The following is a 144,179-nucleotide window of genomic DNA, read 5'->3' on the forward strand; positions in this document are numbered from 1 at the left end:
AAAATGTGCTAATTCAAAATATGTCTGCTTCAATTGCTATGGCAGTTTAAAAAATCCAGAGCAGTAGTATCTCCTCAACAACAAGGTAAGGCAATAGTACCTCAAATATTACCACTTTCCTAATTTTCAAACATATTTTGTTTTTCTTGTGAATAAGTAAAAGTAGGCTCCGATGTGCTTTACTATCTACACTGATCTTGTACCGAAGTGCTGATAAGACTATGCACTGCACCCAGACACAGGAAAGTGACCTGTCCCACATGGAGAAAATTCTTCATCTCTAGGTGCATCCTGTAGAGACTGACTGAAAGGAAAACTGGTGTTCAGACCAAAACAGCAAGGATATTGTGTGATATCCTGAAATTTTCTCAAAGGAATGTTCTTTTTTTTACTTTCAATAAGCTATACCATACTCCAATTTTTATAAAGATACACATCTTCCAAATCTATACTAACAAGTTATATAATAATTTTATGTTAAAAGAGCATTAAATTTTCTGAATTTAAAAGAAAATGTGGAAAACTATACAGTATTTAAATACAATGTCTTTGTTCAAAAATAATTTTAAATTCTTAATATTTTAAATAATACATTTTACATAATACATAATACATGTAAATATAAAAATGTTTTTATGCAGGTGCTATAATACAATATATCCATTTTGTACTCTTTTCATGTACTCTTTAATCTCTTCTCTTAGTATATGAATTTCTCATTATTTTCAAAAATATAATGTTAATGTTTAGCTATATAGCATTCCACTGTAATAATTACTATACTTAAATAATTACCTTCTTTGACACAGATTTTTTATTTAAATTTTGCCATTTATACATCTAAAAATAAAGCATTGCATACTATTCTCCAATGACTTATGTGGTAAAAAGTTACAAATGTCTAGTTCCTAAATTAAACTATTCTTAAACTCATGGACAGAAATATATTGGGTCATTTATTTCTAGATGGTCAAAACAGTAAATCAGTAGATCTGGAACGTATTATTTCATACTTTTTGACTTTCAAAAGTCTTCTTACTATCCTAATAAACTCTATTTAATCTTCATGCTCCACATTTTTTGTTTTTTACCCACCTCTTTAGCTTAGGACAGTTTCTGGGGACCATCACACATATTCTGGAATAAGGAAGATTTATTGAGCACATGTCATTAGATAAGAATCAAATAAATCATACAAGAACACTACTCTGTTTTCTTCATATTTTCTTAAGCCTTTAAGTCATTAGTTCTCAAATTACTGACATCTTCTGATATTTTATGCAAGAATGACCTTTTCTTCCCTTCTGCACATACTTTATCAGTCCAAATGACAGTTACCATAAATACGCTTGTGTGTATTGGGAAAAGCAAGCATACTCCATATAGAGCTGTAGCATTGTACATGTGTATGAGCCTATGTTTTCTAAACTGAACTGTGGCACATGAAATATGTTTGACTGATTGACAGGTTAAAAGCTACTCTTAAATCTCTAGGAAGAAATGACTTCCTGCTCATGATTTTGTTATTCTTATTCCCAATATATAAAGAGTACTTCACAGGGTCCATCTCTGATCACAAACTGTAATTTAACACTCGGTTTAAAATCCTTGCTTGTGATTTAGTGTGCTTTTCAGTGAAAAAGCATTTTTCTTTTAAGCATTCTGTAATCTTTTAAGCAATCTGTAAACTAACCACTTAAAATCTCCTCATCTACTGGAACTTAGTTACAAATGATTAAGAAACTTTAGAAATTCAGTTAAAGAAGCTCATTGGATAAAAGTTTTCTATTTGCTTTGTGTAATCGCAACTTCACTCGCAAGGATATGAACCACCAGCTGTCATATGCATGTGATTAACTAGATCCTTTCCAGCTATTAAGGAAGTCTCACTATGTTTCTATGTTTTCTGGCAATAATAGAAGTTAGCTTAACACAACATTTTGGCAAGTGAATTACTGGCATAGAAAGGCAAAATATGCAAATTGACAAGAAAAATACCCTGTGTATGAAATTCCAAAAACAGCAAGTGCAAAGCCAAATTCACCCTATCTAGTCTTGTTACAAGCACAAACTTATATAAAGATTTATATTCTTGTCTAAAAGTATCATCCTGAATATTATTACTCATGTCTTCATCTTCTGGAAGAGGAACTATTTAGTTAGGATGCAGTTTGAAAAAATCTGTCTCCAAGTAAGAAGAACGATGGGTCTGCATTCTTTCTTTCTTTCTTTCTTTTTTACTTTACAATATTGTATTGGTTTTGCCATACATTGACATGAATCCACCATGGGTGTACATGTGTTCCCCTTCCAGAAACCCCCTCCCACCTCCTTCCCCATCCCATCCCTCTGGGTCATCCCGGTGCACCAGCCCCAAGCACCCTGTATCATGCATCGAACCTGGACTGGCGATTCGTTTCACATATGATAATTTATATGCTTCAATGCCATTCTGATGAATAAAATATTGTTGCTTGGTTGTTTGTTTTCTGGTGGTATTTGCATATTTTTTTATGTGTCTTAATAATCTCATTCCATTTCAATGAAGTTGTGGATTCTGACAAGTGAGTTCTTACTCAGTGTCCTCTGACTCCCATGGACCTTTATTTCAGCAAAAAATTACTGTATTTGCGGCAGGTGCACACATGGGAGACACTTTGGGCTATTATAATAACAGTAACATGGGGTATGTCTGTGTGTGTGTGTATACTGTTTTACAAATAAATCATGATGGTTTTATAGTTTATTAATATTCCCAAGGGAAAATTTTATTATGTTGATGTTTATTTGTTTGCTTAATTTATAAAATATGTTAAGGCATGATCACCATAAACTGTGGAAAATTCTGAAAGAGACGGGAATACCAGACCACCTGACCTGCCTCTTGAGAAACCTGTATGCAGGTCAGGAAGCAACAGTTAGAACTAGACATGGAACAACAGACTGGTTCCAAATAGGAAAAGGAGTACGTCAAGGCTGTATATTGTCACCCTGTTTATTTAACTTATATGCAGAGTATATCATGAGAAACCCTGGGCTGGAAGAAGCACAAGCTGGAATCAAGATTGCCGGGAGAAATATCAATAACCTCAGATATGCAGATGACACCACCCTTATGGCAGAAAGCGAAGAAGAACTAAAGAGCCTCTTGATGAAAGTGAAAGAGGAGAGTGAAAAAGTTGGCTTAAAGCTCAACGTTCAGAAAACTAAGATCATGGCATCCAGTCCCATCACTTCATGGCAAATAGATGGGGAAACAGTGGCTGACTTTGTTTTTTGGGGTTCCAAAATCACTGCAGATGGTGACTGCAGCCATGAAATTAAAAGACGCTTACTCCTTGGAAGGAAAGTGATGACCAACCTAGAGAGCATATTAAAAAGCAGAGACAATACTTTATCAACAAAGGTCCATATAGTCAAGGTTATGTTTTTTCCAGTGGTCATGTATGGATGTGAAAGTTGGACTATAAAGAAAGCTGAGCGCCAAAGAATTGATGCTTTTGAACTATGGTGTTGGAGAAGACTCTTGAAAGTCCCTTGGACTGCAAGGAGATCCAACCAGTCCATCCTAAGGGAGATCAGTCCTGGGTGTTCATTGGAAGGACGGATGTTGAAGCTGAAACTCCAATATTTTGGGCACCTGATGTGAAGAGCTGACTCACTGGAAAAGACCTTGATGCTGGGAAAGATTGAGGGCAGGAGGAGAAGGGGACAACAGAAGATGAGATGGTTGGATGGCATCACCGACTCAATGGACATGAGTTTGGGAAAACTCCGGGAGTTGGTGATGGAGAGGGAGGCCTGTTGTGCTGCTGTTCATGGGGTCGCAAATAGTCAGACACAACTGAGCAACTGAACTGAACTGAACTGAAGACGTGAAGAATAATGCTATGGTTAGCTACTTCTGATCTCAGTGAGTTTGCCAATCATCCAGATATCAACCTCAGAATCTGACAGATGACCTTTCCTCTCACTAAATGTCATTCAATTATTAAATAGCTTTCATTGACTTTCCCTTTTTATACTACTTATATCTTCTTCATGAGTATTGAGACCTTAATAATCTCATGTAGAAAACTGTGCTTGTCTCTCAAATATTTTTATATGGCCTTTACTTGTCCATATTTTCAATAGGCTTAACACAGATGCTAGACTATGCTTTCCAAAACTAAGTCATGTGTGTACCTTATTTCAAGTAGCTCTTCAATTTCACATTGATTATATTCAACTATGACATGAAAATCTTATGACCTTACTACTGTCTACTCTTGAAGACTTACCTAAATAATAAGTTTATACTTCCCCCTGACTCTTGTGCACTGAGAACAACTTTTAGATGAAAAAACATGCCAAACTTGAATTCCTTGCTTAGAACATAAGACATAATGAGACTTTTAAAAATCACCATTAATTTTCAGCACATGTCTGCAATCTTTCTGAGTCTTCTAAAGAGAAAACTCCATGGTCCCTCTATACCTCTGCTTGTGTGCTCAGTTGTTCAGTTGTGTCCAACTCTTTATGCCTCCAAAGACTGTAACCTGCTAGGCTTCTCTGTCTATGGGATGTCCCATCAAGAATACTAGAGAGGGTTGCCATATCCACTCCAGGGAATCTTCCTGAGCCAAAGATTGAACTCATGTCTCTTGTATCTCCTGCATTGTCAGGCAGATTCTTTACCATAGCTCCACCTGGGAAACCTCATGTACACATATAATTCCATCATGAAAAGTATACAATCAAGTTCCTTTAATTGGTTTCACATGCAATACTCAATTTATACTAATATTAGGTAACTAATATTCTCATTAATCATGCAATTTCATAGCTGCGTTGGAAAACTACTTAGCACTATCTGTTAAACTTGAACTTATATGTGTCTTATTACTATCATTTCCATTCCTAGGCATATTATCTAAGGGAAATGTGTATGTGTTCATAGCAGAATTAGTTGAAATATCCAAGAAATGAAGACAATTCAAATGTCTAACAGAGAATGCATAAATGAAGCGTGTTCTATTCACAAAATAAAATATAATATAAATAGACAAATCACCAAAAATACATTAATGTGAATGAATCCTGTAAAAGGGAAAGAAGCCAGACACGCTATACTGCATACCACATGATTCCATTAAAACACAAACAAGCCAGGCAAAACTACTACATCAAACAGAATTCAGCAGAGCAACCTGTTCTGTGGAGTAAGCTGAGCATAGTGATTGGGCATGGACAGAAACTACCTAGAAACTTTCTCTTTTGTTGGGTAGTGGTTGTATATGTGTGTTCATTAGAAGGCAATGCATCGACTGAACACTTTTGATTTGTATGCTTTCTACTTACATGCTATATTCCACAAAATACTTAAGAACAGAAGAGTATTCTAATTTTATTCTCAAGAGGATTCTAGTTGATATTGTATCTGTGTTTCCAGAGTTAAACAAACACTGTAAAGAAATACTGAGATGTTCAGTTCAGTCGCTCAGTCGTGTCCAGCTCTTTGTGACCCCATGAACCGCAGCACGCCAGGCCTCCCTGTCCATCACCAACTCCTGGAGTCTACCCAAACCCATGTCCATTGAGTCGGTGATGCCATCCAACTATCTCATCCTTTGTCGTCCCCTTCTCCTCCTGCCCTCAATCTTTCCCAGCATCAGGGTCTTTTCAAACGAGTCAGCTCTTTGCATCAGGTGGCCAAAATATTGGAGTTTCAGCTTCAACATGCGTCCTTCCAATGATTATTCAGGACTGATTTCCTTTAGGATGGACTGGTTGGATCTCCTTGCAGTCCAAGGGACTCTCAAGAGTTTCCTCCAACAACACCGTTCAAAAGCATCAATTCTTTGGTGCTCAGCTTTTTTTTACAGTCCAACTCTTACAGTCATACATGACTACTGGAAAAACCATAGCCTTGACTAGATGAACTTTTGTTGACAAAGTAATGTCTCTGCTTTTTAATATGTTGTCTGGGTTGGTCATAACTTTCCTTCCAAGGCATAAGTGTCTTTTAATTTCATGGCTGCAATCACCACCTGCCGTGATTTTGGAGCCCCCAAAAATAAAGTCAGCCACTGTTTCCCCATCTATTTGCCATGAAATAATGGGACCGGATGCCATGACTTAGTTTTCTGAACGCTGAGTTTTAAGCCAACTTTTTCACTCTCCTCTTTCACTTTCAAGAGTCTCTTTAGTTCTTCACTTTCTGTCATAAGGGTGGTGTCATCTGCATATCTGAGGTTATTGATATTTCTCCCGGAAATCTTGATTCCAACTTGTGCTTCCTCCAGCCCAGCATTTCTCATGATATACTCTACATATAAGTTAAATAAGCGGGGTGATAAAATACAGCCTTGAGGGAAGTTGAAAAACATGATGCCCAAATAAAATGAAAAAATAAAAAAGACTGTAAGGAGTAGGTCAATAGTACAAAAAAAAAAAAGAAAAAGAAAATGGAAGTGGTGAAGGAGAAGAAAGATTTTTAAAAATCACCCACATCTAAGATGCTAATAGATTTATAGTAAGCAGGGAGAGGGAAAGGGGAAGGGGAAGAAATTTATGATATTTAGAAAAGTATCTAACTGAAAATGAAAAGAAATTCCTGAATACAGCAAAATTAAAAAAAAAATCTGTTCAAAAACATTATAAAAAATACAACAAAATCCCAAAGGAAGTAAAACTGATTTGTTCTAAAGACATAACGTGTATTTTGAAAATGCGAAAGGAAGGAGAACCTGTGGGAAGCAGGCAGAATTTTGAATTTTATGCTCAATTTGCCACTCCTCTGCAAAGTAATCAGAAAAGTGTTACATACTCAGGGGTTCAGAAAAGCTTAAAATCACAATGCCAAATGTTAGTCACTTGGTTGTGTCTGACTCTTTGTGACCCCATGAACTGTAGCCCACCAGCTCCTCTGTCCATGGAATTCTCCAGGCAAAGATACTGGAATGGGTAAACATTCCCTTCTCCAGGGTATCTTCCTAACCAAGGGATTGAACTAGGCTCTCCTGCACTGCAGGTGGATTCTTTACTGAAAACAAACAAACAAACAAAAAAAACCCCAAAAAAACAACTTACTCTTAGATATTCTTTGAGCAGCCAAACTTTAAACCAATTTGAAGAAATAGTGACTGGAAAAACATTGAAATGGCCAGACAATGGACAATTAAATAATTTAAACTGCCTAAATAGTAATAATTAATATACTTTACAAATCATTGAAGTAAAAAAATATTATTAAAAATCAAATAATAATTTAGCAAATAGTTTGATAAATTTATCAGTAGAATGATAGAACAAAGATTATAAGAAACTGAGGGTAAGAGGCAAGAAAAAAAACCTATATTTCTCATACTATTATCCTGTTGCTACATTATGTATAATAAATACAGCTTTCATAAAGAAAAGCTTAAATGCATTTATAACAGTTTATTCGTTAGTAGGAAAAAATAATTGTATATAACATTAAAACTAATTAAGCTAACTAATATAAATAAAAACTAGCTCAAAATTTTCCAAGGCAGGTTTTAACAGTATGTCAACCATGAACTTCCTAATGTCCAAGCTCGATTTAGAAAAGGCAGAGGAACCAGAAATCAAATTGCCAACATCTGCTGGAACATTGAAAAAGCACGAGAGTTCCAGAAAAAATCTACTTCTGCTTTATTGACAACACCAAAGCCTTTGACTGTGTAGATTACAACAAACTGAAAAATTCTTCAAGAGATGGGAATACCAGACCACCTTATCTGCCTCCTGAGGAATCTGTATGCATGTCAAGAAGCAACAGTTAGAACTGGACATGAAACAACAGACTGGTTCCAATTGGGAAAGGAGCACGGCAAGCCTGTATATTGTCACCTATTTACTTAACTTATATGGAGAGTACATCATGCTAAATGCTGGGCTGGATGAAGCACAAGCTGGAATCAAGATTGCTGGGAGAAATATCAATAACCTCAGATACACAGATGACACCACTTTTATGGCAGAAAGCGAAGAGGAACTAAAGGTCCTCTTGATGAAAGTGAACAAGCAGAGTGAAAAAGTTGGCTTAAAACTCAACATTCAGAAAACTAAGATCATGGCAACCAGTGCCATCACTTCATGGCAAATAGGTTGGGAAACAGTGGAAACAGCAACAGACTTTCTTTTCTTGGGCTCCAAAATCACTGCAGATGGGGACTGCAGCCATGAAATTAAACAAACAAACAAAGAAAAAAACTGTTGCTCCTTGGAAGAGAAGCTATGACCAACCTAGACAGCATATTAAAAATCAGAAACATTATTTTGCCAAGAAAGGTCTGTCTAGCCAAAGCCATGGTTCTTCCAGTAGTCAGGTATAGACGTGAGAGTTGGACTATAAAGAAAACTGAACGCTGAGGAATTGATGCTTTTGAACTGTGGTGTTGGAGAAGACTCTTGAGTGTCCCTTGGACTGCACAGAGATCCAACCAGTTCATCCTAAGGGAGACCAATCCTGAGTGTTCATTGGAAGGACTGATGCTGAAGCTGAAATTCCAACACTTTGGACACCTGATGCAAAGAATTGACTCATTTGAAAAAGACCTTGATTCTGGGAAAGATTGAAAGTGGGAGGAAAAGTGGATGACAGAGGGTGAAACTGTTGGATGGCATCACCGACTCGATGGACGTGAGTTTGAGCAAGCTCTGGGAGTTGGTGATAGACAGGGACTTGGCGTGCCACAGTCCATGGGGTCACAAAGAGTCGGACACAACTGAGCCACTGAACTGATCTTAAAACTAATGGGCCAAAAATTCAAAAACACAATATAGATATTGCACATATTGAAATACATGGAATTAGACAAAGTATATTGAACATAAAAATTAAGAATCACATGTAAAATAGAAAAAAATATTTTCAGGGACAAAAATAGTAATGATAAGAGATTTTAATTAGCACACATTATATTTTCATAACTTATCTCACCACAAATACCTCCACACTACTCAATTATAGAGGTGAAATTATACCCATTTTGCAAGTAAGGAAAGTTAAGCTCCAAGAAATTTGCTATATATAACTGCTGAACTAGAAGTACTGAGACATGGACACAAAGTCTCCATAACCCCAGGCTTCCCTGGTGGCTCACTGGGAAAGAATCCGCCGGTCAATGTAGGAGATGTGGGTTCAATCCCTGGGTCGGGAAGATCCCCTGGAGAAGGAAAGGGTGATCTACTCAAGTATTCTTGCTTGGGAAATTCCATGGACAGAGGAGCCTGGTGGGTCACAGTCCATGGGGTTGCAAGTGAATCAGACAAGACTTGGCGACAAAACAACAAAAAACACGTAATTCCAAATCCTGTATTCACTTTGGTTTTATATTCAAGATATTTACAATTAAAAGACAAATGACAGTAACCGGTTAGCCATAAAATATTGGGCAAATGTTGACAAGATGAATACCGAAAGGTACATATGAAATGTTATAAGGCCAAAACTACTATTATGTAAAGTTGGATTTAAATAGAAAACTTATGCAATGTTAGTTTTACACTAATAATAAATAATATTCATATTTCATATGTAAGTCATTACATATTACATTAAGTATTGGTTTTCTGGATATAATATAATTAATACAGAAAGCTAAAAATGTGGCTAAAGAGAAATTGACAAAAATGTATTACTTGGAACTTGAAACACATTTCCAGTAAAACACTAAAGAAGTATGTACAATAAACCTATAGAAATGTATAGTGATGACAAATGTTAAATGAAATACACAAAGATGTGGGTTTGATGCCTGGATTGGAAAGATCCCTTGATGTAGGAAATGGCACCGTCTTCCAGTACTTTTGCTGGAAATTTTCATGGGCAGAGGAGCCTGGTGGGCTACAGTCCATGGGGCAGCAAAGAGTTGGACATGACTGAGCACAGTGCACAATGGCACAATACATATAATATTCCATGTTTCTTATAATACATCCACATTTTAAAGGATGCTACCTCATCTATTCTTTGCCTATATAATGACTATTCTGTGCAAAGACATAAATATAAAAAATGAAATTATCACGAGATATTCCCCATTTTGCTTATATTTTGGTATGTCTCTCATTAGTGCCAGAAAGATCAAATTTCTTTGCAAGTGTATTTTTCCCTCCTTCATTTCTTTAGTTTATTTCCTAAACTTGAAATCCTGCTGGTAGGTAAGCACAGTATTTAAAATAATATGAAAGTCATCTTTGTATACAGTGCCTTTTCATCACTTTTGGATTTCCCCTCTATTTTCTCTTATAAAACGTCATGAGATGAGCAACAGAGCATAAGTACTGTGCTTATTATTCTGTATCTTCATTTCATATGGACTTCTTTGATGGCTCAGATGGTAAAGAATCCACCTGCAATGCTGGAGACCTGGGTTCTAACCCTTGGTTGGAAAGATCCTCTGGAGAATCCCCACGGACAGAGGAGGCTGGTGGGCTACAGTCCATGGGGTCACAAAGAGTCAGACATAACTGAGTGACTAAGCACACTCCATACCATATAATGCACTTGGAACTTCTTGAAAGTCTGACTTGTGTTCTATCACGATTTCCATACCTTATCAGGAAACCCAATATCTGGAATATATCAGAGTCTCAGTGATATATTTTTTAATGGATCTAAATATAGCTGCATATATGATAAAGTGAATTTATTAAAATCTGATATCAATTTTGAGATTTTCTTCTCAATTTTAACTGAAGTACTGAGAGTTCTCCATTGAGATATTGAAAGCATTAATCTTTTTAATCAACATCATGAAAATCAAAGCAAGTGGAGTTTAAATGAATCCAAGCACATGATCAACACAATTTTTGTGAACAGAATGTTTCCATATTTAATTATTTTTGTTAATGAAGATTGTCAGAAATTGATTGTACTTAGGGTTCTTTCCATAATAACCTTATAATTCAAGTTTTACAAAAAAGAAAACTACCACAATCAAGCAAAAATCACACTTGTTGATATCTAAAGAGGAATGAGCATTAGCTGTTGACTATAGCACTTGACCTCTCTGTTTCTTCTAATTCTGCCATTCTGTGATTTTTAAATTACTTTTTACTAGTATTTGTCTTTATATAATCTGAAGACTTTGAAATCTCTTAAACTGTGGACTTTCTTGACCAAAACACACGGTGCTATTCACTCACTCTGCCATCTGTGTGCATAGCTTGATTTTAATTGAATGAACGGAAGACATTGTGCTAACTGGGTCACATAATTATATACAGTTCAGGTTTTGACCAGTTAAATATGCTCATGAAATAGCTATGAGGCTGAACAGTACAATATGAATCTGTGGAACTTAGAGATCTCAACTACCTTATACAGAAATACAGGATTCAATTAGTCACATTGATGTATAATCTAGTCATTTCAAATATATAATTTGGAGGAATGACGTAAAGACATTTAAGGGGAAAAAAAGATAAATTTCTTAATTTAAAGTAATCAGTAGAATATTCAACTTATACAATTTTAAGCCCCATTATATTTTAATTTCTTCATATATTATAAGGTTCTATCATTTTAGGAATCCTGCCTTGCACAAGGCAACAGTAGAAACTAACACCACACTTTATAGTGAAAATAACATTTTTTGGAGTCTATTCAAATATGTAAAAAAACAAAACAAAACTCTTCTGTCTCCCTTTTATAGAACAATGTTCAAACTTTAGTGTAAAATATTTATTATTGTCGGTAAAACTTTTGGAGAACAAAAGTCCACTCAGTTCAGTTCAGTCGCTCAGTTGTGTCTGACTCTTTGTGACCCCATAGACTACAGCACACCAAGCCTCCCTGTCCATCACCAACTCCCGGAGTTTACTCAAACTCACGCCCATCAAGTCGGTGATGCCATCTAACCATCTCATTCTCTGTCGTCCGCTTCTCCTCCTGCCTTCAATCTTTCCCAGCATCAGGGTCTTTTCAAATGAGTCAGCTCTTCACATCAGATGGCCAAAATATTGGAGTTTCAGCTTCAGTATCAGTCCTTCCAATGAATATTCAGGGCTGATTTTCTTTAGGAGGGTCTGGTTGGATCTCCTTGCAGTCCAAGGGACTCTCAAGAGTCTTCTCCAACATCACAGTTCAAAAGCATCCATTCTTCAGTACTCAGCTTTCTTTATAGTCCAACTTTTAAATCCATACATGACTACTGGAAAAACCATAGCCTTGACTAGACAGACCTTTGTTGGCAAAGTAATGTCTCTGCTTTTTAATATGCTGTCTAGATTGGTCATAACTTTTCTTTCAAGGAGTAAGCTTCTTTTAATGTCATGGCTGCAATCACCATCTGCAGTGATTTTGGAGTCCAAAATAAATAAATGAATAAATAAATAAATAAAGCCTGCCACTTTTTCCGCTGTTTCTCCATCTATTTGCCATGAAGTGATGGGACTGGATGCCATGATCTTAGTTTTCTGAATGTTGAGTTTTAAGCCAACTTTTTCACTCTCTTCTTTCACTTTCATCAAGAGGCTCTTTAATTCTTCTTCACTTTCTGCCATAAGGGTGGTGTCATATGCATATCTGAGGTTATTGATTTAACCACAAGAAAAGACACTACACATGGACATAACCAGACGGTCAACACTGAAATCAGATTGATTATATTCTTTGCAGCCAAAGATGGAGAAACTCTATACAGTCAGCAAAAACAAGACTGGGAGCTGACTGTGGCTCAGATCATGAACTCCTTATTGCCAAACTCAGGTTTAAATTGAAGAAAGTAGGGAAAACCACTAGGCCATTCAGGTATGACCTAAATCAAATCCCAAACAAATAATGCTTTTATTATACAGTGGAAGTGAGAAATAGATTTAAGGGACTAGATCTGATAGACAGAGTGCCTGATGAACTATGGGCAGAGGTTTGTGACATTTTACAGGAGACAGGAATCAAGACCATCCCCACAAAAAAGAAATTCAAAAAAGCAAAATGGCTGTCTGAGGAGGCCTTACAAATAGCTGTGAAAAGAGAAGCAAAAAGTAAAGGAGAAAAGGAAAGATATACCCATTTGAATGCAGAGTTCCAAAGAATAGCAAGGAGAGATAAGAAAGCCTTCCTCAGTGATCAGTGTAAAGAAATAGAGAAGCACAATAGAATGGGAAAAACTAGAGATCTCAAGAAAAGCCCATTACTTACTTTATATAAGGATTTTTGTTTGTTTATTTTGCTATATTGGTTAACATAAAATAGTAACAATTCTGACTACGTGCATGCTCACATATAGGTTGAATAAATCAAGTTAGACCACATGACTAGGTATACTTTTAGCTTCACTCAGCATATTGAGAGCTCTTTAAAAACACTTCATATGCATTTTAGTATTTAACCTTTACAATTTTCTCTGTCTTTCTAAAATACAGGTAACAGGCAAAGGTAAGTAAAACAATCTATGAAATGGCAAAGGTATAATTCAAATTCAGCCAATCTAACACAGTAAGATTACTGTTCGTGCTTTACATTTGTAATCCACTTCACAATTCAAAATTGGCTTTGACTTTCTAGGATTCTAAGAGCAAACGGGTAAAACAAGTGAAGCTGCCATTATTTTAACCTTTAAAACTTTGGCAAAATCAAGGTCACATAGCAAAATGATGAACTCAATAATATGAAAATATCTTAAATCCAATTTTCCCTGTATTATAAGCAACAAACCCCATTTCATTCTACCTCACTGGATAACTTTCCTTCCTTTCTTGGTCCTTTATCTTTCTAGCATTCTTTCTTCTCTACCCCTTTGCCCCTCTGCCACTTATTTTCATTATTTTCTTAGTGTCTAATATGCCATATTTTGCTTTTCTCTCATATAGGAAGAAAAAGGACTTCAAACTGAAAAAGAGAGAACAAATAACATTAAGTAAAAATAGAAGATCAGATGTGAGAGAAAATAGAGTTAAACCTGTGCTTCCATGAAACTCAAGTAACTAGTTCCAGTTGAATTAAGTGACAGAATTCAGAAAGCTGTAATTAGATGTACAAATGATTAAACTCAACTGCTGACTCTACTTCAAAATATTGAGTAAAAGATTTCCCTCATTCTGGGGGAAATGCTGAACATTGTGATCAGCAATCTTTCTCTGATTTGGATAAAATTTTACAGTACTTGATAAAGATGTCTGTATTCCCTAAAGATGAAATCAATATGTTAACTATAGGTAATACATTCACTACTAAAAGGTAAATCACAGAAAATAAATTAAATTTTATACCTAGATAGCTCAAGATGATATAAGAGATCAGAATATGCCAGGGCAGTTGGAAGCTGCTTTTCTTATTATACTATACTCAAAATAGTTGAGGATCTTACATGAATTTTCATTCGTCAAATATTTATTGGTATATTTTTGCCAATAAAATGGACAACTTGGAAGAAATGGACAAATTCTTAGAAAAGTATAGCTTTCCAAAACTGAACCAGGAAGAAATAGAAAATCTTAACAGACCCATCACAAGCATGGATATTGAAACTGTAATCAGAAATCTTCCAACAAACAAAAGCTCAGGACCAGATGGCTTCACAGCTGAATTCTACCAAAAATTTAGAGAGGAGCTAACACCTATCCTACTCAAACTCTTCCAGAAAATTGCAGAGGAAGATAAACTTCCGTACTGATTCTATTAGGACACCATCACCCTAATACCAAAACCAGACAAATATGAAAAACAACAAAAAAAAACAACTACAGGCCAAAATCACTGTTGAACATAGATGCAAAAATCTTCAACAAAATTCTAGCAAACAGAATCCAACAACATATGAAAAAGATCATACATCATGACCAAGTGGTCTTTATCCCAGGGATGCAAGGATTCTTCAATATTCACAAATCAATCAATGCGATACACCACATTAACAAATTAAAAGATAAAAACCATATGATTATCTCAATAGGTGCAGAAAAAGCCTTTGACAAAATTCAACATCTATTTATGATAAAAACCCTCCAGAAAGCAGGCATAGAAGGAACATACCTCAACATAATAAAAGCCATTTATGATAAACCCACAGTAAACAATATCCTGAGTGGTGAAAAATTGAAAGCATTTCCCCTGAAGTCAGGAACAAGACAAGGATGCCCACTCTCACCACTACTATTCAACATAGCTTTGGAAGTTTTGGCCACAGCAATCAGAGCAGAAAAAGAAATAAAAGGAATCCAGATTGGAAAAGAAGAAGTAAAACACTCACTGTTTGCAGATTACATGACCCTCTACATAGAAAACCCTAAAGATTCCACCAGAAAATTACTAGAGCTAATTAATGAACACAGTAAACTTGCAGGATATAAAATTAACACACAGAAATCCCTTGCATTCCTGTACATTAACAATGAGAAAACAGAAAGAGAAATTAAGGAAACAATTCCATTCACCATTGCAACGAAAAGAATAAAATACTTAGGAATAAATCTACCTAAAAAAACAAAAGACCTATATATAGAAAACTATAAAACACTGATGAAATAAATCAAAGATGACACAAATAGATGGAGAAATATACCATGTTTATGGATCAGAAGAATCAATATAGTGAAAATGAGTATATTACCCAAAGCAATCTATAGATTCAATGCAATCCCTATCAAGCTACCAATGGTATTTTTCAGAGAATTAGAACAAATAATTTCACAATTTGTATGGAATTACAAAAAACCTCGAATAGCCAAAGAAATCTTGAGAAAGAAGAATGGAACTGGAGGAATCAACCTGCCTGACTTCAGGCTATACTACATAGCAACAGTCATCAAGACAGTATGGTACTGGCTCAAAGACAGAAACATAGATCAATGGAACAAAATACAAAGCCCAGAGATAAATCCACGCACCTATGGACACCTTATCTTTGACAAAGTAGGCAAGAGTATACAATGGAGAAACAACAATCTTTTTAACAAGTGGTGCTGGGAAAACTGGTCAACCACTTGTAAAAGAATGAAACTAGAACACTTTCTAACACCATACACAAAAATAAACTCAAAATGGATTAAAGATCTAAATGTAAGACCAGATTCCATAAAACTCCTAGAGGAAAACATAGACAAAACACTCTCCGACATAAATCACAGCAGGATCCTCTATGACCCACCTCCCAGAGTAAGGAAATAAAAGCAAAAATAAGCAAATGGGACCTAATTAAACTTAAAAGCTTTTGCATAATGAAGGAAACTATAAGTAAACTGAAAAGACAGCCTTCAGAGTGGGAGAAAACAATAGCAAACGAAACAACTGACAAAGAACTAATCTCAAAAATATACAAATATGCATTTGAATCAGTTCTAATGAGGTGGATGAAACTGGAGCCTATTATACAGAGCGAAGTAAGCCAGAAAGAAAAACACCAATACAGTATATTAACGCATATATATGGAATTTAGAAAGATGGTAACGATGACCCTATATGCAAGACAACAAAAGAGACACAGATGTAAAGAACAGACTTTTGGACTCTGTGGGAGAAGGCGAGGGTGGGATGATTTGAGAGACAGCATTGAAACATGTATATTATCAAATGTGAAATAGATCGCCAGTCCAAGTTCGATGCATGAGGCAGGGTTCTCAGGGCTGGTGCACTGGGGTGATCCTGAGAGATGGGATGGGGAGAGAGGTGGGAGGGTTGGTCAGGATGGGGAACACATGTATAACCATGGCTGATTCATGTGAATGTATGGCATAACCACCACAATATTGTAAAATAAATAGCCTCCAATTAAAATAAAAAAAAATTAAAGATTAAAAAATATTTATTGGTATATTTTATGTGCCAGACCTTCTCCCAGGCACTGTGGATATCAAAGAATATAGAAATAAATGCATTTGCATAATAAAATAGCATTACAAAGTTAGAATACTTTTCAATTCAAGAGAGCTTTTGTATCAGGAAATGTTCAGTTAAGACTTTTTCAAAGGAAAGGTGCCTTTTTAAAAATCAGAAAATTATTCAGATAGTATAAAGAGTGAATTTCTTAAATGCCTAGGTGAAATTAAGTACTAGTAGCTTCAGTATTTATAGAATTTTAAACAAGGCTGTTTTGAACTAAATATTTTCTAGGGGAAATTTAATTTTTCTTTTAAACATTTTTTTTTTTCAGTAAATGTAGCTTTTAGAAATAAAATATAATGGCTTAATAATAAAGAAATCATGTTCTGGAGTCTTCCGGATTTGCTTCAAATTCCAGCCTTGTCACATAGCTTTTCAAGTGATCTTGGTTGATTAGTTAACCTCTTTGAATCTTAGTTTTACTTACAAAATGACCTAATTGCAGGATTTATTATATTTTTGTGAGGATTAAATGAGATATAATAAAATATGGGGACAATGTTGAAACATACCTCTTTAAAAAATCACTATTATGGTGATATCAGAATGAACACTGCACTGAGCATGTCATCCAACCTAATTCAGCTTGCTATGTATAGGTGGATAAAAGCATATTCTTACAAGGTCATGTGAAAATTTTGCCCTAAGTGTATGAAGAAGAGCCTGTCAATTCAGTAACTTGGTCTAGGCAATGATATGGTTCAAAAATTGATGGAGTGAAACATGCAGTAACTGCAGTGTCTCTCCATACATAATAAGATACTAATATTCTGAAAGAAACATTCCTTAATCATATTGACTTCTCTGATACTATTTAATATGCTTTAAATTTCAAACCTCAAGTATGTTGCCCCAGATGCTTAGCATGATGATGAGAACTCAAGTGATAAAGGTCACAGTGCATCTTACCTGGACTAAAGCTTATTTCTGGCAGTGGATAAGCCTGTGTAGATTATGAATGGACATGGGATATCATTTCAGAGAGGTATGAAGAAGAGACCAGTAGAATACACAGATTCATAAAGCACAATGAAGAATTTTGTGGTATCTGTAAACTTACTTTTGATTTTTTTTTTTTTTTTTTAGATTGTGGAATAGGGGCATTTAGTAGAAATGAAAAAAAAAAAAGAGGGAAAAGGAAAATCAGCCATTTCTACAGAGAAATATAAATTAGACAGTAAAGTTTAATTTCAGGAATTTATTGGTTAAATTACTCTTTATAAAACATCTACAAACAAAATAATCTTTTAAGATATAGTTTCTACTGATAAAGAGATTTTAAGTTCATTAAGTATCTTAGAAATTGTGCTGCAGAGTCCTTTTGCAAGTTGGAGCTGCCTACCTACTGTAGATATTATCAAATAGTATTAAGCTCAGTTTGCTCACACAGTAAAAAGCTGTTTTTTATGTTCTTTTAATTAGAGCAGATGTTTCTTTCTTGATAGTTAAAATTATAGATTATGCTTGTACTTGGAAAGCCATAATGAATTTCTGATGACATTTAAGAGTATGGGACCTTGGGAGTAGTTGCTCTCAGCAAGAAAGCCAAAACTGTGTGTTGGTAAATAGATTAACATAATTTTATATGCTCTTCATTGTATTATTACTAACTGGTAATAAAATCTTATTAGAGATTCACTGTGTATGAAAATTTTAAAAGATTTTATGATTCTGTATGACACAGTCACATTTATGGTTTGCTTACCTTTGTACAAGTGTTTGACAAATACTCTTAATTTGTCTTTTCTAAGTATGGGTTAAATAGTATTTTGCCCTCAAAGAAATGACTAGGAATTAGGTAGTGCTGCACAAAAGATATCTTAATTCTCAGAAGTGTAGAGTTTCTTCATTACTTGATTTTCTCCAAAATTAGACACCAGACTACAAATGTACGAAATTATTTTAGATCTGATGGAGAAAGTAGTTAGCATGCAAATCATGTTGTAGAATATAACCTCATCCTCTCCTCAAGAAAGATGGTCTCAAGACCTTTTTGGTCATGCTATTTGTCCTAAAGTTTAGTATCTCTAGATGGTGAGAGTGATATGTAACTTGCTATTCTCACTCAATATTTTTAGAGATTTATTTACACTTTTATTCTTTTTTAATTTGGACCATTTTCAAAGTCTTTATTGAATTTATTACAACATTGCTTCTGCTTTATGCTTTGGTTTTTTGTCTGTGAGGAATGTGGTTCTTAGCTCCTTGACCAGTGATCATAACCCCTGCATTGGAAGGTGAATTGTTAACCACTGGATCACCATGGAAGTTTCTATTTATACTTTTAAATTTTGATATAATTTATTCATTTTACTTTCAACACTATATTTTCCATGCATATAAAGCAATATCTTCATTCATTTTCCTACTATACACATTTACATTGTTTCTAAATTTTTCCTAATAGAGACCATACCTATGTGGGCATGCTTATATAAATTACTAGTATAAAAATATTAAAGTTAATCTGGTTAGAGACAATCAGTATATTTAGAAAAAGAAGAACAGGATCTTAGACTATTCTTTAACATGTTGCAATATCTTTGCATGTGACCTGTAGCTAAATTTCAGCTTATTTACATTTTGACAAAACATGATACTATCAAACTTTCTGACTGTTTAAACTTTCTGACAATAAAATTCACATAATGATACTACATTACTGGTTCAACTAGGTTTTCTATTATTACTAATGATATAGAGGATTTTTTTCTATGTTCAATAAAAATTTACTTTTTTACTTGTGGAAACTGCATGTGTACAATATTAATCCTATAACTCCATTCTTTGTTACTTTGATTGTGACTTGCTGGAATTCTGTAATTCTGTATGCATTCTAAAGCAATTTTGTGCATGGAGCACTTCCCTTCCCTGTGTATAGCAGGTTCTTTAACTTCATTTACATTATCTTTTGATTCTATATCTTTGCCCTCTCATATCAATATTTAGAGTCATTATATCTAGCTTAACTTATATTGGACATTTTATCTAAAGGAATGTAATAGAGAAAAACGTGAAGTGATCATTCATTTCCCATAAATCATAGAGATAACTTGGTATCACTCACAGTGACGTATAAGACTATAAAAATATATTAAAATACAAGGAAAGAGGCTAGACAGTAAACACTTTAGGCTTTCCTTGCCACATACAACTCTACTGCAGGTAAACTAAGGGTTTTTTTAAAAAATAAAATCATGATAGCTACATATATATAAAATATGTAAAAAGCCACTTAAATTTTTTTCATAATATTAATAATACTGTGGAACAATATCTGAATAGGCAGCAAAATAAATTAAATTGCAGTTGAATTACTTTTTTTTTACTGCTTATTTTATTTTTTTATTCGTTTATTTATCTATTTTTTAACTTTACAATATTGTATTGGTTTTGCCATACATTGAAATGAATCCGCCATGGGTGTACATGTGTTTCCCTTTCAGAACCCCCCTTCCATCTCCCTCCCCATCCCATCCCTCTGGGTCATCCCGGTGCACCAGCCCCGACCACCCTGTATCATGCATCGAACCTGGACTGGCAATTCATTTCACATATGATAATTTACATGCTTCAGTGGCATTCTACCATATCATCCCGCCCTCTCCCATAGAGTCCATAATACTGTTCTATATCTGTGTCTCTTTTGCTGTCTTGCATACAGGGTTATCTTTACCGATTTACTAAATTCCATATATATGTGTTAGTATATTGTATTGGTGTTTTTCTTTCTGGCTTACTTCACTCTGTATAATAGGCTCCAATTTCATCCACCTCATTAGAACTGATTCGAATGTATTCTTTTTAATGGCTGAGTAATATTCCATTGTGTATACATACAATACATACAGTTTCCTCGTCCATTCGTCGTCTGGGCATCTAGGCTGCTTTCATGTCCTGGCTATTATAAACAGTGCTGCGATGAACATTGGGGTACACGTGTCTCTTTCAATTCTGGCTTCCTCAGTGAGTATGCCCAGCAGTGGGATTGCTGGGTCATATGGCAGTTCTATTCCCAGTTTTTTAAGGAATCTCCACACTGTTCTCCATAGTGGCTGTACTAGTTTGCATTCCCACCAACAGTGTAAGAGGGTTCCCTTTTCTCCACACCCTCTCCAGCAATTATTGCTTGTAGACTTTTGGATAGCAGCCATTCTGACTGGTGTGAAATGATACCTCATTGTGGTTTTGATTTGCATTTCTCTGATAATGAGTGATGTTGAGCACCTTTTCATGTGTTTGTTAGCCATCTGTATGTCTTCTTTGGAGAAATGTCTGTTTAGTTCTTAGGCCCACTTTTTGATTGGGTCGTTTATTTTTCTGGAATTGAGCTGCAGGAGTTGCTTGTATATTTTTAAGATTAATTCTTTGTCTCCAGGTAAACATATTTTCTGCTGGAATTCTATAACTAACAATTTAACAATACATAATCAATTGCTTAGATACTACCAAAAGTTTGAAGTTCCAAAGATCATCAGCCAGAAATATTCCTAAGTAAATCTTAGTAAAATGTAACCAGCTTGTTTCTAGCTTGTATAGTCTGAGTATAGTTTATTGTTCTTTTCTTTATTCTAATATAAAAAATATAGTTATCATAAGAATGATGTCACATATGAAATCTAAGGCTTGAGAGGGGAAAACAATGCAATGAAATAGGTTTTCAGTAAAGAAGGTAGTTTGCATCAGTCACGTGCAATTAGACTAGCCCTGTAATCAAAGTACAATAAGCCTCAGGAGTCCAGCCCTGATTATCTGTGAGTTAGTGATGTGTGAGATGGAATATTCAAGGTGGTAATGTAAGTGTAACCCTTTGATAAAAGCCAAGAGCACTCACAAGGAGCTTCTAGTGATTTAACGGATAGTAAAATCTCACTATGGGATTCTAGTGCAATGAGGCACAACATATAGTGATTTTACTATACATTGTCAATGATATTTAGAGTGGAGTTGTTTATTCATGGACCAAATTTAAATATCACCCTTTGTGTACATAGTTTTAATCTACTTTTTAAAGTAAAACCTAGAAAAACTACATCAGATGTTATTTTGCTCAGAAACTGAGTCTTGTCATACAGATACTGTTCAAAGTAGCCCAACTGAGGAAAGGTGTGAGTGCTAAAATTAAACATCTTTGCCAAGTCATGCATCCTGGCACAAGGCCACATACAATAAAGAGATGCCTTTTTATAATTATCACAAAAATGCCATGTGAACTAAGGCTTTCCTCATTTAGTTTTTCACATTATCAGCATGATCTCAAAGTCTCTTTGTATCAAGAGTCAATAGTTTAAAGAAGCATAGGGAATAAAAACTGTGTCATTCTGAGTTAATTAGCATAGTCAGGAACAATTTTGTTACCTGAAAGATGTCATTTCTCCCAAACTTCTAGGTCACATTATAAAATAATTGCTTAATAGTTTCATCTCAATATTCCACCAATGCCTCAGCTCAGTATAATCCAAACCAAATTTATTACTGATCCACTTCAAGCTGCAACTCCTCTTATTTCTTTATTTAAATAATCCATTTCAAATCAAATAGGTTAAAATTTCACCTGAATTACTTACTCTTTTCTCTCACAACCCATTTATCACTTTCCCAGAATATAATCTTTTCTTAGTGTCTCCTCACTCTAATTTATCACTTACTTACTGCTACTTACATATATCAGAGATTCTGCTCTAATTTTGTCATTTCTCAGGTCAAGCACCTTTAAAGGCTCTTTATTTCCTGCAGGATTACTTTTAAACTACTTGCCCTGATATTCAAAGTCATCCATAAACTACCCCATCCCACCATTTTCAGTTTTACTTTCCAAGATTTACCCCAGAGAAGCTATTTTTCCATAGATGAGCCATGTGGAAGGAAAATGGCTTACTCAAAATGCTTAATAACAACATATTCTTATGCATTCTCAGTATCTAATTCTCAGATACTTATGCATTCTCAGCATCTTTCATGCATTTATTTTTAAATAGCAGCTTATTGAGATAAAACTCACAGTCAAGTCACCCATTTCAAGCATATAATTTATTAGTTTTTAGTAAACACACAGGGTTGTGAAAACAATACCACAATCAATTTTGTTCACACTAAAAATTAACTCTATTGTAGCCAGTCCTCATTTCCTCTTAATTCTCCAGCCCTAGGCAACTACAATATATCCTCTGGACACTTCACATAAATAGGATAATTCACTATGTGGTATTTTGTGACTAATTTCTTATACCTTATTTTTAAGGTTTATCCATGCTGCAGCTGTGTCAGTACTTCATTTATCTTTATTGGTAAAAAATGACATTATAAGGATTTAGGAAACCAACAGTTTTCCAAAGTGGTTGTACCATTTACAGTGTATAAGAGTTCGAGTTTGTCTATAACATTGCTCACACTCGTAGTTATCTTTTTGATTACAGTCATCCTCGTGAGTATAAAGTATTAATAGTATGTCACTATGGTTTTGATTTTCATTTCCCTGATAGCTAACGATGTTGAGAATCTTTTTATGTACTTATTGGCCATTTACATATCTTTTCTGGAGAACTAACCTTTGAGACCCTTTTCTAATTGTTTAATTGGGTTACTTTATTTTACTGAGTTTCAAGAATTCTTATTCTGGATACAAGGCTATTATAAGAGAAATTATTTTCTCCCATTTTGTGGGTTGTTTACCCTCTGTGATGATATTCAACTCACTATTTTTCTTTTGTTGCTTGGGCTTGGTGTCATATCTAAAAGGCTTTGCCTAACTCAAGATTTTAAAGAGTTAAGCATATATTTTCTTCTAAGAGCTTAATAGGTTAGTTCTTAAATTTAGGCCATTAGGCCTATGATTTCTTTGAATTTATTTCTGTGAATGATGTGAGGGAAAAGTCCCATTTTATTCATTTTCTCATGAATATACATTTGTCCTAGAACCATCTGTTGAAAATATTTATCTTTGCTTAATACATTTTCTACAAACCTTGACAAAATAAATTTATCATGAAAGTGAGGGTTTAATTCGAGATTCTTAATAACATTCTATTTATCTATATGTTTGACCTTAGGTCTGTACCACAGAGTCTTGATTATTGCTTTGTACTAAGTTCTGAAATTATCATATGTGAGTCCTGAAACTTTATTCTTTTCAATATTGTTTTGGCTCTTCTTGGTTGCTTTGCATGTTCAATTTGAGGTTTAGGCTTGATTTCTGCAATGAAATAATATAAGATTTTGATAGGAGGTATGTTGAATCTGTAGATCAATTTCAGGAGTATTTTCATCTTAACAATATTAAGTCTTCTGATCCATGAACATGAACTGGCTTTCAGTTTAGGTCTTTAATATATTTCAAAAATGCTTTATAGTCTTCAGAGTATAGGCATATCTTAAAAATATTGCATTTACATTCATGAGATATTGGTCTGCAGTTATCTTTTTTGTGCTTTGTCTGTTTTTGGTATCAGGTTAATATTGGCCTCAAAGAATGAGTTTGCTCTCTTCTTTTTTATTTTTTGAACTATTTGTAAAGACGTTATATTTTTCAAATGTTTGGTAGAAATCAGCAATAAAGACATCTGGGCCTGAGCTTTTATTGTATGGGTAGTTTTTGGTTTCCCAGCCAGCACAGTGGTAAAGAGTTGGCCTGACAATGCAGGAGACTCAAGAGACACAGGTTCAATCCCTGAGTGGGGAGATCCCTTGGAAAAGGAAATGTCAACCCACCCCAGTATACTTGCCTGCAAAATTCCATGGACAGAGGAGTCTGGCAGGCTACAATCCATGGGGTTGCAAAAAGTCAGACATGACTGAACACGCACCACATACACTTTCTGAATGCTAATTCCATACCTTGTTATACATTTATTCAGATTGCATATTCCTTCAGTTCAGTTAAGTTGCTCAGTAGTGTCTGATCCTTTGCAACCTCATGGACTGCAGTATGCCAGGTTTCCCTGTCCATCACCAACTCCCAGAGGTTACTCAAACTCATGTCCATCGGGTGGTGATGCCATCCAACCATCTCGTCCTCTGTTGTCTCCTTCTCCTCCTGCCTTCAATCATTCCCAGCATCAGGGTCTTTTCCAGTGAGTCAGTTCTTTACATCAGGTGTCCAAAGTATTGGAGTTTCAGCTTCAACACCAGTCCTTCCAATGAACACCCAGGACTGATCTCCTTTAGGATGGACTGGTTGGATCTCCTTGCAGTCCAAGGGACTCTCAAGAGTCTTCTCCAACACCACAGTTCAAAAGCATCAATTTTTTGGCACTCAGCCTTAAGTCAGGTTTAGTAGTTTGTATCTTTCTATGAATTTGTCCATTTCAACTAGATTAACTAATTTCTTAGTATACAATCATTCATAGTATATTCCCTTATGATAATTAAATTTTTTTCCATGAGGACAGTAATATCCCATCTTTCTTTTTGATTCTCATAATTTGAATGTTCATTTTTTTCTTGGCCAATCAAGCTAATGTATTGTCTATCTTACTGAAATTTCAAAGAATGAACTTTTGCTATTTTTATTTTCCCTATCATTTTTTATTGTTTTTGCAATTTATTTCCATTCTGTTTTTTAAAAATTGCTTATTTCTGCTTGCTTCGGGTTTAGTTTGTTACTCAAATTTTCATCATGTATAGAGAGCAGATAGGGTAGAGGATTCAGGAGGCAGGGAATGCACACACATTTGTTAAGGGGTCACAATGGATAATTGATACCTATCATTTTTACTATCTTATAGTGTCCTGCAGTAATTACACAAACTTTAAAAGGGGCTGGGAAATGTAATCTCTACCTGGGAAGTCATGTATCCAGGTAAAACTTCAGATGACATTTTTAAAAAGAAGAATATAGAGATCAGTGGATAATGTTAGGCATGACCAACAAAAAATTAGAAATTATTAGACTGACTTTAAAAATGAAAAGTTGGAAAGAATATTTTCTCTCTGATATGGAATAAAAGTATTATAATATATTGCCCAGGAGGAAATGTCAGTTCAGTTCACCTCAGTCGCTCAGTCGTGTCTGACTCTTTGCGACCCCAGTAACCGCAGCACGCCAGGCCTCCCTGTCCATCACCAACTCCCGGAGTTTACCCAAACCCATGTCCATCGAGTCAGTGATGCCATCCAGCCATCTCATCCTCTGTCGTCCCCTTCTCCTCCTGCCCTCAATCTTTCCCAGCATCAGGGTCTTTTCCAATGAGTCAGCTCTTCGCATCAGATGGCCAGAGTATTGGAGTTTCAGCTTCAACATCAGTCCTTCCAATGAATACCCAGGACTGATCTCCCTTAGGATGGACTGGTTGGATCTCCTTTCAGTCCAAGGGACTCTCAAGAGTCTTCTCCAACACCACAGTTCCAAAGCATCCATTCTTCGGTGCTCAGCTTTCTTTATAGTCCAACTCTCACATCCATACATGACTACTGGAAAAACCATAGCCTTGACTAGATGGACCTTTGTTGACAAAGTACTGTCTCTGGTTTTTAGTATGCTATCTAGGTTGTCATAACTTTCCTTCCAAGGAGTAAGCGTCTTTTAATTTCATGGCTGCAGTCACCATCTGCAGTGATTTTGGAGCCCAAAAATATAAAGTCAGCCACTGTTTCCACTGTTTCCCCATCTATTTCCCATGAAGTAATGGGACTGGATGCCATGATCTTAGTTTTCTGAATGTTGAGCTTTAAGCCAGCTTTTTCACTCTTCTCTTTCACTTTCATCAAGAGGCTTTTTAGTTCTTCTTCACTTTTTGCCATAAGGGTGGTGTCATCTGCGTATCTGATAGGTTATTGATATTTCTCCTGGCAATCTTGATTCCAGCTTGTGCTTCTTCCAGCCCAGTGTTTCTCATGATGTACTCTGCATTTCTTTCATTTCAAACCAGAAATCATCTCTGTAGAAATAACTGCATTCATTCTATTTACAAAAGCAGCAACACACTATATTATCAAGATGAATTCTAAGTACTGCATTTTATTATACTATAGCTCTTTTTAAAAGAACTTGAGTGAAAACATAATAATAATATTGCCTTTACTTATATTTCTATTTAATTTCATTTTAAGATGCTCTTCTTAGTCAATTGAAGCTCTTTGTTTGTGAAATATCTTTTAAGTCCTTTCTTTTCAAATGGTTTTCCCTTGGCATTTTAATTAATTGTAAGGTTTTCATATGTTAGTTACAGTCACTACATATATTCAGCTAAACACAACACAGGATCTTAGGATAAACCAATAGGGTAAGGTGTATTATTGCATTATATAAAACATCTATAAGTCAAAAAGTCCATTTTAGAGAAAGGAAACCCTTGAACACTGTTGGTACAAATGTAATTGATACAGCCATTGTGGAAAACTGTATGGAGGTTTCTCAGAAAAAGTAAAAATAGAACTACCATATGACCTAGCAATTCCACTTCTGGATAAATGTCCTAATAACCCAAAAAACACTAATTAGAAAAGATATATCCACCTCAGTGTTCATACCAGCATTATTTACAATTGCCAAAACAGGAAAACAACCTAAGCATCATCAATGAATGAACAGATAGTTAATCACATTCTCAGTCTACATAAGCAAGCATAAAAATTATAAGTAAAATATTTATATAATGTTCAATTAAAAACCATTTATATATGCAAAAAAGGTCTAGTTTAAAAATGTATAAAGGACTTGTACTGATTTTTAAAGTAATAAATCATACGATGAAACAATGGACGAAGTATATGACCAGGCAATTCAGAAGAGAGGAGTTTAAAATAACCAATGAAAGCATGGAAAGAATGTTAACATCAACAGTAAATGTAAAATCACACACTTAAATAAAAATTATATTTCTAAGCTTCAAATGGGAGAAAATGAAAAGAATAAAATTCTTTCTTCAGTGAGAAGGAGAAAATATAACTCTTACCTTTAAGATGGACTCTTTAATCTTGTCAGCCATGTTAGCCAGCAATATGACAGCACCTAATAAAACTGATAATGTGAAAGAATAATCATTTCCACATCAAGGTATATGCAATTGAATATTTTGTTTTAATTTAAAAAGCAATTATGCAAAAGAATGATTACTGCAGTATTGTTACAAATAATGAAAATTTGAAGTAAACTAAATGCATATCAGTATAGGAAATAACACTATGTAATAATTAAAAATAAATGAATAAATCATACTTCATTGTATATAAAAACCATGGATATATAGTTCTAAATAATTTTAAGAGGAAAATGGCATATTGTTTCAACTCCAACTTAAACACAAAGCAATGATTTTTTTAAGCATATGTATATATATATATGCATGTATATATATATATATATATATATACACACATCTGTGTGTGTGTTGTATATATATATATATATCTAAGAAAATTGGCTGTAAAGATATATGTCAAATATATGACAATGTGAGCTGTGTGATTTTTTCAGGAATAAAAGAGATAGGAAATAATAATGGGGTGCAGTGGTGAGTTTCTAAAATAAAAGGCAGTGGCTGCTGCATATGACATGAGCAATTCATTAAATGAATAGTAAATATCTTCATGTAAATTTACACATGATAATTGTATCATTTTAAAATGTGAAATGTACCATTATTTTAAAATGTAAAAGTTGAAACAAAATAGTATGCAATAAATGGGAAAAAGGATACTAAATTATGGTACAGCTTTATTATGAAATAATATATAGCCATGAAAATTATATTACATGAACATTTAGTGTTTTAGGAACTGTTCACAATATTGTGCTATGTTAGAGTGTGTGATAAAATTTAAAGTCATTATCCTAGATATGATTTTAAAAAGTTATCATCAAATATAATACATTTATAGGCAAAAACAGTGTATAATTCCAAAAAGAATATCAATCACAAAATGTTGGAAAGGACAGAAAATGTTTCTGAGAGTCGTTTTTTCAAACAAGAATTGTTTCTCAAAAGCCTAGAGGTATATGGTCTTGACTGTGATAAGCTCACACTATAGAATGTGGTATAAAAGGCTTGGCATCAGAAGTACAGTGTTAGACTCAATGCCAAAATTACAAATTTATTTCAAACTTTTTATCTTGAGGCAATTTCAGCATGTTGAAAAGGATATTTTTTCCCTAAGAACTGAGATTTAGGAATGCTTACTCGACTGCACTCTACTGCACTGCTGCTGCTGCTGCTGCTAAGTCGCTTCAGTCGTGTCCGACTATGTGCGACCCCCCACAGACGGCATCTTTGCCTCAGCTAAACTTATTGCACTAAGAATGTGAATAAAAGTATTAAAGGTTTCCTAAAATCTTTTCAGACACTCACTGTTACATAACTCAAGCCTGGAAAATGTTATGATCCTTTAAATTTTAAAGTATAGTTAATTGAGGAGAAGCCAGAAGGCTGGGAAATAGAGCATATTAAACATTAAACATTCAGTAAATATATGAATGAATCAATAATGTTTCAATGATTAGTAATAGGGTGCGCTAAAATTTTCTATGTACTTTTGAAATTAGTGTGTATACCCCTTAATTGCAAATGGTGTACATAATATCCTGTAGTGGCCACTGCTGAGTTTTCCAAATTTGCTGACATATTGAGTGCAGCAGTTTCACAGCATCATCTTTTAGGATTTGAAATAGCTCAACTGGAATTCCATCACCTGCACTAGCTTTGTTCGTAGTGATACTTCCTAAGGCCCACTAGACATGACATTCCAGGATGTCTGGCTCTAGGTGAGTGATCACACTATCATGATTATCTGGGTTGTTAAGATCTTTTTTGTATAGTTCTTCTGTGTATTTTTGCCACCTCTCCTTAATATCTTCTGCTTCTGTTAGGTCAATACCATTTCTGTCCTTTATTGATATGTCAGCAAATTTGGAAAACTCAACAGTGGCCACAGGACTGGAAAGGGTCAGTTTTCATTCCAATCCCAAAGAAAGGCAATGCCAAAGAAGGCTCAAACTACCGCACAATTGCACTCATCTCACATGCTAGTAAAGTAATGCTCAAAATTCTCCAAGCCAGGCTTCAGCGATATGTGAACTGTGAGCTTCCAGATGTTCAAGCTGGTTTTAGAAAAGGCAGAGGAACCAGAGATCAAATTGCCAACATCCGCTGGATCATCGAAAAAGCAAGAGTTCCAGAAAAACATCTATTTCTACTTTATTGACTATGCCAAAACCTTTGACTGTGTGGATCACAATAACCTGTGGAAAATTCTGAAAGAGATGGGAATACCAGACCACCTGACCTGCCTCTTGACAAATCTATATGCAGGTCAGGAAGCAACAGTTAGAACTGGACATGGAACAACAGACTGGTTCCAAATAGGAAAAGGAGTACATGAAGGCTGTATATTGTCACCCGGCTTAATTAACTTACATGCGGAGTACATCATGCAAAATGCTGGGCTGGATGAAGCCCAAGCTGAAATCAAGATTGCTGGGAGAAATATCAATAACCTCAGATATGCGGATGATACCATTCTTATGGCAGAAAGTGAAGAAGAACTAAAGAGCCTCTTGATGAGAGTGAAAGAGGAGAGTGAAAACATTGGCTTAGGGCTCAACATTCAGAAAACTAAAATCATGGCATCCGGTCCCGTCACTTCATGGGAAATAGATGGGGAAACAGTGGAAACAGTATCTGACTTTTTTTTTCCTGGGCTCCAAAATCACTGCAGATGGTGATGGCAGCCATTAAAGATGCTTACCCTTTGGAAGGAAAGTTATGACCAACCTAGATAGCATATTAAAAAGTAGAGACATTACTTTGCCAACAAAGGTCCGTCTAGTCAAGGCTATGGTTTTTCCAGTAGTCATGTATGGATGTGAGAGTTGGACTATAAAGAAAGCTGAGCACCGAAAAATGGATGCTTTTGAACTGTGGCGTGGGAGAAGACTCTTGAGAGTTCCTTGGACTCCAAGGAGATTCAACCAGTCCATCCTAACAGAAATTAGTCCTGGGTGTTCATTGGAAGGACTGATGTTGAAGTTGAAACTCCAACATTTTGGCCACCTGATGCGAAGAGCTCACTCATTTGAAAAGACCCTGATATTGGGAAAGATTGAAGGCAGGAGGAGAAGGGCTTGACAGAGGATGAGATGGTTGGATGGCATCACCGACTCAATGGACATGAGTTTGGTTAAACTCCGGGAGCTGGTGATGGACAGGGAGGCCTGGCGTGCTGCAGTTCATGGGGTCGCAGAGTTGGACATGACTGAGTGACTGAACTGAACTGAATAACTTGTAGATTCCAATAATATATAATGCACTATAGTCTTAAATCATGTTTTAAAAGAGTGTAATATATATAACTGTTATAGCCAAGAAAACTTTGAGCAAGGGGAATAGACTAGACCCTTTCTAAACTTTGCATGAGGGAGAAAAAGGCTTTGGACTAAATAATTTTTAACACCTCATTGATGGGGGATGAGGGGGTTTCAGAAACTGATGCCTGTGGCTGGTGATTTGTTACGTAAGGGAATATTGATACATCTCTGGTCAATAATGTTCAGGTAACAAAGGATGTAATAATGCATCTCTGGTCAATAACTTGTTAAATCTTTTTAGTCCTATAACTTGAGTGCAAACTCTCTTGTCAAAGAATACTCAGTAAATGGTGAAACTCTTGACATAAAGATTCAAGATTCTAAACTTTCTACAGTAGATATATTTAGGCATCTTCTCTGCCTTTGAAACATTATCTTTACTTTTATTTAAATTAAATTGATTGAATGACTGAATGATTGCTTGAAACTGTATTTCACACAGTTCAGTTCAGTTCAGTCACTCAGTCATGTTCAATTCTTTGCGACCCCATGGACTGCAGCACACCAGGCTTCCCTGTCCATCACCAACTCCGGGAGCCTACTCAAACTCGTGTCCGTTGAGTCGGTGGCGCCATCCAACCATCTCATCCTCTGCTGTCCCCTTCTCCTCCTGCCTTCAATCTTTCCCAACATCAGGGTCTTTTCCAAAGAGTCAGCTCTTCGCATCAGGTGGCCAGAGTATCGGAGTTTTGGCTTCATCATCAGTCCTTCCAATGAATATTCAGGACTGATTCCTTTAGGATGGACTGGTTTGATCTCTTTGCAGTCCAAGGGACTCTCAAGAGTCCTCTCCAGCACCACAGCTCAAGAGCATCAATTCTTAGGCATCTCCCTATCTATTGCATAGCATTGGATCCTCCCAGCCATTGCTGTTCCCATGTCCAATTTCACATGACTAATTAGACTAGTAATAAATAATTTAAACAAGCCATATGTTCCATCCCATAGGATGATGGAATAGGACACTGGAGACATAGGAGGTAGTCAGATCCCCTTGTTGGTCAGTTTTTTTCCCCTATAAATTCAAGGTCCTCAGTGAACTACTGACATAATCTGCCATGAAAGCAAGAAATAGAAACTGCTTGGCTTTGACATGGAAAAATGCAGTGTAGAAGGCAAGCAACAGGAGAGATTGAATCAATTATAAAGTTCTACCATTTTCTGGTCACTCTCCATTTCTGAGGAAACTATCACTATATTTCAGTTCTAAGATTTCATTAATCAGCCATGCTTATCACAAATTCTGCTTTTGAACAAAAGGTTGTTCAGGTTAGTTTTAATTCTAAATGTAGTCTAATGAATTCAAATTCTGTATTAGAGCAATTGTCAATCATTAGTTTTATGGAAACTATTCCCTAAATGCTCCTTAAATGCCACCCTCAAAAGATATAGTGAAGCAAGGTAACCAATTATGCAGCTAAAACACTATTGGATAGGATTCTAACACAATCTTGTTAAAGCACAGAATATTCCATTTCCTTTATTTCATCTCTCTGCTAAGCCATTTCTCAATCTTCAGTTTTTAATAAGTTCATTATAATTAGACAAGGCTCTGTTTTTTCCAGTAATGTATGGATGTGAGAGTTAGACCATAAAGAAAGCTGAGTGCAGAAGAATAGATGCTTTTGAACTGTGGTGTTGGAGAAGACTCTTGAGAGTCCCTTGGACTGCAAGGAGATTCTACCAGTCCATCCTAAAGGAAATCAGTCCTGAATGTACATTGGAAGGACTGATGTTGAAGTTGAAACTTCAATATTTTGGCCACCTGATGCAAAGAGTTGACTCATTTGAAAAGACCCTGATGTTGGGAAAGATTGAAGGTGGGAGGAGAAGGGCTCGACAGAGGATGAGATGGTTGGATGGTATCACCAACTCAACGGACATGAGTTTGGGTTAACTCTGGGAGTTGGTGATGGACAGGGAGGCTTGGCATGCTGCAGTTCATGGGGTTGCAAAGAGTTGGACATGACTGAGCAACTGAACTGAACTGAAGAACTTTCCCTTTCAGATACATAGTCTTTTTTCTTTCTTGGTTTCTTTATATATTTCTTTGATTCTCAGTGATTAATAACAGTGTCATTGAGTCCTGTAGATATTGACTGGCAACATTAACCAGAGGATTCCTGTGAAATAGTCTGAGCCAGCTTGTGTAATAAATCATGCCTAATGCTTAGGCAACAGTGAAACTTCTCTGCTTACAACAGAGGGGCTCTTTTGCTGAGACAAAATAAAATTGAAAGAAAGTCTACAACATTAGAATGACTGAGATTTTTGGCTTGTTATTCATGGATTTATCACATCCCCTTTTCAATATAAATTTCTCAATTATTATCAGATAGGTAAATTGTTGTTTACTTTTAATCAAGACACTAAAATATATAGAATTATAGGATATTACAGTTGAAAAGAATTTAGATATAATTTAATCCATCATTACTTTTAACAAAAAATAGAAAGAAAATTACTCCCCATAGGTCACCTAGAAAATTAGTCATATAGCTGAGCTTAAATCTAGTTCTGATAGCTCTTTGTACAGCTGTTTCATTTTAAATTATATAACCTTTCAATTGTAAGTAATAATCAATTGCTAAATGAATAATTTATTAACAATATTTTCTTAGTTCACATTTTTAAAGGCCACTGAGGTATAGATTCAGTGATTTTTTTTCCTGAGGTTATTATGAACAATAAATAAAATCACAGTACTTAAGAACACAGAGATGGATAGAGATTAGAATTATGAATGTTAATATCTATTATGTAGAGCAATATGTAGTATAATGGCAAAATCAATAGTATAATAAATATACAATATAACCTGGAAGTGCAGGAAAAAAAAAAAAAGAGAGGAGATAACATTTGACTGAACTGTGGAGTGAATAAGAACTAAAGAGGCTCTTGATAAAAGTGAAAGAGGAGAGTGAAAAAGTTGGCTTATAGCTCAACATTCAGAAAACTAAGATCATGGCATCCGGTCCCATCACTTCATGGCAAATAGATGGGGAAACAGTGGCTGACTTTATTTTTCTGGGATCCAAAATCACTCCAGATGGTGACTGCAGTCATGAAATTAAAAGACGCTTACTCCTTGGAAGGAAAGTTATGACTAACCTAGACTGCATATTAAAAAGCAGAGACATTACTTTGCCAACAAAGGTCCGTTTACTTAAGGCTATGGTTTTTCCAGTGGTCATGTATGGATGTAAGAGTTGGACTATAAAGAAAGCTGAGCGCAGAAGATTGATGCTTTTGAACTGTGGTGTTGGAGAAGACTCTTGAGAGTCCCTTGGACTGCAAGAAGATCCAACCAGTCCATCCTAAAGGAGATCAGTCCTGGGTATTCATTGGAAGGACTCATGTTGAAGCTGATACTCCAATACTTTGGCCACCTGATGCGAAGAGCTAACTCATTGGAAAAAGACCCTGATGCTGGGAAAGATTGAGGGCAGGAGGAGAAGGGGATGACAGAAGATGAGATGGTTGGATGGCATCACTGACTCAGTGGACATGGGTTTGGGTGGACTCCGGGAGTTGGTGATGGACAGGGAAGCCTGGCTTGCTGCGGTTCATGGGGTTGCAAAGAGTCGGACATGACTGAGTCACTGAACTGAATTGAACTGAAGGTATATGTTTGGGTTTGCAAAGTAGAGAAAGAAAAATTTTGTATTAGTTGGTATTAGTATGGTAATAATAATCTCATATATTTAGACAGTATCTATGTATCTATCACCTCTATCATCTATCTACATACCTACCCATCTGTTAACAATAAAATCATATGGGAAAGTTATTTATTCATTAAAAATAAAATGAAAGCATAAAAACCTAGAAAATAACATTTGTTGCATGTGTACAGTTAAATGGAAGAACTATAATTCAAATCTATGATTGCCTAACTCCAAACTCACTCTTCTGGAAACACGGCACATATAAGCACACACACATGCCTACATACAATCACACATTTTAAAAAATCAGAAAAAAGCAAAGAATGTAAAAACTAATTTTGCAAATTGATTCTTTTTGCTGAGTTGATAGGTAAATTATGAAAAATTACTCTTTTCTTAAAAATTTCCCCAAATGTAGTTTTCTCTGATTAATGATTCACATAAAAAGACAAGCAATTTTTAAAGTTGATGGTGAAAGATAATTGTCTAGCTGCTTTACTTGCATATAGATGGTAACGTATGTGAGACAGAATGACAATAGATCCAGGAACAACTGTGAAGGGTAGTGATTTATCTGTATCTATGGGTCTAGCCCTAATATTTCACACAGATATCTGCAAAAGCTTGTGTGAGTTTTAGGTCCCTAAAAAGCATACTGCTCAGATGATGTCAATATTTAGTATAAAAAGTTTATATATTCAACTGATTTTCAAATTTCTCTTATCAAAAGGGTTTTACTTCACATTTTAACAATATCAAAATTGATAAATATACATTGTTTTTCTTTTAATAAAATAGACCTTCTTCCTTACCATTCTCAAATTTCTCTTATCTTGGTATCTATTTTTAATATTTGATGCATAAATTTAATCTAAACATTTAAACAGTCCTGATGCAAAGATATAGATGTTTCACTATGATTGCCTTCCTTATAAAAAATAAATAAATTGCTTCTAATGCTTAAGACTAATTTAATTATGGGGTGGGATTTTTGGGGTGAAAAATTGGAGAAATGAAATGGATGTTATGTTACATGATTTTTACAGATATAATTGTGAACAATTCATCATAATTAAAAAATATACATTAATTTTATGACCTTAAAGTCCTTGGGGTCACAAAGAATCAGATACAACTGAGCAAAAAACACACAAATATTTCTGAGGTAATAGCATTTATATTGATATAAATGGTATATTTATACAAGTGGTATATCTTGGATTACCCTTAAGACCTTAATTCTCACAGCACATATTTTATTTTTGTTTTCTGGGGTGGGGGCATTATGTGTCCTATTAAGACTAGTTAATTCCCTTTAAATTGGTGAGAAAGTTTATATGATTTGCTTGACTTATTTGTGTCCTTTTTCCCCATAAGAGGAAAGTATCTGGTAATAGGGAAAATATCATTTTATTACTTTTCAATATCCTATATTCTTAGATTCAATAAAATGATCTCCTATTTCTCTCTACACTGTATCAGTGTAAGACTTATATTTCTGAATATATTTTAAAAATATACTCAATATTAGTCAATGGAAAACATATTAATTTTTTTATACCAAACTTACTTTCCAACTTTCCAACACTTCAAACAACCCAGAATTTTTCCCAAGGAGTCATTTTACTTTTCATTGATTTTTATCTAATAGACTTATTAGGATGAAAGAAAAACATTAAGAGGAGGGGAAATTCATTGAACGTTATTAAATGATAGATTACGTTCATATATTGTAATAGCTAACCTTTGAACTAAACTAATAAAATTAAAGTATTACTTTCATTAAAAATTAGAAATCTTTGACGCATTTAAATGGTACCATGTTACTGGGCTTAGAAAAGGCAGAGGAAAGAGAGATCAAACTGCCCACCTCCACTGGATCATAGAAAAAACAAGAGGGTTCCAGAGAAACATCTACTTCTGCATTATTGACTATGCCAAAGCTTTTGACTGTGTGGATCACCACAAACTGTGGAAAATTCTTGAAGAGATGGGAATACCAGACCACATCACATGCCTCCTGAGAAATCTGTATGCATGTCAAAAAGCAACAGTTAGAACCAGACATGGAAAAATGGACTGGTTCAAAGTTGAGAAGAGTATATCAAGTCTGTATATTTTCACCATGCTTATTTAACTTATATACAGAGTACATCATGTGAAATGCCAGGCTAGATGAAGTACAAGCTGGAATCAAGAATGCCTAGAGAAATATCAATAACCTCAGATATGCAGATAACACCCTTATGGCAGAAAGTGAAGAGGAACTGAAGAATCCCTTGCTGAAAAGGAAAGAGGAGAGTGAAAAAGCTGGCTTAAAACTCAACATTCAGAAAACTAAGATCATAGCAGCCAGTCCCATCATTTCATGGCAAATATATAGGGAAAAAATGCAAACAACGACAGACTATTTTCTTGGGCTCCAAAATCACTGCGTTGGTGACTGCAGCCACAAAATTAAAAGATGCTTGCTCCTTAGAAGAAAAGCTATGTCAAACCTAGACAGTGTATTAAAAAGCAGAGGCATAAATTTGCCCACAAAGGTCTGTCCAGTCAAAGCTATGGTTTTTCCAGTAGTCATGTATGGATGTGAGAGTTGGACCATAAAGAAGGCTGAATGCCAAAGAATTGATGCTTTTAAACTGTGGTGTGGAGAAGACTCTTGAGAGTCCCTTGGACTGCGAGGAGATCCAAGCAGTCAATACTAAAGGAAATCAATCCTGAATATTCATTGGAAGGACTTATGCTGAAACTTAAGCACCAATACTTTGGCCACCTGATGTGGAGTTGATTTGCTAGAAAAGACCCTGGGAAAAATTGAAGGCAGGAGGAGAAGGGAATAACAGGGGATGAGATGGTTGGATGGCATCACTGACTCAATGGGCATAAGTTTGAGAAAGCTCTGGGAGATGGTGATGGACAGGGAAGCCTGGTGTGCTACAGTCCATGTGGTCATAAAGAGTTGGACACAACTGAGCGACTGAACAACAACAACAACAACAATACTACTTCATTAATTAATCATTCAATTTATAATTTTTATTATACTGAGTATTCAAATTCTACAAGATTGAATGAAACATTAAAATATGTATTTTTTTAAAACTTCAACTTCCTAATATTTCCTGCTGATCATTACCCTTCTTTTCTCTATTGTTCTGTATGTGTATATATATATATATATATATATATATATATATGGAAGTTCATCACCTTTAAGACTATCTACTTGACCAAAATGGACAAGAGATAATACAATACAGCTATATTGCATTCAACTCAGAAATAGCTGTTGCTCCTTGCTCCGTAGGGTAAGCCCATCATTTGGTCATTTATTTTTTCCCCTTGGATGGCTGTATACCTTCCACGTTATGGGTTTCTTATATCTGTTGACAAAAGCTTTTATGAGGCAGCCAGAATCATATAACTTTGATGTACTTCATTCCTTTCTCTGTCACATATATTTAAAAAGAGTCCCTTGATGATGGGCATTTAGGCTATTTATAGCTTGTTAATTGTGCAAATAATAGAGCAATACTCATCACTGCAAAGCTACCAAGTGTTAGTATCTGTGAAGGATACATTCGAAAACTAAAATTATTGTGCCTAAATATATAGTCTTTATATTAATTTATTTAGATATCAACAACCTTTGCACTAAAAAAAAATTGAACTTTAATCCATACACATAACGTGTATAAAGGCAAGCATCTGCCACTCTGAGTCTTGTCCAACTGTAGATTTTATTTCTTTTCTGTAATAACAGCTTGTTGTTAATTTCCAGGGAGAAAAATTTAGGGAAATTTTCAGTGCACATTTCTTATAGCAGTCTATGACAACACACAAGGGTTTGGCAATCTGAATGTGCCATGTGGGGAACATTTTCTCCTTAGCTAAAGATGTATGAATACTTGTCTTATTAATAATTTAAAGTAAAATAAACATTCTTTCAATTTTTCTTCCTTTGTATAAAAGTTTGGGTGAATCTTACTTTTGCTGACAATGGAGGGAGTTTGTTAGCTGGTATACTTTCCTGGGGATGGGGGTGTGGATCATACATTTCATCTCAACTGGATCTGGATGCAAAAGATGTTAGAATTTTGCCTGTGGAAACAGATCACCTGATTCTGAATCCTGGCTCCACCATTTACTGTGTGGCCCTTGGAAGGTTAGTTACCCTCACTGTGTCATGTTTCCTCACCTTTAAAGGAGAATAATGATAGCACCTATAGCATATGGCTTTTGTAAGGATTAAAGGAATATGTAGAGTTCTTAGAACACTGTTTGGAATGAGTATTAATAAGTTTATTCTTGTATAGTGCATCAAATTAATTCCAAATGTTTTGCATTAAATCATATCTATATTAACAAATAGATAAACATTTATTGCCATATTAAACCTAACATTGTGAAATAATGAGTCACATTTTGAAAACATGAGTCACAGGAAACAAGGCAATATATATTTAAAATTAAAAATATAATTTCCTGATTTTGAGGAATTAATGGTCCAATAGAGGACACAAGCCATGTATACATAAATATGCGTCTAACAACAAAACACAGCACATATTAGCATCAGATCTGTGACCCAAAAACTTTCTCGTAATAGTAGAAACAGTGTGTCTCATGAGATGTGAAACTGGATTTGCTACTAGATCCATGAATAAACTTTTGAGAGTGAAACAAGCTGTAGATTTAAATTCTATTATTTGTTAAATTAAAATATGGGATGATAAATTCTCCAAAAGCCCTTCCAACTTTAAAATTCCATTTGTTTTAAATCTATGAACAAGTGCTACAGGTTCAGAATACTGAGGATTAAACTGAAAAACAGTAGTGTGGCTGGTACATTGGAGAAGGGAGTTAAATTGAGCGTTCATAGTCAGATTCAAGTGGGAATTATTTCTAGAAAATTGTGCTGCATAACAACTTACTTTTACTGTGCTTGTTATTATTTTCATGTATTTTTCACTAAGGATGTGGTTCAGTTCAGTTCAGTTCAGTCACTCAGTCGTGTCTGACTCTTTGCGACCCCATGGACGGCGGTAATTCAGGCTTCCCCCTGTATCACTAACACCTGCAGCTTGTCCAAACTCATGTCCATTGAGTTTGTGATGCCATCCAGCCATCTCATCGTCTGTCATCCCCTTCTCCTTCTGCCTTCAATCTTTCCCAGCATCAGGGTCTTTTCCAATGAGTCAGTTCTTCCCATCAGGTGGCCATAGTATTGGAGTTTCAGCTTCAACTTAAGTCCTTCCAATGAATATTCAGGACTGATTCCTTTAGGATTGACTGGTTGGGTCTCCTTGCTGTCCAAGAGACTCTCAAGATCTTCTCCAACACCACAGTTCAAAAGCATCAATTCTTCGGCACTCAGTCTTCACTACAGTCCAACTCTCACATCCATACATGACTACTGGAAAAACTATAGCTTTGATTGGATGAATCTTTGTTGGCAAAGTAATGTCTCTGCTTTTTAATATGCTGTCCAAGTTGGTCATAGCTTTTCTTACAAGGAGCAAGCGTCTTTTAATTTCATGGCTGCAGTCACCATCTGCAGTGATTTTGGAGCCCCTCAAAATAAAATCTCTCACTGTTTCCATTGCTGCTCCATCTATTTGTCATGAAGTGATGGGACCAGGTGCCATGATCTTAGTTTTCTGAATGTTGAGTCTTATGCCAACTTTTTCACTCCCCTCTTTCACTTTCATCAAGAGGCTCTTTAGTTTTTCTTTGCTTTCTGCCATAAGGTTGGTGTCATCTGCATATCTGAGGCTATTAGTATTTCTCCTGGCAATCTTTGTTCCAGCTTGTGCTTCATCCAGCCTGGCATTTCGCATAATGTTTTCTGCATATAAGTTAAATAAGCAGGGTGACAATATACAGGCTCGACATACTCCTTTCCCAATTTTGAACCAGTCTGTTTTTCCATGTCCAGTTCTAACTGTTGCTTCTTGACATGCATACAGATTTCTTAGGAGGCAGGTTAGGTGGTCTGGTATTCCCATCTCTGGGAGAATTTTCCATAGTTTGTTGTGATTAACAGAGTCAAATGCTTTGGTGTAGTCAATAAAGCAGAAGTAGATATTTTTGTGAAACTCTCTTGCTTTTTATATGATCCAGTGGATGTTGGAAATTTGATATCTGATTCCTCTGTCTTTTCTAAATCCAGCTTGAACATCTAGAAGTTCATGGTTCACATATTGTTGAAGCCTGGCTTGGAGACTTTTGAGCATTAGCTGGTGTGTGAGATGAGTGCAATTGTGCAGTAGTTTGAACATTCTTTGGCATTGCCTTTCTTAGGGATTGGAATGAAAACTGACCTTTTCCAGTACTGTGGCCACTGCTAAGTTTTCCAAATTTGCTGGCCTATTGAGTGCAGCACTTTCACAGCGTCATCTTTCAGGATTTGAAGTGGCTCAACTGGAATTCTATTACCTCCACTAGCTTTGATTATAGTGATGCTTCCTAACATCAACTTGTCTTTGCATTCCATAAATCTGGCTCTAGGTGAGTGATCCCACCATTGTGGTTATCTGGGTCATGAAGATCCTTTTTGTACAGTTAAGGATGTGGTAGACTTGACATTAAGTATTTCAATGTCATCTAATAGCTTTCTTGAGCCATACAATCACAATTTTTAATGACTAATTTTAATAACATCACTGACTCAATGGACATGAGTTTGAGTAAACTCCAGGAATTGTTGATGGACAGGGATGCCTGGTGTGCTGTAGTCCATGGGGTCGCAAAGAGTTGGACACGACCAAGCTACTGAACTGAACTGAATTTTAATACAGTATGCCATCAATATAATCTCTTATGAAAAATCAATTGGCTTCTTTTAAAAGAAATTCAATATAGTTTAATCGTCTGTAAATGGGTAAATTGAAATTTTATAAGGACTAACATCCAGAAGGATGAATTTTTGTAGTAAGTAGAACTAGAACAAACTTATTTCTAATAAACAGGAGCCAGGATGTGACCTTGACTATACGTATCAGATGAAACCCCCAAGTCCATAGTAGACAGACAACAACAAGAGAAGGAGAACAAGACACAGACTCCATATCCTTGTAGAGGTTCTGGAGGAGAGCAAATGTTTGGCTTTAGGTGTAGAGTCATGGAAGAGTGGGAGAGTAGTGGTGGGGTCACAGGCACATCATTTGTATCTCCAGCTGGGGTATAAGCACAAGGAGCAGTGCAGTCCATGCTGCAGAGGGATGCCTGTGAAACACTGCAACACTCAGAATTGATGCTTTCAAACTCTTGACAGTCCCTTGGATAGCAAGGAGATCAATCTAGTCAATCCTAAAGGAAATCAACTCTGAATATTCATTGGAAGGACTGATACTGAAACTCCAATACTTTGGCCACCTGATGTGAAGAGCCGATTCATTGGAGAAGACTCTGATGCTGGGAAAGATTGAAGGCAAGAGCAGAAGGGGGCGACAGAGGATGAAGTGGTTGCATGGCATCACTGACTCAATGGACATGAGTTTGAGTAAACTCAGAGATAGTGAAGGAACAGGGAGGCCTGGTATGCTGCAGTTCATGGGGTCACAAAGAGTCAGACTCGACTTAGTGACTAAACAACAATTTGGATTGGCAATTATTCTACATGATCACATAGTACTTACTATCTTCCTTTAAATCTACCTTTCATATTTTATACTAGAATCATCTTACTAAAGGTATATGAATGTTGCAATCTCTTTCTTAAAATAATTTTTTATGGTCATCAATTTTAAAAGTAATTATTTTGTATGATTTGTCTATGGTAAGTCTGTTTTATGTACTTATGGATAGGATAGTCTTACATCAGCTGGATATAAACAGCTGCAGCCTTATAGCCCAACAGAGTGAAGGATTTGAATTAATGTGAAAATGGATATTCATATCAAAACATAGAACTCCAAGTAGTATAATCAATCTCATGATATATTTTATCTGTAAGGAAAGATAATGCTTAGAAATACCCCAATTTTTCATATAGTGATTAAAGGAATGACAGGAAGGTCAGGGAAATGAATGGGAAAACTTAGAGAAATAATTTTAAGTATGTTTGGTGAAGCTATATATGGTTAGATATTTCAGACTAAACCTAGAGTGACAGAGAATTTGTATCCTCACAAAATCATATCATAAGTCTGCTGTGTAAGCAGCTCTAAATAATCAGGCAGACTACATGCTCTACTAAGGAAAGACATTCTCCTTCCCTCTTTTGACTCTATGTTCTAATTTAATTAGATCATAATCAAATTGACCATGGTAGAGGAAGAAGAGATTATACATAAGCTTATCCACAAGGAATTAGTATCACTTAGACTGATCTTTCTACTACCATGGCCTGTAGTTGTGACTAAGAAAAATGGCTCACATAACCCTGGAGAAACAGTTAGCTATTTATTGCAAATTAATTATATTTACATTCTACACTTTATGATCATGAACTGATTTGTCCTTGCCAAAACAGAAAAAAAAATGTTGTTAAGTGTTATAGTAAGTTTCACAATTTAAAAGTTAGTGAACATCAGTACCAAATTATGAGAGAAATTCATGAGGAGTAGATGGATATCTTATAAACTATAGTAAGATATTGCAGTGATAATTTTTGGTCAATGGGCACTCATATTCTCAATCATAGCATAAAGAATTACTCTATATTAAATGAACACATTTTTAGCAGTGTATCTATGTATTGATGCTTAATGTTTTTGAACAGAGAAAAGTAAGGACTAGACCAGACATATATGATTATTTTCACCCTGTTTGGACTATGTTCCACTAAAATCCCCCCAGGAAGTTAGCTCCTTTAGTGTGCAATTATTACTTGTCATTCAGTTTAAGTGTTGTATATATTGGGACTAGGGAAGCAGTGTAGTAGTCTCCTCGTTCTGCCTCCCTTTCAGCTAATTCCCGTGACTATTGCCCAGGGATCACCTATTACTTTGGATTTAATTTACTCTTAAGACTGTAGTTTACTGATTCTATGTATTATTGTTGAAGGTTGCTTTTATCACGGACATCCTTGTTGTAAGCATTTCACAACAAACATTTTGGCTACATAACTGAGTGTCCATAAGGCAATTTTACCATAAAAGATTAAATAGGAAAAAATAAAATTAAAATTTTAATAAAATTATGAAGAAAATATGAGAAATAATAAAATTTAAAAGGCTTTATTGTGAAATGGAAAATATTTGAATAATTTTAAAATGTGTGTAGATTCATGACAATGTGCTGTGCTTAGTTATTCAGTCATGTCCGACTCTTTGCAACCCCATGGACTGTAGCCCATTAGGCTCCTCTGTTCATGGGATTCTCCAGGCAATAACACTGGAGTAGGTTGCCATGCCCTCCTCCAGGGGATCTTCCCAATCCAGGGATCAAACCCAGGTCTCCCATATTGCAGGCAGTTTCTTTACTGTCTGAGCCATCAGAGAAGCCCAAGAATACTGGAGTGGGTTGCCTATCCTTTTTCCACGGGATCTTCCTGACCCAGGAATCAAACCAGGGTCTCCTGCATTGTGGGCAGATCGTTTACCAGCTGAGCTACCAGGGAAGCCAAGATTCATGGCAATACTGCACAAATAACTGATTTTATTTTGTGGGTTGTATCTAAGCATTTGTCTTAGAAGCTTTTCATTCACAGTATATTTCTCTATTTTTTGCTCGTTGACTTTTCTTCTTCAGCATTGCACTTTTTTCTTTTTTACTAAAATTTCTTCCTCTATTAAGAGAGGTATCAAGGTTTTCTGGAGAAGGAAATGGCAACCCACTCCAGTATTTTTGCCTGGAGAATCCCAGGGACAGAGGAGCCTGGTGGGCTGCTGTCTATGGGGTCGCACAGAGTCGGACACGACTGAAGCGACATAGCAGCAGCAGCAGCAGGGTTTTCTAGTCTGTTGATGTTATATTTTCTCATTGCTGAGTGATTATGAATTTGTTTTTTGAAAATACATATTCCAGTTACTTTTGAGTGATTTGGGGTGTGACCACACTCACTTTTAACATCTCCAAGATAAGTTTCATTTTACGAGAGACTAAAACAACTCTCATGGGCAGCCATAAGCCAATGATTAAATGTAGTGTGCAAATTACAGCAATACAAGATTCCATTAAGGGGTTATATTGAATCAGAACTTCCCACTAGGTTATCTGACACATTTTCAGATTTGTATCACAATCTGAAGCCCTGCCCAGTCCTTGTCCATCTCTTTTCTCTTTCACAGGTTTCAAAGTGGGTTTATTTTGCCAAATTCAACCCTCCCCTCCTCTTTTATCTTTCACTGGATTTATTGTTCAAAAAAAAAAAGGTTACTAACTCCTACTCAGCATCTGCTTCCTGAAGTACCAGCTGAAACACTACTGATGTAAAAGAAAAATTTTAAATCTGAAATCACATAAGACTATGAAATATTTTGAAGTATGAAATGAATGCAGATATCTGCTCAGTTTTGAATTGATAACCACATTTCACTTGGTACTCCTTAGTCAGCCTTTTGCTTAAGGCTCCAGATGTTCGGAAGTTCCTCTGGAGAAGGGAATGGCAATCCACTCTCATATTCTTGCCTGGAGAATTCCATGGACAGAGAAGCCTGGCAGGCTACAATCCATGGGGTTGCAGAGTCAGACACAACTGAGTGACTAATACACACACACACACACACACACACACACACACACCCCAGATGTTTAGACTTTCATCTGGCTAATTTTCTTTTGTATTTTCTAATAGATGTAACAGTTATATCCATCTTTGTGTTAATTTTAACAAAGAGCAATTTTTAAAAAAGTTTTAGCATGGATATATCACTTTGTTGTTATGTCTCTAAATTAATCTTATGTTTTTTTCCTCTGAAATATGTGTAGGGTCACATTAATACTTATATACTGATTTCTCAGCATCATTAACAGTTGCTTTATTATTATAGCTATAATTCTTATGTTCATGTTCCAAAGAGGATTTCACTACACAGGTCAAAACTTAGTCTCCAACTGCAGTCTCTATACTTGGATCTGTTATTATCACAAACTGGAAAAAAATGAGAGTTTTAAAGCACAATTCACTGAACCCTGTAAGAAATACTGATTCTGGAAACAAAGCAAAAGCAAATCAAGATATTGTTCACTCGATTGTTATTCATAATTTTAAGATATCTATTTCCCTTCTCTTCACCTTCTATCTCCCCTCTTCCTATTTTCCTTCTCTACTTGAAATATTTAGTCCAATAATTGTTGTTTGGTGTGGACATGGTGGGGAGTCAGGGGAGCCACGGTGACCCAGATTAGAAAGTCAGAGCCTAAGCAAGAGGAAGAAGATACCCATGTGATAGGAAGTGGAAGTGATGCTAACCAGATACAGGATGTCAAGCCAGATGCAGGATGTCAAAATCTGAGGCAGGATGTCAAAATCTGATCCTGAAGAGAGGGCATTCATGTGAGAGGAAGCTCCGGAAGAGGACAAAGAACAAAGAAGCCAGCCTAAAGCTGATTACACTAGCCAATTTAAGTATCAAAATAAATAATGATAATAAAATCTGATACTCAATAGAAGTTGATGAGTCCATCATGATGTAAAAGAATACATGAATAATTTGTAAGTTTGATGAACACTGGAATATTTATATACTTTAAAAGTACTTTTCTATAAAATAATCTTTAATTACAAAGTAAAACCAAAGTACTTTTACAATGGAGAATCTAGTGAGATTCTACTCAAGAGAGCTATGTAATAGAAAAGTCAAAATACTATGCCATTAGATAGGACATTTTGAGAAGAAAACACCATTACATTTCTGATATTCCTGCCTAAGAGGCAAAACTCAAATTGAATAACATTTTACAAAAAATATTGCCTGAATTCTCAAAAGCGTCATAGTTATGAAAATCAAATAGAGATAGACAAATTATTCTAGATCAAAGGAGACTTAGGGGATCTTATTACTAAGTATAACACCAGATTCTGGAGTGTCTATTTTGTTATAAGGACATTATTGGGGCTATTGTAGATAGCTTATGAAGAGACAGTAGGAATACATTATTGTCAATTTTTTGATTTTGTGGTTATAGTGTGATTATATAGGAGAATGTCTTTGTTTGTAGGAACCACAGACACAAATATGAGACTGTAATGGGGCATGATGTTATTGAACCTGTGTCTTCCACATCTTCTGCATTAGCAGGGGGATTCTTTACAGCCTAGGAAGCCTGTGATGCCAGCAACCATGTCCCAAATGAAATTTACTTCCACAAAAATTAAAGGTTATGACACAATAATTGAAATTTTTCTGTAAGTTAAAGCTATAAAAAAAGAAAAGGAAAAGAATACGGTTTAAAGATACCTGAACACATCTCATTATAGTATGGAAAAGTGACAGAGACAGTGACAGAAATAAATGAAGGCAGTTATACTGGGATTTATTTATTTAAATTAAATAAATTTTACTTATTTAAGATTAAATTAAAATGTTCAATTCCTGATTCCTAGGAAATTTAATAGAATAACATTACTCAAAGATAGAATTCTAATAATTATTTCCAAATCCTATAAACTTACTTTTCTCAACTTTTTATAGTATCATTGCAAATTAATAAAATAAAGATATCCTTGACAATATTATACATCTCTTATGAGGTTAAAAAGACAAAAATGCATGAAAACAGTTTTAAAACACTCATGTCAGTAGACACTTTTAATAATCCATTAGGGAAGAGTTTTATGAGAAGTATTTCTCCTAGAAAACTGCACAGTTGTACAGAACTAGAAAGAAAGTTGTACAAATCAGATACAAAGAGGAAGAACTAGTCTGCTCCAACAATGATCTAACTATAAGAATTTTTCTTTTTACATTTAAGATGAACTAGTATAGAAATAAGAAATATAGAAATTACACATAGAGAAGGAGGAAAAGAATTTGCCCAATATACATGACCTTCGATCTTAAACTATACCTTTTAATCAAGAAAATGAATCAAGCTATAATACTGATAAAGGTAGATAAACTATTTCCATGTGTAAGAGAGATGACTATCTGCCATAAGACAAATAATAGAAAAAAGAAACATCAAGAAGAAATGCATAGAAATGGAAAGACAGTTGACTTATATAAGTGGGAAACTATGCTCAGGTTTACTTCATTTATCTGTAAGTTTTTTAAATAAAAGCAACTGAAATGTAGCATCAAGTTAATTTAAACAAAAACAGTACTTTCTGAAAGAATATTATATAGCTCCTAGAAACTATGGAATGAGGCACAGAGCTAAACAGCAGTGAACCATGACAAAAAGGATCTACAGAACTGACTGCATGAAAACACTGCTGCTTCATCTGCTGAATATAAATACTATGTTTGCAGCTTGCTTGACAGTAGGGATGCTGCTACTCCATCAGAAATGATTTGGTGAGGTTGCTGTTTATTTGTGTCTCTATTTTATGATACAGTATTGGGGGAGTGTATATCTGAGTGGTAGTCATTGCACGTTTTTTTCATTCAGGGGAAGTTAGACTGCACACAGTGTGGAAAGGGCCTATTAAAAGGAAATAAGGAGCTGTTTCAAGAATGCTGCCCAGTAGGAAAAGGCACACATACATTAGAAGTTATTTAAATATTTTTGATTCTTTAGTTCTGAGGTTTATAAATACTCATGCATACATAAATGCAACTATATACTTGAGAAAGAATATAAATTGCTATTAATATATGTATATATGCACTGTGTATGTTGTGTTTGTATGTTAAAGGAACAGTCAATTTTTGACACGGAAAATACTCAAGACATATTAAGTCAATAAATAAGATTTCAAAAATCTATACAATGTATATATAAACTGTGTGTGTGAAAATAAAAAATTCCAGAAGTACATGATAATTCAATTAAAGCAATACTGGACAAAGTATCCATCTACCTGCATATCCCTCCATTTGACCACCCTAATTTTCACCACAATATTTCCACACTCTATCTCTAGCAATATAAAGAAAAAATGAATTATACTCCTCATTTTCTACTTAAGAAAAAATAAAAGCAGAATTTTGAACTTGCCCAATAATTTTGATATAATATTTATCTATATATATCAAAATTCTTGATCAAGCAATGAAAATTCTAGGAATTTAAGTTTCAGTAAATAACTATGTGCAAAATTATTTAGATAAAAACATGTTCATCTATATCAGAATTGGTCTTGATAGGAAAAGATCAAAACAGGAAAATAAACACTTCAGATATATTGATATAAGAATGAAATATAACTATTAATACAATGTTACATATGTTCACAGAAGACTTATCTCAAGTGTTCACAGTAATATCATTCATATTAGCCAAAAATTTGAAACTACTCAAATGGATTACAAATTATGGCATATTCATATAGTGAAATATTATTCAAGAGTAAAAACTGAACTAGTAGTATATGCAATATAAATGAAAGTCATAAACATTATATTGAGTTAAAAAGCTGGATACAAAATAATAGACAGTTTATTATTTAATTTTTATGAACTCCTAGAAAAGACAAAAGCAATCTCTAGTGAACAGAAATTGGATTAGTGGTTGCTAGACACAGGAGGACCAGATGGGACAGTTGGCATTAGTGATTACTAAGAGGCAGAAGGCAACTCTCTTCAGGGAGAAAAAATAATTTTTTATCATGATTGGGGTGTTCATTACATGAGTATATATGCCAACATTGGGGAGTATCAGAGGGAATGACAAATATATATTCGTACATACATATATTAAAGGCTTCCCAGGTAGTTCAGTGTTAAAGAATATACCTGCTAATCAGGAGATTCAGGTTCAATCCCTGGGTTGGGAAGATCCCCCGGAGATGGAAATGGCAATCCATTACAGTAAACTTGCCCGGGAAATCCCATGGACAGAGGAGCCTGGTGGGGTACAGTCCATGCGGTCACAAAAGAGTCAGACATGACCTAGCAACTAAACAACAAATAAAATATATGTTAAACATCATTGAGAATTATATTATCTGTAAGTTATACTTAAATAAAAATATTAATGGTTTAGAGATTAATTTTTGACATGGAAAATACTTAAAAATATTGTCAATAAATAAGATTTCAAAAATCTATACAATGTATATATAAAGTGTGTGTGTGTAAATAAAAAATGTCAAAAGTATATAGACTACTCTGTTTGTATTTATTTACATTAAAGTTTTCAAATGTTATTTGTTTACTAGTTTTCTATAACTAATAGTATTAAAATAAAAACATAAGTATTATACAAGAAATTATTTGGGAATATAAATTGGAACACTTGGAATTTTAAACAGTATATTTTGTAAGAAAAAGCAAATATATTCAAGTGTTAGTCATTCAGTTGGTTAGTGTTAGTCAGTTAGTCGTGTCCCACTCTTTTTGACCACATGGACTGTAGCCCACAAGGCTCCTCTGTACATGGACTTCTCCAGGCAAGAATATTGGAGTGGATCGCCATGCCCTTCTCCAGACGATCTTCCTGACCCAGGGATTGAACCCATGTCTCCCACATTGCAGGCAGATTCTTTACCATTTGAGCTACCCAGGAGGAACTTAAATATATTCAGTTGTCTCAAAAACATCAACAGACAATTCAATAGATTGCTTTCTCCACTTTACTAAACTAAAACTCTGGCATTCCTCCTTTTACTTTTAGGGGCAAGGCTCTAAAATAGCAATTCATCATTCCAGTTTCAAACATTTGTCAATAATCACTTTTCTGTGTTTCTTTGGTCTCAGGTTCCAAACAGAATTCAATCACTGCTGTTGCAAAACCAAACCTATTTCCCTAAACTCAAAGAAATGGTTCAATTAACTATTTAATAAAATTTATATCTTGTTAGAATTGACATATGAATCTTAAAAAAGAAAAATCCTTTCAATGCTGCTGCTGCTGCTGCTAAGTCGCTTCAGTCGTGTCCGACTCTGTGCGACCCCATAGACAGCAGCCCACCAGGCTCTCCTGTCCCTGGGATTCTCCAGGCAAGAACACTGGAGTGGGTTGCCATTTCCTTCTCCAATGCATGAAAGTGAAAAGTGAAAATGAAGTCGTTCAGTCGTGTCCGACTCTTTGAGACCCCATGGACTGCAGCCTACCAGGCTCCTCCGTTCATGGGATTTTCCAGGCAAGAGTACTGGAGTGGGTTGCCATTGCCTTCTCCCTTTCAATGCTGCTGCTAAGTCACTTCAGTCGTGTCCGACTCTGTGCGACCCCACAGATGGCAGCCCACCAGGCCCCGCCAGTCCTTGGGATTCTCCAGGCAAGAACACTGGAGTGGGTTGCCATTTCCTTCTCCAATGCACGAAAGGGAAAAGTGAAAGTGAAGTCACTCAGTCATGTCCGACCCTTAGCGAACCCATGGACTGCAGCCTACCAGGCTCCTCTGTCCATAGGATTTTCCAGGCAAGAGTACCGGAGTGGGTTGCCATTTCCTTCTCCGCCCTTTCAATGCTAGTTAGTGGTAAAAGAATTGACAGATGGAAATGTTGATTCTAATTGATTTTTATTTACAATTGCTTCATCTGACCTTTTCACAGATGTGTGGTGAAATTTGTCTCCTATAGAAAATATTTTATTTTAGAAGAGGGCTAAATATTTAGTTTTAATCAGCCATATAATGCACATTTAGTCAAGTCCCTATTTGGGGGAAAATTAGGAGTCCAGCTGATTTGTTTTCAATCTCAAGGCAGTGGCCATCTCTAAATTCTGACAACACAGCTAGAATAAACGCTTCAATAAGGAAGAGGTTTTGCTATCGTGGGTATTAAATATTAAAATGCAGGACACTTTTTGTTGCAAGTAATAGAAACCTATCAGTTAATATTTATGGATGGCTGATGGGTGGGTTGTTGTGCTTGTTCAGTTGCTAAGTTGTGTCTGACTCTTTGTGACCTCATGAACTGAAGCACTCCAGGCTTCCTAGCCCTTTACTATCTCCTGGAGTTCGCTCAAATTCATGTCCATTGAGTCAGTGATACTATCTAACCATCTCATCTTCTGCTGCCTTCTCCTTTTTCCTTCCATGTTTCCATCATCAGGGTCTTTTCCGATGAGTCAGCTCTTTACATCAGGTGGCCAAAGTATTAGAATTTCAGCATCAGTCCTTCCAATGAATATTCAGAGTTGATTTCCTTTAGGACTGACTGATTTGATCACCTTGCAATCCAAGGGACTCTCAAGAGTCTTCTCCAGCACCACAGTTCAAAAGCATGGGTTTTTTTGTGCTCAGCCTTCTTTATAGTCCAACTCTCACATCCATAAGTGATTACTGTCAAAACCATAGCTTTGACTATATGGACCTTTGTTGGCAAAATGATGCCTTTGCTTTTTAATACACTAAATTTGTAATAGCTTTCTTTCACAGCTAAAGTCACCATCCACAGTGATTTTGGTGCCCAAGAGAATAAAATCTGTCACTACTTCCACCTTTTCCCCATCTATTTGCCATGAAGTGATGGGACCAGATGCCATGATATTAGTTTTCTGAATGTTGAGATTTAACCTGGCTCTGTCACTTTTTCTTTCACTCTCATCAAGAGGCTCTTTAGTTCTTCTTTACTTTCTGCCCCTAGAGTGGTATCATTTGCCTATCTGAGTTTATTGATATTTCTTCTAGCAATCTTGAATCCAGCTTGTGAGTCATTCAGCCTAGCATTTCACATGATGCATTCTACATATAAATTAAATAAACAGGGTGAGAATATATAGCATTGATGTACTCTTTTCCCAGTTTTGAATCCATCCATTTTTCTATGTCCAGTTCTAACTGTTGCTTCAATTCAGTTCAGTCGCTCAGTAGTGTCCGACTCTTTGCAACCCCATGTACTGCAGCACACAGGCCTCCCTGTCCATCACTATTTCAAGTCCTAAAAGATGATGCTGTGAAAGTGCTGCACTTAATATACCAGCAAACATGGAAAACTCAGCAGTGACCACAGGACTGGAAAATGTCAGTTTTCATTCCAATCCCAAAGAAAGGCAATGCCAAAGAATGCTTCAACTACCACACAATTGCACTCATTTCACACACTATCAAAGTAACGCTCAAAATTCTCCAAGCCAGGCTTCAACAGTATGTTGATCATGAACTTCCAGATGTTCAAACTGGATTTGGAAAAGGCAGAGGAACCAGAGATCAAATTGCCAACATCTGCTGGATCATTGAAAAAGCAAGAGAATTCCAGAAAAACATCTATTTCTGCTTTATTGACTATGCCAAAGCCTTTGACTGTGTGGATCACAACAAACTGTGGAAAATTCTTAAAGAGATGGGAAGTGTTGTTTTTTGATCTGCAATAAGGTTTCTCAGGAGATAGGTAAGGTGGTCTGGTATTATCATCTCTTTAAGGACTTTCCACAGTTGGTTGTGATCCACAGAGGCAAAGGCTTTAGCATAGTCAATGAGGCAGATATTTTTTCTGGGATTTCGTAGCTTTCTCTATGATCCAGCGAATATTGAACATCTGGATATTCTCAGTTCACATACTGCTGAAGCCTAGCTTGAAGGATTTTGAGCATAACCTTGCTAGCATGAGAAATAAGTGCAATTGTACAGTAGTTTGTATATTCTTTGCCATTGTCTTTTTTCAGATTGGAATGAAAACTGACCTTTTCCAGTCCTGTGGCCACTGCTGAGTTTTCCAATTTTGCTGACATATTGAGTAAAGCAGTTTAACATCATCATCTTTTAGGATTTTAAATAGCTCAGCTCAAATTTCATCATCTGTACCAGACTTGTCTGTTGTAATGCTTCCTAAGAAAGCACTTGACTTCAGACTCCAGGATGTCAGGCTCTAGGTGAGCACCACACCATCATGGGTATCTGGGTCATTAAGATCTTTTTTGTATAGTTCTTCTGTGTATTCTTGCTACCTCTTTTAATCACTTCTGCTTCTGTTAGGTCCTTACCATTTCTATCCTTTATCATGCTATCCTTGCATGAAATATTCCCTTGTTATTTCTGACTTTCTTGAAGAGATCCCTAGTCTTTCCCATTCTATCGTTTTCCTCTGCTTCTCTGCATTGTTCATTTAAGAGTGGACATTGACTAAAATTGGATTCCCTGGTGGCTCAATGGTAAAGAATTTGCCTGTAATGCCTATAATTGAAACTGAGTTTGATTCCTGGGTTGGGAGGATCCCCTGGAGAAGGAAATGGCAACCCACTCCAGTATTCTTGCCTGGAAAATCCCACGGATGGAGGAGCCTGGTGGGCTACAGTCCATATTGACAAAATTAAAAGCAATGAATGTAGGTGTTGTGTACTTAGCTGTAGAAAATTTCCACTGCAACCACTGACATAGTTTTCCAAAATTCTAATCTCTGTATTTGTCTCTCATTCCAACTGAATCTGATATTTTATCATATATTCCATCATAATTTTGGTTCCTAATCATTTATTATTAATACACTTTCTAACTTTTCTATTATCTCTGCATGTAAAGGAAAAACAAAAATTTTGTTCTTTTTTACATCCTGGTGACTAGAATAAAATAAGAACTAAGCTGCTAATTCAATGGATGAATAGATGCCCCAGGTACAGAAAATATATTTCATCTGTGATGACCATACCGATAAATAAATTTCTCTTGTATGCCTGGTCAAAATGGAAAAATAATGGCTGGAACAAAAATATGTGTCTTTAGAGATTATTTTGACCCCCTGATCTTTCTGAAAATTGTTGTCTGATTTGACAACGGATCAAAGAATTTGTAAATTATAATCTTCATTTTATAACACTATTCTTTCCATCATTAGGTTAGCACAGGGCATTTTATACCTAAATTTTCTCAATTTTCATCACCACTCTTATTTGCTGATTCTTTAGGAACTATGCTATGAGTTTCATATTGGTAGTCAAGTATATGTGCAGTGTTATTAAATATATAGAGAGAGTAGTTATGGTATAAATGATTCAATTTCTGTAAAAGTATTACACTACAAATATTATTCCCTTTCTATCACCCAGGATTATGTGTGCATTCTTACAGTCCTTGCGAGACTTTTTCTAGGATATATACCTAGAAGTGGAATTGTTAAACCACAGAGCAAACATACATTTATTTTCAATAAATAATGCCAGATTGCTTTTCAAGACAACTGTGTTTATCCTCCTTAGAGTAGTATCTGAGGTTTCTCTTTCCTCACATCTTTTACAATCCATGATAGTATACTCCGATGTGGTATTTTGTTATTCTAATATATGATGTGCTATCTCTTTCAAAACCTGAGTGAAAATGCACCTTTGTTATTTAAAAAAAAAATTTATTGATTTGTTTGGCTGAATCGGTTCTTAGTTACATCACGTGGGATCTTTGTAGCAGAACATGGATTCTCTAGTTGTTGCACACGGTCTCAGTAGTTGCAATCGTGGGATTGTTGCTCCAAGGCATGTGGGATCTTAGTTCCCCGACCAGGGATGAAACCTGTTTCCCCTGCATTGCAAGGCAGATTTTTAACCACTGACAACCAGGGAAGTCCCAATCTTTGTTATTTTAAGTCACTGAGTTTTGGATTTTTCTTACCAAAACATTACCTGTTGTGACTGATTCAATGATTCTTCAAGTTTTCACTCTGTTAAATGTTTACAGACATATCAGGTAAGTGTCCCTGAGGTTGTTAATTTGGATAGCGAAGGCATATTTGCTTATTACCACATTACCAGCTATCTATGGTGAAAAGTGAAAAGAGTGCTGGAGTGCAACACCAGTCAACTGTGAGCACATTTAATGCCCATTAGGGGCTTCCCTGGCAGTCCAGTGGTTAAGATTCTGTGCTGCCAAAGCAGGGGTCGTGGGTTTGATCCCTGGTAAGATCTCACATGCTGAAAGGCAAAAGATAAAAAAAATAAATAAAATAAAATGACCATTATTCAATATAATCCCTACAATTATTTATAACAGATCACTACTTTGGAGTTGCTCAACTACGAAGCCTGCTAATACACGGCATGCCTCTAATTCTCTATTGAAGTGGTTATATACAAATACAGCCAAAGTGTTTTGCAGAAAATGTTCAGTTCTTGAGTATGTAATGTCTGATTCAGGTAGATGAAAATCTTGATTAGAGCAATAGCAAACAAAGTACTGGTCAAGGCAGTAAAATTAACCACTATCCTTATGTAGTTTCATAAATAGTTGCAATTCAGTGTACCCTACAATTAGAAGTAAATTGGAGCAGTGATAAGCTGTCACAATTTCAATTAATCATGACCTTTAATTAAGCATAGCAATGGAAGAGCTACTCTCTTAAAACAATTAGGGTTTATGCTACTAAGTGGGTTAGAAACAGCATAAAGTAAGCATTTTGCTGAAGAGAAAGCAAGGAAATAAGGCAGATATAAAAATATATTTTATTGAACTTCTGCTTTTTTGCTCTACATTTTATTCTTTACCACAAGCATATAACTCGAAGTAAAATTTCATAGTTTCTTACTCTTTAACTGACAGTGAGGTAGTTATTTACATTTCTCCTTTCTTGGTTTTACAAATTGGATAATAGGAATAATAACTATCTGTGGTATAGCTAGTTGTAAAAGGATAAATTAATTGTATACAGATAAGGTCCAGAGCTCTCTTTTGAATGCAGGACAGAGAAACCTAATCTGAACCAGTTTAGGTAATACAAAGAAAATTAGTATTTGGCACAGGACAGATAAGCTTCAATGATGGCTAAAATCAGGGGACAATGCAATCAAGACTCTAAATTTTTTTCTCATCTGTCTCTATTTCTCTTTGCTAATTTAACTCCCTCGTTAGAGATGTCTTCATGAGGCTGTAATCATGGCCTTTATGTATTTATAGTTTTGCCACAGGGAATTAAAAACTTAGTTTTCTTAAGTTCCAATTCTAAAATTCCTTGACAAGGACTCTAAATATCATGGTATGAATTAAATAATCATTACTAGGTCAAAAGGCTGGGCAAGATATTTGACTCACAACTCTGATTAAACTACATAATTATGATTAAGGGAAAAGCAATACCTGCAAATAAGTGGAGATATACAGTACAATCTAACATGTGTGAGTTTTCTAAATGTAAAAGTTGAATGTGATAACTGATTAAAACTTTCCTATAAATATATGCAAGTCAACAACACTAGCATAAACAACAGCAAGAACAAGGAAATAGCCATTGAGCCCTTGTATGCACTCCCTCCCCATCTCCCAAATAAAAGATAAATAAAAGGTAACAACAACAACAACAACAATATCCATTTAAATTTTCCAGAGTTGTTGAAAGACTCTCAAGATATCTGCCAATTCCATAATTACGGCAGAAAATTTGTGGAATACTTGACATAGACAACACTACCTCTTGTAAAAGTGAAAGGGCAAGTCACTCTTCTGTGACCCCATGGACTATACAGTCCATGGAATTTTCTATGCCAGAATGCTGGAGTCTGTGACCCCATGGACTATACAGTCCATGGAATTTTCTAGGCCAGAATGTTGAAGTGGGTAACCTTTCCTTTCTCCAGGGGATCTTCCCAACCCAGATGGCAGAAAATTTTGCCAATTTTAAAGCATAAAGGGCAGCTAAAAAATACATGGGTTCCATCCATTATATTGGTGGAATAGGTTTTGCTAAACAAACACAACTGCCAATAAAAATTATGAATATTGGATAGGCTAAGTATTTTTTAAATGTTTAAACATGTGGCTGGCAGCCTAATATGTGAACAAATAAATGCTTCCTGATCCTTGAAATGAAGATGGCAAACTAGGAGAGCTCCACATTCTAAATGATTTTCCCCCTCAAAACATCTCCCAGTTTATTGAGGTCCAAGAGGGAATTAATTTCAAGCAGAAAGCAGAGAAGTCTTACTAGGATAAAACAACTGTGCTTGTAGTTCAAGATTGTAAGAGTGATCCTACAATGAGGGGGCATTTTCATAGGAAAACACACACACACACACACACACATTGTGGGGAGACTCAGATCAATATACAGATACAGAACACATGGTTGGTTGAATCCAAAACGCATTATTTGCTACTCTAAAGGATCCCATGGGGCAGTAAATGGGAGGCTAAAAATTAGAGCCTCTGTAGGACTAAAGCAATGTTGAAGTAATTTATTCTGAAAAACTAAAAACAATGAGTGAATTGATTTTAATAGATGATTAAAAACTGAAAAAAGTAAATGGGAGTCATTTACAATTCAAATATACAACATGAAAAGTGAAGTAAAAAAAAAACAAACACTAGATGATCTGGACACAGCAAAATATAGACCATCTGAACTCAAAATCAGATTTAATAGACATTTTTAAAACTGAACTATATCAAGAAAGAGAGTGATAAAAATGAAAGAACATGCCTAAGTATTTCATTTTGCTCATAGGGTTCTCAAGGCAAGAATACTATTGAAGTGACTTGTCATTCCCTTCTCCAGTGGACCACGTTTTGTGAGAACTCAACACCATGACCCATCCATCTTGGGTGGCCCTACAGAGCATGGCTCATAGTTTCACTGAGTTAGACAAGGCTGTGGTCCATGTGACCCTGATGCTGGGCAAGACTGAAGGCAGGAGGAGAAGGGGACAACAGAGGATCTGATGGTTGGATGGCATTACCGACTCAATGGACATGAGTTTGAGTAAACGGGGCTTAGTGATGGAAAGGGAAGCCTGGTGTGCTGCAATCCATGGGGTCACAAAGAGTCGAACATGACTGAGCAACTGCACTGAACTGTCCAAGTATTTGAGAATTGTTGTATTATGTTAACAGGACTAAACCTTATACAACAACAGTTATGGAAAAAAGAAAAAACTGGGCATAAAAAAGTTTAAGGAGATAATGGCTATTGTTTTCCTCTAAATAGTCAAAAGATATCTAGCTATCAAACCAAAATATTCAGCAGATCTTAACAAATACAAATACCACACTTGGATACAATACAGATAAGCTACTGAAAAACATATTTTTTTGAAGTAACAAAAGGAATAAATACAGAGCAACAAAAATTAAAATTACAGCCAACTTCTCATCAGAAACTAAGCAAATTAGAAGACAATAAAGTAACATCTTTAAAATACTGGGAGGGACTGAAGAGTGACAAGACAATGCATTAGGAAGACCCTGAATTCACTTCCTCCCACAGGCAATCAAAATTACAACTATTTCAGAGCAACTATCAGTGAATGATCTGAAGACTAGCATAAAATATCTTCTACAACCAAAGATATAAAGAAAAACACCACACTGAGATGGGTGGGAGAGGTGGAGATGTGCTGTTGTTAAGACCCACATCTCTGGGTCACTATTGCAAAGGTTCTACTCAAGGAGCAAAACATGCTTCTAAATTTATTCTGTGGCACCAAAGACACCACAAAGAAAGAAAATCACAGGTCATCATTACTAATGAACATAGATGCAAAATTCTCAACAAAATATTAGCAACTGATTTCAATCATGCATTAAAAGGATAATATACAATTGTGACATGGGATTTCTCCCAGGGAAGCAAGGGTGGTTAAAATTTTGAAATTATTCATGTGTTCTCTGCATCTTTATTTGACATATTTGATAACATACAGAGATAACATACACACCTTTTTTTATCTCGAAGTACCTCGCCAACATCGAAACCAGGACTTCCCAGCATTCCCTTGGTCCCTTAGCAGTTATACGCTATTGCTTAGGTTCCTATCATTTCTTGCCTGAATCATTGCAATAGCTGTCAAACTTTCTACGTTAGACAAAAGCATTTCTTATATATTCTCAAAATCAACAAACTAATCTTTCTGAGACACAGTTTTATAATCATATTTATAAAATCATCTTTCAGTTCAGTTCAGTCGCTCAGTCGTGTCCGACTCTTTGCAACCCCATGAATTGCAGCACGCCAGGCCTCCCTGTCCATCAAAAACTCCTGGAGTCTACCCAAACCCATGTCCATCGAGTCGGTGATGCCATCGAACCATCTCATCCTCTGTCGTCCCCTTCTCCTCCCGCCCCCAATCCTACCCAGCATTAGGGTCTTTTCCAATGAGTCAACCCTTCGCATGAGGTGGCCAAAGTATTGGAGTTTCAGCTTCAACATCAGACCTTCCAATGAACACCCAGGATCAATCTCTTTTAGGATGGATTGATTGGATCTCCTTGCAGTCCAAGGGACTCTCAAGAGTCTTCTCCAACACCACAGTTCAAAAGCATCAATTCTTCGGTGCTCAGCTTTCTTCACTGTCCAACTCTCACATCCATACAGTATGAAAATCATCTTTAGCTATTTATATATAATGGATAAACAATAAAGTCCTACTGTATAGCACAGAGAAGTATATTCAATATCCTGTGATAAAACATAAGGGAAAGGATTTGGAAAAGAATGTATATATAGATGTATAACTGAATCACTTCACTGAATGGCAGAAATTAAGACAACATTGTAAGTCACTATCAGTTCAGTTCACTTCAGTCACTCAGTCTTGTCTGACTCTTTGTGATCCCATGAACCGCAGCATGCCAGGCCTCCCTGTCCATCACCAAATCCCGGAGTCCACCCAAACCCATGTCCATCGAGTCGATGATGCCATCCAGCCATCTCATACTCTGTCGTCCCCTTCTCCTTCAGCCCTCAATCTTTCCCAGCATCAGGGTCTTTTCCAATCAGTCAGCTCTTCGCATGAGGTGGCCAAAGTATTGCAGTTTCAGCTTCAACATCACTCTTTCCAATGAACACCCAGGACTGATCTCCTTTAGGATGAACTGGGTGGGGCTCCTTACAGTCCAAGACTCTCAAGAGTCTTTTCCAACACCACAGTTCAAAAGCATCAATTCTTCGGCGCTCAGCTTTCTTTATACTCCAACTCTCACAATCATGCGTGACTACTGGAAAAATCATAGCCTTGACTAGATGGACTTTTGTTGGCAAAGTAATGTCTCTGCTTTTTAATATGCTGTCTAGATTCGTCATAACTTTCCTTCCACGGACTAAGTGTCTTTTAATTTCATGGCTGCAGTCACCATCAGCAGTGATTTTGGAGCCCAGAAAAATAAAGTCAGCCACTGTTTCCACTGTTTCCCCATCTATCTGTCATGAAGTAATGGGGCTGGATGCCATGATCTTAGTTTTCTGAATGTTGAGTTTTAAGTCAACTTTTTCACTCGCCTCTTTCAGATTCATCAAGAGGCTCTTTAGTTCTTCTCCACTTTCTGCCATACGGGTGGTGTCATCTGCGTATCTGAAGTTATTGATATTTCTCCCGGCAATTTGATTCCAGCTTGTGCTTCCTCCAGCCCAGCATTTCTATGATGTACTCTGCATATAAGTTAAATAAGCAGGGTGACAATATACAGCTTTGACGTACTCCTTCTCCTATTTGGAACCAGTCTGTTGTTTCATGTCCAGTTCTAATCTTGTTTCCTGATATGCATACAGGTTTCTCAAGAGGCAGGTCAGGTGGTCTGGTATTCCCATTTCTTTCAGAATTTTCCACAGTTTATTGTGATCCACACAGTCAAAGGCTTTGGCATAGTCAATAAAGCAGAAATAGATGTTTTTTTCTGGAACTCTCTTGCTTTTTCGATGATCCATCAGATGTTGGCAATTTGATCTCTGGTTCCTCTGCCTTTTCTAAAACCAGCTTGAACATTTGGAAGTTCACGGTTCACATATTGCTGAAGCCTGGCTTGGAGAATTTTGAGCATTACTTTACTAGCGTGTGAGATGAGTGCAATTGTGCGGTAGTTTGAGCATTCTTTGACATTACCTTTCTTTGGGATTGGAATGAAAACTGACCTTTCCCAGTCCTGTGGCCACTGCTGAGTTTTCCATATTTGCTGGCATATCGAGTGCTGCACTTTCACAGCGTCATCTTTCAGGATTTGAAATAGCTCAACTGGAATTCTATCACTTCCACTAGCTTTGTTCATAGTGATGCTTTCTCAGGCCCACTTGACTTCACATTCCAGGATGTCTGGCTCTAGGTGAGTGTGAGTGATCACACCATCGTGATTATCTGGGTTGTTAAGATCTTTTTTGTATAGTTTTTCTGTATATTCTTGCCACCTCTTCTTAATATCTTCCACTTCTGTTAGGTCCATACCATTTCTGTCCTTTATTGAGCCCATCTTTGCATGAAATGTTCCCTTGGTGTCTCTAATTTTCTTGAAGTGATCTCTAGTCTTTCCTATTCTATTGTTTTCCTCTGTTTCTTTGCACTGATCGCTAAGGCAGGCTTTCTTATCTCTCCTTGCTATTCTTTGGAACTCTGCATTCAAATGGGTATATCTTTCCTTTTCCCCTTTGCTTTCAGCTTCCCAAGTTTTCACAGCTATTTGTAAGGCCTCCTCAGACAGCCATTTTGCTTTTTTGCATTTGTTTTTCTTGGAGATGGTCTTGATTCTTGTCTCCTGTAAAATGTCACGAACCTCCTTCCATAGTTCATCAGGCATTCTGTCTATCAGATCTAGTCCCTTAAATCTATTTCTCAATTCCACTGTATAATCATAAGGGATTTGATTTAGATCATGCCTGAATGGTCTCATGGTTTTCTCAACTTTCTTCAATTTCAGTCTAAATTTGACAATAAGGAGTTCATGATCTGAGCCACAGTCAACTACCGGTCTTGATTTTGCTGACTGTGTAGAGCTTCTCCATCTTTGGCTGCAAAGAATATAATCAATCTGATTTCGGTGTCGACCATCTGGTGATGTCCATGTGTAGAGTCTTTTCTTGTGTTGTTGGAAGAGGGTGTTTGCTATGACCAGTGCGTTCTCTTGGCAGAACTCTATTAGCCTTTGCCCTGCTTCATTCTGTACTCCAAGGCCAAATTTGCCTGTTACTCCAGGTGTTTCTTGACTTCCTACTTTTGCATTCCAGTCTCCTATAATGAAAAGGACATCTTTTTTGGGTGTTAGTTCTAGAAGGTCTTGTAGGTCTTCATATAACTGTTCAACTTCAGCTTCTTCGGCGTTACTGGTCAGGGCATAGACTTGAATTATCGTGATATTGAATGGTTTGCCTTGGAAATGAACAGAGATCATTCTGTCATTTATATTTCAATAAAGTAAATAATCCATACATCAATCAATGTGATATACTACATTAGCAAACTGAAGAATAAAAATTATATAATCATACCAAAAAATGGAAAACAAAGCTTTTGACAAATTTAAACACGTATTTGTGATATAATTTCTCAAAAAGTAGGTATAGAGGGAACTTAGTTCAACATAATAAGGGCCATATATGACAAGGCTGCAGGTAATAACATTTTCAATGTGAAAAGCTGAAAACATTTTCTCTTAGATCAGGAACAAGACAAAGATGCTGACCCTCATGATTTCTCCTCAATACAATATTGGAAGTCTAAGCCACAAAAATAAGAGAATAAAAGGAAATGAAATGAATTCAAGTTGGAAAGGAAGAATTAAAACAGCCACTGATCTTGGGCTACAGGACATTTGGATGCTCAGAGCCTTAGGCCAATGAAACCAGGACTATGGGGAGGAAGGAAGAGAAGGGCTCAGTTTTTGTCTTTCATTAAAGTTGTTGGTCTAATTTAACAAAAACAGGAAGTCACTATTTGCAGATGACATAATTCTATACATAGAAAATCGTATAGACACCACCAAAAACTAACAGAACTCATCAATGAAATTTAATATACAGAAATCTGTTATGCTTCTATACAAAATCAACCAACTATTAGAAAGAGATTAGGAAACAGCCCATTCACAATTTCATCAACAAGAATAAACTACCTAGAAATAAATCCAACTAAGAGAGTAAAAGACCTGTACTCAGTAAAATATAAGACACTGGTAAAATAAGTTGAAAATGACACAAACAAATGGAAAGATATACTTTGGATAATGGATTGGAAGAATTAACATTAATATATTATGTTAAAATGCAATAACACATTCAATAAATCTACACATCCAAGGGAAAACATATTAAAATGCCAAAGCTTTTTCATAGATATAGAATAAATAATTCTAAAATTTGTATGGAAACACAAAATACCCCAATTAACCAAAATGATCTTAAAAAGAAAAACAAAGCTCAAGATATCACACTCCCTGATTTCAAGCTATAGTACAAAGCTATAGTAATAAAAAAAATAAGTTCTGGCTCAAACCAGACACATAGACCAATGGAACAAAATAAATGATACAGAAATAAATCCATAATTATGTGATCAATTAATCTACAGCAAAGAATACAAGAACATGCAATGGGAAATAATAAGCCTCTTCGATATACAGTGTTGGGAAAACTGGATAGCTATATGCAGAAAAACCAAGTTAGATTATTTATTCACACCATATGCAGCAATGAACTCAAATGACTTAAAAGACTTAAATGTAAGACCTGAAGCCATAAAAGTCCTAGAAGAAAATAGACAGTAATTTTTTTTTCTGGATTTGTCTCCTCACACAAGGGAAACGAGAAAAATTTAAAAAATGAACTACATCAAACTAAAAAGCTTTCTGAACTGAAGGAAACTACCTACAAAATGAAGAGGCATTTACTACTATAAATGAGAGACGATCTTTTCAAACATATATCTGATAAGGATTTACTATCAAAATACACAAAGAACTCACATAATTCAACATGAATAACCGAACAACCTGATCAAAAATTAGGCAGAGGGTCTGGAATGGACATTTTTCCAAAGACATACAAATGGCCCAACAGGTATATGAAAAGTTGCTTATCACAGGAATTCAAGTCAATCCATAATGAGATATCACTTCATACCTGTCAGAATGGTTATTATCAAAAAGACAAAAAACAACACATGTTTTTGAGGATGTGGAGAGAAGGGAGCTCTCCTGAACCATTGACAGGAACGTAAATTGGTTCAGTCACTATGGAAAACAATACAGAGATTCCTCGAAGAAAACTGTAACTACTATTTCATCCAGCAACTCCATTTTCAAGTATTTATCCAATGAAAAGAAAAACACTGTTTCCAAAAAAATTATACACCCTTATGTTCATTGCAGCATTATTTACAATAGCCAAGAAATAGAAGCAACCTAAGTGCCCATCCACAGATGAATGGATAAAGTATACAGTGTGTGTGTGTGTGTGTGTGTGTGTGTGTACACACATACATACATACTGGAATATTACTCAGTCAAAACCAAAACTGAATCTTAATACTTGCAGCAATATGGATGGACATAGACAGTAGTATTCTAAGTGAAAGAAATGAGTCAGAAAGGTAAATGCTATATGATTTCATGTAAATATGGAATATAAAACACAGAATAAACATAAAACAGAAATATAATCATAGATAAAGAGAACAAGAAAAAGTGGTTGCTAGAGGGGAGTGGCTGGGGGGATAGCAAATATAGGTGAGGGAGATTAGAAATACAGATTTCCAACTATGAAATAAATGAGTCAAGGGTATGAAATATACAGTGTGGAGAATATAGTCAGTAACAAGGTAATATCTTTGTATGGTGCCAAATGGTAACTAGATTTATGATAATGATCATTTTGTAATGTATAAAAATACTGAATCACTACATTGTGCACTAGGAACCAAACAGTGTTTTAGGCCAATTATATTTCAAAAACAAACAAACTCATAGAAGAAGAGGTAATGTTTGTGGTTATAAGAGGTGAAGGGATGGGGAGAAGAATTGGATGAATGCTGTCAAAAAGTAGAATCTTTCAGTTATAAGATAAAAAAGCACTACAGATGTAATTTACAACATGACTAATATAATTAACACTGCTGTATGAAATACATAAAATTTGTTAAGAGAGTAAATCCTAAGAAGTCTGATCACCAGGAATTTTTTTTCTTTTATTTTTTATCTATATGAGATGATGTATACTGACTAAGCTTACTGTGGTATTCATTTCATGATGTATTTAAGCCAAATCATTATGCTGTAAACTTTAACATATTCAGTGCTGTATTCCAATTGTATCTCAATAAAACTAGAACCTAGACCAACTAGACAGCTTAATAAAAAGCAGAGACATTACTTTGCCAACAAAGGTCCATCTAGTCAAAACTAAGGTTTTTCCAGTAGTCATGTATGGATGTGAGAGCTGGACCGCGCTGAAGAATTGATGCTTTTGAACTGTGGTGTTAGAGAACACTCTTGAGCATCCCTTGGACTGCAAGGGGATCCAACCAGTCCATCCTAAAGGAAATCAGTCCTGAATATTTCTTGGAAGGATTGATGCTGAAGCTGAAACTCCAATTCTCTGGCCACCTGATGTGAAGAACTGATTCATTGGTAAAGATCCTGATGCTGGGAAAGATCGAAGGCAGGAGAAGAAGGGGACGATGGAGAATGAGATGGTTGGATGGCATCACCGACTCGATGGACATGAGTTTGAGTAAACTCCGGGAGTTAGTGATGGACAGGGAGGCCTGGAGTGCTGCAGTCCATGGGGTGGCAAAGAGTCAGACACAACTGAGTGACTGAACTGAACTTAAAACTAGAAAAAAATAAAATAAAATATGAGAAGGAGGAAAAACTTCTGTATATCTAGAAATCCATACTTAATTAAAAATTATTTTATAAATAAAAGCAAGGACTTTTTAAGCACAAGAAGCTAGAATTTATTGCCAAAATACTGTGCTACAAGATTTTTTTTTAAGTTCTTCAGACAGAAGAAAACTAATCACGATTCAAATTTGCAAAACATTTGCACAAAGGAACAAAGATTATCAGAGATATTGCATCAACCAAATAGTTCACTTGGGTTTTTTCATAAGATGTTAAGGAAAAATCTGAATGAACTTTTGGGCCAACCTAATAGTTTAAACTTAGTATAGATATTATTTTTCTTATTACTTTTTGAAAACATAGCAATGACAGTATGTTGTGGGGTTTTAATACATGCAGAGATAAAATATTGTAGCACATTTAGGTCAATGGAAGAGAATAGTCTAGAAAGTAACTCATATATACAACATATACAGTCAACTAATTTCTCACAAGTAATAACACAATTCCCTGAGGAATAGAAAGTCTTCAATTAAAGGTAATAGAATAAAATAACCTTGATCCCTACTTCATATGTGAAAATTGAATCATAAATATAAATGCTCAAACTATAAAACTTTTGAAATATCTTCACGATTTGAGATAGATGAAGATTTCCTACACAAAATCGAAAAATTCCTAATTACTAAAGAAAAAATAATAAATTAGACATTACAGAAAGTATAACTTCTGGTCAGTGAACACTGAATAAGAAATGAAAATGCAAGCTTTACAGATGTTAAAATAATAACTATTTATAGAAGACTTTATCCAGATTATCTAGTAATCTTCTATAAGTGCATAATGTTAATAAAAGTTAAGCCAATGAAGAATAGGCTAAAGACTTGGACATTTCACAAAAGAGGGGAAATTATCCTTTATTTAATGATAAGCCTTATAGTAAAGCCATGGAAAATGCCTTTGGAATTAAACATGGGCTTGTTATTTTCATTTCTCTACCTTTGTTAATAGTATGACATTTTATTTTTCAAATGGTAATATATGACCACCAAACACCACCCCTCTCCACACACACACAGAAAGATAAACAACTGGAAGCCTCAGTTCAGTTCAGTTCAGTCGCTCAGTTGTGTCCGATTCTTTGCAACACCATGGACTGCAGCATGCCAGGCCTCCCTGTCCATCATCAAGTCCTGGAGTTTACTCAAACTCGTGTGCATTGAGTTGGTGATGTCATCCAACTGTCTCATCCTCTGTCGTCTCCTTCCCCTCCCACCTTCAATCTTTCCCAGCATCAAGGACTTTTCAAATGAGTCAGTTCTTTGCATCAGGTGGCCAAAGAATTGGAGTTTCAGCTTCAGCATCAGTCCTTACAATGAATATTCAGGGTTTATTTCCTTTAGGATTGACTGGTTAGATCTCCTTGCAGCCCAAGGGATTCTCAAGAGTCTTCTCCAACACCACAGTTCAAAAGCATCAATTCTTCGGCGCTCAGCTGTCTTTACTGGAACCCTAGAAACCTGAAATAAGCTGTTTTGAACATCTTGCCTTGTAATGTGTATGTGTGTTCATATGTATACATTTTAATTTCACTCCCTGATGATCATAGATTTTAAAAGAACTATTAGTCATATCTTTATTTAATAATCATTTATTAAGCAAACTTTATATGCAACAGTATAGGGAACTTCATACTTTCTAATTATTATAGGAATGAACATATTAATTGAAGAAGATATATTGGCTATAAAAATGCATGTGTCATTAAATCTTTTATTTTCTAAACTGGATGTTGGGGAAAAAGCAGAGTATATATCACCTTTCTTTTAGACATCTGACTATGATACTCCAGTTTTTCTTCCCTCTTTACTCCTCCTACTATTTGTTTTTCTTATTCAAAGTAGAAGCAAGAATCACATTACTATTTAGGGTTTATAAACAAGTATATGGTAGCAATTTTTTTCATTGATCAAGAAAACTATACAATTTTCAGTGAAATTCAGATACGTGAATTTTTGTATTTATTAAACTAAATTTCTCTAAAGATAATTGAGAAATTAAACAATTTCAGACAAACTGGACTTTTCTGTCTGGATCTCTGGAGAAATTCTATCAAATAAAAATGATCTTCTAATGTTAGATAAGAAGAAGAAAGGAGGAAAGAGGATGAAAAGGAGGCGGAAAAGGAGACAAAAACACTTTGGAGAAATCAGTAATGGACATGAGCTGGAAGTACAAACTTTGTGAGACCTGATCACAGACTGGAGCTGAGGGTGTTGGCATCGAATCATGCCAGCAAGACATCTCAGGATTCAAACTTCCTCTTGGTTCTCTTTCAGAGTAGGAAGAAATAGAGATTACACAGTTTACTATTACATAAGAAATATTCTTTCTATCCAATTTCCTTCCCTCTCTCCCTCCATTCCTCCTTCTCTCTTTCTGTCTCTTGTGATAAAGAGTATTTCATTCTATTATGTAAATGAGAATAGGCTATTGAAAAAATGCCTCTTGCCCAGAGGTCACTATGCAGTAACAACATATAACAATCTGAAAGAAAGCAGGACACTATGAAATTAAAGACACAGGCATAACTAGGTGAAATAGGACTTGAGATATTTTCCATATCCCATAGTCTAAAGTAGTTAATAAAGTTCCAGACAGAAAGAATGAGGTGACGTGTATGGCTATCTAAACATGTAAAAGCACATAATTGAGTATATGATATGATATAATTCTTAATATTTGCTACATTTAAATGTATACACTTGTATATTTTTATATTCATATATACATCTAAATGAATTTCAACTGACAATTTAAGTTTATTGAAGTTTTGTGTATCTAGTTTTCATAGTTATATCTAAAGATTAAGCCACAATAATTTATTAAGATTAATGTAAATATGTGTTTACTTTTGGACTGACACAGACAAATCCTTTAAGTGAAAATTTTGCAAAATTTTCAACACTAAGATACATGCATACAGATTTCTATGTACAAAACTAATGTAACTTGACAGACTTCAAGTAATTTTACTTGACACTAGCGATTTTGACAGCATACTGTTACCAGGATGGAGGTATTTATAACTTTCTCTCAAGGTTTACTGGAAATTTAGCAGTTTGCAAGATATATTCTAAATTACCATATACTTATTGATTTTTCTTTTTAGTTATTCCATGAAGTGATTGACTTGTGCTCCACGTTTCACTATTGACAACACTTAGCAGAACTTGTATTTTTAGCATGATCTTATAACTATTTGTTTATATTTTTGTATCAAAAATAATAACTGTGATTTTAGTGAAGAAAAAAGAGCTTGTGGGGGAAAATATTCTGAAGGCCCATGATAAATAAAAAAGTCACATTAAATAAAAAAATCACATTTTCTAGTTAAATAAAATTGTCTCATTATAAGAAGATTCTGGCTTCTGAAATTAGAAGTTTAACTATGTTACATTTTCCTTAGTGAATGGACTGTTTCTATAATAGTTTAATTCTGCATTGCTTATTATTAAAATCTTTAGTTCACATTTTTTTAGGCTCCCTCAGGGACCTGATTGTTTTGTGTACCTTTGAAGAAGAACAGTTTCTTCCTAATGAGGACATGCCCTGTGGAGACAGATGCATTTAATGCGATAGTTCTTAAGAGCATGAGCTTTGAGGCTAGTCATACCTGTGCAAATTCCTCTTTACTTTCATTGGTTGTTGCTATTGCACAAGTTGCCTCTTTTTACCCATGGGCACCAATAAATCATAAAAATGTCTCCTTTCTAAGTAGTCTTTGCTTAATTCGAAGCTCATGTCATCCAACATCATGGTGAACGCTTTCTCTCAGTCTGACTACTGTTACCTACCAACACATCATATCCTTCATCAGCTCTTTTCTCTCTGAAGATCTCAGTTTCTGGCTTATTAACTTCTTTTCTATCCCAACTCCAGTCTAGAAATTTAAATATTCACATGTATACAATAAGCTAATTCACATATTTCATTTATTTTATCTCTTTATCTGCAATATTAGCAACTCCACCTCAACCAATTGTCACCAGAATCATAACCTTAATTAGCCATCACTTCCTCTCAAATCTTGATTTCAAATATTCCCACCTCTAACTGGCACATTACATTTTTCTAGATAACCTCTCCAAGCAGCTCAGTGCAGAAAGGCTTTGACCCCATCAAGAGCTACCTTCCTTGACCTTCCTCATCCTTGTCACTTAGTTACTTGCCCCAGTGGGCTGTTTCTAGTTAGGGTTCTATGACTTCTTATGACTTCTTAAGAAGAAGATAGACACTTCTTTTTATCTATCACTTCTCTTCAAATGCAATCAACTCATTGTCTCATTCATCTTCTATTTTATCCTCTTGATTAACTACCAATGTGTATGCGATCTTCTATCTATTCTATTTTTCTAGTGGAGAATATGAAAATTGCTGTAGGAAAAAACTGCACAACTGACTTCACTGACACAGACTGTACAGATATTCAACTATTACATTTCTCTAATAGACATATTATATTGCTGCTGTTGTTCAGTCACTCAGTTATGTCTGATTCTTTACAACCATATGGACTGCAGCACGCCAGGCTTCCCTGTCCTTCACAATCTCCTGGAGTTTGCTCAAACTCATGTCCATTGAGTCAGTGATGCCATCCAACCATCTCAGCCTCTGTTGTCCCCTTTTCCTCCTGCCTTCAATCTTTCCCAGCATCAGGGTTTTATCCAATGAATCAGTTCTTCACATCAGGTAGCGAAAGTATTGGAGCTTCAGCATCAGTCCTTACAATGAATATTCAGGGTTGACTTCCTTTAGTGTTGACTGGTTTGATCTCCTTTTCTAATACACTTATTTTCCCAATCTTTAATAACTGGGTTCAAAAAACTAAAGCAAGCAAGCCAAACTATACCATTGCCAGTTTCTTTAAACAAAAATTTTTTGGAACACATATACACACATCAATTCATTTTACTATCTATGGTCACTTTTGTAAAAAAATGACAGAGTTGAACAGAGTTGTAACAGAGAATGCACTGCCCACATGCGTGACACTATTTACCATTTGGACTTTAACAGAAAAAGTTTGACCATCACTGTTAATTGCAAATTCATACCTTTTCTCTGCTCCTAAAACCTCCCAGGTACCCTCCAGCACTTTCTCCATGTTCACTGGGAAAATCTAGCACATGTAAATATTCTCATCTCACCATCACAAACTGATTTCTATTTTCCTGTATTCTCCTTGACTTGATTCTAGATTAAAAGCAGGAAACACACTTCTTTCTATAAAATGTTTATCATATTTTTGTGCTTTGAATTCTATCCTCTTTTTCTTTCTTCAAAATATTGCTACTTTAATTATTCCTTCTTTCTCTTTGCATCACTTCTTCTGCTTTGGATCTTGGTTATTGGAAACATGTAATAGAGTTAAAAGGATAAAGACAAGATTTTTGTTTCCTACACACAGAATTAATTTTAGGAAAAAATTACTAGTGTCTATGCCTGTCCTTTTTCTTGTAAAGTTCCAAGTTCTCATTTATTTTATTACACTATAAGCTGAAAGGGGATTGATTAATAAATGACACCAGAGTAATCCATAATCCAGTTATTCTTCTCCTTTAATAGTTCAATTTCTCAGTGAAATTGATCTCAGCTAGAATCAAAAGAAAGAAGGCCAATTGAATTAGTTCAAATAACTATGGAAGGTCAACAATTTCTCAATTCAGAACCATATTTTATTTGAAAAGGAGTGCTTGTTATTGAAAGGAATTTTTAGTTGGTGGAATTTTTGGAATAGAACAAGAGAAATAACATTCTGGATTTTTTAAAACTTGTTGTTGTTATAGGAGGAGTATCACATAGGTCTTTACAAAAAAAAGTCTAATTATAAACACTGTCTCACAACAAAGTATTTTTTTTTAACTATTATGACATCAACAAAAACATGAGTAGCATTGATGACTTACATTTACTGTTTGTTAGGCACTATGCAAGTGCTTTATTTGATCAATAACCCATGAGATATGAATTCTCAGTATGCCCTTTTTACCCATGCAGAAAACAAGGGTCAGAGAGGCAAATTATCCAGTATCACTCAGTAAGTAGTAGTACAAATCAGGGAAGGCTGACTCCTGGTTTCCCTATATTTATCTTTGCACTATACTGATTCCTACATCTCTTGTGATCCACTCAGAGCTCAAAAACAACAATGACATCCATAAAGTGATTTCAGAACAACATCAGTACCCAAATCCAGACAGAGAAGCCAAAGGACTGTGGAGGAAATACAGTAGAGTTAATATAACAGCTAACACTAATTGTTCTCTTTATGTAATTTTATTCATTTAACATTTACAATAAACTCTATGAGGTACTTGGATTTATCACTTTCTCAAGAATCACATTTTACTTGCTGACTCACACTCTCAGAAACTTCAAGTAACTGAAATTGAAAAGCACTGATTTTATTTATGTATCTATCTATCTTTGAACCTCAAAGGACTATACTGCATCTATTTTGCAACACTATTTTCTCTAGAGCCAAATAAAATAGGCCACCCAAGGCAGGAAACAACAAGCAATGTGACAGGAAAGGAGTGCCTGAGAAAATGTGTTGATGTGAGTGAGGTGAGGGTTGTTGCTGCATAGAATTACAAGATGCCATTCTGGGGGGCTATGAAGAACAGAAGTGGAATGGTTAAATTTGTTATCTTCTTTATTCTATGTGACAATCCCAATGAATGTACTATTATTATCATTTAGGGAGAGTAAATGAGTCAGTAAGCTAACAGTCCATAGTAGTAAAAACTAAACAAAGTTTCACCTAACTCCAAATCCTGATAGTTTAATATCTGAAATGCTTTCAAAAAAGAACAAAGTGGGTAAAAAATAATTTTGATTCAAAAAGCTTACAAATAAATAAGAATATATATGAACAATGAAGAAAGATACGACTTATCAAAAATATTACACTGCCATTAAGCTTAAGCTTACAAAGGATTGATCAGGACAGTAAACAATAATGCAAACAACAAAAATCTTCATAGTAAGTAACTTATAAGAATTTTGTTTCATAAATTCATGATAAAGCAGTAAAATGGGAATAACAAAGCAAATGAGGGAAAATAGCATAAACTATTTTACAGGAAAGTTCAGGAACTCTAGTATGTTCTATTTAGAACAGGACAAGATCCTTTTGGATATACATAGCAGCAAACTGTTTTTGTGCTTATTTAAACAGAGTTATGGGACTGGCATGCAGCATTGTAACATGAATTGAAAACAAGTTCTTATAAAAGGATGAAACTTAGAGGTGACTATGGTAGATATGTAGTAGTTACGTAGGATAGAAGATGGGGTATAAATTAAGGTCCAAGGAATGGTAAAAGTCTAAGTGAGGTTTGGACCTAACCAACAGCCTGAGCTATTTCAAATCCTAAAAGATGATGCTGTGAAAGTGCTGTACTCAATATGCCAGCAAATTTGGAAAACTCAGCAGTGGCCATGGGACTGGAAAAGGCCAGTGTTCGTTCCAATCCCAAAGAATGCTGAAACTACCGCACCATTGCATTCATCTCACACGCTAGTAAAGTAATGCTCAAAATTCTCCAAGCCAGTCTTCAACAGTATGTGAACAGTGAACTTCCAGATGTTCAAGCTGGATTTAGGAAAAGCAGAAGAACCAGAGAACAAATTGCCAACATCCGTTGGATCAACAAAAAAGCAAGAGAGTTCCAGAAAAACATCTGATTTATTGACTACACCAGATACTTTGTGTGGATCACAGCAAACTGTGGAAAATTCTTAAAGACATGGGAATACCAGACCACCTGACCTGCCTCTTGAGAAATCTGTATACACATCAGGAAGCAACAGTTAGAACTGGACATGGAACAACAGACTGGTTCCAAATCAGGAAAGCAGTATGTCAAGGCTGTGTGTTGTCACCCTGCTTATTTAACTTATATGCAGAGTACATCATGAGAAATGCTGGGCTGGATGAAGCACAAGCTGGAATCAAGATTGTCAGGAGAGATATCAATAACCTAAGATATGCAGATATCACCACCCTTATGGCAGAAAGCAAAGAAAAACTAAAGAGCCTCTTGATGAAAGTGACAGAGGAGAGTGAAAAAGTTGGCTTAAAACTCAACATTCAGAAAACTAAGATCATGGTATCTGGTCTCATAACTTCATTGGCAAATATATGGGGAAACAGTGGAAACAGTGACAGACTTTATTTTTGGGGGCTCTAAAATCACTGCAGACGGTGACTGCAGCCATGAAATTAAAAGACGCTTACTCCTTGGAAGCAAAGTTATGACCAACCTAGACAGAATATTAAAAAGGAGAGACATTACTTTGCCAACAAAGGTCCATCTAGTCAAAGATATGGTTTTTCCAGTAGTGATATATGGATGTGAGATTTGGACTATAAAGAAAGCTGAGCACCAAAGAATTGATGTTTTTGAACTCTGGTTTTGGAGAAGACTTTTGAGAGTCCCTTGGACTGCACGGAGATCCAACCAGTCCATCCTAAAGGAGTTCAGTTCTGGGTGTTCATTGAAAGGACTGATGTTGAAGCTGAAACTCCAATACTTTCGCTACCTGATGTGAAGAACTGATTCATTGGATAAAACCCTGATGCTGGGAAAGATTGAAGGCAGGAGGAAAAGGGGACAACAGAGGCTGAGATGGTTGGATGGCATCACTGACTCAATGGACATGAGTTTGAGTAAACTCTGGGAGTTTGCGATGGACAGGGAGGCCTGGTGTGCTGCAGTCCATGGGGTCACAAAAAGTCGGACATGACTGAGCGACTGAACTGATCATCTTAATTAAAGCACTTTGATAGCAACGTAACAGTGGAATGAAGATGATAGTTTCTACATTTTGGGCTGATGTGAATCCTAAATGAAATGAGGTGAGTGGAAAAGATGTTAGGTAGTATGTAGTGGTTGTTCAGTAGAAATAATATGCTTTCTGTTAAGCCTTAGTCAGATTTCTTCAGTGATCATAACTAGGCTTCTAGTAAAACTTGAGAATAAATTTAATGAGATCATATTTTTATACATGATAAGTAAAATTGTAATGTCCTAGGAATTATAAACCAGTATTCCTATTCTTATCATAGTAAACTTTGTTAAATTCAATATGGTGTTAATCCTGGCATTAATATGCACGGTATATTTCTGATGCTTTGTCTTCAGAGACTGTTCACTAGGGAATCAAAATCATTTGGAATACTTTCCTTTTAATTGTCTGAGCGAACACCACTTTTTCCAAGTTCTCAGAGCAATTTCTCTTCTCTCTTCTTCTTTTTCTGGTTATTCTTTAACGGTCTTGTCCATACTTTAGATTACGACAGGAATGTTCCCAGAATATTATTAGGTATTTATAAGTTCTTATAAATTTACATAAGGTTCGAAAGTCTGACAGGTATACTGAGATAAATACACTAGTTAGAAACACAGAATATTGGGTCTATAATAAAAGTTTAAATATATATTAAGTCTACTTTGTTTATCATTAATTAAAATGATCTCTAATAGTTTTATAGTGGAAACAGTTTGGCATAATAGACATAGTTGCATGTCAAACCCCAGGTCTATCAACTATATGTGAGTCTGGGCCAGTTACTTAATCACTTTTAAGCTTCATTTTCTTCAGTATCAAAATACTAATAAAAATATAGTCACCATAGAGTTGCGCTAAGGATTAAATGAGGTCATATATAAAGGTACCTGACACATATAAAGCCTGAGGCAAAATTCATAAATGACAGTATATCTTATTCAGCTGGATTACAAAGCACTTTCACATGTATCATCTCACATATGATAATCTCACTATCTGATAGAAAGCATAGCATAAACCTCATTTTATAGGTAAAATCACTTTTTAGTAAACAATGATGCTGGGGCAACAACATCTCCAACCTTCCAATTATTTTTGTACTTTCAGTACTCAATCAAATGTCTTTTGACTTAATTGCTTGACACTGCAGCATATTCTGCAGATGTTGAGAAAACTCATCTAAGACAAGTTTTTTCCTTACTTTCTTAAGCCAAGTGCTCATGACTATTCCTTTTATATGGCTTTTCGTGTCTCTGAAAGAGTTTCTCTTAACTCAGAGGATGGCTTGAAGGTAAGAGTTAAGACTGACTAAACAAGTCCATTCATATATCCTTATTACTTATTCAAACCAAGATACCAGTGAAAATGAAAGTTCTAGTCACTTAGTCATGTCCAACTTTTTGTGACCCCATAGACTCTAGCCAACCAGGCTCCTCTGCCATGGGATTCTCCAGGCAAGAATACTGGAGTGGCTTGTCATTTCCTTCTCCAAAGATACCAGAGTTGTTTTCAAAATGTTTTGAAAAAAATATCATTTGAAGCTAATTTTTAATAAGAGAAGAGAATTATGATGAAACGAATCCAGCAATAAACATTAGTAAGCACATATGTGAATCATTTTGCTAAGTATATTCATTAGGAAAAAAAGTATAATTGTTGAAGCCATCATAAAATTCAACAGAACAATTTATTGAATCAAACCTTTATTAATGGTATAATTTTAGACTCTATTTACTGTATATGCACTTGTGAAAAAAAATTCCAGCCAAACTTCAAACCACATTTCAAAACAGAACTCTATGCAAAGTTAATGCAATTTTGGCTATGTCGTGTTTACAGGTAACTCTGAAACAGGAAAGCACACAATATTTTTCAGCAGAGTTTATTTTCATGAGACTGCACAACATCTTTGCTGACCAAAGAGGTTCTAATAATTTGTGCTTGCAAGGTTTTTTAAATAAAAAACCTTCCCCATACTGAATCACTGTGTAGCTGAGAAAATGCTTCTGTGTGAAAAATGGTCCAAACCCTACTCTCAGTTATATATACATCTATGAAAACACTGAATATCCAGTACATAAGCAAATACTACATCTCATGTTTCCATTAATAAAAAATCAAATATTGATAATATCCAGATGAACTCAAGATACCATTCATACTGGATACTCAACAGAAGATATCCGACCATTTGTAAACATCCAAGGGCTCACATTTCAAAGCAGCATATATTTATTGCTACATAAATAGTAAGTTAAGACTTGATATAAGGTGGGTAAAGCAAAAAGCAGTGCCAAAATTCATATTGTTAAAAAGATACTTGAGGGGAATTCCATGGTGATCTAGCAGTTAGGACTTTGGAGCTTCACTGCGAAGGACCAGGGTACAATCCCAAGCCCTGATCTCCTGGTCAGGGAACTAAGATTTTGCAAGACAGGCAATGTGGTCAAAATAACAGCAGCAAAATAAAACCATCCCCACCTCCCCTGTCAAAAACTAGACTATGAATGGAAAGATACTTGATCATAGCTGATTACTCCAATCTCCCTTAAGTATAATTGATCTGCCATTACTATTATTAAAAGTATTTATAAATATCATAAAACTTGTATTATCACTAGAAAAAGTGATCTCAAAAATAACATGTGACTAACATAGGTAGAACTGTAGTGGCATCTAAGATAACGCATTGTGTCTGTGTGTAGTTTAGTATCGGAGAAGGCAATGGCACCCCACTCCAGTACTCTTGTCTGGAAAATCCCATGGATGGAGGAGCCTGGTAGGCTAGAGTCCATGGGGTTGCTAAGAATCGGACACGACTGAGCAACTTTACTTTCACTTTTCCCTTCATGCACTGGAGAAGGAAATGGCAACGCACTCCAGTATTCTTGCCTGGAGAATCCCAGGGACGGGAGAGCCTGGTGGGCTGCCGTCTATGGGGTCGCACAGAGTAGGACACGACTGAAGTGACTTAGCAGTAGCAGTAGTTTAGTATAAATTTTTTTATATGTGTTATGTAAAATAAATGTGTATTTATTGTTTACTATTAATGCATATATTTTATTTATCAATTATATATGTTTATATATTAATTTATATACAAATATACATCTAAATAATGTGAAGATGAAACATAAATACATGTTATATGAATAATACACTCAAATAAGAAGTATAAACTGTGCATGTATATACAAAGTTGTACAATAAAATAATGATGGTAAACACTGAAGGTGATTCAAAGAGACTTTTCCTTTCTAACTTGAAAGAGAAACTATATAACAGGAAAATAAATGATAGTTTCTTGTTGCTAAGTTGTGTCCAATTCTTTGCAGCCACATGAACTGTAGTCTGCCAGGCTCCTCTGTCCATGGGATTTTCCTGGCAAGAATACTGGAACGGGTTGCCATTTCCTTCTCCAGGGGTTCTTCTCAACCCAGGGATCGAACCTGCATCTCCTGCATTGCAGGCAAATTGTTTACCACTAAGCCACCTGGGAGGCCCCAATATAATGTATAATGAATGCAATTTTAATATAATAATAAGTACTTATTTTATGAAACCTGAAAACACTTATATTCAGCAGGAAGAATAAACCTTTGAATAGAATCATTCTATAAAAAAGTGAATTCAAAAGAAACATGTTCTCTAAGATACTAAAACATAACAAAGATATAATAATTAAACTGTGATAGTTCTGGCATGGCAACCCACTCCAGTACTCTTGCCTGGAAAATCCCATGGATGGAGGAGCCTGGTAGGCTGCAGTCCAAGGGGTCGCGAAGAGTCGGACACGACTGAGCAACTTCACTTTCACTTTTCACTTTCATGCATTGGAGAAGGAAATGGCAACCCACTCCAGTGTTCTTGCCTGGAGAATCCCAGGGACGGGGAACCTGGTGGGCTGCCGTCTATGGGGTTGCACAGAGTCGGACACGACTGAAGCAACTTAGCAGCAGCAGCAGCAGTTCTGGCATAGAGTTCTGGTAGGCCAAACAATAGAAAAGAATTGTAAACCCAGAAAGTTACAGAAATATATATGAATTTTTTTGATATTTAGATTTCAAATCAGAAGAAACAGAAAAGGATTTTTCAAGAAATCATACTGTGATGACAGTCATTTAGGAAAATAAAATGAACAGCACACATTCTGTTCTAGAATGGCTTCAGACTATGTTGATTCCATTGAAATATCAGTTTTCAACATTTCTAATCTAGATTAGGCTGATTAGGATCATAAGACCCCTGTAGAGTTCAAAATTCTGATGGTTGTCACATGGGCAATATATTAGTCTTTCTAGGTTACTTATGTTATTGCTTATAGCAGAAAATATTAAACAGAAGAAATCTGATACTTTTTTAAAGCTTTTTGGGAAAAATTGAGACATTCCACTAAATATATCTCATCACCAGTTTACAGACAGTTTAGTTCCATTTGTTCACTTGCTTAATAAAATATTTTGTAGAATGCCTAATATGTATGAGCTAGTGTTTTCATTTCTATGATTTTATTTTGACTGATTTTGTTCTTTTCGAACTTACATACTACTTGAAAAATTAGAAACTATATCGGGAAACAAGGAACTCCACTATATGAAGAAGTTGTAGAGCAAAGAAACCAACCTGGGCTGTCAAATTTCAGAGACCACTCTGCAATAAACCCTCTCATAAACAAATATTACAGTCAAAACATATTACAACAGGATCAAGCATGAAAATATTGCACAATTTTGATTCCTTAAAGAACAAAACCACCATTCTTGATGCTCACAAAGAAACAGAAATGTTTGAGTGCAGTTGAGAAGACACTGGATTTCAGATACCTATGTCAATGAGAATCCCCAAAGCAGATGGCAAATTTTTAATCCTAAGAGAATCTGAAATACAGAAGAGAGAATACAGGGGGAGGACATTTGGGAGTACTTACTGAGTAGAAGATAATAGAAGCTATAGGAATAGCTGCTTCCTTGCTTATTTCAAATTCTGCCATACATTCTTTTAAATCAATGAGCCAGCACTTTAAACTTTTCATTATTCAAATTACTGATATCACATTACAAAAATTCAAAACATCAATGCTAATTCTTAGAAATTATTTTTTCTTTAATTCATAAAACAAGTATAAAATAGACTAAGTGTTTATATTTTCAGTTCAGTTCAGGTCAGTCACTCTGTCGTGTCCAACACTTTGCAACTCCAGGAACCGCAGAACGCCAGGCTTCCCTGTCCATCATCAATCCCAGAGTATACCCAAATCCATGTCCATTGAGTCGGTGACGCCATCCAACCATCTCATCCTCTGTTGTCCCCTTCTTCTCCCTCCTTCAATCTTTCCCAGTCTCTGGGCCTTTTCCAATGAGTCAGTTCTTTGCATCAGGTGGCCAAAGTATTGGAGTTTCAGCTTCAGCATCAGTTTTTCCAATGAATACTCAGGACTGATTTCCCTTAGGATGGACTAGTTGGATCTCCTTGCAGTCCAAGGGACTCTCAAGAGTCTTCTCCAACACCACACTTCAAAAACATCAATTCTTCGGCGCTCAGCTTTCTTCACAGTCCAACTCTCACATCCATACATGACTACTGGAAAAACCACAGCCTTGACTAGACAGACCTTTGTTGGCAAAGTAGTGTCTCTGCTTTTCAATATGTTATCTAGGTTAGTCATAACCTTCCTTCCAAGGAGTAATCTTCTTTTAATTTCATGGCTGCAATCACCATCTGCAGTGATTTTGGAGCCCCCAAAAATAAAGTCTGACACTGTTTGCACTGTTTCCCCATCCATTTCCCTTGAAGTGATGGGACCAGATGCCATGATCTTAGTTTTCTGAATGTTGAGCTTTAAGCCAACTTTTTCACTCTCCTCTCTCACTTTCATCAAGAGGCTTTTTAGTTCCTCTTCACTTTCTGCCATAAGGGTGGTGTCATCTGCATATCTGAGGTTATTGATATTTCTCCCGGCAATCTTGATTCCAGCTTGTGCTTATTGCAGCCTAGCATTTCTCATGATATACTCTGCATATAAGTTAAATAAGCAAGGTGACAGTATATAGACTTGACGTATTCCTTTTCCTTTTTGGAAACAGTCTGTTGTTCCATGTCCAGTTCTAACTGCTGCTTCTTGACCTGCATATAGATTTCTCAAAAGGCAGGTCAGGTGGTCTGGTATCCCCATCTCTTTAAGAATTTTCCACAGTTTGTGGTGATCCATACAGTCAAAGGGTTTAGTGTAGTCAATAAAGCAGATGTTTTTCTGGAACTTTCTCACTTTTTCGATGATCCAGTGGATGTTGACAATTTGATCTCTGGTTCCTCTGCCTTTTCGAAAACCAGCTTGAACATCTAGAAGTTCATGGTTCATGTACTGTTGAAGCCTGTCTTGGAGAATTTTGAGCATTACTTTATTAGCGTGTGAGAAGAGTGCAACTGTGCAGTAGTTTGAGCATTCTTTGGCATATTTTAATCTCAATTTATTTCATTTTTGCCATAAACATTTCAAAGTAATACAACCAAGGAAGTTAACCAATTTAATTCTGACTTTAAACTTTATAAATAATACACATTTAGTATTAGATTATTTCAAAGAATATTTGCACTTATATAACTTGAAAAATCAAAAAAAATAGTTACATACATATAATGAGATAGGAATTTATAAACAATAATAAAAGTATTTTTATGGCTCTCATCATCTAAAGACCATATTACCTAAGCTGTCTTAATGTTCTTGACAATGTAGCTGTTTAACCCAAGAGCTATGGGAATCTCTCATGGCTCCCAATCTTCGGTTCCTTATTTTAATATGCTTTTCTATTTCTGTGTTTTCTCTCTTGGTTTGGATACTGCAGCTATCTAACCCAATCTTATGGTAATCTATGCCAAAATTTCTATCTAGCCTTTGAGATTGAGAGAAGTAATATCCATTGCAGTTCAGCAACTCTGGGAATAGTTCCACTATACACTCAAAGCAATCCCCAAATCTAGGGACTCATTGTGCCCCTAAGTTTTTATTGCATTTCAGAACAGTGCTATAATACTTAGGTATTCCCAGGTTGCTCAGTGGTAAAGAATAAGCTGCCAGTGAAAGAGACTAAGGTTTAGTCCCTACATCAGGAAGATCCTCTGGAGGAGAAAATGGCAACCCACTCCAGTATTCTGCCTGGAAAATCCTATGGACAGAGGAGCCTGGTGGGCAGAGAGTCAGACACAACTTAATGTCTGAGCACAGCACACACAGCCACTGAAATACTTAAGTCTCAGTGCCTGGGTCCTGTATATTACCTGTGCCTTTTTTGATTACAGATTCTATAGATTGCAGGACATTCTCGATAATGTAAATCCCTGGATCCTTTTGCACCACCCTCCAGATTCCTGCTCTCCTGCATGCTTTCTGTTAAACCAACAGTAAAGATGAATTTAGAATTCAATTGTACCAAACTTCCAGAAGCCTTTCCAACTCCTGCTTGCCATTTTTTGATGCTTAAATGAAATCCAGGGGTTTTAAAGATTTTCTGTCCCCCTTCAAAACAGAAAAGAAAGATAAACAAAATGTAACTAAGCAGGACCTTATGGAGCCATTCTTCTCCTGACATCTTCTGCTGGTCTCTTGTTAGTGGAACAGCTGTATTCTCCCAGGCCTCCCCTGAGTCACAAAAGCCTGACTCAAGAATTAATGATTGAAAGGATATGAACATGTAGTTACAAAATCAGCTGTAGGGAGAGAACTGGCAACAATTTAAACAATATATCAGCCATATAGCTGTCACAGAATCTTTAGTTCTTTTCTGCAGTAGGTAAATAACAGTATCTAATACACATTTCCTAAGTTGCTTTACAGGTGCTAAAATTTCTGCCACCTGGAAGTTAATGACTTGATGACCATGAATACATACATAGCACCCAACCTACTAGAGCCTAAGGACTGGTAAGTTAGTTAACCCCTGTGACACCTCCCTGTTACTTCACCATCAACCAATTAGAGAACTGTGTACCAGCTGATCACACATCCTGTGGCTACTCCCTTACCTTGCTTTAAAACACTTTTCCTGTAACCCACTCGAGGAATTGAGGTTTTGAGCATTAACTGCTCCAGACTGCTTATCTGTCTCCTTACAGTAAACGCTGCTCTTTCCTTCATCACAACCAGTGTCAGTAGACTGGCTTTATTGCCAGCGGGCAAGTGGACCTAAGTTTGGTTCAGTAACAAAAACACTATGAGAGAAATTCAAGAGATAACACTGGAAATCCCTGTACCCTGGGGAGTATTCCCGTGTTTGCCTCAGTTTTCACAATATTGACACTCTTATATGAGGGCCAGTAAGATTCATTCCTAGTGATCCCTTTCAGTTAGTCAGTACAGAAAAATTATATGGACAAGTGTTGAACTCAGTGAGAAGATACATTTTCTAAAAAGCTATGATTACACAGCATTGTCTTAGGGTCTCCTGCCAAGCATCCTGGGAAATATATTGCTATACAATTAACAGAAGCATAGTCTTAGTAGGTTGATCAAGTTAGAATTGCTTCTTTAAGAGCTCCCTTTCCATACAAAAGTTAATTTAAGTTCTCCAATAAAAATTACCTATGGCTACTTGGCAAAGATTCAGGGAATTGCTTCAAGTTCTGTTATTCTCAAATTCTGAACCCCTTTCTTCTGGTTGGCAGATAGATGGGGAAACAGTGGAAACAGTGGCTGACTTTATTTTTCTGGGCTCCAAAATCACTCCAGATGGTGACTGCAGCCATGAAATTAAAAGACGCTTACTTCTTGGAAGGAAAGTTATGACCAACCTAGACAGCATATTAAAAAGCAGAGACATTACTTTGCCAACAAAGGTCCATCTAGTCAAGGCTATGGTTTTTCCAGTGGTCATGTATGGATGTGAGAATTGGACTATAAAGAAAGCTGAGTGCCAAAGAATTGATGCTTTTGAACTGTGGTGCTGCAGAAGACTTTTGAGAGTCCCTTGGACTGCAAGGAGATTCAACCAGTCCATCCTAAAGGAAATCAGTCCTGGGTGTTCATTGGAAGGACTGATGTTGAAGCTGAAACTCCAATACTTTGGCCACCTGATGAGAAGAGCTGACTCATTGGAAAAGACCCTGATGCTGGGAAAGATTGAGGGCAGGAGGAGAAAGGGATGACAGAGGATGAGATCGCTGGATGGCATCACTGACTCAATGGACATGGCTTTGGGTGAACTCAGGCAGTTGGTGATGGACAGGGAGGCCTGGCGTGCTGTGGTTCATGGGGTCACAAAGAGTCGGACACAACTGAGCAACTGAACTAATATTGTTCCATTTTTTTAAAAAATTTATTTATTTTTTTATTGAAGGATAATTGCTTTACAGAATTTTGCTGTTTTCTTTCAAACCTCATCAGGAATCAGCCAAAGTTATACATATATCCCCCCCTTTGAAACTCCCTCCTATCTCCCTTCCCATCCCACCCCTCTAGGTTGATACAGAGCCCCTGTTTGGTTTTCCTGAGTGAAAGAGCAAATTCCCATTAGCTATCTATTTTACATATGGTTATATAAGTTTCCATGCTACTCTTTCCATACATCTCGCCTTCTCCTCCCCTCTCCCCATTTCCATTAGTCTATTTGAATGAAGTCCAAACATTTTGTTTTTGTGATTACCTTAAGCTCTATACTTTGGAATTTGGAAATTATCTGTGTCCTACTTCCTGCCTTTAACCCAGGCCTTTGGAATTTTTTCTATAGCCTTTTACTTGTCGTTATAAAAACAAATCTCTGATTTTTACAGCTACACATTAATTTGAAAGTAAACTAAAAGGTTATCTCCCCAAGGGCAGGGATATTTATTCTAATGTATCCCAACATCTGGGACTTCCCTGGTGGCTCATGTGGTAAAGAATCTGCCTGCAATGCAGGAGACCCAGGTTCAATCCCTGGGGTTGGAAGATCCCCTGGAGGAGGAAATGGCAACCTACCCCAGTATTCTTGCCTGAAGAATCCCCATGGGCAGAGGAGCCTGGTGAGCAATCCATGCAATAGCTGCAATATTTTCTGAGGTTTTTACTGCAGACAAGATAACATAGCCCATGGTGACCAGAGTAGTACTGAAACCAAGCAAGACTCTGTGGAGTTTCTGGGAACAGAAGCCCTTATGTGCCCCGCCCCCCATTTCTTAGGACTAGGCTTTAGTCTTCATGACCATGACCGTCCCTGAGTTCCCAAAGGCAGGTTCAAACAGTTACTAATCAGGGAAGAGAGAGGAGGCAAGAAAGAGACAAGAGAGGAGCAGTCAAGAAATAGTAGTGCAGCCTTGGGACAGGATCCTGGTTCTGCCTCAAAAAGTACACATAACAATATCTTTGAGTTCTTCTACAGAGCTAAAACTCCCACGAAAGGAAAGGTGTTGACTACTTCATGAAGCATTCTTCATTCCAGAGAGACGGTCACAGTTTGAAAACCTGGAGAACCACAGAAACTCATCAGGAGATCAGATTAAAGGGATGAAAGCCCCACACACACCCTGGTCCTTATCAGCAAGCTGGCCCTTGAATCATTGCTATAAAATTCTTCACCATATTCCTGGGTTGGGGCACACAGTTTTGAGGGCATGAGCCCACTGTGTCCCTCTTTGCCAGCAAAGCAATAAAGCCATTCTTTGTGTTGTTGTTCAGTCACCCAGTCAGGTCTGACTCTTTGTGACCCCATGGACTGCAGCACTCCAGGCTTCCCTGTCCCTCACCATCTCCCAGAGTTTGCCCAAGTTCATTTCTGTTGCATCAGTGATGCTATCTAGCCATCTCATCCTCTGATGCCCTCTTCTCCTTCTCCCCTCAAGCTTTCCCAGCATCAGGGACTTTTCCAGTGAGTCAGTTCTTTGCATTAGGTAGCCAAAATACTGGAGCTTCAGCTTCAGCATCAGTATTCAGGGTAGATTTCCCTTAAGATTGACTGGTTTCATCTCCTTGCTGCCCAAGGGACTTTCCAGAGTCTTCTCTAGCACCACAGTTTGAAGGGATCAATCCTCTGGCATTCTGCCTTCTTTATGGCCCAGAACTCACAACCATACATGACCACTGGGAAGACCTTTGTCGGCAGAGTAACGTCTCTGCTTTTTAACACACTGTCTAAGTTTTCCACAGCTTTCCTGCCAAGAAGCAATCATCTTCTGATTTCATGGGTGCAGTCACCATCTGCAGTGACTCTTTTTCCACCACAAATACTGTTTCCGAGATTCAATTCAGCATGGTGTACAGAGGCTGAGTTTTCAGCATCAGTGCCAAGAAGTGTGAAAATGCCTTGAAGCATCTGTAGGTCACAAATGTTTTCATATTACACCTGAAACTTGGCCATTTCTGGATGTTTCTACACAAATCCTAGAGAAGAGCACTTCTATGAAGATCATGGGATATTCAAAGCTGTTAATTAGATGTCAGATGGTCTATGAGTCCTGCAGCAAAACAATTGATTTCCACTTTTTTGCTGTGAAGCAAATTGCTGATATATTTCACCTCATCTTTAGTCATTAGCTTGGAAGAGAGTTCTCTGACTGCAGCTATGTTGTTCTCCGATTTCAGCTTTGTTGTTCTCCAAGAGTATAATGAAGAGCACCAATTCTCAATTTTCAATAAACTGTTTGCAGACAGACAGAATTTCATCTTTAAGTGCTTTCAAAGTAAACAAGGGATCAACATCATCTGAATTCTCAGTATTCTTTCGTTTTCCTACTACTAGAGTTTCCCTAAGTACCACAAAGAGCTTTTATTTAAGTTGTGAAGTTTTGCTGAGGTAAGCGCTGAGGGGCTAGAATAGAGCTGGAAGTTCAATGCCATGTTTGCATGCTTTCAAAGCCATCTCATAACAAATTTGGCAGCACGGAACATGTCAAATGGAATATCCACAGGTATCCTTGTCAAGGCCTAATACCAAGGAATTAATTGGTTACCCCCTGAGGGAAACTCCAATGTTCCAGAAGACTTAGTATTCCATCATATTTTTCAGAACACAATTTCTCCAGGGTAATAATCAGAACATTCAGGAAGACATTTGTCAAAGTAGGGAGATGCCTCCTCTTGCTCCACATAGCAGCCCCAAGCATCCTTTGGAAAGTACAGAGGGACGAGTCTCCTACCAGAAACTCTGGTATAAGAAGTGAATGAGAAAATCATGATGCATAAGAGTGGAGTGGGCATCAAGCTGGGCCTGGATCCCTGTGAGACATAGTATGGGCCTAGTCTATGAATAGAGCAACTGAACTATCACTGAGAATGTTTTAGTATCTACCAAACTGAAATGATAGGATACAATTTTCTTGATCTGAAGTAAATTTGAACTTCCTATGATTAACTTAATAATTAGAATATTATTCTAAATATCACATATATTAACACATAATATTATCACAACAAAGATACATACTGATGAAATTTTTGATATTTAAGTATATTGTATCAAACAAATCCTAAAATTATCACCACTGGGGAAGGGACATATAAAATGGAATAGGCAATGGATTAACAACTACAAAATGTAAAGGGGAGAGATTTTGATCAAACAATAAATGACTCCAAGGAAATGCTTCAAATCGAGGAAATAATCAAAATAAAAGAACTATAAAACAAGTAGATATGGACTTCCCTGGTGGTCTATTGGTTAAGAATCTGCCTGCCAATGTAGGCGACATGGGTTAAATTCCCTAGTCCAGGAAGATTCCACATGCTGTGAGGCAACAAAGCTGGTGTACCACAACTACTGAATGTGTGCTCTAGAGACCATGAGCCACAGTGACTGAGCCCATGTGCCGTAGCTATTGAAGCCCATGCATGTTAGAGCCAGTGCTCTGCAACAAGAGAAGTCACTGCAGTGAGAAGCCTGTGCACTGCGACTAGAGAGTAGATGCCACTCACCACAACTAGAGAAACTCCGTGCAGAGCAAAAGAGATCCAATGCAGCCAAAAAATAATTAAATAAATGAATATAATTTTAAAAAAAAAGTAGAGATGGTAAAAATAATAAAATTTTCTCAATAATAATCGTTAACATGACTACAAAAGCATGCAAATGTTACTTCAAAATGCTGAAAGAAAATACATTAATATGTAAGAATAATTTGGACAAAAAAAATCTGATTATATCAGCAAAAATTTTAGGTAGTTTAATTATGTTCATTTGTTCTTCCCATCTTCCTGTGAATTGTTTTAGTCCCCTTTGAAGTTCCAGACTCCTACCCCTTCTCCTTTACTCAGGATGGTGTATAAATCTTAATAGTCTGACTGTCAGAGAGCTTGGCATCTTTGGGGTTTCCACAGGTACAAAATTAAATTATGTTTTTCTCTTGTTGTTCCCTTTTATTACAGAGATATCTTAGCCAAGCATGTAGAGGAGCAGACCAAAAATTATTTTTCCTTCTCAACAACATTCTTTATTAGATCTCCAGAACTTATTAATCTTGTATCCTTTAACCAACATTCCCCCATTTCCTGAGACCTTAGCTTTGGTAACCTCCATTCTACTCTCTGTATCTAGGACTTCAACTATTTTAGATTCCACATGTAAAATATTTTTATATACAATGTATATAAAAGAGTGTAGGTTAGTTTCAACTTACAATCTCTACAAGTATTTTAAATTGTTTTTAATTGTTTTCTGATGAAATGTGTTAAATTGTGAACTTAAGAACAAATGGGATAAATCCTTCCCTGGCAGGATTAACATTCTAGGAAATTGTGAAACAACCACAATCATTATCAAGGAAGGAAAAATAGTAGAATTTTAACTCTAAAGTATTCAGAAATAAATGTCAATGAGAATACATCACATTAAAGTTTATAGAATTTAGCAAACATTTCCCCAACAGAAGATATACTTCCTTTAATTTATTATGAGAGTGAATAAAAAGAAAGTACTACTCAAGATGCTTGAAAATAAAACAAACTCACAGGAAATATGAGACTAATTTATAATAAAATTATTAATGAATGAGAAAACAATAGATTTACAGGATGGCCATTGTTAAAAAGTCTACAGATAACAAATGCTGCAGAGGGTGTGGAGAAAAGGCAGACACTTCTACACTGTTGGTAGGAATGTAAGTTGGTGCAGTGACTGTGGAAGATAGTATGGAGGTTCTTCAGAAAACTGAAAATAGAATTACCATATGATCCTACTCCTGGGCATATATTCAGAAAAAATATAATTCAAAGATATGTGCACCCCTATGTTCACAGCAGAGATATTCACAATAACCAACACAGAGAAACAATGTAAATGCCCATCAGCAGATGAATGGACAAAGAAAATGTGGTATGTACATACAATGGAATACTACTCAGCCATAAAAAGACAGAAATAATGCCATTTGCAACAACATAGATGCAACTAGAGATTATCATACTAAATAAAGTGAAGTAAGCCAGACAAAGAAAGAGAAATACTATATGATATAATTTATATGTGAAATATAAAATGTGATGCAAATGAACCTATCTGTTTAACAGAAATAGAATCAGGGACATAGAAGAATTAACAGAAATAGAATCAGGGACATAGAAGATAGATTGGTAGTTGCCAAGGGGGAGGAAGCTGGTAGAAGGCTAGTTTGGGATTTTGGAACTAGCAGATGCAAACTGGTATATACAAAATGGATAAACAACAAGGTCCTACTGAATAGAACAGGGAAGTATATTCAACATGCTTCCATAAGCCATAACAGAAAAGAACATGAAAAAGAATGTGTGTGTGTGCATATACATACATACATATACATATATATATATATTTATATATATATACACATAATCAATCTATCCTAAAGGAGATCAATCCTGGGTGTTCATTGGAAGGACTGATGTTGAAGCTGAAACTTCAATGCTTTGGCCACCTCAAGCGAAGAGTTGACTCATTGGAAAAGACCCTGATGCTGGGTAGGATTGGGGGCAGGAGGAGAAATGGACGACAGAGGATGAGATGGTTGGATGGCATCACTGACTCGATGGACATGGGTTTGGGTAGACTCCGGGAGTTGGTGATGGACAGAGAGGCCTGGCGTGCTGCAATTCGTGGGGTCGCAAAGAGTCAGACATGACTGAGCGACTGAACTGAACTGGATGTATAATTGAGTCACTTTTTTGTTATACAGCAGTAATTCAACTATATTTCAATAAAAATAAGAAAATAATACAATGGACTTGGTATATATATATATGCAAGTTCATTTCCATGAAATAGTGAATACATAAGGTGGAAAACAAAATGAAAACACTTTATGAAGGCTAATTAAAAAACATGCAAAACTTAAAAGAATATATTTACACTTTAGGGATGAAATATGTGCTATAACTATGCATACAGTTTGTGTGTATATATAAACACACACATACATTCATATATATTCTTACTTTCATTATTTAGAAAATAGAAATTGAACACTTGATTAATAATTCTAGAAAATTATAAGAAGAGTCTCTGTAAAATTGTGATCTAGGAAGTTTGAAAAGTGTTAGGTTTTGGATTCCTAATGAGAGAATGTCAACTAGTAAATTTAATCTTAAAGCAATCAGTAAAACTAAGTAAACTAGAATGAAAAAAAATATTTGAGTGATTCATTTCCAAATGTGATACTGGTCTAAAATGATTTTTTAAGATGAGTTCTTACACTTATATTTAATACATTTAACTTATTTTAGCTCACAGAATAAAATTCAGATCTATTAAAAACAATCCATTATGAATAGAAGCTTGCAAATGCAGGCAGAGAAACAATCTTATGCAATTATGAAAACTGTTTACACAACCACTGTTTATATTCACATTCTCATTTTTAATAGTATATTGTTTTAGGGAGAGTTAAAATATCAAAATTTTGAAGATTTTTCCCTCTCTGGTATTATGTTTTTCCAACTTTTTTCTTACATATTATTATCAAGGTAAATGATTATTTTTCACATTGGTAAAAAGCCAACATCTTAATTTCAGAGACAGTAATATGGCCAGGACACAGACTGCATATGTGATTCCAACACAGATTGACTCCAAAAATGAGAAAGTCAAGAACTTCAATAAAAGAGGAAGGATATTGGAAAAGTTAGGAGAGAAAATAAGAACAAACAGAGAAATAGAGGCAAGTTTGACTTGAAAAAGAAAGCAAACTAAGACATTCAATTGTTTATGTGGCCAGCTTTCTCACTAAGATTCATGCTCTAGTTTTTATCTTGTCTCTGACTCTCTCTCTCTGGAATCTTTGAAGATGAGCTAATTACAAATATTTGTGCACAATCGAAGTGTACTTAGAAAAGATAATTTTCTTTTTCACATGGTGTGGAGAGGAGTGAAAATATTCAATAAATTTTCATTGATTTGTATAACTATAAAATGGGTCTCAATCTATTCAGAAACGAGAAAACATAAAATAACTTTTATTTGTCCAGAGTTTCACAGCCTTCTGAGAAATATGAAGGTTTATATGTGGATATATTTTATATGTCCTTACTCAAAGGAAAATAAGAATGTTCTGGGAAACAAAAAAATAGATCAAGAAACATGAGTCTGAATGCTGACAAACTATTGCAAAGCATTAAGTTCTTCCCCATATTAATCCACAGTGACAAGTCTAGCACCATAAAAGAACAGCTTGTGATATGTTGGAAAGAAATCTATCTATAAACTAATCTAGAGTTCCTTAATCTGTTAAGATTGCAAATACTACAGTATAGCCCAGCTGAGGTAAGTAGAATGATTCTTTGCTCCTGTCCTTGATAAATGAACTAATAGCAGCAAAAAAGAATATATTTTTGAAGTTACAATGGAGTTATAAACTTAGGGAAACTATGAGGCCTCTGTACAGGCAATGACTTCAAGTAATAATAATTTATGTGTTAGAAAAAGAAAGACAGCAGGTCCAAAATAGAATAACTTGTGCTAAACCCCAGGTCAGCAAACCAAGACTTAATAGCTAATCTAACTGCAGTTTCAAATCCCACTCCCAGGAATGTGACCTTTAACCAGCCAACCTGGAATTTCCTGGTCAGCACTGGGAGGAAATCTTCTAATAGACCCTTTTCATTCCCCCTGGGGCTCCTGGCCTAAAACAATGCATTCCCCGTTAATAATTTCCTTTTTTCTCTCCAATTTTACCTTTGAAAACTTACATTTTCTGTAGCTCTGTAACAGAGCTGAGCTCCCTTCTGTTGCTATGTGGGATGTTGCCTGATTCATGATTGTTTAATAAATACAATTTTATCACGAAAATTTACTCAGTTTATTTTTTGTTATTTAATATATGGCTCTAGTTATGTTAAAGTAAGGACATTTCTGTGAATTAATCAACACCTCTTGTTACATCTATGCAAATGAAATTGGTCAAATAAAGCATAAAATAAATGATAATTGCTTTATAAAATCACAAAACAAACTTACGGAATAAGCATGTTTTAGGAACAACCTCTTGATAATTAGGAACTACGGTAACAAAATCAACACATTTTCCTGCCAATATTAGCAATGTGTGAACAGCGTGTTCTTTGATGGGAAGTGAGTTGGTGAGCATTTTGCACCCTGAGATAAATCAAAAGTAGCAAGGTTTTTGTCTTAGTGCCCAAACTGTCAATTCCTGAGATTTTCCTATAAGTTATTGATTCTCTAAGGAAAACAACTTTATCCTTGACTCTTTCAAAGATGATGCAATTATAAATAAGTGAAAGCGAAAGTGAAGTCGCTCAGTCGTGTCTGACTGTTTGCGATCCCATGGACTGTAGCCTACCAGGATCCTCAGTCCATGGAATTTTCCAGGCAAGAATACTGGAGTGGGTTGCCATTTCCTTCTCCAATTATAAATATGACAACCATAAAAAAAAAAAACTTTTTCATATCTGAATATAGTAATTGGTAATATTGCATTTTCTCTTTAAATATCCTGTGTTTTCTATTTCATTATTCAGTCTTTTTAAGTCTGACACCTTGACATGTCTCGTAAACCAAGTTCTCTTTTGTAAATTGTCGCTAAGTCATTCCTTCACACAGAGGTAATTCAAATCAAAATTTTTCTCTGGGATATCTTGCTGGAGTTGTTAGGTAGTTAGAATAGGAAAAAGGAGTCCAGAATGGTGGTGGCTAAAAGACATAGAAGGGAGAAGCCTGCAAAAATGAACAAAGGAAGGTCCGAGGACCCGAGGACCCGAATGAGAACCTCAGGTAAAACAAACAGCCTTCCTGGCTAGCCCAGTTTACATAGGGCAGACTCAGAGAGAGGAGCCAAAATCCAGCCAGGGGACTTCTCTCTTCATGTCTTTTGGGACGGTCACCCTCACGGCTCGAGGATGTATTCTCCTTTGCTTGCCAAATAAAACTAAGCTGTAACACGGAGCTGTAACACTGATCCATCCGTCACTTCAAATTTTTGCTGCAGCGAGACAGAACCAAAGAAATTACACACTCCCTGGAAAGAGTGATGAGAAGAGATGTTCTAATGGGATTCAGGACAGGGCACCCCAAAATGCGTCTGTTTGTCATGTGGCTTACATGAAACTGAAGACAATCAAGGCCCAACAGACTCAAGAAAAAAATTTTTACCGCCTAACTACCTAAAATACTTTAGATAGGGAGCCTTTATCAGGAGGAGAATTATTAAAAGATGATATTTTTTTTTTTAACATCATAAAGACCTAACTAGAGGGGATGGCAAACATTTGTTTACCAACCATTTGCTCTTCCCATCTTCCTAGAATTATTTTCCTCCCCTTTGACGTCCCAGATCCCTACTCTCTTCTCCTAAGCTCAGCATGATATACAAGCCTCAATTTCCTAACTGCCAGAGAGCACACGTCTTTGACATTCTCATATGTACGCAATGAATTTTTAAATTTTATGTTGTTAATCTGCGCTGTGTCAATTTAATAATTAGGCCAGCCAAAAAATCTAGAAGGGAGGAAAGAAAAAGTTTTCTTCCTTACAGCTCTTTCATACTGGTGATGAGGTTAAGCATGTGGGAACCCAGACATTTCTAACCTCCCAGTTGAAAAAAAAAGAACAAAATGGATGCAAGAAGGAAGTAGATTTATAGAAAGAAGTCAAGACTATAGGAAACAGACCAGTCCTGATGGGATTAATACCCTTATATCCAATTATCCCAGATTCCTTACTTCAACCTAGACCATTCTTCAATATGGTCTTATTTCCTTTTTGGCCTAAGCTAGTTCAAGCTTGCTTTTATCCCTTATAATAGAGAAAACTTTGACTAATCAAACAATATGGTATATATAGATATATGTGAAATATTCAGGATGAGAGAAGCAGTTGTTGGGTTAGGGAAATCGAAAGAAGATAGTTAGAACTTGTGTCATCAGATGGAGCATAAATCCTGCTTATATCAGTTTTGTCAAGGGTGGCGTTTGTCACTAAAGACTCATGTGAATATTACAGAAATAGTGGTTTGATATCCGACACGATCAACTTTCATATCCCTTTGCAGATTCAATTTGGCAACTGACAATCAGTCATATTATGAGACCTAATGGGAGACAACCTAATTCTGACTCAAATGTCTTTTTTTTTTTAGGGAGATTTGTATTTTACAGAAACTTTGTTTGAAAAGACAAGAGTTTTTGCCTGAGTAGGCCACTTGTCAACTGATGGAAGGCCATTAGTATTTTGAAGGTTGTGATTTATCCCCATTCTTGTAGTCTTCTCTTGATGACCTTTTCATATTGTATTTAGGAATCTCAGTTGATGTTCCCAGCTTGTGTGTTAATTGCAACATTGTTTTTCCAAGTCCTAACTCTATTCTGTGCTGATTTCAGGTTCATTAATCTCTTCTGCGCTTTGTCTTGGTCCTAAATCAGTTATTGGAAACACAGTGATTGACTTAACTTTTGTCACTATTGATTTGCCTTTCTTATTTTCACCAGGTTGATATTCACTATTTTTAATATGGCTAAGTGTTCTCATTAAACTGATTCTACTAGCTGATGGTTACAGTGAAGCATGTGGGAGACATTGTTCTAATACACTTTCTTCACCTGAAATCTATTTCAGTCAGACTTTACATGGGAAAGATTTCAAGCCATTGTGTACTGCTTTTAAAAATAGAGCTACTTAGTAGGTCCTTGTAGATTATCTACTGTATATATAGTAGTGTGAATTATTTAATCCCAAAGGGAACTATACTCAATATCTTGTAATAACCTATAATGGAAAATAATGTACAAAATATATATTTTGTTATATATAAATATATATTCTTTTATATATCTTATATATATATATATATATATATATATATAATTCTGTTATACATATGTACTTTTGTGACCCCATGAGTTCTCACCTTCCAGGCTCCTCTGTACTTGGGATTTACTAGGCAAAAATACTGGAGTGGGTTGCCATATATTTTCTACTGCATAATTGAAGCATTTTGCTTTACACCTGAAACTAATACAACATTGTAAATCAACTATACTTCAATAAAAATCTAAAAATGGAGCAATTTATCTAATAGTTCAGTGATTTGGGAAAAATATTAATGATTGACTTGAGTGAAAAGAGAATTCATAATACTTTAAAGTAATTATTAATTAGTAATTTATTAATTACTATATTATAGTCTTGACTGTTTTTTTCATATTAGTGAAAATAAAATAATTTTATACTAGAAGTATCAGTGCAGTTTCTCTTGTCATTTGCATCCTAATAGAGTATTTCTCAACTTCCCAAATTTATTTATATTTTAAATGTTCATGCTGAACTTTCCTGCTAACATTTTATCTTTAGCAATAAGATAGAATAATAAGCCAGCTAATTGGCTAAGGTGTTAGCTCTTGGGTATCTGTGACAAGCCAGGATTTTGTAATTTTTTTCCCCTCAGAGGAAAAAAGGATAATAGCTAACACAAAATTGCAGAAGAAAGGAAAATTGATAAAAGCAGGAAATCTCTGAGTGTGGGAATGAACTGCTAAATGAGTTTTGCCAAGTTTACTACTTAAACTAGAATTTATTACTTTATGATCTTTGATCCAAATACCCTGAGGGTGTGGAATCATTATGCATTTTATGACCCATAAAAGCACAATAGGAAGTTTGTTTTGATGCTTCTTTGACATAAAAATCTAGTCACATTGCAAAAGATTTTCTACTGGAAAAGCTTGATAAGTGCTTAATGTTTTTTTAATTACTTCCCCCCCCCCAAATTAAGGGGTTCTTTTAATGAGCACCTTAAATAGTAACAAAACATTTTCCTTCTTTTTTTTTTCTTTAGAGTATCATATAGTCACTAATCTTAACCCAATATTCTATGTGTGTTGATCCATTAGTATTATTTTTATTTTAACCCCTAATTTTTCCAAATGTCCTTCAGTGAGAGGGAGGGTTTCATTAAGGGACTGCTGTGTCCATTTGACACAACTGTGAATTTTTGAAGATGTGTTTTCTCATCTTTGAAGATATCACAGGCTTGTCTCAACCATTATATGTTCCTAGACCTAGAATCAACTAGTGTCTCAAGGAACCTGAGTTCCTTTCAGTGATGAGTGGTTTTAGAGTATATCTTCTGAAGTGTCCATGTCCTGCAGTTTCTGCCTTGTCAACTAACTGCTGGTATTTGCTTTATATTTTTTAAAACGTATATCTTCATGATTAATTAGAGACCTCATCAATATAAAATGTCCTTTTTCAACTTTTAAAATATTTACTGTGTGTCCAATTCTACCTTAAATAATGTCAATATAAATGCCCTCTCTTTCCTTTTTTAACTTTAGAAAGTTTATTTTAAAATTCTGATATGAGTATTGATTTTACTTTGTATTTTAATATATACTATAGAAATAATCGTGGAATTTAGGACAGAATGGTTTCTATTATTTCTTTTCAGTTTTATCTTTATCTCAGTACTTCAGCATCACTGAGCACTGATGAGAACTGATGAGGCCTCTCTTTACTTTTAATTCACACTTACCAGATATATTGAAGAAGGAATTCATAGGGCCTGGACTCCCATCTTAGGCCTGTCCGTGCCGATCGCTCCGCCACCTCTCTAATGGACTCAACTCTGTGCTTAGTGCCTGCGGAAACGACAATAGAAGGATAAGACCCCCTCTGGACAGGGGAATCTTGAAGATTGTATCCAGGTTACTCATCACCTAAGAGAAAACATACACTGATCCCTCTACCTCCGGACAGGTCATAATTTTTTCTGTAACCTCGGGCTTATTGATTACTGCTTGGAATGTAACCTCAGGCTACATTGATTATTGATTATTGACTGTCTGAACACCTAACACATGAATGATGGGGTTACTGTGATTGTATTTACCTTTCCTTTGTTTATGTAAGTCACAAGGAAATTGGGGTGGTGGGTTCAGACACGTACACATGGGGTATAAAAGATTTTCACAAATGCTGGTCGGGGTCCTTGGCTAAGAGGAGACTCTGCCTTGGGCCCACCGGTGTAATAAACTGCACTTCACTATCTGCATCGTCCTTCTGAGTGAGCTTGTTTCCCGGAACGCGTGGCTATAGCAATATGTTTGTCCATATTTTTATGCACATTATTTTGTTTTAGATGTGTCCCATATTCAGCATATAGTTAAATTTTATTTTGTAAGTTAATGGGAAAGCTACTTTGTTTCATTTGATATGTTCAGCCAAATTATATTATATGACTTAAAATTTTTCTCTAAATTCTGTCATATTATTTTATAAATATTGTATATGCATACAGAAAGCAAACTTAAAATAATGTATATAAATAAACACAGCTGAACTTTGTGGGCCCTTTACTCCTTGTACTTCTAAATTTAGGATTACTTATATTTCTGTTCTCATGGTTACCTATGTCAACAAAGTTCCCTCTAGTCAAAGCTATGGTTTTTCCAGTAGTCATGTATGGATGCGAGAGTTGGACTATTAAGAAAGCGAGCACCAAAGAATTGATGCTTTTGAGCTTTTGTGTTGGAGAAGACTCTTGAGAGTCCCTTGGACTGCCAGGAGATGAAGCCAGTCAATCCTAAAGTAAATCAGTCCTGAACATTCAACGGTAGGACTGATGCTGAAGCTGAAACTCCAATACTTTGGACACTTGATGTGAACAATGGACTCATTTGAAAAGACCTTGATCCTGGGAAAGATTGAAAGCAGGAGCAGAAGGGGACAACAGAGGGTGAGATGGTTGGATGATCAACAACTCAATGGACATGAGTTTGAGCCAGGTGTGGGAGTTGATGATGGACAGGGAAGCCTGGTGTGCTGCAGTCCATGGGGTCACAAAGAGTCAGACATGACTGAGTGACTGAATTGAACATGGTTACTTATATAAATATATTAAATATATGTATATAGGTCCACATAGGGCTTCCCTGATGGCTCAGATGTTAAAGAATCTGCCAGTAATGCAGGAGGCCTTGGTTCAGTACCTGGGTCGGGAAGATCCCCTGGAGAAGGGAGTGGCTACCCATTCCAGTATTCCTGCCTGGAGAATTCCATGGAGAGAAGAGCCTGGCAGGCTACAGTCCATGAGGTCACAAAGAGTTGGATGCACCTGAGTGACTAACACTTTTGTTTTTTCACTTTTCATCTCCACATACTAATTTTAGACAGTATCCCTAGGTTCCCTATTATGATTATTAATAAAGTTGCCTTTTTACATCTGCTTCTCTCTCCTTTTTTGCTTGCTTTATGCATCATTAAATTGAGAAAATTATAGTTTGTTCTTGCTATTCTTTTACATTTACTTAAGCATTTACTTGGTAATCTGTTGGCTTAAAATGTTACATTTATTACTTGATTTTATAAAAGAGTTAGCGAATTTATTTACTCTTCTTTTCCTCTCCATTTCTTACTAGTTACTCCTGCACTCCTTCCTTACTTTGTCTTATGAAATTTTCACTCTTTTAATTGTTTAACTGCAACTGTAGGCTATTTTAGATTTCTACACAATCATGTTTTGTAACAATAGTGACAGATATACTTCTTTCTTTGTAATCCTTATACTTTTTATTTATTTTGCCTAATTTAAAGAACTCTATTATAATTTTTAAAAAGAAAGGTTGGTGGAAATTGTAGATATCATCTCATCCATGATCTCTAGAGAAAAACTTAATAATAAACTTCTATTAAATTCAATCTTCTTATAAATTTAATTTCAGTCATTCAACTTTTCAGTTCTAGAAATTTTACTTCATCCTTTTTTAATACAGTTTTGAGCTATAAATAACATATTGTGTGTGCTCAGTCACTTCAGTTGTGTCTAACTCCTTGTGACCCTGTGGACTACAGCTCACCAGGCTCCTCTGTCCATGGAACTCTCCAGGCAAGAATACTAGAGTGGGTTGCCATGACCTCCTCCAGGATATCTTCCCCACTCTAGGACTGAACTGCAGGTGGTTCTTTACTGCTGAGCCACTGGGAAGGCTCATAAGAAATATAATACCATACATGTATTCTTTTAAAATATTTGATTTATTATACACAATCTTCAAAGGTTAATAATGTTGTAACATATACCAGCAATTCATTTTTATAGATGAATAATATAATATTTTGATATACCACAAAATATTTTTATTCATTTTTCAGTTTATTTATTATTTTCCAGTTTATTCATTTATCAGCTGATGGACATTTGGGATAATTGCATTTTTCGCTATTACAAACAATGCTGTTATAAATATTCAAGTACAAATTTTTAAATGGGCATATATTTTCAATATTCCTGGCTATGTAGCTAGGAGTATGATTACTAAGTAGTATGGTAATTCTATTTTTAATATTTTGAAGAATTGTCAACTGCATTTCTAAAGTGGTTGCATCATTTTATAAACCTATTAGTTATGCACAATTTTTAAAAATCTATATATCCTTTCCAAACTTGCTATTGTCTATATTTTTAGATGTCCAACCTCGGGAATATTAGAAGGAATTAGTGTCAGAAGTCTAAGAGTCCAAATAAGCAAGAAGCCAGGTGAGGGTATGAGCTCTGAATTGATCATTTTGCATAAACAAAGGAGGTTCCCAAAACAAACCTTGCTATCCCTAGGAATCCACTAACCCTGGGAGGAGCAGTTCCTCTCTGGTCAAGGTAGTTACCTAATGTCAAAATATAAGACAGAGAAACTAGAAAACCAGGTTAATACATATGTATGTACCATTACAATATAGAAGAGCTTTACTGTCCTTAAATCCCCTGTGCTCCACCTATTCATTCTCTCAGAGAACACATAAGAACCACTGATCTTAAGGATTTCTATAATTTACCTTTTATAGAATGTAGTATAGCTACAGTACAGTGTGTAGCTTTTTCAGACTCAGCTTCTTTCACATAGCAATATGCACTGAAGTTTCTTCCGTATATTTTCACAGCTTCATATCTTGTTTCTTTTATCTTTCAGTAATGTTCCATTGTAAGGATGTACCACAATTTATTTTTCCATTCACCTACTGAAGGACATCATGTTTGCTTCTAACTTTTGACAATTAAACTGCTATAAACCTTAATGTCTGTGTATATGTTTTCAATTCATTTGGGTAAACAGTGAGTACAATGGTATATGGTAAGAGTAAGTTTAGTTTTGTAAGAAACTGCTAAGTTACCTTCCAAAATGATTGTACCATTTTTCTCTCCCACTAGCAATGAATTAAAATTCTTTTTGTTTTACTCTTCCCCAGCATTTAATGCTATCAGTGTTTTGGGTTTCAGCCACTCTAATAGGTATGGTTATTTCCTTGTTTTTTAAATTTGCAATTCTATAATGACATGCAGATGTTTTGCATGTTTTAATGTTTGTGTTCATTCAAATCTTTTGTCCGTTTTTAGTTGAGTTAAAAATCACATCTTTCATGAGCATGCACATAGTCCTGCAAATGTGTGCTTCATTCTACATTCTCAGGCATATATGGGGACTTCATAAAGCTAGCCATGGACATCTTATTCCACAGGTTTTCCTTAGAAGCATTTTAGTAGCTTCTACTGTTATTACCAATTCAGACAGATTCAGTGTTAGACAAAAAATGTCGATTTTTTTTTTTTCCTGCAAAAAAGCAGGTTGTTTGTTTAGAGATGAGTCAGGTCAAATAAAGACAATCCCTGTGAATGGAGCATTTCTAGAGATGTTCCCCACAGATCAAATAGTAACAATAATGGGGGACATGGTGCTTTTTGTAGTGCTGTGAGCGTATAATGCCTGCTTCTCCAGTGGGTATACTCCTATTTTTCCATGGTTGTGAAGTTATTTTTAAGGCTCAGCAGGACTGGAGTGGGGATAGGACAAGTTTAAACCCCATAAAACTGACTGTTCTTACGTAGATTCAGCATTAAAAAAAAAAAAAATGCTACTATTGTGAAAACCTTAATCTCAAAAGTTCTGAAAAAGTCAATTCTCATTTTATCCTTTTTACTAGTATTCTCATTTACTAGTATTCTTTACAGATGAGCAAAATTTAAGAGATCTTTACTTTGCTATTCTAGAAGTGCTTCTCCTTTATCCCTTTTCATAAAATCAAGTTTTGTTAAAATTTTTCTTATTACTACTTATGTCCTTGTTATTCCATATTTTGAATATATTCATCATGATTGTTTAAAAATCTTGTTTACTAACTCATATATATATATATATATATATAAAACACCTATAAGTTTCTTTTAATTTTTTCTTGCTTTTCAATCATATGGTCTTGCTTCTTTGTAATACCTAGCAATTTTTATTTGAATTATGTGCCTATGGAGTATCTAGATGTTATATTCTTCTTCCAGAGATGATTCATTATTTCCTGTTCTAGACAAATAAAGCAGCTCTGAATTACCTTAATTAGATCAAAGTCAGCTTAAGTCTGGGTTTCAAGTTTTGACAGGTTCTATTTAACTCTGGATTGTCTCTGTTTCAGAGACATAGCCCTTGGCAATCTTTAAAGACTGTTCACTATGAATCTTCCCTACTGTCTTGAACTGTAAATATTTGCCCAACAGAGCTTAAATCTTGATTCCAGACATCATCCTTTTTCCCTCTGTCCAAAATTGCAAAATGCCCCCACAAGCAAAACAGCTGTACAATTTCAACTCAGCTTTTTTTTTAATGTTCTCATTTCTCCAGAATCTTTGCCTCTGTATTTCTCATTTAAGTAGATTTCTAATGTTTTAAAATAGACCATTTTTCAATATTTTATAAATCAAAAATCTTGTTTTTAACAAAATTGTTTTCACCATCCTATCTTATGTGAAAGACCAATTATGAATGCAGTGGGTTTTCCGTTCATGCTGACATGGGCAAATGTTATTTCCTGAGTTGTAACCTGTTTCACTTATGTTCTATGTTGATTGTGAGACATACAATTAATTTCTATAAATAAATAATCACAAACTAGGGAATATTCAAGTCTCAACTATATCAAACTTGTAAATTACAACTTGGTTGATTTTGCATGTGATGTCATAAATTTAGCATTCCTTAATTTATTTTTCTGGTCTCAAACTGCCTAATTTAAAATTTCTCACTTTGCGCTGATTCAAATATATATATATATTTTTTTTCTTCAAAGGTTGATGGAATGTTAATGTATTACATCTGTGAATTTACACTATTTGCAATATTTATCTTCATCACATTTTTATTTTGGAATCATGATGAAATATTTCACAGAGTTTTAGATTGTGCTGCTCAATTTTATCTGATTCTTATTTTTGTTTTCTTTTGTTTTTCTTACAAAAGCTATTAATTGGAGTAAAGTATAAAATAATGCTAGTGGCATCTTTTATAAATTGAATAGAAATGAATTCCTGTGAACAAATACCTATGTTTGAAATGGTTAGAAATCTAAATTATCCCTTAATAATTCTATTTGGAATTATACAAACAGGTAGAAATGAAATAAAACATGGAGAAATTTACAAAATGATAAAATTAAACTTCTCAGGTAATTGTATTACTGTTTTTCTTTACAGATATATTGATTTCAAATTAAATTTTAATATAATGGTATTAGTTTGGGATCAGAAAATATGTGTTCTAATTTCTGTCAATATAATCTCCTTTTCAACAAGCTACTTAATAGTCAATTCTTGTTTCTTTTATTGTAAAATAGTACAAAACATTTCCTATTTCTACATATGTGCTTAGAGAAATTATTATATTCAATTTGCACAGAATTCTAGAAATGAAGACATTGATATTTTCATTTTACACTTAAGAATCAGGTATCAAGAATAAATCATTATGTGTATGTGCATGTATGTGTATATGATTATTTTTGTGATATAATTTTAGACTTACAGAAAACTTGGAAAAATAGTACACAGATTCATATATCCTGTATTCAGACTCATCAAATAAAATGTTCCCAATTTGTCTTAATATCATCATTCTCTCCATCTTCATGTCTCTGTTTGTCTCTCTCCTTTTCTTTCTCTTTCTCCAAACATGTCACTGTGAATAATATGCATATATACATTTTTTCCTATACAATTTGAGTATAAGTCAGATATATAATGTCCTTTTTATCCCTCAGTACTTCAGTACGTATTTCATAAGAATGAGGGCTCTATTATACAACCACAATTATCAAAATCAAGATATTTAACACTGAATCAATGCCGTTATCTAACTGTTCACTTAACAGAGTCTGTACATAATTTTTTTCAATTGCCTGAACATTGTTCTTTAAAGTTATTTTGTTTCTCTAGTCTAGGAGGTAATCTAGAGTCACTAATTTCATTTGCCTGTTGTCTTTCTTAGTTATCCACTATATGAAAAACCTTCAAAACATTTTTCTCTTACATTTTAAAATTTAACATAATCAAAAAATCACAACAACAACAAAAATACAATGATCTCTGACCTTGCAAATGCTAAAAACTTTAAAGCCTCTCACTTTCCTATTGGTAAGATGAGTTGTTATAATAATTAAATGAGGTACAACACATTAAGCATTCAGCAAAACAATGGAACAAAAGTACTATTTAAAATCATGCTAACAGCAATACATGTGATACACTCAAAACAGAGTTAATTAGAGATACTGGTTTTATTCAGAAAGATTAGTATTTTTAAATAGCTGAAATAGGGTTTTATTTGGAAGAATAAGTTCTCCCCTTTAGATTATCCTCTATTTTTCCTATTCAAATTTGTGTTTTTTTAGATTGAAATTTAAAAAATTAATGACCTGATTGACTAGCAAATTAATACATTTTCAATCCGTCTCTGCTGAAAACACTTGATAAGAACATGTACTCTAAGATACTCCAAGATACTCTATTTCTATAGTGAAGCTTGGCTATCTATGAAGTCTTTTCCAATTTCAGAATTTTATGATGCTATGGTTTTATGTCTGATATCTGAGGATTATGTAGACATCAATTATAGAAACTTTTATTATCCTAAATTAAGCTCTGCAAATTATTTAACACATGTTAATACTAAATTGTGTAAAATCTTAAAATATTACTCAGGGATCTTCTTTATGTTTTTAACTGTTGTACCTTACTCTTCTAGAATGTGTACAGCATACATTGTGTAAGGACACAAAAACAGTCTTGATAGTTTTGATTAATGCCCTGATCAACTTAATACTTATCTTATATTAAGTATTATCTACCCATGATAAAATTAAAATAATAGGGAAAAATTTACTGAGTATGTACCATCTGTCAAGTACTATGGTAGGCTCAATACACATATTATCTTACTTATCCTTAAACAATTTTTAATTAATATAGGTTTTATTATAATTTTATACCATAGGAACATGAATTATACATAGATTATAGTACGGCAACTTAACTGCAAATTAACCAGAAAGCAGTTAAAGCCAGATCAGCTGATTTTATAAATCTTCCTTTCCTCCCATGCTAGATTATTCTAAATTTGTTCTATAAATTGGTGTTCTGAACAAAACTATTTAATTGCCAAAAATGCTTCTACATCAAAATGTTAGATTTTCTCAGCAGTCAATGTAAATCAAATGGAATTAAATATAACAAAATTTATTGTCATATATAACTAGAAGTCCAAAGTGAAGATAAGTTTCAGGGTTGAATTAATTTAAAGAATTTATTTTTATTCACTTCTCTTTCCCTAACCTCCTCTAATTCTCAGCTTCATTCTCAGGTTAGTAGTCAAAGGAACGTATCACATAGCTGAACAACAATGTTCAAAAACAAACACAGTGCAATGCTTCTTCCTAGAGATCAGAATGAAAACAAAATCATAAAACACATCAGAAAACTTAATGTTATATTTCTGAATCACAGGCCTGTTGGCAACTGTAATTCTATCTGAAGGCAATGCTATACACTCCTTAACTTAGTTCTATGGCCCTGAAACAAGAAAGACGATGGCCATGACCAGCTTAGACCAGCCAGACCACCCAGTGACCTGAATCTAGTTTATAACATAACGGAATGAGATAGAATCTTGTGGAAACAAGAACTGTTTTCCCTCAAAGTGTTTTTTCATATTTATCACACACGTTAATACAATAATTTTTTCTGGGAATTTCTAAAGAAAGCTATTTAATTTCAAATACCTCACTATTTTCTCAAAACACATGACAGTGGCTCATTGTTCCATAGGAGAGCTATTGGCATAACTAGAGACCTTAAATCTATTGCAACATTTGGGGGTATATTCTGTTCTGTCCTAATAAATCTCAAAATAAATTATAAGAAATAGTAATTGCCTTCCACAAGATAGATTATCTCCCCTTACACACACACATATACAAACCCAACTCCACAAATATTAGCAGAACTCTGTAAGATCTATAGATAAGAGGTCTGGAAAAAGCTATTTTATCATTTGGTGATGGTTCATCATCATACCTGTCCAGTGACAAATGTATCTGAGCAATGTTTTAACACTACATATAAACCTGGCATGCTGCAGTACATGGGGTCGCAAAGAGTCAGACACAACGGAGCAACTGAACTGAACCAAATTAAATCACAAAGATTTAATAATGTCCACTTGGAGTACAGAATGAAGCAGGACAAAGGCTAACAGAGTACTGCCAAGAGAATGCACTGGTCATAGCAAACACCCTCTTGCAACAACACAAGAGAAAACTCTACATGTGGACATCACCATGAAGCAGGACAAAGGCTAACAGAGTACTGCCAAGAGAATGCACTGGTCATAGCAAACACCCTTTTGCAACAACACAAGAGAAAACTCTACATGTGGACATCACCAGGTGATCAACACCGAAATCAGATTGATTATGTTCTTTGTAGCCAAAAATGGAGAAGCTCTGTTAAGTCAGCAAAAATAAGACTGGGAGCTGACTGTGGATTGTATCATGAACTCCTTATTGCCAAATTCAGACTTAAATTGAAGAGAGTGGAGAAAACCACTAGACAATTCAGGTATGACCTAAATCAAATCCAATTTGACTATACAGTGGAAGTGAGATATAGATTTAAGAGACTAGATCTGATAGACAGAGTGCCTGATGAACTATGGATGGAGGTTCATGACATTGTACACGGGACAGGAATCAAGACCATCCCCAAGAAAAAAGAAATGCTAAAAAGCAAAATGGCTGTCTGAGGAGGCCTTACAAATAGCTGTGAAAAGAAGGGAAGCGAAAAGCAAAGGAGAAAAGGAAATATACACCAATTTAAATGCTGAGTTCCAAAGAATAGCAAGGAAAGATAAGAAAGCCTTCCTCAGCGAACAATGCAAAGAAATAGAGGAAAACAATAGAATGGGAAAGACTAGAGATCTCTTCAAGAAAATTAGAGACACCAAGGGAACATTTCATGCAACTGTTGCTGCTGCTGCTAAGTCGCTTCAGTCGTGTCTGACTGTGCGACCCCATAGACGGCAGCCCACAAGACTCCGCCGTCCCTGGGATTTTCCAGGCAAGAATACTGGAGTGGGTTGCCGTTTTCTTCTCCAGTGCATAAAAGGGAAAAGGGAAAGTGAAGTTGCTCAGTGGTCCGACTCTTAGCGACCCCGTGGACTGTAGCCTACCAGGCTCCTCCGTCCACGGGATTTTCCAGGCAAGAGTACTGGAGTGGGGTGCCATTGCCTTCTCCACATTTCATGCAAAGATGGGCTTAATAAAGGACAGAAATGGTAGGGACCTAACAGAAGCAGAAGATATTAAGAAGAGGTGGCAAGAATACACAGAAGAATTGTTCAAAAAAGATCTTCACGACCCAGATAATCACGATGGTATGATCACTCACCTAGAGCCAGACATCCTGGAATGTGAAGTCAAGTGGGCCTTAGGAAGCATCACTACGAACAAAGCTAGTGGAGGTGATGGAATTCCAGTTGAGCTATTTCAAATCCTGAAGGATGATGCTGTGAAAGTGCTGCACTCAATATGCCAGCAAATATGGAAAACTCAGCAGTGGCCACAGGACTGGAAAGGTCAGTTTTCATTCCAATCCCAAAGAAAGGCAATGCCAAAGAATGCTCAAACTACCACACAATTGCACTCATCTCACACGCTAGTAAAGTAATGCTTAAAATTCTCCAAGCCAGGCTTCAGCAATACGTGAACCATGAACTTCCAAATGTTCAAGCTGGTTTTAGAAAAGGCAGAGGAACCAGAGATCAAATTGCCAACATCTGTTGGATCATTGAAAAAGCAAGAGAGTTCCAGAGAAACATCTATTTCTACTTTATTGACTATGCCAAAGCCTTTGACTGTGTGGATCACAATAAACTGTGGAAAATTCTGAAAGATAGGGGAATACCAGACCACCTGACCTGCCTCTTGAGAAACCTGTATGCAGGCCAGGAAGCAACAGTTAGAACTGGACATGGAACAACAGACTGGTTCCAAATAGGAAAAGGAGTACATCAAGGCTGTATATTGTCACCCTGCTTATGTAACTTATATGCAGAGTACATCATGAGAAACGCTGGGATGGAGGAAGCACAAGCTGGAATCAAGATTGCTGGGAGAAATATCAATAACTTCAGAAATGCAGATGACACCACCCTTATGGCAGAAAGTGAAGAACTAAAGAGCCTCTTGATGAAAGTGAAAGAAGAGAGTGAAAAAGTTGGCTTAAAGCTCAACGTTCAGAAAACTAAGATCATGGCATCTGGTCCCATCACTTCATGACAAATGGATGGGGAAACAGTGGAAACAGTGGCTGACTTTATTCTGGGGGGTTCCAAAATCACTGAAGATGGTGATTGCAGCCATGAAATTAAAAGACGCTTACTCCTTGGAAGGAAAGTTATGACCAATCTAGACAGCATATTAAAAAGCAGAGACATTACTTTGTCAACAAAGATCCATCTAGTCAAGGCTATAGTTTTTCCAGTAGTCATGTATGCATGTGAGAGTTGGACTATAAAGAAAGCTGTGCGTCCAAGAATTGATGCTTTTGAACTGTGGTATTGGAGAAGACTCTTGAGAGTCCCTTGGACTGCAAGGAGATCCAGCCAGTCCATCCTAAAGGAATTCCGTCCTGAGTATTCATTGGAAGGACTGATGTTGAAGCTGAAGCTCCAATACTTTGGCCACCTGATCTAAGAGCTGACTCATTGGAAAAGACCCTGATGCTGGGAAAGATTGAGGGCAGGAGGAGAAAGGGACAACAGAGGATGGATGGCATCACCGACTCAATGGACATGAGTTTGGGTGGACTCTGGGAGTTGGTGATGGACAGGGAGGCCTGGCATGCTGTGATTCATGGGGTTGCAAAGAGTCGGACATGACTGAACAACTGAACTGAACTGAACTTAGGAATTTGGACACTAATACTGTAAAACTAGTTTAAAACCTATCATTAAATCTCTTCAGTTGCACTGTCTCAAATAGTATTTTCTATTTTCTTTCCTGTATGTGTTTGTCATTGTGTTGAAAACTCAATCAGAAATTATAGAAAAATGTTCCACCCAGGATGCCTTCTACTTATCATCTGAAATCTGTGAATAAAATAAATCTAGGAATGAGAACATTTCTGAATCTAGGAATGAAAAAAGTTCTAAACTTGTGAGAATATATACAATGTGTCAGATTCACACAGGGATTTTTAAATATATTATCTGGTTTGATATTAACAGTAACCTTATAAAACAGTTATTATTATCATTTGCAGTTAAGGGATATTAACCACTTTACCTCCATTTTCAAAATTTATATTTATACAGTGCTATAAAAATGAAACTTTCTGTAGCATCATAACTAGACTTCCTAATAAAACATAATTTTTATACCTTTCTTTTTATTTTCAGTTTATTCATTGACTAAGACCAATATCCTATATCTAAGTACTTAATATTCTTTTTCTTTTTTTTTAATGATTCCATCATTAGTTTCTATTGCATACCAAGGATTCAGATCAATGTCAATGATGCAGAAAATCTGTGTAATAACTATCACTGAATTGAGGAATAAGGATATAAATGTTGTGCTAACATTCTCAGATGGAAATCTTCCAATTCACGTAAAATATGCTGAAATGGCTAATTAAATGATTATCTATGATAACCTAGTACAAAATGTCTATAGAAGTCAAAGCTTAAGGAAAATATATTTATGTTGTATAAATTTGGGGTAAAGAATATCAATAATTCAACGATCATGGGGAAGTGTGGGTATCCCTGAGTTAAAGAGAAAATAACTGACCAGATCAAGTACCTAGGGTGAAACTAATGGGCTTTCTATAAATATACTTGGAGATTCCTATGATGCTCAGTGGTAAAGAATACCCCTGCAATGCATGAGATGCAGGTTCAATTTCTGGGTCAGGAAGATCCCCTGGAGAAGGAAATGGCAACCCATTCCAGTATTCTTGCCTGGGAAATCCCATGGACAGAGGAGACTGGCAGGCTGCAGTCCATGGGGTCACAAGTCAGACATGGCTTAGTAACTCAACAACAACAACAGTACTTAGATTCCCTGATCTTTTCTCTACAGGGCTAAGATTATTAAGAACCTTTAAATTTGATCATAGGCATCACCAAATTATAATTTCAGAATAATGGAAAAGCTTACCTGTTGCTACAATAAAAAGTCACTTGAAGTTACATAAGGAGGATTGAAATGAGGATGTCTGATAATATAGGGAAAATCAGTGTTCCCTAATGTCCTATCCAATAGTGCATCTTGCTTGCTTGTCCACTGAAGTCTATTTTCTGCATTGAGATTTCCATTCCTGCTATAGAATTTTGCTATTTTTTTGCCTCAGGGAATGTTTTTGCAAAAGCAATACAGTTCCACTTATGCTTCCCTACACTGACTTCAGAACTACAGTCAGGTCCAAGTGTGTCCTGAGAAGGAAAAAAATAGCAAAACAACATAAAGCAGGCCCTCTGGGTGCACCTGAGGTATGAGAATTCTCTAATAATGTTGGGGAAATATAATTGCAGTTGCACTCATTAGGGTTCAAAATTCTATGAATAATAGATTGTTTCATTCTAATATTTTGTATGTAAACAGAGAATTGTCTCAAAGGTGACCCATGTTAGAATATGCAAGATTTGCAAAAGTCTTTGCAATAGGGTAGAAAAAGATATCAAAATAGTTGGGAAATTAAAAATACTAAGTGATTTTAGCTTGTGGTCAGTTTATGCAACGTCTATTTAAAATACACAAGAGACAAAGAAATCAATCACTCAGAGCTAGAATGGACAATCAGCAACTTTGAAAATTACTTTAGTCATAATGTGAAATACTATAGTTTAAATGATTAAGTGTTTTCATTTCCATGGGATGGTAATAGATATAGGGTGGCAAAAAAAGTCTCTTGATATTTTGCTATCAGGGGCCATGTAATTCTAGTTACCACTTGGGCATAGAGATTTTGTAAAAATCATGACTTGACCTAGAGGGAATTTAGCTGGTGGCTATTTAGGCATATATTACTGTATTATATTTCAATAATGCACTTTGTTCCTGAATCTGCACATTTTATTTCTTTTCTGATTTATCCTCTTTCTATAGTCATGAAACCATGTATACCTCTGCAACTGCTACAGTTACAGAATGAACTATTTATGAGAAACAAACCTGTTTTCTCATATTACCTGCAGGTACAACCTTAGTGATCCTGGCTTCTTAGCTGGCTATTCTGATTCCCTCAACTCCTGCCCCAGTGTTTCTTCTTTGATACAAGACACATACACCCTTATTTGAAATTAGCCTGGGACAACCAAAAATGGGGAGGAGGTAAAACTTCATGGTTAAATATTTGATCAGTGAGAGACTTGAGTCAGTGGATAAATTCTTTCTGCTCCCACATTCATGGACTGTGGGATGATGATGATCCTACATCATCCTGCATCCAATGATGCAGTTTATATGGCTTCTTGAAAGACATACAATGGATTTAAATAGTCAGCTGGACATCTCAGCAGTCAATTGTAATGCAACTTTGTGTGGGCTTTTCTGTCTTTCTCACTTTTCTTTTTTTGTCCTTAACACCTACTCGTTGAGTTATACTGCCTAATAAAGTAATAACATGCAAATCTGTTTCACACTTTGTTTTCTGAGACTATATTAAGAGGGTTGCACTAAAGTTAAGATAGGATTCTAGAACTATGAACTGATCTGATGGCACTAAGGATCCCACTGTTGGGAGAAAGCTTTAGGTAACAATGAACAGCAGTTGTGACAACAACAGTAATATCAAATTATGAAAGTTGTCCTTTATGTTTTATTTAGAATGAGATGTAGATGGGACATAAGAAATAGGAATATGATGACTATGACATTAAATACTTGGCAAATTATACTAATTATTATACAAATTATTATAATTTGGTACTTGGCAAATTATAATTGATTGCAGAAGTGTTGTTTCTTTTAAATCCATTGATAACATTGAAAACAATAATGATATGGCCAGGGAAGACAACAACCAATGCAATGCAGTAACACTGTCAGACACAGGGAAGGCTAGATGCAGAATTATGACTAGTTTCTAATTTTAACAGTGCCATATCTGCAAATAGGAGCAATGTTAGAAAATTGTAGGGTCCTGAGAAATAGGATAGGGACATTTGGGTAGATGAACCTGAGCATCTTGTGCCTCCAGACTGCCCTGGGAAAATTCCAGGATGACCATGCAAAGAACTCACCTGGAGAAAACACTTTATCATATAAGACTGATTGTCCTTAAGATCTGCTATCATTACCCTCATGGACTCTCTGTTGATTATCAAGGACATGTCTCTTTATAGCCAGACTATGTGCCAAACGAATTGCTAAATCAGGGAAATATATATGAAAGTGTAAATTTAGAGTTTTGGCCTTTGGGGGCAGAAAATAAAATCAGATATGAGCACTCGACTGTCTCTACAAAGGGGTGTCTGTTATAGTAGCTTGTAGCAATAGAGCTTTCTAAGGATTACAGTATATAAATATAAATTATTTTCCTGGTTCTTTTCCAAAGGGATCTGAGGTCATTTTGTATATATATCACAGGGGAATGGGGATATTCAGGCTTTCTGAGGACTGCTAGCTATGTTATCTGAGCTGACACTTGAGTCAAATAATGTGAAGTATATTCATCATAATGACTGAAATTATTGCATGTCATTTACTGACTAGATAGAATAATAAATAGTACCTTTAATTTTTCAACAAAAGTTATAGTTAGCCCTACCTTGAGGATCAGGAAATTAAATCTCAGAGAAATTAAATAACTTTACTAAAAATATCACATTACTCTAAGCCTTGGAGCCAGTTCAGATTAAGTCCACATTGTGTGGACTTTCACTATCATTATGCAATCACATCATTATAAAATGTTATTTTATATTTTCATTATTAAAGAAATACATCCTCACAACTAGAAATATAAAGAATAAAGAATAGCAAAAGAACACAGAAACTCACTCTTGACTTCATGAGTTATCTATAATACCACTCAGTTCAGTTCAGTCGCTCAGTTGTGTCCAACTCTTTGTGACCCCATGAATTGCAGCACGCCAGTCCTCTCTGTCCATCACCAACTCCCAGAGTCTACCCAAACCCATGTCCATCGAGTTGGTGATGCCATCCAACCATCTCATCTTCTGTCGTCCCCTTCTCCTCCTGCCCCCAATCCTACCCAGCATTAGGATCTTTTCCAATGAGTCAACTCTTCGCATGAGGTGGCCAAAGTATTAGAGTTTCAGCTTCAACATCAGTCCTTCCAATGAACACCCAGGATTGATCCCCTTTAGGATGGATTGATTAGATCTCCTTGCAGTCCAAGGGACTCTCAAGAGTCTTCTCCAATACCACAGTTCAAAAGCATCAATTCTGCGGCGCTCAGCTTTCTTCACCGTCCAACTCTCACATCCATACATGACCACTGGAAAAACCATAGCCTTGACTAGACGGACTTTGGTTGGCAAAATAATGTCTCTGCTTTTCAATATGCTATCTAGGTTGGCCATAACCTTTCTTCCAAGGAATTAGCGTCTTTTAATTTCATGGCATAATACCACTAGCGTTATGAAATAAAGAATTTCATGTAAATAGCAACAATATCAACAGAAACAATAACAAATGCATTGAGAAATCGAGAGCACTGTAACAGATACACAATAAGATGACTTAATTTCTCATGGGTCATAAGATGCTTCATTGTCCAAACCTCACTACTCAATTGTTCTCAAATTCAGAGAAAACATCAATACGCTGCTGCTGCTAAGTTGCTTCAGTCGTGTCCGACTCTGTGCGACCCCATAGACGGCAGCCCACCAGGCTCCGCCGTCCCTGAGATTCTCCAGGCAAGAACACTGGAGTGCATTGCCATTTCCTTCTCCAATGCATGAAAGTGAAAAGTGAAAATGAAGTCGCTCAGTTGTGTCTGACTCTTAGCGACCCCATGGACTGAAGTCTACAAGGCTCCTCCATCCATGGGATTTTCCAGGCAAGAGTACTGGAGTAGATTGCCATTGCCTTCTCCAATATCAATATGAATGCATATGAAAAAGAAATCGTACCATTTTTTAATTATCTAAATGTCATAATAAAACTGACAAGTTGTTTCATATCAAATTGCATACTATCAGCTGGAATGAAGAGACTCCCTCCCATCTGCAGGATATCTCCGACCTTCTGGAAAAATTGTTGAATTATAACTACCTGACAAAAATCAACTTGATTTCCCAATTCACATCTAATTAGACATGGCAACACAATGCCATGGATGAAGGAGCCTGGTGGGCTACATCCATAGAGTCGCAAAGAGTCAGACAGAACTGAGTGACTTCACTTTCATATTGGATACATATTGGATACTATATCCAATATGTTTATCCATTTATGTCTTTCAAATTGTTCAGTTAATATACCAGCATATTATTCACATTCCATACTTTCAAATCATAAAGTATCTTCCTATGTATTTGAGATTGTTTTGCTTAAATATTAATTTATATATTTATTTAGAAATTCTGTAAAAAGCAATTAACTTCCAGTTTGATGGCCAATATGCAAAAACATGGAAATGATAGATAAAATGAATATAAATCATTCTAACCTGAAGCTATCATGAATAAGCTTAGAAAACTCAATTTTTCTCTGTACTAAAAATAAGATGCCATGATAGTAGATCACAAGGAAAAAAAAAGTGATATATGAGGGCTCATAAAATCTACTTATAATGAGTTTGTGAGATTGAAATATCAAATGTGAAATTTTCAGATAAAGGGAAAATACTGTTGAATCAAGCTACATCTTTTTGGGTTATTGAACAAATATTCTACATACAATAAGTTATCAGCATTATTTTAGCCAAATTACTTTCTGTGTGTCTTTTTTTTTTTTTCTTCATAGGGCTGTAGAGATACTTTCTGGTCTTTTAAATTCAATGGCTACCTGATCAATCTTTATGAAACATTTCAACTCATTACTGGAAGTTTTCCTTTTCTTAAGTTAGAATAATTTCTTTGTCATATGTTGGGTATCCTTGCTTATTCTTTGAAAATGTTTAAAAACAATGAAGAAAATTTTTTGAAAAGATTTAAGCATTGCACTTAAGTATAGAGAGCAGAATTAAAGAGCATCTGTTTCCATGAATTTCATGTCATGATTTGTTTCCCCAGCATTCAATGATTTAGTTATTTTTTTCTTATCTTTTAAATTAATATTATTGGAAAGTATAGAAGATATATACTTCCCGGAGTCAGATTGTATGAACTTGTGTACCAGACTTTCTACCGAAAGGTTGTGTGATATTGAGTGAATTTCCTCACTTCTCTGTGTCTCTTTCTTCATCAGTAAAACATTGATATTAATAGTACCTATATGTTAGGATTGCTGTGTGGATTAAATAACTGAGTACATTTAAAACATTCAGGACAATGATAGGCAATTAGTAAATGTTCAGTATCATTACCATTATCATTATACAACTAAGTATATATGCTTTTTTGTTTGTTTTTAATGTCTAAATGAAGTAATGATATTAAACATTTACCTTTGTTTTTCAAAAATATAATTGCCTTGAGGATCTTTCCATGACAGTATGTACAATTGCTTACTCCCTTCTTTTAAAGGTTCCTTACGTTTTATGTTATTTAAGTGTTCTGATTGATTTAAATCAGGGTTTCTCATTCTCAGCACCATTGACATACTGGGCTAAATAATTCCTTGTTGTGGGAGTTTTATTATGCATTAGCAGCATCACTGATCTCTCCCTATTAATCACCCATAGCTGTTCCCAATGTAGATATGACAATCAAAATAAAAAATGTTTCCAAAAATTTCCAATTTTTTTTGAGGGGTGGGGTGCCCCACAGCACATGGGATCTTAGCCCCCTGCCCAGGAAATGAACTTTTTCCCCTCTGTAGTGGAAATGCAGAATCTTAACCACTGGACCTTCAGGTAAGTTCCCTGCCAAATGTTTTTTGAGAGACAAAATTATCATCGGATGAATGAAACCAGTGATTTAGCCAATCATCAATTAAGGAAAGTTAGATGGTTTTTAAATTTTGCTGTTTTCAACAATGTCTTGAGAAGTAAAGAAGTGTAAAGAAGTAAAGTACTATTGTAAAGAAGTACTTTTTTTTTCAACACATTATTTGGTTTCTTTCTTCCCTTTGCTCCTAGAATACTGAAAGTTTTAGTTACAGTCTCTCTCAAACAATCTGAATCTCCAGTAAAACACATTTCTATTTGTTTCTAGAAATGCGTCTTTTATTTTCCTCCTTTTAAAATCATGACTGTCTTCTCTTCCCTTTTTAAGTTTAAAAAATCCAATCAATTTTTCATTCCTTAACTCCAAGAAATATTGTTTGGGCTTGTCCCATTAGATGGAACAAGAATGAGTCCTGAATAACCTCAATATCTTGGTGAGAATAGAAAATCTGGCCAGTATCAGAAAGTTAACATAGCACAAAAGTCCAAGATCACTGGATGAGACAGAAGATTAAGTTAGCAGAGGTTTCAAGATACAAACAAACAAACAAACAAAAAAGTATCTAGGGGTTTCAAACTGTCAGGCAATGCTATCTAGTCTCTAAGTCTTTATGTCCATTATGCAAAAGTCCCATCAATTGCTTTGAGAAGGCATTAACAGGGCACTAGTTTTTAAAAATAGGACAGTGAAGTAAAGAAGTATTTAGCAGGCATAGTTGAAAAATCAGACAAATGCAAGAGCATAGTCTGGATTTTACTCTTATTAGATGCATATGACCTTTCACTTTTTAAAACCCTATGAGCCTTAATTCCCTTGTGTAACAAAAAGAATAAAACAATCTCAAAGTATCTCAGAGTCTTTGTGCAATATATGCTAATACAGGTACAGTATATGCAGAGGGTCCGGGGTATATTAAGCATGAAATAAATGTCTGTTTCCGGATTTAAAGGAAATCTTTCTAGATATCCTTGTGACATGATTTGCCTCTAAAAATCTCTCTAAACTTTACTTAGCAGTGATGTTCAGAGGTGTTGACAAGGTCCTGCAGCTTCTGAAGCATCCTAGCTAGACTCTTACTGGTAAAACATAGTTAAATTTTCTTTTTATTTTTCACTTCACTAATTTTCTGATTAATATTTTATCCTAAACTAAGTATTCAACAGTTTTTTCAAATAAATCTATTTTTTTAAATCAATGTTTTCAGCATCACTTTCTGTTGTATACAACCAAAGACTCAAACCGATACTAATGATGCAAGTCATTGAAATTGTACACTGAAATTCCTGACATGTATCATTTTTTATTTGTTAGTGAACCTTGGTGCTGGATAAAAGCTGTATCTCATGCAAATCTGTTTGCAACCACATCAACAATGTATACATGAAATATCCCCCAGTTACCAGATACAAATCTTAAAAACTGTGATTTGAAATACATATGTAAATCAAATCCTGAATACATAAGCCATGTATGAAATAGTTACAAAATATAAGTCCTCCAGTGAACTTGAAAAACACATTAATACACATGTATGTATATAGATATTTATATACATATATATGCATATATATTAAACTCTATGGATGTGTAAGTAGAAACATGGATAAGGCTGAAAACGAAGTAAATGACATGAGAGACAGAAAGATATTATATACAATTGAGAAAAAATATAAAATGATTAGGAATATAAATACATGGAGAATGCAATGGCAATATTTTACATATGTTTTATAAGAATCTGTGTATAAAGGAATAGGGCAAATGGAAGTTTAACTTTTTAAACTGATATTATTAAAAGAGTGGACTTTTAAAGAGTTTTCTTTAGAAGAAATAAAACAATCTCAGACTAAATATCTGAACCACAAGGTAGATGTGTACACAATGAAACTGGTAAAGTTGACAAGAGTCAAAACATGGTCTGTGTGAAATCTTAAAGTTATATAATAAGAACTAATTTGTGTGATTAAAAATAATTAAACTACAGAAGAAAATGACATTATATGAGGAGAGAATAGGAGACAATGTGTTTTAAAGCTCTTGCATTTTTCCAGAGACAAAATAAGTTCCTATTTACTTTAGATTTCATTTAGAATTAAAAAACAATTTTAAGAGCAACTATCAGGGAAAAATAAACTGGATTAGAATATTTATTATATCACAAATGAGTATAAAGAAACAAATGAGAAAACAAAAACAGAATTAAAAAAAGATACAATGGATCTAACTGCATACACAAAAATAAACTTGAAATGGATCAAAGACCTAAATGTAGGGCCAGACACTATAAAATTCTTAGCAGGAAACATAGACAGAACACCCTTTGACATAAACTGCAGCAATATCTTTTTGTTTCTACTTCCTAGAGTAATGGAAATAAAAACAAAAATAAATAAATGGGACCTAATTAAATTTTTGCACAGCAAAGGAAATAATAAACAAAAGGAAAAGATAATCCACTGAAAACATTTGCAAATGATGCAACTGACAAGGGGTTAATCTCCAAAATATTCAAAGAGCACAGGCAGGTCTATGCAAAAAAAAAAAAAAAAAAAAATCAGAAAATGGGCAGAAGACCTAAGTAGACATTTCTCCAAAGAAGACATACAGATGGCCAAAAAGCACATAAAAAAATGCTCAACATCACTAATTATCAGAGAAATGCAAATCAAAATTATGATGATGTATCACCTCAGACCAGTCAGAATGGCCATCATCACAAAGTGTACAAACTATAAATGCAGGAGAGGTTGTGGAGAAAAGGGAACCCTCCTACACTGTTGGTAGGAATGTATTTTGACACAACAACAATGGAGAACAGTTATGGAGGTTCCTTAAAAAAACTAAAACTAGAGTTACCATATGATCGAGTAATCTCACTCCTGGGCATATATCCAGAGAAAACCATAATCTGAAGGGATTCATGCACCCTAATATTCACTGAATGACTATTTACAATAGCCCAGGCCAAGAAGCAGCCTAAATGCCCATCACAGGGGAATGGATAAAGAAGATGTGATGCATATATACAATGCAATATTATTCAGCCACAAAGATGAACAAAATAGCCATTTGCAATAACATGAGTTGACATATAGATTTCCATTCTAAGTGAAGTAAATCATACAGAGAAAGACAATATCATGATATCACTTATATGTGGAATCTAGCATTTTCTTTTTAAATAAAATAAACAAACTTACTTATTTATAAAACAGAAATAGACTTACAGATATTGAAAAACAAACTTATGGTTACCAAAGGGGAAATGTGGTGGGAGGGATAAATCAGAAGCTTGGAATGAACGCACACACACTACTATTCATAAGATAGCTAACCAACAAGGACCTACTGTACAACATAAAGAACTCTACTCAATAGTCTGTGATAAACTCTAAGAGTTTATCTTAAAAGAATCTAAGAAAGAATGAATACATGTACACCAGTAACTGAATCACTTTCCTGTACACCCAAAACACAATATTGTAAATCAATAATACTCCAATATAAAAAGGGAAATAAAACTATATTGGACAATTGAAAACCAATTCAACCTAGAAAAAAAATAACTCAAAGTATGTCATAAATATTTCAAACTGAATGATAATAAAAATACTAAACTTTAAACTCATAGAAAACATCTAAAGTAATACTTAGAGTATACCATTAAATGCTTATATTAAAAGACAAGGAATGTTGAAAAACATAAAACTAAACCTTTGTCTTAAAGTTGTTAAAATCATACTTATCCAAGCAATATATTGATAGAAGGAAAGTATTAGCAAAGACTAGACTATTTACTAATAAACAAATATAAGGTGAATCCCTGGAGACAAATGTAAATACTGTAAAAAAAAAAAAAAAAGACTAATAAGTAATTCGTTATTAGGAATAAAAAGGAAATCTACAAACTAATTGTGCTTCCCTGATGGCTCAGTGGGTAAAGAATCTCCCTGAAATGCAGGGGACACAGGAGATGAGGTTTGATCCCTGGTTGGGAAAATCCCCTGGAGAAGGAAGCGGGAACGCAGTCCAGCATTCTTGTCTGAAAAATCTGGACAGAGGAGCCTGGTGGGCTATAGTATAAAGGGTCACAAAGAGTGGGACATGACTGAACAAATAAGCATACATACACAAACAAATTATGTTAGGCACTATACTTACAAAACAAAAAACTTTAAAATTTTTATCAATGCATATATAAATTTAGGTAAAATGACAGCACTTTTAGAAAATACAACTTAATAAAACTGTCTCAAAAAATAGGAAGCATGAATAATATAATTATAAATTAATTTTTAGATACAAATCTTCTATCAAAAGAAACCCTACACTCTGTTTTACAAGCTCCAAACTTTCATAAAATAGATAGCACCAAACATATTTACTTTATCAACTACAGAAAAGAAGAAATGCTCCAAAAGCATTGATTTGAGGCTAGCAAAACATAAGTGTATCATAAGTCTCCATAACTGCACATGCATGTGTGTCTTAAATGCCTACAATCTAGGAGAAGGATAACTTGCAAGTGCATTTCACATATTAACTGAAATATAAATATCCTAAGTGAAATAATCACAAACTATATCCCCAAATGAACAAATTATAGATTATTTTCAAAATGGAAAATAAGTGTCAATACAATAAGTGATGAAAATGGTTAATCATGAGCTTAAATAATGCTCAACTCAAACATTACTCTTATTTGCACATATTAACTAACTTAATTCCTACCATGACCTTATAATGGAGGCCTTTTTATTACCATAAAAATTTCTTAAAAAGGAAACAGAGCACTGTATGCTCATACAGGAACGGGCAGAGCTTACTTGTATTTATTTTCAAAAAATCAGGTCAGATTTATATATGTATGGATATTCAAACCCAAGAAAAAAAATGCTTAAAAAAGGTGTGTATGTGAAAAAACTGCATCTTATTACATCCTTTGTATATATAATAAAAATTCCAAATAAATATTTTGTCTGAAAGGGTTGATCTCTGAGACGTATTCACAGATATCTAAAAACTATTGGTATGACAATGAGATTTTGCTTTAATTATTTTACCACATAGCTATGTCATACATAAAGCATGAATACATATTATATGTAGTAAATATATATGCATGCAACCATACACATACATGTGCAGACATATATGTAGATATATGCATGTGTTTTGCATACAAGAAGTATGTTTATGCACATTATATCTATGCCAATATCCATCTATCTATGTATCTATCTATGAGTCTCTCCATGTATTTATCTATCCATCTATCTAGGTATTTATTTATATTAGGGAGATGTTAAAAATTTGATCTATTTTTAAGTTATTTGATAAGGGAGAAAGTGTTTTTGGAACATTGACTGACATCTTTAACTAGACATATACAAGTATGAATTCCACAAAATTAAAAAAAAATAATAGCTATGATAATAAAAGACAAGACACTTTAAAATTATGTTCCAATAGCATATATTAGCAAGTTTTGTAGCCAAGGAGTGAGTCTCTTTAATGATATGAAACAATGATAAAGGATAATAATTTTAAGGTGAAAAGGCAGTATGCAAAGTAATATGTAACAGAATATGTGATAGTAAATAATTGCAAACAATTGAAATCATCACATTTTAAATTTAAATTTATGTTCGGAAATTGTGAAGAAAGCATTAACACACTTGATGTGTTTTCTCAGAAATAAAGGAACAGTAAATTTTATAACTATGATAGATTTAATGTAAAGAAAATGAATATCTATTTAGTTTGACTCCTGCTGTTGCAACTGACAGATAATCTATCTAAAATAAATTTATGCAAACAAATATACCATTTTTTCACATAACTGAAAAATATAAGATCCTCCACCAGACCTCTATATTATACATTATGTTGACATTACTGAAGAAACATTAAAAGCAATCCTATTAAAATGAAGTACTATGGATTGACATTAACTTTATATTTCTTCTTTGTCCTTAGCCAATGAAATAGAACAAGATATTTTTAAAAGATCAAAATACTGAGAAGAAAAATAGTCATTTTTAAGATAAACTTGTTTCTTAAAAGCCCAACAGTAGCAAATGAGAAGTTTATGAAAGTTAGTAGAAAATTTAGGTAGGAAAATAGACAAAAGGAAGAGTATTTTTTAAAATCAATATCTTATCTACAGGCCAGCATTAAATGATGTATGTTTAAGTATAATTTTGGTGAATTTTTTCTAAGCTCTCCACATACACAAGTTACAATTTTATTTGAGATACTTTTCATTTTTCTTTATTTCTCACATATTTACTTTGATGTTTGTTAACTTCTCTTATGATGATTGTTTTCATCAAATATTAGGGGATTCTTTGTTGTTGCTTTCTCTCTCTTTTGGTGACCCTATTACCAGAGGCACACTAGTCAAAGATATTCAGGCAACTGAAACACAGAAGCAGGATCTGCCATCCATTGTTCTGTACTCCTTTCCTAAGTCTTGAACTACCTTACCCTTTTTGGAATTTCTATTATTTTGACCCAAGAACGAATGCCATCACAATTTTATCTTCATCCCAAGTAGGAGACCTCAAAGAGTGTCATCTTCTCAGCTATCTAAATGAATTAATTATCTTTTAAATCTCCTCTTAACACTTTGTATTAGTAGGTTCCAATCTTGTAACAGTCAAAATCCTCAGTAGTCCATTTCTATTTGTGCTTCTGACTGTGATTTCCTCTGGTCTTATTGCTCCATCAAACAATTAACATCTGCTTCCTAGTTTTCATGAATATTTGGGAAAAAAATTGTCCTAATGCTATTCTTTCTAATTTTTCAGCTCTACTGCAGTTATATTTCAAATTAAATTTGTTTCTCTTTTCAAAAGATTGAGTGAGACAGCTGATCAATACCATCAATACCAGTATAATTACCATTTTATTTCCCCAGCTTAGAAAAGGGATTATATGTCCATAAATTATTTGGCAAAATTTGCAGTCTTTCAGTGACAAAATGACCTACAAAATATTTTTAAAGTAAGCTATATGTAAGCATACATGTATATATGAATGTTTGTGACATTGTTAGAAAGCATATACAAACATGTCTACCTACTTATAGACATCATGCATGCATACATGAATACAAATATGCACATGAATTTTCATACATATATACAGACATGGGTACAGAGATATGCATTCAGATATGCACATGCATGTGCACATTTGCATATGTCTCCATGTAGGTATATAATTTTATTGAAACATACACAAAGATATCAGGAGAAACATCTCCATACACATGCATAAATGTGTGTGTGTGTATGTATATATATATATATACAAATATGTATAAAAACAGGCATATATATGCTTATCTATGTACGCATGCATATGAATGTACATATAAACTATGATATGCACATACTTCAGGTTTCAGTTCAGTTCAGCCACTCAGTTGTGTCTGACTCTGTGACCCCATGGACTTCAGCACACCAGGCTTCCCTGTCCATCACCAACTCCCATAGTTTACTCAAACTCATGTCCATCAAGTCTCATCCTCAGTCATCTCCTTCTCCTCGTGCCTTCAATCTTTGCCAACATCAGGGTCTTTCCCAGTGAGTCAGTTCTTCACATCAGGTGGACAAAATATTGGAATTCCAGCTTTAGCATCAGTCCTTCCAATGAATATCCAGGACTGATGTCCTTTAGGATGGACTGGTTGGATCTCCTTGCAGTTCAAGGGACTCTCAAGAGTCTTCCCAACACCACAGTTCAAAAGCATCAATTCTTCGGCGCTCAGCTTTCTTTATAGTCTAACTCTCACATCCATACATGACTACTGGAAAAACCACAGCTTTGACTAGATGGACCTTTGTTGGCATAGTAATGTCTCTGCTTTTTAATATGCTGTCTGCTAGGTTGGTCATAACTTCTCTTCCAAGGAGCAAGTGTCTTTTAATTTCATGGTTGTAGTCAGCATCTGCAGTGATTTTGGTGCCCAAGAAAATAAAGTCTCTCACTGTTTCCATTGTTTCCCATCTGTTTGTATGAAGTGATAGGAGCACGTGCCATGATCTTAGTTTTCTGAATGTTGAGTTTTATGCCAACTTTTTCACTCTCTTCTTTCACTTTCATCAAGAGGCTCTTTAGTTCTTCTTTACTTTCTGCCATAAAGGTGGTGTCATCTGCATATCTTAGGTTATTGATGTTTCTCCTGGCAATCTTCATTCCAATTTGTGCTTCATGCAGCCCAGTGTTTCTCATGACGTACTCTGCATATAAGGTAAATAAGCAAGGTGACAACATACAGCCTTGATATACTCCTTTCCTGATTTGAAACCAGTCTGTTGTTCCATGTCCAGTTCTAACTCTTGCTTCCTGACCTGCATACAGATTTCTCAAGAAGCAGGTCAGATGTCTGGTATTTCCATCTCTTGAATAATTTTCCAGTTTGTGGCGATCCACAAAGTCAAACGCTTTGGCATAGTAAATAGAGCAGAAATAGATGTTTTTTGGGAACTCTTGCTTTTTTGATGATCCAACAGATGTTGGCAATTTGATCTCTGGTTCCTCTGCCTTTACTAAATCCATCTTGAACATCTGGAAGTTCATGGTTCATGTACTGTTGAAGCCTGGCTTGGAGAATTTTGAGCATTACTTTACTAGTGTGTGAGATGAATGCAATTGTGCAGCAGTTAGAGAATTTTTGGCATTGTGTTTCTTTGGGATTAGAATGAAAGCTGACCTTTTCCAGTCCACTGGCCACTGCTGAGTTTTCCATATTTGGTGGCATGTTGAGTGCAGCACTTTTCCTGCATAATCTTTTAGGATATAAAATAGCTCAACTGGAATTCCATCACCTCCACTAGCTTTGTTCGTAGTGACTCTTCCTAAGGCCCACTTGACTTCACATTCCAGGATATCTGGCTCTAGGTGAGTGATCACACCATCGTGATTATCTGGGTCATGAAGATCATTTTTGCATAGTATACTTCAGGCATATGTATACATATATTTTCATATATTTGCCTAAAATACATATATGATTATATATATTTTGAACATTTTTGTAGGCCTATGAATGTCTCCTTGATATTATTTAAGTGGTGATTGCTATTACATTGTATATTTGTCTAATAATTCTATTTAATAAAGTTAAATTTCTCTCTTTTAAACTCTATGTTCCTTCCAGTTTCTACTACAATATGTGGTTTCTTTAACGGCTGAGTCCTGCAATCACGTTACATGGAATGTCAGTAGTAGTGAATGTTGTTCTTCTAATAACAATGTCCTCAAGATTTAATGAGTAGGGTAAGCAAAGTCCAACAGTAGCTTGTGTTTAGTAGATAGTATTTTATGAATTATAACTTTTTGTTGTAAAAGAATACATATGTATAAAACATTACTACATATAAATATATGGCATATTAATCTAAATGCATATATTTGCCCTTGGGATTTATCATTACTCTATAATATATTCATAAAGTAGAGTTTGAAGGTCCAGAAAGATTTAACACTTTGACAGATCTTCCAATTTTCTTCCAGAAAAATCGTACTAATTTATAATTGTATTCACAAATAACTACCCATTCATTTATAATCATCCTCATCATTTTTGTTTCTTTTTTCCTTAATAATTTTTTCTCTTTAGCATAAATTGAAAGATATATCATCTTTGTTTAGAAAGACTTAAGAATAGAAATACTTTATGCAAATGCAAAATGATTCCAATCAAAATGCCAAGAAGCCAACAGGCAAGATGAAGTCTTAAATGGTAACTGGGTAGGAACTTGTAGTCTGTATGTGGTGTTCTTTGTTTACTTGGCTTTATTTTTCCTCAACATTTCCTTAAAGTAATGGCACTAAATATCATATTTGTGAACTTCTATGAAACAAAATAAATATTTGTTTTTTCCTAATTCATCCTAACTTCAGCATGCTCATTTCAAAGTCTCAATGCAAGAAGTACCAATCTGCTGAACACGGTTGCTTCCCTGCTGGTTCTGTTTTGTTTTCTTTACCTCCAAAGAGGAATGACAATGAGGTTTCTTTATGCTGCATTAGGGTACCCAGACCCAAGAAATTAAAGTCTCTATGAGAAATCTGTTCATTATGACTATGGAATGTCATAGAAGAGAAAAATGAGAAGCTATCTATCCTCAACTAAGGAAACAAACAACAATAACACAGTTAAAGGGGAAGACTAGTCAGACTTTGGTTAAGATTTCAGCAAGAACAGGAGTTACTAAATTCAAGACCTGGAAAATGTTGGTCTTCTATCATAAAAAATCAAAAGGTGATTTATTACCTCAAAGCAAAGGATCTTATATACTGATTATAGATAAAAACTGAGCAAAGCATGTGAATAAAGCTTCCTGGAGTCAAAATTAAGATGTAAAAATAAAAATAATTTTACAGAAAGTGGTAATCTATTTTAACTGATAAATTATTTTGGTGAGATAAACTTTCTCACCTAAGAGACTTACAATAGCTAACCTTCAGAGGTTAAAATGGTTAAGTGAAATAAACTATGTAAAAGGTCTAGCACAGAAGAACAAATGATGCTTTCTTTTTAAATATTTTCTTTTCTTACTCAATTTTCCAAATAAACAAGTAAAATCTTGACAATGTGTATTTTACTCTGGGCAAATGAAGAATTGAAAATTTTGATGGATTTTTTATGGTCCTATACAATGAATCATTTTTGAAAAAATGTTTTCTACTAGGTGACATTCATATAACTCAAGTATCGCCTTTAGGCTTAAACTGATTAGAATTGAGGCAATACTATGAATAATGACTTAGTAACTTTCAGTGTGTAAAATATAAAGAAGTCTATTGTTTTTCCAATCCTCACATTTTTCTTCCTCTGCACAGAAACTAGAATTTATTTTCAAAAAGTTCAGCTCTCTATTAAATATTCTAATAGTCCTCATTTGAAAAATAGGACACCTACGTCACAGAAAATTTATATATTAATAATATTCAATAGAGTTACATAGAACAAGTAAGAGGAATAATTAATTTTATTGATAGGTCTGTCTGACTTCAGAGCACAAGTCCCTATACAATAACATATTTCTCATACATGAACACTTGACAAACTGCATGATCTTCAGAACCTGTCAAATTCAGTCTTCAGCTCATACAACTCAGGACAGTTTCTTTAGTATATCCATCATTTTTTTTCATTGGGTTCCTCTTACAATATTTTTAAACAAGTCATAGCTTAGATTATAAACTTCCGTGTCTATAACCTGCTTATAAACTAAAAGCTTAATTTTTCAATTTTTTAATAGCATTCAGGTTTCCACTTTGATACTTGCAAGAGAAGTGACAATAATGGAGAGCCATCTTGTTTAGTTGATGGACTCTTTTCACATTCAAATACAACATTTTACATACAGCTTGCACAGTAATAAAAGTTTTTATTGAACATTCTAAATTGTAGACTGTATCTCAATTAAAATAAGGTTGAGTTATGGTTCCCTGATAATATTACTTAAATGTTGGGTTAATATAACAAGTTTATCAATATAACTGTATGGATATAAACTTACTTACATTTTAAAATTGAAAAAAATTAAAACATTTCTTCAAACTTTTCAAGAAATAATGACTCTCTTTTATCAAACATATAATTTTAAATTAAAAAAATGATCTTTAATAATTTCCTTTGAGTAAACATATGGTGAAACAATATGATTAGAATTATTTTGCCTGAAAGTTTTTGTGGTATAGATTTCATAGTTTTTGTAATCAACAGAATTGAGTTTAACTTTTAGCTCTGTGTTTAACGACTTTGCAATTTAAAGCACTTTTTATATTCAATTTATTTAAACTAAAAACAACATCAAAAACAGTTCACCCATTTCTCCCCGATTCTACCCCTTAACTCTCCCAATCAACAACCTGTTCTCTGTATCTATGAAGTTATACCTTAAATATACCTTAATGTATATTTATAGCACAATTCCTTTATCCGTTCACCCATTTACCAACAGTTAGGTATTTTTCCATATCTTGGCTATTGTAAATAATGCTACAGTGAACATAGGGATGCATATATCTTTTTTTTTTTTTTTTAATAAATTTATTTATTTTAGTTGGGGGCTAATTACTTTACAATATTGTAATAGTTTTTGCCATACATTGACATGAATCAGCCATGGGTTTACATGTGTTCCCCTTCCTGGACCCCCCATCCACCTCCCTCCCCATCCCATCCTTCTGGATCATCCCATTGCCCCGGCCCTGAGCCCTTGTCACATGCATCGAACATAGGCAAAACACTCTCCGACATAAATCACAGCAGGATCCTCCATGACCCACCTCCCAGAATATTGGAAATAAAAGCAAAAATAAACAAATGGGACCTAATTAAAATTAAAAGCTTTTGCACAACAAAGGAAACTATAAACAAGGTGAAAAGACAGCCTTCAGAATGGGAGAAAATAATAGCAAATGAAGCAACAGACAAACAATTAATCTCAAAAATATACAAGCAACTTCTGCAGCTGTATTCCTGAAAAATAAACGACCCAATCAAAAAATGGGCCAAAGAACTAAACAGACATTTCTCCAAAGAAGACATACAGATGGCTAACAAACACATGAAAAGATGCTCAACATCACTCATTATTAGAGAAATGCAAATCAAAACCACAATGAGGTATCATTTCACACCAGTCAGAATGGCTGCTATCCAAAAGTCTACAAGCAATAAATGCTGGAGAGGGTGTGGAGAAAAGGGAACCCTCTTACACTGTTGGTGGGAATGCAAACTAGTACAGCCACTATGGAGAACAGTGTGGAGATTCCTTAAAAAACTGGGAATAGAACTGCCATATGACCCAGCAATCCCACTGCTGGGCATATACACCGAGGAAACCAGAATTGAAAGAGACGCGTGTACCCCAATGTTCATCGCAGCACTGTTTACAATAGCCAGGACATGGAAGCAACCTAGATGTCCATCAGCAGACGAATGGATAAGGAAGCTGTGGTACATTTACACAATGGAATATTACTCAGCCATTAAAAAAATACATTTGAATCGGTTCTACTGAGATGGATGAAACTGGAGCCCATTATACAGAGTGAAGTAAGCCAGAAAGAAAAACAACAATACAGTATACTAATGCATATATATGGAATTTGAAAGATGGTAACAATAACCCTATATGCGAGACAGAATAAGAGACACAGATGCATGGAACAATTTTATGGACTCTGAGGGAGAAGGTGAGGGTGGGACGTTCTGGGAGAATAGCATTGAAACATGTATATTATCATATGTGAAACAGAATACCATTCCATGTTCGATGCATGTGACAAGGGCTCAGGGCCGGGGCAATGGGATGCATATATCTTTTAAGGTAGATGCCCAAAATTGGAATTACTGGAGCATATGGAAATTCTATTGTTAATTTTTTGAAGAACTTTCATACTGTTTTCTATAGTGGCCATGCTAACTTACAGTCCCCAAATCAGTGCATAAAGTGAAGCTGCTCAGTCGTGTCCGACTCTTTGCGACCCCATGGGCTGTAGCCTACCAGGCTTCTCTGTCCATGGGATTTTCCAGGCTAGTGTACTGGAGTGGGTTGCCATTTCCTTCTCCAGGGGATCTTCCCTTCTCAGGGATCGAACCAGGTCTCCTGCATTGTAGGCAGATGCTTTACCCGCTGAGCCAGCAGGGAATCAGTGCATGAGGATTCCCTTTTCTCCACATCCTTACCAACACTTGCTACTTCCAGTCTTCTTGATAATAGTCATTTTAAAACATACACAATGTTATCTCATTGAGATTTCTATTTGCATCCCCTGATGATTGATAATATAGATTAACTTTTCAAGAATTTGTTGGCGATCTATAGTACCTTCTTTGGAAAAAAATGTTTATTCAGGTATTTCTTTTCAGTTTTTAATTGATTGTTTTTGTGTTATTGAGTTGTATGAGTTCTCTATATATTTTGGATATTATCCCCTTATCAGATATATGATTCACAAATATTTTTTCCCATTCAGTAGGTTGCATTTTCTTGATGGTTTCTTTGCTGTGTGGAAGCTTTCTGGGGTCTTTTTTATAAGGACACTAAATTCATTTATGAGAGATCTGCCCTCATGACCAAATCATCTCCCAAAGATCCCACCAACAAATACCACCAAACTGGGGATTGGTTTTCAACATATGAATCTGGGGAGGGGAGGGGAAACACACATTCAGTATAGAGCACTCCTCCTCTGCCTTTCTAGATTCATGTCCTCCTTGTATGCAGTAAGATAACTCTAAATAGTTCTAAAACTGTTTACAGGATGGAGAAATTCTCGGCAAATTTCTCTGGGTAACCTATGCAAGTATCGGGAGAGATTGGAATTGTACAGGAGGTCACATTGTTAGCAGAGAATAAGTCCCTACTATTGAGATTTGATGGGTGTAAGTACTAAATATAGAGATACATATCAATGCATGTAATATAAAAATTATAGATTTTGTTACAGTAATCTGAAGAGGCAAGCTCTATCTCCTTCGTGGAGAGTGGCAGCTTAAATTTTTGGTCAGTTTTTGGTTATTTGGATTTTGCCCCATGCATTCATGGTTCAGGTTTTAGCAGATATTTGAACAGATTTATTTACAGTAACCTGGGTTCCCTCTCTCTCTTTTCCAGGATTTCACGCCTCAACTCTCAACAGTTTTGGTTTCTTTGAATTCTATCTTCTGGGTCTTCAAACCACTAAAACGGCAAGATTTCTTTTGAATTTTAGCTGCTTCACATGGCACTTAGGCTAAAATCCTGAAATCTACCCAGTATTTTTTCTTTTTCTTTCAATTTTAAACTCTCCATTAGTTCCTGCCTGCTTTCGTTAATTTTCTAATGTCTTCAAGCAGGTTTAATGTTTTGATTTTTATGATTTATGGTTGTTACCCGTGGGAGGACAGATTTGATAGGATCTTCTCAGCCATTATAGAAGTGGAATCTTAGATTACTTAATACTAAAATATGTTTACTATTTTGCTGCTGCTGCTGCTGCTAAGTCTCTTCAGTCGTGTCCGACTCTGTGCGACCCCACAGACGGCAGCCCACCAGGCTCCGCCGTCCCTGGGATTCTCCAGGCAAGAATACTGGAGTGGGTTGCCACTTCCTTCTCCAATGCATGAAAGTGAAAAGTGAAAGTGAAGTCGCTCAGTCGTGTCCAACTCTTTGCGACCCCATGGACTGTAGCCTACCAGGCTCCTCCGTCCATGGGATTTTCCAGGCAAGAGTACTAGAGTGGGTTGCCATGTCCTTCTCCGGTTTACTATTCTACATGGTGATAATTGTATTTTTGTCATGCATAATTTGAGAAAGTGCATAAAGTTAATGGTTGTTTGAATCTTGCACATTTACCAAACGTTTGGGTGTATATCATCACAACATACACATACACTTTAAAAATAGTATGCCTGGGATATATTTTTGTTTGTTTGTTTTACCCAAATGAATCTAGTACCTCATAGCTGTCTTTAGATAACATACTGGAAAATATTCACTCAACTGATATCCTGAGTCTCTTTTCATAGTAAAACCTAACAATATTTTGAATTGCTGCTTATGGTCATTCTCTTCACCCTCTTTGTGATTCTTATCAATTATTTTAAATGAGGAGAAGAGGCAATAGGTAAGAATCTATTTTGTCAGGATTAACTGTTAGTACAACAAAACTAGCATATTTGGTTAAAACGTGCACAGTAAAACTGTAAATAAAATATGTATGATGTATTTCTACTCTATTATCCCCAATGACAGGGCTATAAAACCTGGAAATTGAGATGAGGTGTGCTAAGGATTACTGTTGGTTGGTTGAGGAAGAAAGTTTAAAATCCTAAGCGGGAGAAGTAGTTGGAAAATCACTGTTAACTACATAACTATTACTGTTGTTGTTACATTATAGTCTTTCGGTTCATTAAGGCAATAAAAATTTCCTGGTGATGATCTCAAGGAGCAAAAGATATAGTGAAACAAAGTTTAGGTTGATTTGTTCCCCATTCTCCAAACAAATTTTTGAATCCAAGTCTGGAGAAGAATTAATTTCAGGTAGAGAGAAGCACTTAAAGTCCTGAATGGTTACGACTCATAAGGCTGTGATAGACTTTCTAACTATAGAACAGAGAGTCTAGGTTGATGTGCAATAGCGCACATGCCAGAAAAGAGCCATGCTCATTTTAAAGAGGTTGTGACTGCTGTCTCTGGGATTTACTGTTTTGTTTTCCCCCAATTGGCTTACTTCTTAAATCCCAGATGTGTTATCCTCCTGGTTTTTCAGCTTTATTGAAGTACAATTGACAAATAAAGTTGTAAGATATTTAAAGCGTAGAACATGATAGCTCGATACTTATATACACCGTGAAAGGATTCCCTTCACTGACTCAGTAACACATCCATCACCTCTGAGATTTACTTTTGGTATGGAAATTGAGAGATAGCAGGGAATGAAGCGAATTAAGTCTTTGTCAACTTGAACCACATGTAAGTTTGAGAATTTTGTGTGGAAGTTTTGCAGTCTGAATCTGGTTTTTCTTTAATCCAGTCCCATATCTTGTGTATATTTCTGGCTGGTGACATTCTCCAAACACCTCTTTTGACTTAAAAGAATTATCTGAAAATTGACCATTCAGTCATTTTAAGACACTTCATCTCAATATCCAGGTTTTATTGCCCTGTCATTAGCAATAAAATAATACAAATGAAGGTAAATAAAATGTGTACAATGTGTTTTTAAAATCTAGTCAGCCTAACTAACTCCAAAGACTAAATCTCTCTATCCTTTTAGTATGCAAAATACAAAAAAAGGCACAAATTATAAAGTTTCAGCTCAAACTCTTACACAGTAAATACATTCATGTAAACCCCATCCAAGTGAAAGAACAGAATATGACATGTTCCACATAAGCCCCTTTCATGTCCCCATCCACTTATTGCCTCTACTCCTAAAAGTAGCCACTATCTTTATTTCATCATTGAAGAATAAACTGGGGTGGTTTTATAATTCATGTAAATAATATAGTATTGCCTATATTGTGTTAGGTTTCTTTCCCTCAATTTTATGTTTAAGATTCATGCTGTTGTGTGAAGCATTATTTTCATTTCTAAAGATTGCCCCATTCAGTGACTATACCAAGATTTCTTTATCCATCCATTATTAATGAAAATCTGGTTTGTTATCCATTTTTGTTGATTAGAAATGTATTGTTAATAACCTTTATAAGTCTGTCTTTGGGTACACAAACACACACATTTTTGCTAGGCCTCTCACTAGAAGTGGATTTTTTTCTTTTTTACTTATAAGATATCTAAATTTATTAATCTATACTTATCTGTCTACCAGCCTACTATCTATCTATCCAGCTGGCTAGCTAGCAAGCTACCTACCTATCAATCATTGCCAAATAGTTCCTAAACTTGCTAGAACTTAACTTCCCACCAGCATAGAATAAGAGTTCCCAATACCCTCCAGCATCACCAACTTATGTTATACAGGTATTTCTGCATACTCTCAGTAGTTTATAATAATTAACTTTTACTTTTCTTGCTAACAGGTTTGTGAAACAGCTGTAAGGCTCTGCTTCAGGCTGAAGGTCTGACTGAAATTTGCTTCATGTGTCTTCATTCCCCTTGGACCAAGACATGCTCATTTCATAACAGTTAAAAGGACCACAAAATGAACAAGAAGGAATCTCATAGTGCCTTAAGCCTTTTTGCCCAGAATTGGCACAGTGTCATTTCTCCTCGCATTCTGTTGGCAAAAGCAAGTCATGTTGGCAAGTCAAAAATCTATTGTCTAAAGCAGCCAGTATGGTGGAGTAGAAAGATGTTGAGCTCACCCCATCTCATGAGCACTCCAAAATCACAACTATCTTCAGAATAACCATCAGTGAAAAATACTGAAACCTATCAGAAAAGATCTTCTACAACTAAATACTTGAGGATCCACAATGAGATGTGTAGGAAGGGCAGATTGAAAATATAATCAAATCTCATTATCCCTGGGGTAGGCAACCCATAAACTAGAGAAAAATTATATAACAGAGGTTCTCCCATGAAAGTGAGGGTTCAGAGCCCTACAACAGATTCCCTAGCTGAGGGATCCAGCATAGGTAAGAAGAGCCCCCAGAATATTTGTCTTTGAAGACCAGTGGGGCTTAATTGCAGGAGTCCCGCAGGACTGCGGGAAATACTCTACTCTTAAAGGACATGCACAAAATCTCATGTGCACCAGGATCCAGGACAAAAGCAGGAATTTGATAAAATCCTGGGCCAGACATAACTGCTGGTCTTTTAGAGGCTCCTGGAGAGGCAGGGTGTGGCTGCAGCTAACCCTGGTGACATGGATACTGCTTTCAGACATATTTGGGAACAGTCAACTGCCTGAACATTGCTGCTGCTGGCAGCTGACATCTTGGCTTACTACCACCAAGATTTGGCCCCACCTAACAGCCTGTAGGCACTCATGCTGAGATGCCTCTGGCCAAACAACTCACTGGGAGGGGACACACATCCCCATTCATTAGCAGATAGGTTGCCTAAAGTCTTCTTGGGCCCACAGCCATCACTAGCCTTGACTAAAGGGCCAGCATTCAACCTGCTCACTAGAGGACCAAGAACTACCAGGCATTGGGGCAGGCATTGGTTCTTCCTGCAAGTAAGCCTCCAGACAAGTCTCACCCACCACGGGCAGACATAAGAAGCAAGATAACTAAGATCCCATAGCCTATGGAACAAGTCCACCAACAGGCCAGATCCTACCCTGGGATGAGCTGAGCCCTTGTCCTGCCCACTGGCTGGGCAACACAACCGCCAGAACATCCTGGACAAAATAACCAACTGTGTCAGGAACAAGGCTCCCACATCAACAATCTGAAATGAGCTCTGTGATCCCTGGATGTGGAAGCCAGATTCCAGGCATCAATTCTACCTGTCAATAGTCAGGCATTAACCCCAGGACCTGGCTTCACCTGTCAATGGGTGGCAATAGCCCTGGAGTCTCTATATCCTGATTCTGTCCACCAGTGATCCAGCACTCACCCAGAGACCACCTAGGGTTTGGCAACCATCCATCTCCTAACCAGGACTATACTAAAAAGCAGCAAGTAGCACACAAAAAGAAAGACTTGGCAAACAACCAGAATAGGATTCAAAGAAGCCTACCACACAAGCCACATAATCAGCTTGCCACAAAAGAAGGACCTGCATAGCCCTCTTAAGGGCAACCACTAGAGCATACAGCTTGAGTGACAAGAGGGTGGTACACTGTTGGGATGCATAGGACGTCTCCTTTAGAGGGCCATTTCTCCAAGATTGATAAACATAACTAACCTACCACATACATGAAAATACAAATAGCAACTTTGACAAAACGAAGCAGCTAGAAGTTCAAGATCAAGGTGTCAGCAGTGTTGGTTTTGTCTGAGGCCTCTTTCTTTGGCTTGCAGATGGCCATCATCTCCTCCCTATGTCTTTATATGGCTTTCATTTTGTATATGGTTGTGCCCTCCTTTTACGAGAAATGTGGTATTATATGATTAGGGGCTTCCCTGATAGCTCAGTTGGTCAAGAATATGCCTGTGATGCAGGAGACTCCAGTTCAATTCCCGGGCTGGGAAGATACGCTGGAGAAGGGAAAAAGCTACCCATTCCAGTATTCTGGCCTGGAAAACTCCCTGGACTGTATAGTCTATGGAGTTGAAAAGAGTCGGTTAGGACTGACTGACTTTCACTTTCATTTGATTCCCCAGTGACTCAGACAGTAAAGTCTGCCTGCAATGCCGGAGACCCAGGTTTGATCCTTGGGTCAGGAAGATCCCTTGGAAAAGGAAATAGTAACCCTCTCCAGTATTCTTGCCTGGAAAATCCCATGGACGGAGGAGCCTGGAAGACTACAGTCCATGGGGCCGCAAAGAGTCAGACATGATTGAGTGACTTCACTTTCACTTTTCCACCCTAATTACCTCATTTTAACAGTTACTTCTTTAAAGATAATATCTGCAAATATAGTCACATTCTGAGGTACTGTCATTAGGACTTCATCATATGAATTTGTGAGGGACACACTTTGGCCCTCAACAACAGGTATTTTCACCTTGTGAAATTAATTAATTTGTATATATACCATTTGGATAAATATATGCACACACAATAAGTAAGTTTCAAATAAGAGTTCTCTCATCTGCTCTCTGGCCCTGCTCTTTAAAAAAAAAGAAAAAAGAAAGAAAGACAATTGCTTTACAATGTTGTATTGGTTTCTGCTGTATGACAATGTGAATCAGCCAAAAGTGTACATATATCCCCTCAATCTTGAACATCCCTCTAACCCCCACCATCTATCCCATCCCTCTAGATCATCATCGAGTGCTGGACTGGGCTCCCTGTGTTATATAGCAGCTTCCCAATAGCTATCTATTAATATTTTACACATGGTAGTGTATATATGTCAAAGCTGTTCTCTCAATTCATCCCACCCTCTCCTTCACCCACTGTGTCCACAAACCTGAACTCTATATCTGAATCTCTATTCCTTCCCTGCAAATAGGTTCATCAGTACCAATTTTATAGATTTCATACATGTGCATTAATAAACAGTTGGTCAAAATTGAAAATGTGATTAAAAAAAAAATTCTTCCAACAAACAAAAGCCCAGAGCCAGAGAGCTTCATAGGAGAACACTATCAAACATTTAGAGAAGAGTTAACACCTGAAAAAGTTGGCTTAAAACTCAACATTCAAAAAACTAAGATCATGGCATCCAGTCCCATCACTTCATGGTAAATAGATGGGGAAACAATGGAAATAGTGACAGACTTTCTTTTCTTGGGCTCCAAAATCACTGCAGATGGTGACTACAGCCATGAAATTAAAAGACATTTGCTCCTTGAAAGAAAAACTATTTCCAACCTAGACAGCATATTAAAAAGCAGAGACATTGCTTTGCCAACAAAGGTCCATCTAGTCAAAGCTATGGTTTTTCCAGTAACCATGTATGGATGTGAGTGTTAGACTATAAAAAAGCTGAACACCGAAGGACCGATGCTTTTGAACTGTGGTGTTGGAGAAGACTCTTGAGAGTCCCTTGAAATGCGAGGAGATACAACCAGTCTATCCTAAAGGAAATCAGTCCTGAATATTCTTTGGAAGGACTGATGCTGAAACTCCAATACTTTGGCCACCTGATGCAAAGAATGGACTCTTTGGAAAAGAACCTGATGCTGGAAAAGATTAAAGGCAGGAGGCAAAGGGGACAACAGAGGATGAGAAGGTTGGATGGCATCACTGACTCGATGGATATGAGTTTGAGCTAGCTGCGGGAGTTGGTGATGGACAGTGAAGCCTGGCATGCTGCAGTCCATGTAGTTGCAAAGAGTCGGACATGACTGAGTGACTGAACTGAGCTGATATTGATATAATGACTTGCTGCCCTTAAATCTTGGCCTCTGTATCATAAGTTACAAGGTAGGAATAAAAGCATGACAAAATAGAAATGACATTATAGCTATACACATAATGGTAGAATCAGCATGCATACTAAGTTACCATAAAAATTTTAGTATTGGAACTTCAGCTTCAGTATCAGTCCTTCCAATTAATATTCAGGACTGATTTCCTTGAGGATTGACTTATTTGATCTCTTTGCAATCCAATGGACTCTCAAGAGTATTCTCCAACACCACAGTTCAAAGGCATCAATTCTGCAGTGATCAGCTTTCTTTACAGTCCAATTCTCACATTCATACATGACTACTGGAAAAAACATAGTTTTGACTAGAGTTGGGCCATAGCAAAGAGTCGGACATGACTGAGTGACTGAACTGAATCGAACACTCAACACCTATCCTATTCGCTCTCCCAAAAATGCAGAGGCAGAAACACTCCCAAACTTATTCTATGAGGCCACCATAACCCTGATACCAAAACCAAACAAAGATATCATAAAAAAAAAAATCAGAACATTACAGGCCAATATCACTGATGAACAAAAATGCAAAAATCATCATAAAATACTAGCAAATGCAATCCAAAAACACATTAAAAGGATCATACACCATGATCAAGTGTGGTTTATCCCAGGGACACAAGGATTCTTCAATATATGCAAATCAATGTGATGCAGTATATTAACAAATCAAAAGACAAAACCATATGATAATCTCAATAGATGCAGAAACAGCTTTCAACAGAATTCAGCACTCATTTATGATAAACACTTTCCAGAAAATGAGCATAAAAGCAAACCAACCCAACCATAATAAAGGCCATATACAACAAACCCATAGCAAGCATTATTCTCACTGGCGAAAAACTGAAAGCATTTCTTCTATGATCAGGAACAAGACAAGGGTTCTCACTAGCATCACTATTATTTAATGCAGGTTTGAAAGTCCTAGCCACAGCAATCAGGCTTCCATGGTGGTTCAGTGGTAAAGAATCCTACCTGCAATGCAGAAGACTTGCAGGAAACACGGGTTGGATCCCTGGGTTGGGAAGACCTTCTGGAGAAGGAAATGGCAACCCACTCCAGTATTCCTGAATGAAAAATCCCATGAACAGAGGAGTCTGGAAGACTATATTTCATGGAATAACAAACAGTTGGACCTGACAGAGAGACTAAACAATAACAGACACAGCAATCAAAGAAAAAGAAATAAAGGAATTAAGATTGGAAAAGAAGCAAAACTCTCACTGTTTGAGATGACATGATACTATAGATAGAAAACCCTAAAAATGCCACCAGAAAACTACTAGATTCTGCTCCTTAAGCTCTGTTTCAACCTTTACTTTATCCTGGGCAGCCCTGCTCAGTTTGAATTCTAATCTCTCCAGTTTCACCCTTTAGATTCATCTTCGTATTCTGGAAGAAAAAAAAATCTTTCTTAAAGGTTATTTTTATTTCTCACATTCTTATGGCTTAGGCTGTGTTGCCTCATAACTCTCTAATACAGTGGTTTCCACAGGTCACTTTGATGTCAGAGACAAATTGGAGCTTCTTAGCCCTCTACAAGTCTCATAGGCTTCCTTTGCCTCCTAATAGAGGTTTCCATTCTCCTTCCAGGCAAATACTTATTTCTGTCTTCTTTCCTCCTTTCACTATACCAGCACAGCCAGTATCAAAAGTGTTGCAGATTCTGTAGGCAGTGAATATTCTTTATACTGCATTCTCTAGTTTACTAGAAGTCACTGTGTTTATTCTGTTATTTTTGCTATACCAGCTTCTATTCCTCCAGGATTCAACAGTACATGAACCGTGAACTTCCAGATGTTCAAGCTGGATTTAGAAAAGGCAGAGGAACCAGAGTTCAAATTGTCAACACCTATTGGATCATCTCTGGAATGAGAGTTCCAGAAAAAACATCTACTTCTGCTTTATTGACTATGCCAAAGCCTTTGACTGTGTGGATTACAACAAACTGTGAAAAATTCTTCAAGAGATGGAAATACCAGACAACATGACCTGCCTCCTGAGAAATCTATATGAAGGTCAAGAAGCAACACTTAGAACTGGACATGGAACAACAGACTGGTTCCAAATCGGGAAAGGAGTATCTCAAGGCTGTATATTGTCACCCTGCTTATTTAACTTTTTACAGAGTACATCATGCAAAATGCCAGGCTGGATGAAGCACAAGTTGGAATCAAGACTGCTGGGAGAAATAACAATAACCTCAGATATGCAGATAACACCACCCTTATGGCAGAAAGTGAAGAAGAACTAAAGAGCCTCTTGATGAAAGAGAAAGAGGAGAGTAAAAAGGTTGCCTTAAAACTCGACATTCAGAAAACTAGGATCATGGTATCTGGTCCCATCACTTCATGGCAAATAGATGTGGAAAGAGTGACAGACTTTATTTTTTTGGGCTCCAAATTCACTGCAGATGATGACTGCAGTGAAGGAATTAAAAGACGCTTGCTCCTTGGAAGAAAAGCTATGACTAATCTAAACAGCATATCAAAAAGCAGAGACATTACTTTGCCAACAAAGGTCCATCTAGACAAAGCTATTGTTTTTCCAGTAGTCATGTATGGATGTGAGAGTTGAACTATAAAGAAGGCTAAACACCAAAGTATTGATGCTTTTTGACTGTGGTGTTGGAGAAGACTCTTGAGAGTCCCTTGGATTGCAAGGAGATCCAACCAGTCCATCCTAAAGGAAATCAGTTCTGAATATTCATTGGAAGGACTGATGCTGAAGCTGAAACTCCAATACTTTGGCTACCTGATGCAAAGAACTGACTCATTTGAAAAGACCCTGATGTTGGGAAAGATTGATGGTGGGAGGAGGAGGGGACAGCAGAGGATGAGATGATTGGATGGCATAACTGACTCAATGGACATGAGTTTGAGTAGGCTCAGGGAGTTGGTGATGGACAGGGAGGCCTGGCATCCTGCAGTCCATGGGGTCGCAAAGAGTCGAACATGACTGCGCTGAACTGAACTGAACTAGATACTAAATCATGGACTAGATGGCATCTCAGTAGCAAATCCTTAATTTCATAAGTTTCAAAGTTTAATAATGACATTATATTAATGTGAGAAGCATGGAAATAAATGAAGGTGAACACTGAATGCCTAAAAATATATACATAAAACAATCTAAAGCGATTATAGCTCTGGGATTGTGTATGGTTATAGTGCTCCCAATTGAATACCAATTGGGTTTCTGGGTAGATGAATTGATAATGTAAAATTCTAAAAGTTAATAATTATTACTAGAGAGAGAGTTTTTAGTAGTGTTAGGTGGTTAGAACAGGAAACAGGAGTCCAGAATGGCAGTAGCTAAAAGACAAGGAAGGGAAAAGCCCATGAAAATAGAACAAAGGAAGGTCTGAGGATCAGAGCGAGGACCTCAGGTAGAACAAACAGCACTCTTGGCTAGCCCTATTTACATAGGGAAGGCCCAGAGGGGAGGAAAAAACATAAAAAGAAGAGCCAAAGGGCTGGGGCTCTCTTCTCTTCACGTCTTTGGGTCGGCATGCCCTCACGCCTCGAGGATGTGTATTCCTGTTATTTTCTAAATAAAATTGAGCTGTAACACTGATCTGTCTAAGAGCTAATACACGGTCTGTTTGAGACCCGAGAGCTATAACACCATCTGTCCAAGACCGGAGAGCTAAAAACACGGTCTGTCTGAGGGCTGTGACACGCCAAGGGCTTTAACGTCTGTCGCTTCAAATTTTTGTTGAGACAAGACAGAGACAAGGAGATTACACTCCCCTGACAGTAGCATGCATTTACAGAGTTCAGTGGACTTTAGAGATTGAATACATTAAATTTTCATCATACATTGCACAATATTTAACCTAAAGTTATAACTTGAAAACAAAATTTAAGCTTATGCACAGATTAAAGACAACAAGAAATGTCATTATATATTTTTACAATACATAAGACATTATATCTATATATCATTTATATTTTATGAACCTATTATTAAAATAGAAGTATTTATTTTTCAATATATATGCTCATAGTATCTCCCTAATGAGAGAGTCAATTCCTAGGCAGGTTGATAAGAAGTCCAGGGCTCTGAGGAGGAGAGAAGGATCTGGGGTTTTTAGGAGATGGGGGTCTGGAATACTCAAGGTGGAGGAAAGGACAAACATCTTTTTCTTTTTCTCTCTCTTTACATTCCTTAGCCTTAGTCACATAAAACTTCTTTTTTTTTTTCTCCTTAAGCCTGGAACAGATGATTACACAACAAACAACTTAGTTTAAACTCTGTACTAAGGATTATATAACAACAACGTATCCTGCTTGAAGACAGTTTCTTGTTATCTTAGAATGTATATTATGGGAGTGGGTCTGGTAAGACCTTTTCATTGTTAAGTTCTGATCCTGTTACCTTAAAATGTAAATTGTGGGAGTTGATCTGGTAAAATTTTTACAACTTTGAGACATTCTTTTGATTTATTGTAATAGCTAATTAAAAAAGTATATAACTCCTTTGCTTAGACTAATGGGGAGGGCACTCTCTGTCCCCCTTCTGATGATGTCTTTGTCAGAAGCTTTCTCTGTCCCTTTTTCATACTTGAATAAAACTCAGCTACACAGAAGCTCTTGAGCGATCAAGCCTGGTCCCAGTTCCTGAAGTTAAATCATCTTCTTCAGAGATCACGAATCCGACATTGCTCACAGTAAGCTATCACTAACCAAGTAAATGAAATATATGTTTCATTTGACCCCCAGGTTCTTTTCTATTAAACAATTACTATTAATACTTATTATGTACATCCTCCCATTTTTAAGTGACACAAGTATCAATTGATTACATATATCAGAAAAATCTATGCATTCTGGTGAACATCACATTTCCTCTTTAACAATATCTTAAGCAACACTTGCAGCTGAATTCCAGAAAAATAAACAACCCAAACAAAAAATGGGCCAAAGAACTAAACAGACATTTCTCCAAAGAAGACATACAGATGGCTAACAAACACATGAAAAGATGCTCAACATCACTCATTATTAGAGAAATGCAAATCAAAACCACAATGAGGTACCATTTCACACCAGTCAGAATGGCTGCTATCCAAAAGTCTACAAGCAATAAATGCTGGAGAGGGTGTGGAGAAAAGGGAACCCTCTTACACTGTTGGTGGGAATGCAAACTAGTACAGCCACTATGGAGAACAGTGTGGAGATTCCTTAAAAAATTGGGAATAGAACTGCCATATGACCCAGCAATCCCACTGCTGGGCATACATACCGAGAAAACCAGAATTGAAAGAGATGCATGTACCCCAATGTTCATCACAGCACTGTTTATAATAGCCAGGACATGGAAGCAACCCAGATGTCCATCAGCAGATGAATGGATAAGGAAGCTGTGGTACATATACACAATGGAATATTACTCAGCCATTAAAAAAAATACATTTGAATCGGTTCTATTGAGATGGATGAAACTGGAGCCCATTATAGAGAGTGAAGTAAGCCAGAAAGAAAAACACCAATACAGTATACTAATGCATATATATGGAATTTGATAGATGGTAACGATAACCCTATATGCGAGACAGAATAAGAGACACAGATGCATAGAACAGTCTTATGGACTCTGAGGGAGATGGTGAGGGTGGGACGTTCTGGGAGAATAGCATTGAAACATGTATATTATCATATGTGAAACAGAACACCATTCCATGCTCGATGCATGAGACAAATGCTCAGGACTGGGGCAATGGGATGACCCAGAGGGATGGGATGGGGAGGGAGGTGGGAGGGGGGTCCAGGAAGGGGAACACATGTTAACCCATGGCTGATTCATGTCAATGTATGGCAAAAACTACTACAATATTGTAAAGTAATTAGCCCCCAACTAAAATAAATAAATTTCTTTAAAAAAAAAACAACAATATCTTAAGTACTTTTTTACATTAGCACATAGAGCATTCTTCCATCATATGCATAATAGTCCTCTAAATTGAATCCTCATAATTTATTAATGCCAGCCCTATTGAAGGCCTTATTCACTGCTTAAAGTAATTTGCTATTGCAAACAATGCTGTAACAAACATCCATTATGCAAAAAGCATAGTTTGATGGTTAAAAAAATATTATCATACACTACAAATGCTTAGTCAGTTTTATATTCTCAAAAAAAAAATCATAAACTCTGTAAAACAGGTATCAAGAGCTAAGAAAATTAGACAGATAATCCAGGAAGAAAAAAGTAAGAGAAAGTAAAGAGAAACTCCATTTCGGAATCCAAAGCTAGAAGTATACCTATTAAATCTCTCTGGGGGAACTTAAACTACAGGCCAATATCACTGATGAAGATATACGCAAAAATCCTGAACAAAATCCTAGCAAACAGAATCCAACAACATATTGAAAAGATCATACATCATGACCAAGTGGGCTTTATCCCAGGGATGCAAGGATTCTTCAATATCCACAAATCAATCAATGTAATACACCACATAAACAAATTGAAAAATAAAAACCATATGATTATTTCAATAGATGCAGAGAAAGCCTTTGACAAAATTCAACATTCACTTATGATAAAAACCCTCCAAAAAGCAGGAACAGAAGGAACATACCTCAACATAATAAAAGCTATGTATGACAAACCCATGGCAAACATTATCCTAAATGGGGAAAAACTGAAAGCATTTCCCCTAAAATCAGGAACAAGACAAGGGTGCTCACTCTCACCACTACTATTCAACATATTTTTGGAAGTTTTGGCTGCAGCAATCAGAGCAGAAAAAGAAATAAAAGAATCGAGATTGGAAAAGAAGAAGTAAAACTCTCACTGTTTGCAGATGACATGATCCTCTACATAG

General features: G+C 35.7%; 1 protein-coding gene across 1 annotated transcript; it reads right to left on the reverse strand.

The window, feature by feature from the left end:
- Positions 1 to 49,619: 49,619 nt before the first annotated feature.
- Positions 49,620 to 98,547, reverse strand: LOC145519746 (uncharacterized). The gene is made up of 4 exons (XM_081524451.1): positions 98,480 to 98,547; positions 97,024 to 97,129; positions 59,813 to 62,780; positions 49,620 to 49,751 (listed from the first exon to the last, which is right to left on the reverse strand). Exons 2-3 carry the CDS (start codon positions 97,046 to 97,048, stop codon positions 61,702 to 61,704), a joined length of 1,104 nt encoding a protein of 367 aa, XP_081380577.1. The 5' UTR covers positions 97,049 to 97,129; positions 98,480 to 98,547; the 3' UTR covers positions 49,620 to 49,751; positions 59,813 to 61,701.
- Positions 98,548 to 144,179: the final 45,632 nt, after the last annotated feature.

The sequence above is a fragment of the Giraffa tippelskirchi genome, chromosome 1 (genome assembly GCF_054371585.1).
Source record: "Giraffa tippelskirchi isolate mGirTip1 chromosome 1, T2T-mGirTip1v1.2.pri, whole genome shotgun sequence".
NCBI classification, from domain to species: domain Eukaryota; kingdom Metazoa; phylum Chordata; class Mammalia; order Artiodactyla; family Giraffidae; genus Giraffa; species Giraffa tippelskirchi.

Excerpts from the sequence above, each read along its gene's own strand:
- LOC145519746 (XM_081524451.1), bottom strand. The coding sequence starts at position 97,048 with ATGAATTCCTTCTTCAATATATCTG. Across the intron at positions 62,781-97,023 it reads TTCCTTCTTCAATATATCTG|GCAAACCATTCAATATCACG; the intron begins GTAAGTGTGAAT and ends TTCATTTCCAAG.